This window comes from Bubalus kerabau, chromosome X, assembly GCF_029407905.1.
Source record: "Bubalus kerabau isolate K-KA32 ecotype Philippines breed swamp buffalo chromosome X, PCC_UOA_SB_1v2, whole genome shotgun sequence".
NCBI lineage: Eukaryota > Metazoa > Chordata > Mammalia > Artiodactyla > Bovidae > Bubalus > Bubalus kerabau.
Genome location: NC_073647.1, coordinates 49,518,800 through 49,621,607, shown reverse-complemented (window position 1 = coordinate 49,621,607; position 102,808 = coordinate 49,518,800). Strand labels below are relative to the sequence as shown.

General features: G+C 54.8%; 5 protein-coding genes and 1 pseudogene across 8 annotated transcripts; 2 read left to right on the top strand and 4 right to left on the bottom strand.

Moving 5' to 3' along the window:
• Nucleotides 1-10,623: 10,623 nt before the first annotated feature.
• Nucleotides 10,624-24,465, bottom strand: BGN (biglycan). Its single transcript, XM_055563417.1, has 8 exons — nt 24,353-24,465; nt 15,706-15,957; nt 15,323-15,435; nt 14,338-14,551; nt 13,724-13,834; nt 13,373-13,466; nt 13,132-13,270; nt 10,624-11,747 (listed from the first exon to the last, which is right to left on the bottom strand). Exons 2-8 carry the CDS (start codon nt 15,944-15,946, stop codon nt 11,550-11,552), a joined length of 1,110 nt encoding a protein of 369 aa, XP_055419392.1. The 5' UTR covers nt 15,947-15,957; nt 24,353-24,465; the 3' UTR covers nt 10,624-11,549.
• A 7,080-nt stretch (nt 24,466-31,545) lies between these two features.
• On the bottom strand, nt 31,546-39,097 carry LOC129640004 (extracellular matrix protein 2-like). The gene is made up of 12 exons (XM_055565280.1): nt 38,932-39,097; nt 38,737-38,857; nt 38,437-38,677; nt 38,005-38,071; nt 37,148-37,534; nt 36,536-36,820; nt 36,137-36,252; nt 35,682-35,814; nt 35,320-35,477; nt 34,340-34,479; nt 32,165-32,491; nt 31,546-31,726 (listed from the first exon to the last, which is right to left on the bottom strand). Exons 1-12 carry the CDS (start codon nt 39,095-39,097, stop codon nt 31,546-31,548), a joined length of 2,322 nt encoding a protein of 773 aa, XP_055421255.1.
• A 10,601-nt stretch (nt 39,098-49,698) lies between these two features.
• On the top strand, nt 49,699-66,639 carry HAUS7 (HAUS augmin like complex subunit 7). Of its 4 annotated transcripts, none has more exons than XM_055564594.1 (10): nt 49,699-49,819; nt 50,698-50,813; nt 55,081-55,148; nt 57,229-57,293; nt 59,857-59,948; nt 60,210-60,368; nt 60,472-60,568; nt 61,020-61,238; nt 62,201-62,315; nt 66,444-66,639. In XM_055564594.1, the coding sequence occupies exons 2-10, from the start codon at nt 50,803-50,805 to the stop codon at nt 66,512-66,514; spliced, it is 897 nt and encodes a 298-aa protein (XP_055420569.1). In that variant the 5' UTR covers nt 49,699-49,819; nt 50,698-50,802; the 3' UTR covers nt 66,515-66,639. The 4 variants fall into 4 exon arrangements, with proteins under 4 accessions (XP_055420569.1, XP_055420567.1, XP_055420566.1 ...); XM_055564592.1 differs by having other exon boundaries at nt 49,743-49,875; nt 57,232-57,293; XM_055564591.1 differs by having other exon boundaries at nt 49,743-49,875.
• A 62-nt stretch (nt 66,640-66,701) lies between these two features.
• Nucleotides 66,702-70,350, top strand: TREX2 (three prime repair exonuclease 2). Its single transcript, XM_055564595.1, has one exon. The coding sequence runs from the start codon at nt 68,992-68,994 to the stop codon at nt 69,709-69,711; it is 720 nt and encodes a 239-aa protein (XP_055420570.1). The 5' UTR covers nt 66,702-68,991; the 3' UTR covers nt 69,712-70,350.
• Nucleotides 70,351-84,918: 14,568 nt separating this feature from the next.
• Nucleotides 84,919-87,871, bottom strand: ZFP92 (ZFP92 zinc finger protein). The gene is made up of 4 exons (XM_055565279.1): nt 87,825-87,871; nt 87,503-87,629; nt 86,119-86,195; nt 84,919-86,040 (listed from the first exon to the last, which is right to left on the bottom strand). The coding sequence occupies exons 2-4, from the start codon at nt 87,534-87,536 to the stop codon at nt 84,919-84,921; spliced, it is 1,233 nt and encodes a 410-aa protein (XP_055421254.1). The 5' UTR covers nt 87,537-87,629; nt 87,825-87,871.
• Nucleotides 87,872-100,439: 12,568 nt separating this feature from the next.
• LOC129639429 (60S ribosomal protein L34-like) overlaps nt 100,440-102,808 on the bottom strand; it is a 6,122-nt pseudogene continuing 3,753 nt past the window's right edge.

Below are 102,808 nucleotides of genomic sequence, written 5' to 3'. Positions count from 1 at the left end.
GATACTGGAGTGGTTTGACATTTCCTCCTCCACACACACACACAGACATAGGGCCAACCCAGATAGCTCTGGACAGTTCTCAGGTTTCTGTAAGGGATTCTGTAAGCCTAGAAGCAACAGAAGGAATCACACACACAAAATTGTGAGACAGAAATCATTAACCTTTTGCATGAAAACATGAAAAGGCAAAGAACAAAGGGGATTTAAAACTATTTGCAACCAGGATGCTAAACTGTCAGTATCTTTCACGGATCAAGTTTACCCAGAACCGCAAGAAGAAACACTTGGTCCTTCATAAATAAAGGTGAGGAAGAAACAAATCACTCAACAAGAAGAGAGACAATCAATAAACGTGGAAAAATGCTCACCCTCGGGAATAAGACATAGAAACTGAAGTAGATATTTTGGACCTAGATATTTATGCCAGGTTGTTTGATTATAAAGCTTAACGCTGGCAAGTCTGCAGTGAGCCAGCCCTTCAGACGCCCAGAAAAGCCCTTTGGAGCAGAATTTGGCAGAACGAACTTCCGTCTGGGCACTCTGTCCTTGGGACAGAGGGAGTTACCCGCCTAGATGCTCAACAGAGCCTCATGGAGGAGAGTGAAATGAATTCGACCGCCTGAATCTCCACAAATAGCCAAATAATTAAGCGAATTACAGTCTCCTGAGAGAATATTATTCAGCCATTAAAAATTGTAATTACAGCCCTGAGGAGCGCCCTGATACATCCTGGGTGCTTGAGAAATTGCTCTCGAATGAGTGAACCATCATGTGTCGTTCCTTCTTTGCCTCATTCAAGTACTTTATTTGTGCGATAAGTACTGACTGCTTTCATAATCTTAAAAAAATTAAACCATATCCATTTTGAAAAAAAAATCATTTAGAAAGGAATTACAATAAAGAAAATGCTCATGTGAAGTAAAAAATAGATTCGACAATGGTGCCCACGGTATAATTATAATAATGTGAAAATAAATAGCCCATGCAAAGAAAATGGAGCAGAAATGTGTCCAATGAAATGGGAAACACTGGCTGGCATTTTGGTGATAGGATGGGGAGGGCTGTTTCTACATCTTCTAATTCTCAGCATTGCATGAATTTTCTGTTAAAAGCATGCATGTTAAGAGCATTATTTTAAAATGAAAGACATAAGCATTATTAAAAAAAAAACAACCCACCCAAGAGCCTCCCCCATCTGCAGAGCTGCCCAGGTGCCTCCAGCATGCCCAGTGAGAGATCCCAAGCCCAGGGCAGGAGACAGATCCAGTTTGCCCAGTTCTGTGGGCACATCTGGTCTGGCCCTTGGTAAGTGTGGGAGTAGACTCAGGGGCCCCATGAGGATCGGTCTGCATTGGCTTTAAAGTGGCATGGGGTGACACAACGTCCTGGACTGATGGAAATGTTCTCTGCATGACTTCTGAGCACTTGAAGCATGGTGTGTGGCCAAGGCCTGGAATTTTCAACTGCAATTTTCATCCACTCACATTTGTGGCTGGTGGCTACCACACTGAACCTTGGCCGATATAGGAAGCGCATTTCTCATCTGAAGGCAATGGTTCCCCTTTACTGAGGAGCCACCTACACAACACTGAGTCAGGCTCAGGACCGCATTATGTAAGGCGATCCCCAAGGACACTGACCACAGCAGCACACACTTCACACGACTCTGATGTGGACCCAAGTTGCCTTGGACTTGGGACTCAGTAGAAACCTCCCACTCTGCCCTGCCAGCCACACCAGTCCTCCTTGCCCTGTGGTTCTGGGTGTTGGTTCTGCCACCTCCTAGCCACGTGACCTTGGCCTCATCCCCTTCCCAAGCTTGGGCAGTCTGATGACACCCAGCCCCGACTCCTCTGGTGGGGAGCCTCTTTCCTCTGTCCTGGGGATGTTTGGGCTCAGATCCTGCTCTCCAAGTGGCGCTTCCAGGCCCACTTCCAGCACCTCCCACCCAACAGAAGGTGCACAGGCAGGGGAGGGCTTTGCAACCAGGCACCGCTTGGCCTGTCTTCTGCCAGCTTAACCAGGGCAGGGCAGGGCAGGGAGAAACAGCCAGCAGTTGGGGTACCAGCTAAAGAACTGGCCTTCTGGGGAAGCATAGCGTGTGAGGCAGCATCTGTGCAGTGCAAGGGTCTGCCTGCTGTTCCCAGTAAAGTCATCGCTGAGCCCGGCCCCCTGAGCCCATCTCACAGGCAGCACACCCTGGGTCAGACCGAACCGTCTGCCTTCGCTGCTACAGCCCAGGTCTGCATGTATCAGCAGACACCAACCAACTTTTGTAGAGGTGCCCTAGAGGGGTCCCAGGGAAGAATACTGAAGGGCATACAGTGCCCCCAGCTTGTTCTGGACTCATATAACCCCACATTTGGTCCGTTTCCCTCAGGGGGTAGCTGGGGGCCCAGATACTGGGTCATTCTGCAGACTCAGTGAGGTGTGAGGTGTAGGGTCTTCCCAGGACTGGAAGCGCCCTTGACCCGAATAGGCTCATGCATCCAACGCTCTGTTCTGCTGAGTTCCACCCAGACTCCCAGAGGCAACAGAACCAGTGGCGACACTCACAAACCAGACTCGGGAGTCTAACTGGCCTGCCTTCCAATTCGGCTTTGAGCACCTCCTTCTGGCTGTGTGACCTTGGGCAACTTGCTTAAGCACTCTGGGCCTCACTGGCCTCATCTGCAAAACGGGGACAGCAACAATTGCTGCTTCATTCGGTTGTTTCACTGAAGTGAGAGAATGTCTGGGAAGCCCTGACCACCATGTCTGGCACAAATTATCACTGTCAGGGCTGACAGTAGTTGAACGTGTTGGTGGCCTCTGACAGAGACAGCAGCCATCAGTTAAATACACACAGCCTCAGTTTACAAACCGAAGGGAGTGCAGCAGGCAAAGTCCACATGTATCCCGACAACTCTGTAAGGTGGTAGGAGGAAGCCGGGCCTGGCTTTGCCCAGCTGGGAGAGTCCCAGCTGGAGTTGAGCTCTTATAGTCCCCGGGGGCCCAGGACCCTCTGATCTTGCCCACCAAGGAGACGAGGGTCTTTCTCTAAAAGCCACACTGGAGGAGGGGCAGAGAGGCTGTTGCTGACCCCAGCACCCTTCGCTGCCTCCTTGCGCACCGGGAGAGGCTGCTCTGGACTGGATGGAGAGCGCACACTGAGTCACGGCTGGCCTCCCCGCACTCCCAAATGATTCAGCCTCTGAAGCTCCAGCTCTGAAGCCTCAAATGTCAGCGGAGTTCACCAAGACCCACCCCTGGGCTCCCGGGGCCTGCAGCGGGAAGAGACTTAGCCAAGGTCACAAAGACCAGCAGGCCCAGAGCTGGCACCAAAATGGGGCACTTCTGGCCACCTTCTTTGTCCCCTTGGGGCCTGCTGCAAAGTCCCCGCCTGCCAGCCACCAGAGCTCTTAACCTCTGGGGCTTCCTTCCCTAGAGGACTGGCTTCCCTTCTGGCTCTGCACAAAGCCCCCTCCCACGCCACCCTGGTTCCATCTGCCTGCGTTACTCCCCCAGCCCCCAACTTCTGTGCCAGAGATGCCTGCCCCTTCACTCAGACCACCTGGTGGCGCTAGGCATGGACCAGGTTGGTGTGATCCAGACTGCCTGTGTCCTTGGCCCTCCTCCTTGAGGCTAGCAGTGGGGACAATCCATGCCCTCAGATCACAGCTGCCCAGCCCCCTCCAAACGACTTGCTCTCCAGGGACTGGCTCCACTCTCAGACCCTCTGCTGAGCCTCAACTGAGACCCTCAGAGGCCTGGGCAGCAACCCCCAACCCTTCCCTCCGTGGGCCAGAGCAGGCCGGATGTTCCCACCGCCCAGGTCTGCACCCTAGTTCCCCTCTCAGGAGCCATGTGGCCTTGGCCTCCCCCACTGGGAAAGGGGGTGATGGCAACAGTGGTGATGCTTGTTGAGACTCAGCCGGAGAGTCTAGATACCCTATGAGAACCGTGCCAGGACCTCTGGAGCTGCTCCCCCAGCAGCCACCTGCCCATCCAGGCAAATGCAAGCCCAAGTCCCTTCCCCTCTTGGGGCCTCAATTATCCCGTCAGGAAAATGGGGACAAGAATGCGGGCCTGGCCTCCCTCCCTGGGTGATTCTGCAGATTCCTTGAGGTCAAGGTCGCAAATGTGCCATGCAGAAACCCATGCCCACTCTGAGTCAGGCCTCCTGTATTGGGCACCCGAGCACCCCATGTAGATGACTACCCAGTCCCTGCCTATAGACGCTCACCGATAGGTGAGGGGTGACGCCAGTGGGTTGGGATGGGACAGAGCTGGGGGACAAAGGAGGGGGCTGCCTCCCAGGCTGGCACTCAGCTCCTTGGGGCAGCCAAGGGAAATTGGAATGGTTGGGGTCAGGCTAGACCTGACCCCGTGGCTGGCAGAGATGCGCCTGAGGTTTGGGTCTCAACAGGCTCAGCTTTGATCCACCAAGTGGCCCCACTCCCCTGCCTCAGACCCGAGGAGTGTCAAGTGCCGGGTTCTGGGGCCCCAGCCCTGCCCTGTACTTTCACGGAACATCGCCACTGTCTCTCCCAGCCCCTCACCAGACCCCTGCCCTGAGCTCCCCAAGGCTGACTCTGGTCCTCCCAGCCCCATGCCAGGCCCCCACCCATCCACAGCTGATCAGGCCGCTAAGCCCTAAAGGGGCCAGTGGCAGGAAGGAGACCAAGTCTGCCAGAGAGCAAAGAGGAGACCCAGGGCTCCCAGCCTCAGGGGGACGTGCCACACCAGTGCTCCAAATGCCAGAATCCGAAACCTCAGAGAACGCGGCAGGACCCGGCAGGGAGAAGCCATCTGGCCAAGGTCACCCAGGTGAGGAGGGGGAGGACGGCGGCGCACGGAGTGATGGAGGAGTTAGCCAAGTGTGGCCGGGGCTGCTTGCCCGTGGGCATTACCCAGGCCGGTGGCAGGGTCGGCCCAGTAGCTTGTGTGGGTGTGCGGGGGGAGACAGTGTGGAAGCGTGTGAGGGTTTCTCAGTCTGTGGGTCTGGGAAGGATGATACAGTGTGAGGGCGTGGGATGCGGGGGTGTGGGGGAGGGGGTGCCTAGAGGCTCCGAGAAGGTGCGTGTGCAAGCCGAGGCTCCAGCCCAGGCCCAGCCCCCCGCCTAGGGCTGTGCGCCCCCCTTCCTTTTCCTGGATCCGCCCGCAGCCCCCGGCGGTCTTTCTCCCCAGACGCAGATGCGCGTGCGCGCAGGATGCGGGGCGCCGGGCGCAGGTTGCGGGGCGCTGCCCGCCCGCCCGGCCACCCAGGGCCCCCGGGAGTGACTCGCGGCCGCGGTGCCACAAGGACACGCAGGCCAGACGCGGGGCGCAGGTGGCTCCGAGCGGGGATCTGGGTCCCCCCACCTGCAGGTCGGGCCACCTGCCGGGCCGCCCGCTCCGCCCGCGCCCGCGCCCACCCCGGCGGCGGCCGTGCGTCTAGGGCACCACTTACCCGGTCATGGGCACGGCCGCTCCCGCGGCCTCGGTTCAGGCGGGTGCTGTCTCTGGTCTCTGCGGGCAGGCGGCCCGGCGGCCCGGCGGGCCACGATCGGCTCCGGGGACCGCAAGGCCCGGGCACGGGGCGGCCTGGCCGGCAGCGCCTGCACGACCCTCCGCGGCGGCCGAAGGCTGCGGCTGAGTGCTCCCCACGCTCTGCACCGGCAGCGGCAGCGGCAACGGCAGGCGACGCGGCGCGCTTGGCTCCAGCCGCAGCTCTGAGCCCGGAGGGAGGGAGGAGGGAGGGAGCGGGAGGGAGGAGGAGAACGGAGGGAGGAGGGAGCCGGCGCGGGGGACGGCGCGCGGCTCGGGGGCCGCGGGGCGCAAGCCACGGGACTCCGGAGCTCCGCGCCCAGTGTGCGCCCAGGACGCGCGGGGGTGCCTGCCCTTCCCGGTTTGGCAGTGACCCCCGGAGGGCGGCTGCCAAGGATGGGGGTGGGCTCAGGCTGGGTACTGGGGGACCCTGGCACCCGGGAGAAAGGGCGCCGAGAGTGGCAGGCTGCCTCTCCCTCTCCAGGGCACCGCCCGGAGTCTGTCTCCTTGACAGTCGAATGGGGTGTGAAGCTGAGTTGCTAACTTGTAATTGGGGGTCTTTGCTCTTCTCTGGCCCCCGACCCCCACCCCGCAGCTTCAGAGGTGTTGGTTATTCTCAGGAAACTACCTGCTAACGGTTGGAAGTTAAGACATCTAAACAGTTTTCCGGGAGCGTGGCCAGAGCTTGGGACAGGGTCTCAAAGTCGATGACCCCAAAGGTTATCACACAAACACCATCATACAGGACCCAGGGTGATCCTGCACACAGGTGAACACCCAGAGGCAGACACACAAGAGCACACCTTCACGGACACGTGAAAACAGACACACAGACCAAACTCTAGTGTGGAGAAGACCCCCCCTCCCCATCACCACCATATGGCCAAAGGCGTAGTGACATCCGCAGACAGACTCAAGTGTGTGCCCATGGCCACCCAGTGGCCAGGTGGGAGCTGGCCAGCCCTGCCCCTGGTCCTTAAAGCCCCAAGCTGCCCAACCCCAGGGGCAGTCAGTGCCTGCACACCCCAATTGGGCCTTTGCCATCATCTGTGAGCAGTGAGCAGAGTGCCACAGGGTGGGGGTGGCACAGGACGGGGACTGAGTGTGTGGAACACAAGTGCCAGGCCCCAGTGAGCATCACCACCCTCGAGCAGGCAGGCAGACAAGCCCCAGACACAGCCACTAATTCTTTCTTGCCTCAGACAAACAGGGTCCCAGGGTATCCTGAGTGCCAGGCCTGGGCTGGGCGCTGGGGGTGTGGTTGGGACCCTGACACAGGGAGCTGGTGGGCAGAGCTTGAACTCAAGACATGGAACTTGGGGTAAAGGCCGCAGGAGATGTAAGATGGTGCTGGAGCTCGGGGAGGAGGTGCCAGGATGGCAGGACCTAAAGGCCACAAAGGCACTGCAGGAGGTCTTCCCCAGGTCAGGGGACAGTCCCACCTTGTCACAGTCTGTCCCTCCTGCAAGAAGTTCTGGACAGCCCTTGAGATCTGGTTCTTCACAGTCTGTCCCTCCTGCAAGAAGTTCTGGACAGCCCTTGAGATCTGGTTCATTTCAGACGTTCCACGTGGGTGCACGCACATGTGCACACACACACCCACTCTGATACATGCTGACATACATCCTCCTGCATGCGGACACATTCTTACATGATGACATTGTCACACACGCTGACACACACATGGTGACACACACATGCTCACACATGCTGCCACTCACATATGCTGACGCACTCACAAGCTGACGTTCCTACATGCTCACTGAGAACACATGCACACTTATGCATGCACATTCACACCAAAGCTCACCCATGGTCACAGCCTCACACGTGCACACTTACAAGTGCTCAGCCACAATTCCTCATAGCCATACTTACTGCCTCACAGGGCTCACTCATACTCACTCACCCACATGCACACATGCTGTTATTCTCACAACTTTACCCTCTCATCTCCAATTATTCACACACAGTCACATACTCGTGCACAATTGTATGCACTCAGTTATTCACACACACACACACACACACTCAGAGCACTCGGGGCTCTTTTTCCCTGGTGTAGATGGCTGGGTCAGGCTTGCACCCCATCACCCATCTCAATGAAAACCCAGCTTGACCACCAGCTCCAGGTACGAGCAGGTGCCCCCGAGGGCCCAGACACAGGGGTGGCCATGACAACCAGGCAGAGAAGACCCCAGGCTGCAGGGGCCATACCATCTCGAGCTGTGGGCCCTACCTGTTGTGATAAGTGTCCTTTTAAGAGGGAGGCAGGAGTGAGTTTTTGCAGCCCTCCTGATACCCTGATTTTGGACTCCTGTGTTCAGGAACATGAGAGACTTGATCTGTGTTTGAAGCCCCTGTGTGGTCTTTTGTCATGCTGGTGGCCTCGGGCAGCTCATACCAGCCCTGACCTGGCAGTCCGTGCTGGGTCCCTTCAGTGCTGGAGCTGCCCCAGGCCCTCTGGGGTGGCAGGGGTCCTGTGTCACCCCTGGCAACGACGCTCTGCCCCAGGGGTCTGGCGTGGAACTGCCATCGCCTCTTCCTGAAATTCCTGCCCTCCTGAGACTGGAGCTGACGGAGGTGGGGCAAGCGATGGATGAATACCCCCCTCCCAGGTTCTCAGATTGGGGCCCCTCCACCCCTTGGGCCCTTCAGGAGGGGCTGTCCCTTTCGGTGCCCTGGCCCCCACCCTCAGACACCTGGCTGATTGCCCCTCGGACAAGCCCCAACTTGTCTAAACCCCAGCAGTGGATTGAGCTTAGGCTCCAGCTGGGCCCGGCCACATCCAGAAGGCACCTGACCTGCCAGGAGGACTGGGAAATGTCCCCCGCCCCAGCCCTGGGTCACTCAGGCAGCCCCTGGTGGCCTCTCTGTTCATGGGACTGCCCCCCCCCAGCAAGCTGCTGCCATGACTTTCATTGCCCTGTGTGTGCATGTGTGTGTGTGTGTGTGTGTGTGTGCTGGCCCCAGCTCACTCTTAGGGTCAGACCCCTCCTGCAAGTCACACCTGCATGCCCAGAGCTCCCCAGGGAGCCCCACGCCGCCCCCTGCCCCCTCTCCAGCTCTCACCTCATATCCAAGCTGTACCCAAGGACAGGCTGGACCCGGTCCAACTCAAGGTTGGCAGGACCCAGTCCCTCCCCCCTCTTTCCCTGGGGGTTACTGTGGCTTTGGAACTGGACTTCCCTCCACCCATCACTCCCCACCCCAGCTCACAGCCCAGTATCACAGCCCTCTGTACCTGGCAGGCTGTGGGCTGCCAGAGATGTGGCCTTAGGCTGTTTTCAAAGGCCAGTCACTCTCCACTTTCGCATTCTTCTTGCTGTCATCTCAGACCTTGCCATTCACCCCATAGCCGACTGACGCTAAGAGGACTGTTGGTCTTGGACCTGGGGCTCTGGCTACGAAGACCTCCCTTCCAACCGGTTTCCGAACCTGCAGTGGGAAGGTGGGATGGTGGGGTGGCCTGGGTGGTCCCTTGGGTCCCTGAGAGCCACACTCTGGTCCTGCCTGTGGGGTATTGGCACCTCTTGTGCAGGGTGACACACCGGGTCCATGGGCCACGTTCCCAGGGGCCCTACCCCAGGGGTCGGCTCTGTGCCTCCCAGCATTATGACATGGGTCCCACTGGCTTGTCAAGGCACCCATGTCCCCGAGGGAGATGGAGGTGAGGAGGGAAGGAAGGGCAGGGCAGCCGGGAGAGAAGACAGAATCCATGATTCCCAGCGGGGGCGGGAAGGGGGGCTGAGTTGAACCCGTGCCCCAGGATCTGGTGCCCCAAGCTCCCGCCAGCGAGGGGACTTGATCGAGGCCCTGACTCCTGGCCCCCCACCAGTGCCCTTGCCCCAAGCCTGCCCAGCTCAGCAGAGATCGCCGGGGCCATAGAACACATGGCCCAGAATAGTGCTATGATGCCGACGAGTGGCATTCTATTATGGGGCCAACCACACTGAACAGCACCTCCCGTCCCCCAAAGGAAAAACCTGCCTCCTGAAGGGCCCAAAGGGTGGAAGGGCCCCAATCTGAGAACCTGGGAAGGGCGGTGTTCATCCATTGCTGGCCCCCACCTCCGTCAGCTCCAGTCTCAGGAGGGCAGGAATTTCAGGAAGAGGTGATGGCAGTTCCACGCCAGACCCCTGGGCAGAGCGTCATTGCCAGGGGTGACACAGGGCCCCTGTCACCCCAGAGGGCCCTGGCAGCTCCAGCACTGAAGGGACCCAGCACAGACTGCCAGGTCAGGGCTGGTATGAGCTGCCCGAGGCCACCAGCATGACAAAAGACCACACAGGGGCTTCAAACACAGATCCAGACTCTCGTGTTCCGTCAGTGGCCCATGGCTGCTCAGGGAAGCCCTGGCTCCCATTGCCCAGTGCTCAGGACCCTGGTGCAGGACGAGGGCAGAGACGTCAGGTTGGAGGTAGCCTGCCTCCTGCTTAGCCCATTGGGCTTGCCACCCAAGGGGCATTTCTCTGAGGACTGTCCTCCCTTCGTCCTCTCTAGGGCAGATCTGTGTCCCCCGGCTTCACCGGCTGTGTCCCCGGTCCTTCCTAGTGAGCCTGAGCTTGCATGCTACGACCTGGGCATGGCTCTGCTGGCATACAAGGGGACCTACTGGGTGGACACTTGGCCTTGGGAGCCTAGGCCAAGCCAGAACAGGTGGGTGTACATGGCACTGGATCCTGTCCACATGAGGCCTGAACCTCCTAGGAGTGCGCCCCCTGGTGCTCACATGGGTGTGGCACATGGCTCTGCTCACAGCCAACATCCCATACGGTTCTGAGTCCCCAGATTCCAAGACCAGCTCCCTCTGGTGGTCTGCAGCCAGCTCTGCTTCAGGGATAGACCAGGCAACAGAGGGGACTAGAAGCGAGGGAAAGGGGGCAGCCTGGGGCCTTCTGCCTGGTTGCCCGGGTCCTCTAGGTCTAGCCTCCAACCTGAGGGTGCTCAGGACCCTTCCTCGAAGGCAGGGAAAGCAGCGAGTAGGCAACCCAAGGCTGGGCGTGGGCACAGAGAGGCAGAACCTGGGAGCCAGCCACAGTAGCCCAGTGTGGCTCCCCCTTCTGCTGGGTCCCCAGACGCCCTGAGAGGTGGCACACACACAGCCGTATTGCACAGTGTTTCTTTAATTGAAAGACAACAACCGACCTCAGAAGCAGCCCCTCCTCAAGCTGGGTGTGATGGTTTGAAACCCCCACCAGACCAGAGGCCGGATGGCAAAGGGAGGGGAGACTGAGCCATCATGGGGGGAAGGGGGACAGTGAGAAGCATGATGGGAACTCCAGTGGGACAGACCCTCAGGGTCTGGCTGAGCCCAGGGCTCCTCTCTTGGCTGTGGAGGAGGGGGTGCAGCACCTCCCTATCCGCTGGCCTCCGGAAGGGTCACCCAGGCTTTGGGTGAGCCTGGGCAGAGTAGGAGGGCAGCTGTCCCCCATACTCCACCTGCCTGGGTAATGGCTGGGCAGAGCCCAGAGAAACAGAAAGCAGACCTAGTCCAAGGATGTCAGAAACGAGAGGGAGGGACAGACAGAGAGAGCTGAACAAGACTGGACCAGGGGCCAGGAGACTCAGGAGGCTGCCCTGGGGGGCCATGAACTCGCAGAAGGATGGCAGGGGGCTGAGGAGGACAAAGGTAGCTGGCTGGGCTGAGGAGGGATGTGTGTCTGGCAGGTGGGGTGGGCTTAGTGGGGTCTCCATCCTTGAGCCCCCCAGACCCAGGGACCGTTTACCTTGGACTGGAGCCTCAGATCATTTGCTTTTGGGGTGAATGGGAAGAAAGCTTGGTTGGGGGGTGCGCCTCTGAATGGGTATGATGCGGGTGGGCAGGGGCAGCTCTGAATCCAAGGGGCATGTGATGGGGGCCAGGCATCACGCCCCACCTGCACACTTGGGAGCCAGGGTGGGAGTGTCAAGGGGCCGTGAGTGGAGGGTGGGGGTCAAAGGCGGGGCTTGGTTCCCTTGCTTTGCCACCCCTTCAGGACACATGCCGTGCACCCCAAGAGACCCTTCCCAAGCCACCACCGCAGCAGCTGCCACAGCCTCTACTTTTTATAGTTGCCAAACTGGATGGCCAGGCGGTCAGTGACGCAGCGAAAGGTGGCCGGCTGCACCTCCCAGTAGGGAACAGGGTTGTTGAAGAGGCTGATGCCGTTGTAGTAGGCCCTCTTGACCCCGAAGCCCACTGGGCAGAAGTCGTTGACGCCCACCTTGGTGATGTTGTTGGTGTGCAGATAGACCACCTGGGGACAGAGAGGTGTGGCTCAAGGCAGCAGGCCCCGTTGCCCGCCCCCAACCCCGCCCCTGAGTCAGCCCCACTTGGGGAGCCCAAGCAACGGGCAGAACCCGCAAGGCTGGTGCCCTCCGTGCCAGCCGAGTCCTGCCTGGCCGCCTCAAGGGTTCATGTGCTGCATCCATACAACCCTTTGAGGGCCTGGAGGTGATTCTTCCATTGTCTGGGAGTATAACCGGCTTACGTATGGTTGTCGGGCGGCTGTTGAACAGTGTTCAGGCACTGGTGTGTGACCAGGTGCTGGGATGGGGGGGTTAATGGGGTGGGTGTGAATGGGGCTGTTGATGTGGGAAGGATGCCACCCTGGGTTCACAGTCCTTGGCCCTTCCTCTGGGTTCCCTGGACTGAGGTTCTCCTCCTCCTCCTAGTACTCAGAAGCACTTGCCCCCCCACCCCCCCCAACTCCCCGAAGCCTCTGTCTATGGGAATGTAGGGTGGGGGGCGTGAGGACTGTCTGATGGGGTGGGGCAGAGGGATGCGTCGTGGAGGGCTGCAACAGTGCCTTCTAGAGGTGGCGGGATATGGCCACTAGAGGGCACTGCCGCTGTAGATTGGCAATCCCCTTGCAGGGCTAGGTGATGGATTCGCCCCAGCTGGACAGCCTGCAAGAATGGCCAGTCTCCTGGTATGTAGGCAGAGACTGAGGTCCAGAGCAAGGCCAAAGAAGACCTTGAGAGGACCCCTTGATCCCCTCATCAAGCCACTTCCTGCCCAGACTGTTCCCAAGCCCCTGGGCCTGTGGCACCTTTGTGGGGTCCCACCCACCCAAGAAACTCCAATATGTTGGCCACCTGATGTGAAGAGCTGACTCATTTGAAAAGACCCTGATGCTGGGAAAGATTGAAGGCAGGAGGAGAAGGGGACGACAGAGGATGAGATGGTTGGATGGTATCACCCACTCAATGGACATGAGTTTGAGTAAACTCTGGGAGTTGATCAAGGACAGGGAAGCCTGGTGTGTTGTGGTCCATGGGGTCGCAAAGAGTCAGACATGACTGAGCGACTGAACTGAACTGAACTGAACCCACCCGAGAGACCTTGAGCTCAAGTATCTACCAGGCTGGCTCTGGAGCATCCTGCCACTTCGCCACCCCTGTACCCAGCCTCCTCACTGTCCACAATGGGGTGCCTACTCTCCCCTTTCGCTTTCTCAGTACCTTTCCAGATGAGGAGCAGGAGTCATCGGCCAGAGCACACATCTGACCAGCTGCACAGTGAACTCTGGTTCTGCTTTGTGGTGGGTCCGAGCACTGACAGCTAGGGTCTCAGCAGCTGCCCCGGGGACATCGACTGCCCCCTCCCTTCGATGCATGTTAGAAACACCTGGCTCTCACCTGGAGGAGCTTGAGGTCTGGAAGACCAGCCGGCACCCTAGACAGCTTGTTGTTGTCCAAGTGCAGCTCCCGCAGCGTGGGCAGGAAACTCAGGCTCCCGTTCTCAATCATGCGGATCTGGTTGTGGCCCAGGCCCAGCCTGGGAAGGGATAGATGAATAAATGATGATGTGATGGGGTCCATGGGCTACAGTGCACTGGGCGGACTCAGGGCCCCCTGAGACCCCACCTCCACAGCCTACCTGTACAACTTAGAGTAGCGGAGCAGATCCTCTAGCTCGATTGCCTGGATTTTGTTGTGGTCCAGGTGGAGTTCATTGAGGGTCTCAGGGAGGTCTGCCAGGAAAAAAGGATGCTCTGAGCTGAATCCAGGAGACTGTGGGGTGGGGGAGGGCTGGTTCTGTGTGTGTGTGTGTGTGTGTGTGCATGTCTGCACGATTTCACTCTTGGTGGAGCAGAGAGCCAAGCTCTGCCCCAGGTGGGGAGAGGGGCGACCAAAGCCCTCCCTGAGTACAATGGGTGGCTCCAGATGGCTCTGGGCTCCCTACCTGTGCTGTCCCCCAAAACGTGGGAAGGAAGGGCTGCCTCCCTACCTTTGGGGATGCCAGTGAGCTTGGCCTCAGAGATGCGAAGGTAGTTGAGCTTCAGGCCATCAAACGCTCCAGGTTCAAAGCCGCTGTTCTCCAGGGGGTTCCCACCCATCTCTAGGAGAGAGGCTCTCTCAGCCCTGAAGCCAAAGCTAAGCATCTGTCCCCACACCCTCGGGGCCTGTCGCTTCCTAAGGGGCCCCCACTAAGCACCCACTCCCCCATCTCCCCCTGAAAGCAGTGCCATTAATTTACTGGATGAGCTGTAAACTCCTTGCTGTTGAACACCACGAACTACCAAGGGTCTTGGGCCTGGCATGGGCCCTTGGGGACAAGGGGAGCCCACCCAGCTTCTCCCACCTGGCCCCTGGCTGGCAGGCTGTGCCAGCTCTATACTTGCCCTTTCCTTATGGGCCTGGGTTTCTCTTCACCTGGCCTTGGCAGCTCTGGGGTGTGACCCTAGGCAAGCCTCCAGAACGTTCCGTGAGGCCAGCCAGCTTGTCCATGGCACCTGGCTGCTCTGGCGGGCAGAGCCCCCCTCCTTGACTCTCCCCCTTCCCTGTCCACCCTCGCCACCATGGGGGAGGGGTGAGGACCACCACAGGGCGGGCCTGGCTCACCAATGCAGTTCATGTTGCGAAGCCCATTGAACACGCCCTTGGGCACCTTGCGGATGCGGTTGTCATGGATGCGGAGCTCCACCAGGGAGCTGGGCAGGTTGGGAGGGATCTCCACCAGGTGGTTCTTGGAGATGTAGAGCTTCTGCAGCTTCCGCAGGGGGCTGAAGGCCTTCTCGTGGATCTTGGAGATCTTGTTGTTCACGAGGACCAAGGCCTGAGGTGGCACAGAAGTCCTCAGTTCCCCACCTGCCTGCCTTCTCCTCTCCCCTCTTCCCTGCCCCTGAGCTAGTGATTCATGTTGTCGGGGCTTCACAGATGCTGGAGTCCCAGCTCAGCCTCCAGGAGATCTACCTCTGCTCGTGGGCAGAGTGCAGAGTGGGAGCTGGCACTCAGGTCCAGCAAGGCCACTGCAGCTCATGCCCTGGTTACCCTACTTGCATCCTGGTTGCGATGCAACCTTTCCTTACTGTGTTGCTGGGAGGAGCCAATAAGATGCAAAGGTAACAGTCAATAGAGAGAATTGGGCTGGGTGATCCTGTCCTTCCCTGGTAGCTCAGAGAGGAAAGCATCTGCTTGCAATGTGGGGAGACCTGGGTTCGATCCCTGGGTGTGGAAGATCCGCTGGAGAAGGAAAAGGCCACCCACTCCAGTGCCCTTGCCTGGAAAATCCCATGGATGGAGGAGCCTGGTAGGCTACAGGCCACGGGGTCGCAAAGAGTCGGGACAGGATAAAAGGAAAGTGAAGTAGCTTAGGGACTTCACTTTCCTTTTATCCTGTCCTGACATTGCACATGTGCCCATGACCCTGAGTGCTCCTGCCGCAGCCGCCTCCTAACCTCTCTCAGGACTCCCTGAGTCCCCGGTCCTCTCTCACATTGCACAAGTGCATGCCCACACCCATCGGGACCCCACCCCTCCACACACCCGCTGGGCTGCAGGCCTGCTGCCTCTTCCCAGCCCCTTGGAAGAGTCAGGGTGGGCTTACGTAGAGGTGCTGGAGGCCTTTGAAGTCATCTTTTCGGAGCTCAGAGATGTCATTATTCTGCAGGTCCAGCAGCGTGGTGTCGGGCGAGATCTCCTTGGGCACAGCCTTTAGACCTGGGGGCCGGTGCTGCAGTCAGCAGTGTAAACCACAGCCATGGCCACGGCCACAGCCCCAGAGGGGTGCACATGCAGACCCGCACATGGGGACTCCATGGCTGCAAGTGGGTGTAGCTCCAAGGCCAGGGCTGGACACTCTTCTCCCTCCCCACGTGCTTTCAAGCAGACCCAGGGACACCCTCCCACAGTGAAATCAGGATCCCTGAGCCAGCTCCAGGTCACTCCCTGCCCACCCTCAGCCTTCCATGTCCGTCCCCCCAGACTGACCCAGGTCGGAGCACTGAACGACCCTCAGATGGCAGTGGCAGCCAAAAGGGCACATGGCGCTGTAGGTGGGTGGGAGGGAGTCCAGGTCTGGGATGCCCGAGGTTGTTTCTGCACCCGAAGCTTCCTCATCGTTCAGCATGGGCAGCCCATCATCCAGGGTGAAGTCCCAGAAGGCTTTTTGCTCAAAGGGCAGGGCCTGGCTCAGGGCCAGCAGGGCTGCAAGAGGCCACAGGGGCCACATGGTGGGCGTGCCTGCAAAGCCAGAGTGAGGAGGGGCCATCAGGGGAGCCCAGCTGATGCCCATGCCCAGGGGGCTGGGGTTCTGTGTGTGTGCTGGCCTCATGTCTGTCACACCTCCTCAGGGCAGCCAGACCCTGGGCTGGAGTGGCCAGGAGGGAGGTGTGGGTGGGCAGAAGGTCCTGGGCAGGATAGGGGCGTGGCTGGCTTCCTTCTGCCCTGCTCCGTTTTCAGGCAGGACTTGGCCACCGTGGGCTATGCTGTGTCTTTCCAGTTAGCGAGTCTGCACCCCTCCAATGCATGAGCACACACACACATGCATCACCCCCTCCCACACAGGACACTGAGTCAGCCTCAGCCTGTGTGTGTGGGGATCGGGGAGGCTAGTGGAGGTGGCGGAGAGGGAAACCCAACCCTCTGCCCCCACAGACCTTGAAGAATTAAGACTGAAAGATAACCATGGGGGCTGGGGCCAATCCTTTCCTGCCTGAGCCCCCTTTGCAGTGCACCCACGTTTTTCTAAGAAAGTCAAGAGGCCAAGGCACTAGGGTGGGCATGCTGGGCAGAGCTGGGCTAGCCCTGGAGCAAAGCGGAGGAGGGGGCATCCTCCCAGCCCATGTGTGGAATGCCAAAGATGGAGGGGGAACCCTGGCATCCCCCTCCATCCTTGCTGCTCCCGGGGGACCTTGGCTTCCTCCTCTGGCCCACAAAGCCTTCCCCTGACCTCTGTCCATGGCCCAGCCCCCTGGAAAGTCCACTGGAAGGGAACAGGCTACTGCCAGGGTGGCGGGCAGGGTCAGGCTTGTCTGGAGGCCCCCAGGCCGGGAAGCGGGCTGGGGGTGGGAGTTGGGGGAAAGCGGCCCTGCCCGAGCCTGCCCCTGGTGCCCACATCTACCTGCCTTCTCCTCCAGCAGAGGCTTCCCCCATCCAGATGGGCTCCTGTAGCAGGAAACCTTGTCCACGAAGAGGCTGCCCCCTTATCTAGATTTCCTGGGCAAGCCCCAGCCTCATTTTCCCAAGTGTGACACAGGGATACACATGCCCGCCTTGCTTATTACCCAAACACAGGGTGTCTGGGTTGCCCCGCATGCGGACCTCAACCCTATCCCACAGAGGCCCTCACTTGGGGCCAATCTTGGCCAGGGGAGGGGCTCTTTGGGGCTTCAGCAGGGTTGGGGTGAGCCCCCCGAGCCTGATAGCTGGCTGCAAAGTGGGGAGAGGCCCTGGGCAGGCCCAGTGGATGTGGGGCTGGGCTGGTGGCCTGGGGGGCTGCTGCCTTGGATCCCTGCCACCCTCAGGCAGTGGGAGGGCCACTTGCAGACCTGTGGGTACAACAGCTCTGCCCCTGGGGTTCCCATTGATCGCTATCTGGCCGCCCTCTCTCGCACCCCTCCTGCCCCTCAGAGCTGGTCATGTGACCTGTCCTGGTTCCCACCTTTGCAGCAGCTGGGGTGGGCAGTGTGCTTGGTGAGCAGATGCAGGAGGTAAGGGGTGGGGTGCCCAGGCCGGGGTTCAGCGGCCTCAGCCTCAGAGCCAGCCCCAAAGTGCCCCCAGCAGGCCGGCAACCCTCTTGAGCATGCAGCCCCCACTGATAGACTCAGAAAAGCCACCTTGCCTCTCAGGTCACACAGCAAAGTGAGGGTCCCTCCTGGCTGGGGGAGCCCCTGGCCTTCCTGGCTCCTTTGGGCCTTGAGCGCCAGTGGTCACACTCAATGTCCCACCAGCCCTATGCTGGTCCCATAGGACTGGGGGAGTCCCCACCCCACCCCACCCCCAGCCCCAAGGGTCTCGGCACAGAGTAGGGAGAAGACCCTGGGTTTGTCTACCTGGACCACAAGTCCCTTTTCCTTCCCACAGGTTCTCAAAGCACAGGGCAAGGTAGGGTGGGCCCAGACTTCCCAGGCACGGCTGGACACCCAGGGCTGAGACGAGGAAGTGAAGGGGAGGGTGAAGGTAGAAGGGCGAGACGGAGCAGGAGGCAGAGCAGGCTGCTCCCCCCTCGCCTGGCACCCCTGCCAAAGCTGCTACCTCACAGGGGGAATGAGTCAGGGCTAGAACACCCCGCTTAAGCCTTGGGAGGCTCTGAGATCCACCGTCCACCTGGACGGTTGGGGTGGGGTGGTCCGGCCAGGCCTGGGGGATCGGAAAGGCCTGGGGGCCTCCACAGGGAGCCTCAGCTTGCGTCTGGGCCCTCCACATGGAGCGCCCTGGCAGGACTAGCCACCGAGGCCCTGCGTGGGCTCATGGGACCCTCCCTGGGGGTGACAGGAGGCTGCAGAGGAGTCGAACCAGGTTCCAAGGTGCATCTGGGGTCCCCGCAAAGAGGCTGAGGGAGGGTGTGGGGTGGGGAAAGGCAGGCTCCTTTGGAAGCTCACTCTGAGGGAGAGGGAGGCTGAGGTCTTGAAGGCCCCCAGAGCCCTCAGGGCAGAAGACAAGGTTTGGCTGGTTCTCCCGGCCAGGAGCCGGGCCCAGGCAGTGGGCAGGCTGGCGGGCTTTCCGCCACAGCCCTCCTTTCCCCACAGAGAACTGGCAAGAGACTCAGCAGCCAGAACTGTGCAGGGGGGAGGGGGGCTGGCTGGACACCAAGACTGCCAGAGACCGCAAAAGACACCCCTGGCCCTCAGGGCCAGAAGGAGCCAGGAAGGGGCCTGGAGGAGGCGCCCAGGACCAAAGTTCCATTTGACGGAAGAGAAAATGGAGACCTAGAGAAAAGAACCCACCTCAGGCGACGCCAGGCCCCCAGGTTTTCACTATGGACACAGAGGGTGAGAACCATAGTCGGTACCCCCAGCCTAGCCAGGCCTCCGGGCCTCAGTTTCCCTTCATTGGCCTCCCCGGGCATGTCCCCGATGACTTCAGGCAGCCTCGGGCCCCATCAGGGGCCTCAACGAGCTCCACATCCTCAGAGCAACGGAAAGAAGTGGTGATGGTGTGAGGCCTCAGGCCGGGCGCCCACACGTGGGAGTGAGGACCGCCCGCCCCCACCCAATAGGGCTCTCCTTGTCTGGCCCTCTGAAAGGTTGCGCAGTCCTCTGACTGGGATATCTCCAGGTCCCAGCCAAACAAGACACACTGGCAACCACTGAGAACACGGAGGGGCCATGCCAGGCATTCACGTCAGGCCAAGGGTGGCAGGAGCGGGCCCTGAGGTCTGGCAGGCCCTGGGAACTCGCTTAAAGATGTGTGGCCCACAGCTGCCAAGTCAGAGATGCTGGACTCCTAAGCCCAGTGTCTGGCCCCACCAAGCAACCCGACCTGAACTCAGACACGTGTGCCATCTTCCAGTCAGCCCTGCTGGTGCCCACTTTTCTGCCCACTTCCCTCTCAGACTCCAACCCATCGTCCCCTGCACCCTCTAGCTCTAGTCTGCCCTTAGGTGGCACCCAGACAGAGGGCACGGGTGCCATCCCTGGGTCTTCCTGAAGCTGACGTGTGTGTGCGCATGTGGGGATGACTGTGTGAGGGGCTGGTGGCTGCAGTGGGGATTAGGGTGAGCCCTGCCCTGCTTGTGTCTACACCCCAGCCACCCCTGAACCCATCACCATGGCCTCAGCATGCCTTCCAGCTATGAGGGGAGCAGGCATCCAAGCGTGGCTGGCCAGGGCGGCTCCTTCCTGCTGGGTCCTGTGCCCCTGCAGCCTTCAGGCACAGACTTGACCTGGATGTGGGCGTCAGAGACCCACAGGGAGCCAGCCCATCTGCTGCAAGGAGCTGGCCCCAGGCCAGTGGCTGGTGCTACCCAGGCCAGACCTTTCTCCCCACAGCCCTGAAGACACCCATCACACCCCCATCCTGCTGGGAAACCTCTGGAAGGCTGGAAGGTCTAAGGGCTGGCCTTCCGCGGTGCCAGGAATCAGGGAGGAGATGAGCCAGGTCACCTGGTCTTTCTGCCCCAGAGCTTTCCTTCTCCCACTCGCTGAAGAAAGCCCGAGGGAGAGTGAGGGTGCTGTCGCTTCCCAGGGGTGCTACAGGAGGCCCAAGTGATTTCCTAACTCAGCCTTCCCCAGGGACAGCAGGAAGTGCTGTTTCTCCCATCACCTCTCCCTGACTCAGGCTGGAGGTGACGCTGATGGAAAACAAGGCTCTGTCCTGTGGGTCTGGAGCCCCCAGGCTTGCATCACGCAGTTTCTGGAAACACGGCATCTCTCAGGCTGCCACCATCAATAGCTCCCCTCGGCCCGCAGGGACAGATGGCCCTGTCCCGCCTGCAGCTGTAGGGAAGTGGCCTGGGAAAGCCATCATGCCACCCTGGCCCAGAGGGTCCCCCAAGCCTTTAGCTCACAGCAGGCGCCAGACCCCACAGGGAGATGTTTTCAGCCCGGCTCCCAGAACCTGAGGCCCTTGGCTGCCTTGCTCCCTCATGGGGCTGGGGGCTCAGCTTGGGGTGGAGCTTGCCCTCTGCAGCCAGCCTAGGAGGTCTTGCTGGACCTGTGACCTTCAGCTCCTCCCAGGGCTCCCCCTCTGTGTGGTGGGGTGGCCTGTAAATCCCTAGGACCGCCATCGAGGCCAAGCTGGAACTGAGACTGTGAGAGGATGGAGGGGGCACCCAGCTCCCCAGCTGTCCCTGTCTCTGGAGAAAGGGCTCCCAGAGCCAGTCTCCCTCTGCCCTCTGTCTGGCTCCTTCAGGTCCCAGTTTTGTTGCCCAAATCTGTGATCCCTTGGACATTTGGACTTCTGACCGCTGCATCCCTTTTGGGCCATTTGATTCTTCTAGAGGCTGCTGGTGGGTGAGACGCGGGGGCAGGTTCGCTGTTGCATGGAGCCTGGGACCTCTCCCAGCCTGCTGCCCCATGTCCTGCAGCTCTGCCCCGTGCTGCAGTTTCTGCTGATTTGGGACTTCACACCATGGACCAGGAGAGCTGGGTGTGAGCTAGCCGGGTGGAGCCCCAGGACCCTAAACCCTGAGATTGGATGTGTTACCTAGGGAGAGGCAGGGGGGAGTCCTCAGACTCCCTGGCACCTTCGGTAGGCTTGGGATGTCAGAGATCCCAGCCCACCAAGGAGCACAAACTGGGCTGCTGAGAAGGTGGGGGACAAGCCAAAGAGGGCTGAACTGTGGCTGGCGCTCCAAGAGCCTGGGGTGGGGGCGGCCCCAGAGCGGGTGAAGCAAGTCCTGGGGGACCCTGGGGCTGATGGCTCCAGGTGCAGGAGGGCTTTTACCCCAGGACTTCTTATCTAGAAGGTTCATCTTATCTAGATGAACCACAGCCCCAGTGAGCAAGACTAAGCAGACCCCTTCCCCATTTCCCCCCAGGCTGTCTCCCACTGGCTTCCTTGAAGATGGGATTCACCAAAAAGGTTTTGTGCGTGATCGAAGTGTGAGTGGTCCCAGTACGTGAGCAGAGAGGACAGAGGGGATGGGAGAGCACTGTCTGGCCTGGGAACCAGCCAAAAGGAGGAGTGTGGAGCTGGCAGGATCCTGTGTGCCCGCTTTCAGGAGCCCATGCCTATCCCCCCTCCCCCCACTGCGGCTCATAGCAGCGGGCCCCAGGAGGGTCACTGTCACCCTCTAGCCCCTCGAGTAGAACTAAACCCTTGGGCTGGTGTGTCCCATCCCACCAGCAGGGTGGAGAGGCTCAGGGAGGGGTACCCAGCTCAAGGCAGGGACCGAGATCTCCCACCCTGGGGTAACCAATGAGGACGATTGGGAGGCTGTCATGGTGGGTGTGGGAAGACCTTTTCTAACAATCCAGGGTGTTGGCACATAGGCAAGGAAGAGGGGGCAGACATGCCGGCCAAAGGACCAACGGCTCAGTGGTCTAGCAAGTAGAGCTTTGGAGACCCTAGAGCTGGGGCTGGGGTCCTGCCTGGGGGCACTTTGGGCGTTGGGCTGTGCCTGCTGTTCATGTGCTCCTGGATGGCCCTGGGGGCCGGCCACTGTCCTAGGCTATGTCCCAGGCAACCAAGGACAAGTGACCGCTAGGACGGGCCTGTCTCCTTGGGGCTTCTCCAGGGAGCAGGGGAGGGCTGGCAGTGGGTGGCTCTGGGAAGCAGGCTCATGACTGATTCCTCCTCTGGGACTTAACGCCAATGCTGGAAGGGACCCTCTGCGGTCCTGAGTGACTACAGAATATCACTAAAGAGAGGAGATGCTTTCTTGTCTTTTGAATACCCCTTCTGCTCCAGTCCTTCCCCGTTCACCCTTCTGTCATGAGCCAGGGCCACTGATGGGATTGGGGAGAAATTCAGGCCAAGGCTTGTATGTCATCCTGTGCAATGGTGAGAGGGCTAGCACCCTATGTTTCTGGGCCCCTAAAATCAGCTGGCAAAGAACTGCCACCAGACCTGTAGTTGAAGGGACTGAGCCTCGGACTCCCCATCAACACAGTGAGGCCCTTGTTCCAGGGCAGGGCATTACAAGCAATAGGCTGTCTGTGACCTGGGTCCTTGGGACCTGAAGGTGGGCCAGTGGGTGAGCCAGCTAGGGTTGCGGGGCGGCCACTCAGCTGCTGGCTACATGGCAACGGGAGCCCTCCCTGATGCCAGTCTCTTTCCACGGCCTGGCCCCTGTGGCTGCGAGACAGCCGTGTGCCTTCCTTTCGATGAGCCTATGGCAGCTGGTCATAGGGCATTCTGCACAAAAGCACCTCTGCCCAACCACCAGGGTGTGGATTGCATAGATGGTTGCAGGGGGCCAGGAGGCGCTCACCTGTGCGCACACAGGGGCGGCCACGTGTTATCCCTCCTCATGAACCCGAGAGCCTGGATGCACATTCCAGAGCATCTCCAGCTTCTCTCAATTCCAACCAGTCCCCACAGGTTGGCCGGCCAGGGAGGGGCGTGGACACAGAAGCAGGAGACCCCAGGGCACGGGACTGGCCACATCGGGGACCTGAGCGGCCCTTAAGAAGACTTCAACAGTGAGAGCAATCTCCCAGGCCTGAGCAAGGTCTGCTCCATGCCCCCCACCAGCACTCTGCCTCAGAGGACCCTGGGCCTTCTGCTCCACTGAGCACAGCCAACTCAGGAAGCTCTTGCCAACCCGTGCCTAGGCCCCAGACCCATCCACAGAGTGGTGAGGTGGGGCTCCCACCCCTGAGTCTTTCAGGGCACTCTGCTGGGTTCCTCGTCAGGTCCCTTGGCATGCCAGCCATCTTGGGAGCTTGCTAGGACAGGGGCCTGGGGCCCGGCCGCCTCCCACACCAAACCGCACACCCTACAGTTGACCATAAGCTATCACGATCAACACTCGAGTGCCTCTAATGGCTCCCTGGATGCTATGGGGTCAGTAGCCAGGGTTTGTCAGTCAGGAGCCCTGACTCCTGGCCCTAGCTCTGCCCCTGACTGGCTGGGCCACTGTTGGCAGTTTCCTGCCCCTCTGTGGGCCTCTGTTACCCTCTCTGTGCAATGGATGGGGTAGGGGGTCCCACGAGACCAGCTCTGGAGGGCAACCTTGTTAGCGCTGTTTGGTTTCAGATTTGGGATGCTCTTTCCATTCTAGAGGTGTCCCCAGGTACCCGCGGGGTGCGTCCTTTGGAGAACAGAGCACCTAGCCTGGGATCTCTTGAGCTCCACCCCTCCCTAAAAGTGCCCATCCTGGAATGATGATGTCCTTGAATTGACCCACAGAGCCCTTTGGGGCCCCAGGCCAAGCCGGCCTGGCTAACATGGCACAGTGGCCTGGGTTTCCTTCTGTACCCCTCTTTGGAGCCTCAATTCAAGGAGGTTCTGGGGACAGAGAGGCCTGAGCCACTCAGGCAGCCCCACTCAGGCCCCCCACCCCCGACCCCCCACCCCCAGGCATGGCTCTGTAGACCCACGCCTCACCCAGGAGGAGGTGAACGCAGAACACTTGCCTGCGAGTAAGCAAGGAATATCTGGGCAGGGTGCCTGGGGCGTGCCTGGGAAACCAAGTCGCGGAGCCCATGCCGTGGTCTAGCCCCAGGCCCTGGGGATTGCTCCCCAGCACTGAGTTCAGGCCGGAGCCCGGAGGTCTATCCTAACCAGGGGCCAGAGTCAGGCCAGCGAGGGGGTGCAGGGCGCACCTGGGATTTGATGATGTTCTGGGGTGGCCGCCAAGGGGCAGAAGCCCAGGGGGATGTGGAGTGTGAAGCCAGGCTGAGCAAGGGGAGAGGGAAGGGGATGGAGAAGGTGCCTGGAGGACCCAGGGGGGAAAAGAGGCTGAGATGGGACCGGGACCAAGGAGGGGCTGCAGGGTGGCCACGAAGGGGAGTGCTGGGATCCTGCAGCAGGGGGCCGTGGGAATCTGCAAGCAGCCTCGGGGGGCGGGGGAGGGTGGGAGATGGCGGTGAGGGGGCCTCAGGGGCAGGGGTAGGGACGAGGAGGGTGAGTTTGGGGGGGCGCAGGGTTGGGGCATCTGGAGGATGAGACAGCGAGGGCGAGGGCGGTTCCAGGCCAGCTGTAGGAATGGTGGGGGACAGGATGGAGCTTGTGGGGGTGGGGGCCTTACCTGAGGAGGGCAAGCGGTGGGCACGCGCTGGCTGGTGGGCAGCCTGAGGCGTCAGCCAGTCCCTGCGTCTGTGTGTTGTGTCGTCTGAGAGCAGCTGCTCACTCCTGGGCAGTTCGGGGAGAGAGGGAGAGGGAGGCGGCGGGAGGGAGGGTAAAGGCTGGGCGGGCGGGTAGGCCGACGGGGAGGGGACGGCGGGGAGGGGGCGGGGATGGGGGGAGGGGGCGGGGAGGGAGGGAGAGAGGGAGGGAGGAAGGGAAGGAGGGGGCAGGCTTCCCGGCCCCCCTGGCAGCTTCAAAGGGAGTAATTTTCTTGTAGACGGCTGGGCTAGCTGTGCCCCTCCCCCTTACGCCCCCCACCCCGAGGACGACCCCCCCCACTCCAAGGCCACGACCCCCTGCCCCCCACCCCGGGGAGGCACACTCTCTCACTCAGACAAGGCCCCTTGGCGTCTCCAGGCCAACGACGCAGCCTCAGAGATTCAAACTTTCCACCATCCGGATGGGGACACTGAGGCCCAACAAAGGGGGCGGGAGCCGGCTCGCTGGCCGGTGCTTGGCCTGGAAGAGGAAGGCGAGAGGGCAGAAATGGAAGGGGGACAAGGGGGTGGTGGCCTCCAAGTGCTAGTCCGGCGAGGGGCCTCTGGTATCCTGTCCTGAGCCTTCCCAGAACGAACGTGTGTCAGCCGCAGCCTGGGGAGGAGGTGGTTGTCTGGGATCAGGAAGGGAGCCGTGGTGGATTGCTGGAAGGGCTGGATTCACTTCCTGGCCCACTCCAGCCTTTTTGTCCCTGTGACCTCAGAATGGGGTTCAGCTGGGAACTGGCAGGGGGCAGCACAGATTCTGGGGGTCCTCCTCCCCGGCTTGCCTGCCCCGAGCTGAGGCTCGCAGAAGCTGATTCAGAGAGGCGGAGCCGGCCAGTCATCCTTCTGCTCCATCGGAGCAGGTCCCCCAGGGTGCAGGAACCGCGATGAGGGTGGCCACTTCCTCAGCGCTGAGGCTGGTGTTGGCCACTTCTTGGGGTAACCGGGTCAGCCCACCAAGTGTCCCAGAAAGAGGCTGTCAGCAGCCATGACACCCACGCCATCCCTGGTAGCTCAGCCACTTCCTGAGAGACAAGCCCACCCCTCCTCCCTGTCCCTTGGGGTCCCAATTCTTCCCCCCCACCCTGGCCCTTTTTGCCCAGTCTTGGCCCAGGGAGCCTCCTGCAAGAGCAGCTTTGGGGAGACAGAGGTGAGGGTTTAGATGGGACGAGAAACTGAGGCAAGGAGCCCCACTGAGATCTGCAAAGGAGAATGGGGAAAGAAATGAAGGCCAGACAGAACTCCACTGAGCCCAAAGGAGGAAAAAAAAAAGGAAAAACTCAACATGGCAGGGGCAGAGGGCAGGTCAGGGAGAGGCAGAGCCAGTGAAAGGAGAACAGGGGTGAGGCCTCAGGGTCCCGCCTACCTAGCCAGCAGGTAGGTTCTAGAAAGTTCTACCAGGGCTGCGGTTGGGCCCATATCCCTTTTCTGTGTGGAAGCATCCATTCAGGCATGGCCGGTTGGACCTGGGACACAGCCTTGACAAAGCTGTGGTGGCTCCCTCTTGTTCCCGCGGGTGAGGTAGTGACACTTGGTTGGAAGCACGTGCCCTTCCAGACACAGGGGTTGGTTTCGCTTATTTGTTTGTGTGCTTTTTTTTTTTTTCCTGTTTATTGGTGAAATATTCAAATATCTCTGGCAGTAGAAGGACTCATACCATGAAGCCCGGGTCACCCCACAGAGCAGCAACTCTCGTTCACAGCTGGGAAGGAGGAGAAAGAGGGTCCAAAACACATATAAGACCTTGTGCTCACATTGCGTGAGCCTGTAGGAAATGTCTAGAATCGGCACAAGGACAGGGACAAAAAGTAGATTCGTGGTTTCTTAGGGGGGTGTGGCAGATAGAGTGGTGACAGCCAAAGGTATGAATTTTCTTTAGGACTTGATGAAAATGTTCTAAAATTGACTATGATGATTTTGGACCCTCTGTGAAGATACTAAACAAAAACCATTGTACTCATTAAATAGGTGAATTAATTGTATGCTATAGAACCTTTCCAAAACATATTATGGAAAAATCTGGACAAGCTTTTTGGTCAATGCAACATAGCTCCATAAAGTTATTGAAACCTTTTTTTAAATAAAAAAAAACAAAAACAAGCAAACAAAAAGGGCACAAGGCATGCCTACCACCCAAGGAGCCAAGTTGCTTACTGAGTAAGGTCCCACCTGGCCTGGTGCCCCCAGCCACTCTCTGTGGAGCCTTGCACTGCTCTGGGGACTCTGTGGCCGGGCTCTGAGCTCTGCAGGGAGGCGACTGGAGCAGGCCATGGCCACACACAGCGCCAGAGGCACTCAGGAAGGCTTCCTGGAGGAGAGGACTTAAAGCAGACAAGTAGAGAAGAGGGATATTGTTGGCAGAAGGAAGACCATAGGGGAGCAGGAAGGCAGTTAGGTGGGAAAGCTTAGTGGTGGGCCAGGCAGGCTCCTGGAGGGCACTTGGGGCAGCAGTGAGGCTACACCCTGCACCTTGGAGCTCTTCCCTGCAGCTGGAGGTGCGTCTGGGGCAATGTGTCCGTAAATACGGTTCTTGCGCCTGGAAGGCTTTTCTGTCTGTGGTTTGCAGTCTGCAATAAGCCATAACTGCACGCCCGGCCCAAGGCCCACTGAGTCACTGGGCCTGGCCCTCTAATTTGGGGGCCACTCCCAGACCAGCCAGGCTGCACCTCAGTCCTGGGCCTCCCCCGCCCCCTCCCTCTTCTCTGCAGCCGAGGAACAACTGGGACCCCAGTTGAAGCAGCCGCTGAGCACAGCACGTCCTGCTGGCCAGCGGAGCCACGGCCTCCTGGCCTCTGGCCTCCTGGGGCTGGGAGGAGGCAGCAGGAGGCAGGGGAGGGCAGGCATGGGGTCAAGGCAGGAAGGAAGAGCAGGCATTTCCTGAGGCCCCCGGGCCCTCAGAGGAGGCTGATGCACAGCTGTCTTAGCTCCACAAGAACCAGCGCAGAGAGGGCTGGCTGAGGGACTGGAGGTGGGGGCGGGTGGGCCGGAAGGCAGAGGCCAGCCTCTGCCATCAGGAGCCCAGGGGTGACTAACACCCTTTCCCAGCATGCTCTGTACCTCTGGGACATCACTGCACAGGCCCCCAAAGCCCCAGTCTGGACACTAGTCCCAAGGGACTAAAGAGGACTGGGTGATCCTGCCAGCAGTCCCCTGCCCCTCAGCCAGGATACCCTAGCAGCCTCCACTTGTTAGAAGGCCCTTGTGCCAGGAGTCAAGAACACAGCCCGTTCAAGCTGCCTTTGCTACGCATCCCTCAAGGGCATAGTCTGGTAGCCTAGGAGGTGGCCCAGTGGGTCGGGTTCCCAGAGGCTCAGAGAGCGCCTGCCCCAGCCTGAGCGCCAGCCCACCCAGATGCTTGCCCCCATCCTGTGTGCTTCTAGGGTCTGGAGAGATTATCCTGGCCCTGACCTTCAGGGACCCTCAGCCATCCCCCTTTCAGGGCCTTCCTGGCCTCCTTGCCCTGCTGTGTCTGGCTGGTGCTCCCCTCTGCCTCTGCTAATCACTCCCCTTCTTTGTTTTTCTGGGCTCCCCAGCCCTTTTTCAGGTCTCTCTTCTGCATCTCTGTCACTTCCCTGGGCACTGAGTTAGTCAGCCTCAACTTCCACTGGTCCCCCTCACCTGCCTGGAGCTCACTGGATGGGGCACAGGGAGGACTTCCGGGAGGAGGGAGCACAGGGAGGACTTATGGGAGGAGGAGGAGGCTCCCAGCGGTGTCCCGGGGCTGCTTTCCAGCCCCTCCTTGGAGTGCTCCCAAAGGTTCTTGCACAGCCAGCCCAGTAGGAGGCATCACCCACAGAAGCCCCATTGCCAGGCAGGGACCTGTCACACACATACATTAGGGTTACTTCCTGAACACGCCACCCTGCCTAGAACTCAGCCAAGATCTTGGAGAGGGCCCTCGAGGCTCCTAGGCACTGCAGCCCCTGCACCCAAGTCAACACCCCCAAGTTCACAGCCTTGCCTGCCGTCACTCTCAGTCTACTGGTTTTATCCACTGCCCTCGTCCACACTGCCCAAATCTCTGCACCCTCATGGGCTGGGCAGGGCCAGGGCAGGGGCCAGGCCCACAGTAACCAGGAACAGTCCCTCCCACCTCATTGGTTCCTTGGCATTCTGGAGCCCCCAGGGCCAGCAGGTGTAATGTGCCCAGGGAACCCTCTGGATGCCGGGGACCAGTCCCACTCCTTAGAGTGGGCCGAATCTCCACTTTCTGGAAGGTTCCCAGCTCTGATGGCTGAGGCGTGGTCGGTGAAAGTTGGCACTCTCTATGCCAGAGCTTTTTTTGACCTTCCCTTGAGGACATAATCACACAGCGGCTCTGTGTCCCAGGCTGCCAGGGCTGTAATTTCAGGGCTCGAAGGGGGCTCCGTGGGGGCCTGGCCCACGTCTAGCTATCTTTAGAGAGGCACGCTCTGGGTGTGGCTAGAGGAGGCAGCTGGACAGGGGACTGTGCCACAGGGCTGCATCTGTGGCCACTTGCAAAGCCATGGAGACCCCAAAAGGCCATGAAACAGGGCGGGGTCCTCCCTTGGAGGACACCAGCCCCCAGGAGTGGGCCCTGGATCTGCCTGCTGCCCTGGGCCCAGCAGGCTCTGGTGGGTGCTGTAGTCGAGAGCAGGTGCAGGGTTGGGGGCCAGGCAGCCAGCCTTGCTGGACTGGCCCTGCGTGCCCGCCATGGTGCCACTGCTCACAGGTCGGGGTCAAGGGAGGCACAGGCCTGGGGGGAGCAGCATGCCTGTCACATCCTTTGTCCTCCTCACTCTCTAACGCCCCTTCCTCAGCCTGTCTTTCTTAAAGACCATGAGGCAGGAGGAAGGCTTGGAACCAGCTGGGGGAAGCCCCTCGAAGGACTGGGTGGCAGGCCCTCGGGTTGGAGTCCTGGGGAAGAGGAAGAGGTGGCCAGAAGAACGTTGGTGGGCAGAACTGTGGGATTGTGCGTGGGGTGGGGCCCTCGAGGTTCCTGGAAGGAGTTCCCCCTGGCTCCCTGTCCCCCTTCTCTGCTCCCAGTGGCCATTAGCCTCTGTGACTCGCTCCTGGTTCCTGCTGTCCCCACTGGTCTCATCCTCAGTCGTACCCCTGCTGTCGGAAGACCTCTGCCGCCTTGGTCCAGGGACTGATGAACGCCTTGCTTTTCACCACCTGAATATAGTCACCCCTAACCTGTCATCACCACCATCACCGTGATGACCATGAGGAACCCTCTGATGCCCAGTGTTTCTGGGTTACTCACTGGGCCACGCCCACCACTGGGCACCACCACCAGCAGGCACCAATGAGCAGAGGGTACAGGGTGGGCTTGGTCCTGCCACCAGGTCTTGGCCGCACTGTGCTTGCTCCCCTGGCTTGAGGTCTGTCTGGGGGTGTCACCCTCCTTGGGGTTGTGCCGGCACGGGCACCACCCGGAGAGGACTGAAGGCCCTGACATCCCGGCCCTCTTGGGGAGTTGCCTGAGCTGAACAGAGGGTCTTTGCCCCAGTCACCCGCTCCTTTGCTGGGAAGGCCTACCTAATGATGACAGGGGGTATAAAAGTCCTGTGCCCTGTTCCAGCTCCTGACCAGCTGGGGTCCAGGGCACCTGTAGGCCTTGGCTTGTCTTGCATTGTTGGTCACATGCCAGCTTCTCCCTGGGCCTACTCTTATCCTCCCCTCCCCTCAAGAGCCTCCGAGGAGACTTCCTCATGCCTCTCCTCACCTCTGAGTCAGCTTCCGGGGAGCTCAATGGTGGATACCCACTCGGGGCTGAGGAGGGTCATGGAAGGATTGCCCAGCCCCTGCTGGGTTCAGTCCACTTGACAGAAGCCCCAAGGGCCAAGCGCTCTCTGTGTGAAGTGGAATTAGCCCAGAGGGTCTGCTCAGTAGGGAGGTAAGAGCAGTTGGGGGTGGGGGTTGCCCAGCCTGAATTTCCTGTGCCTGCCAGGGGGCCAGAACTCTGAGTCTGGGGAGGGGACTGGGGGCTGACTGAACTGGAGCTGGAAGGGCTGGGGGGGCAGGCAGCCAGACTGGGGAGGAGGGTTTGTGAGAGCTGGGAAAGCAACAGGGGGCCTCCCCACAGGGCCAGTGCCTCAAGGGCTGCTGACCTCTGACCCAGTCCAAACAGGAAGTGCCATATCTGTGGGCCCAGGCCCAAGAGGAAAAGGAATGCAAGGATGAGTCCAAAGCAAACACTCCGCCAGCTTCCCAGGCCTCTCCCCGCCCCCTGCCAGAGTCTGGCCTTTTCTCTGCTCAGAACTCAGGGCTGAGGCATGCGGGGGCTGACTACAGAATAGGACTGACGCAGGACTCCCAGCTCCCAGGCCCAGACCTCAGGCCGAGGCGCTGGCAGGGCAAGGTCTTGACAGTGGGCACTTTTTCCTTCACATCCAGCAGCTGTGCTGCATCCTCAGTGCCTGTCATGTGCTCTCTCAATGGCCGCCATATTGCCATGAGCTCCCCACGCCCCGGGGCAGCGGCTGTGAACTGTTCCAATGACCTCCAATGGGCTCTCAGCACAGTTGAAGGGCCTGGTGAGGCTGAGCGCTCATAGCTAGCTGCTGTCTCCCCCACTAGGCGGACAGTCAGCACCTCTTGTGTGTGTCCTCTCCCGGGACAGAGATGCTTCCTGGACAAGAGGGTAGTGATGCTTCCCTGAACAGTGGCGGTGAGCCGGGCCTCAAGATGGCTTTGGGCCAAGCTGCAAGGGGACTTCAGGACCCTGGCCAGGGTGGGTGGGGGTGGGGAGACTCTTGGAGAAGATTCTAGAATCAGGCCCTCTTAACCTCCTGCTGATGAAGCCATGTCCAGGATGTGGGCTCTGAGGGCTCCATGCACCCTGGAGTGCCAAAGTGTACAGGCAGCTGAGATCCAGGAGGGAGGGAGGGAGGCAGGGAGGCCAGTGGAAGCGAGTGGGCTTGAATGAGATTTATTTATTATGTTCAAGTCCAAACCAGCACCGTACCAGGCTGGGCCATCTACTGAGTGAAGGGGCCTTGGCAGTCAATGGGACATGGGCACATCTGAAGCAGCAGGGTCTTCTAGAACTTTCTTCCAGTGGTGCATCAATCCATCGGAGCTGGGCCTAGGCCCCTGCCACCTCCAGTCCCCCAAGAGAAGGGGGCGGGGAAGGCTGGCGGTGGGGCTAGGCAGATTCCCCCTCCCCCTGCTGGGGCTCAAGGACCACGCTATGGTAGGCCCGGATGCAGGAGAAGGCAGTGGGTGGGATGCGGCGCCGGTCAATAAGGTTGTTCTCCAGGTGAGTGGAGATGAGGTTGGAGTCCTGGGCCACACGTGTGTCACAGATGGAATTCAGGGGCACGTGTCTGTGGAGGAGGGGTTGCAGGCAGAGCCCAGACCCAAGAAAGGAGAGTCAGGCATCAGGCGAGAGGAAAGAAAGCGTGGCCCCACAGTGGATGGTGGGGACACCAAGGCACAGACACCAGGCCCAGGGTGGAGGGCCACCTGGCCACTCAGGGCTCCCAACTTCTCCCACCCTCCCCCAGCCCAGATTCTTCTACCAGCCACTGGGCACGGCCTCCAATCACAGAGATCAAGATGGGCCCATGGAGGCAGGGAAGGATGACCCCACAGTCCTGCCGCCGGCCTCTGGGGCCCCTGGGTGACAAGTCCACGGGCCAGAACATCTGGCCAGCCTGCCAGGCGGGGTCTCTGGGTCTCAGCGGAGCTGCCTACCCGCCGGACTGGAGGTGGGGACAGGCCAGGGTGGGGTGGGGTGAGGGAACAGCAAGATGCGGCCCTACCTGATCTTGTTGTGGCTCAGACGCAGCACCTGCAGTGCCCGGAGGCCCAGGAGACCCCTTGGGACAGCCTGCAGCTGGTTGTGGTCTAGGAGCAGCTCAGCCAGGGAGGCCTGCAGGCCCAGGAAGGACACGCCGTGGATGCCGTCCTCACGCAGGCTGTTGTGGGCCAGGTGCAGGGTCTCCAGGCCGGGCTTCATGTGCGCGAACACGTAGCCGGGGATGCGTTCGATGCGGTTGTGGTGCAGCGTCAGGTGGCGAAGGCCCCGGGGCAGGAAGGAGGGCACGTGCACCAGCTGGTTGTAGGACAGGTCAAGGGCCTCCAGCTTCCTGGGGTGCGGTAGGGGAGCTATAGTCGGGGGCCCCTGGTCCACACCCCAGAGGAGGGTGGGGACTTGCTTCAAGATGGCAGCCACCACCAAGTCTCCCAACGGCTGGGGAGGGTCAGGCCCTGTCTGGCTTGTGTGCCCTCTGTCCATGGAGGCTGGGAAAAGGTCTACAGGGTCCTCCCTTGCTCACTGCAGAGCTAGTGAGGCTGGCCCTCGGGGCGGAGATGGAAGACCTGCTCCCTTTCCTTTCCCTCCCTCCTAAGCCCGAGCGGAGGGCCGGTGGTCTGGGCCAAGAGCTATCTCCCTGGTGGTCCTCACGCTGCACTTTCTCGACCTCTTGACCCTACCCAGGATGAAGGCAAGCTGAAGACTGATGGGGAGGGAAACCAGGAGCACAGGGTAGTGATGCTTCTAGAACAGATCAGGGCAAGGCAAGTGGCTTCTCTCACTGATATCCCCCCTCCCCCAGCCCCTGTGGGTGGGGTCAGCTCTTTGGCCTTGGTGTGGATGCCATCGTCTGTCCAAAGAAGGTGGGTCTCTGGTGCCTCCCAAGCCTGCCGAGCCAGTAGCCCCCTCTCTGGCTACCAGCCGGAGAAAAACTGCCTGGCACCGGCCTAGGCTTGACTGGCCGCCAGCCCCCTGCCCAGGCCCCGTGGCGGGAGTGGAGCACGGCTGGGCGGCCCCTCCCTAGGCTGCTGTCTGCTTTCCTTTGCCCCCTTGGCAAGAGGGGGAGAGGAAAAAGGAATAATTAAACCCAAACGTCCTGGTAACTTTTTCCTGGAACACGAGGGCGCAGGGCGGGAGGCTCTGGTCCCTGGAATGGCGGTCCGGACTCTCAACCCCTCCCTCACCCCACCCCTGCCCTGCCTCAGTTGTCTTCAGACCCCAAGGATTGTCCCTCCCCAGCCCTTTGGCCAGTCCTGGGGTCACATCCTGACTCCTTAAGCAGTGCCTGTAAAGGCGCTATCTGCTCCCCATCCCCTCCTGCCGGTGACCTGACTCAGCCATCCAAATGAGATCATGGGGACTCATCCTGGACCCTTCTTCCTATAGTGGGGTGACTAGTGCCCCCCAAAGATATGGCTGCCCAGAACCCATGTATGTGACCTGATTTGGCAAAAAGGTCTTTGTAGATGTGAGTGAGTGAAGGATCTTGGGATGACATCATCCTGCTTTAGGATGAGCAGGAAATGCAATGGGAGGTTGTCTTATAAGACAGAAGAGGAGAGACACAGACACAGAGGGGAAGCCAGGTGAAAAATTCAGAGACTGCAGTGATGTGGCCACAAGCCAAGCAGCACCTGGAGACCCCAGAAACAGGAAGAGGCAGAAGAGATCCTACCCTGGAGGGAACACGGCCCTGCCACACCTTGATTTTGGATCTCTGACCTCCAGAACTATGAGAACAGAGTGCTGTGTTGTCTTAAGCTGCCCTCTTTGTGGTACTTAGTTATGGCTGCCCCAGGAAGGTCACAGGCCTTTTTCCTGGGGCTGCCATCTCTTCCATGCCCCTTCCTGCTCCCGTTGCTTCCTAGCTAAACCTAGCATGGGGACAGCTTGCAGCACCTAGACTGCCCTCCTTCTGGGCAAGGGCAGAGGAGGGATTTTGTGGCCTTGGGAGTTCTGTCAGGTGGGAGGGCCAGAGGGAAATCTTGGAGAAGTAGGTGGTGACTGAGGGCCCAGGCCACCCTGAACCCTGGTCAGGGACCCAGGTGACCCAGGTGACCCACCAGGCCCCGTGAAGTCTCTCTGCTTTCCCTCATAACTCTCTGCTTCCTTTGTGAGCATCCTCTATCTCTGTGCCCATGGGGCAGAGCTTGGCCAGTGCCAAGGGGACCACAGTACTCACGGAAGATCGATCCAAGCACGGGGTGCCAGTCGGTCCTCCTGGAGCCGGTTGTTGCTGAGAACCAGCACGCTGAGGCTGCGGCTGTGGTTCAGTGTGCCCTCTCTCACCTCCTCAATGACGTTTGTGCCCAAGTGCAGCTCCTAGGGCCAGGGTTCAGGGTAAACAGTCCAGCCACCACTCAGTGGTGGACTAGCCCAGCTCCTTGCCCCCTTCCACTAGGTCCCATTGTCTCTGCCCTTCTCAGGGCTGTGGCCAGCTCTGCAAAGATCCCAGTTGACACCTGCAAGCTGTACCATGACTCTTCAGAGTCCCACAAGACACAGGCTCAGAGAGCATTGCCAAGCACTGGGGCATGAGCCTTGTTCAGGGACACCTGGTGGGTCCACGATGGTCCTTGAGGCTCAATTTTGGGCTCCAGGAAGGTTTCATCAGGCGGAGGAAAGGCCCTTTGGTGCTGAGGCCTTGTGGGTTTAGCATCAAAATTGCCCCCACAGGCAGCTGGCCCAGCTGTTGTGGGCAGACACTCCAGTGTTTTGGCCACAGCTTTATCCTTGTGGCTCAGTTGGTAAAGAATCAACTTGCAGTGTGGGAGACCTGGGTTCAATCCCTGGGTTGGGAAGATCCCCTGGAGAAGAAAAAGGCTACCCACTCCAGTATTCTGGCCTGGAAAAGTCCATGGACTGTATAGTCCATGGGGTTGCAAAGAGTTGGACACGACTGAGTGACTCTCACTTCCAGGGATTCCCTGGTGGCTCAGACAGTAAAGCATCTTCCTGCAATGTAGGAGACCCAGGTTTGATCCCTGGGTTGGGAAGATCCCCTGGAGAAGGAAATGGCAACCCACTCCAGTACTCTTTACTTAGAAAATTCCATGGATGGAGGAGCCTGGTGGGCTATAGTCCCTGGGGTTGCAAAGAGTCGGACACAACTGAGTGACTTCACTTCCCTTTGCCTCTTGTGGCCTTGGGGCTCGTAGTTACCTGCAGGGAGGCCGGCAGGCCGGGTGGGATGGTCCGAAGCTGGTTCCGGTCCAGCCTCAGGTACAGCAGGCTGCGCAGGGGCTGGAAGGCCAGGGGGGAGATGTTTCCGTCATGTAGCCGGTTCCCTTCTACCTCCAGCGTCAGCAGCTGGCTGAGACCTGTGGCAGCAGGCCGAGGGGGCAGGTGAACTGACTGCCGAGCCCAGAAGGCTGGCTGGGAGCTGCCCACCTTAGCTCCAGAGACATCCCCCCGGCCCTGGAGGCCAGGGCCAACTTTCTGGGTTGGTCCTTCCTGTCTGTCCCCCAGGAGGCTGCCTTGGGTGGAGCCTCCTCTTGGCCCCTCCCCCTGGGGCCTATTCGCACCTTGAAAGCTGCTGTGCTCCAGGCCCTGAAGAAGGTTGTCATTGAGTTTGAGCTCCTGCAGGGAGGCGGGCAAGGCTGGCACCGTGGACAGCAAGTTCCCATCCAAGTTCAGCCGCTTCAGCCGTGTCAGATTCTAGGAGGTTGGAGGAGAAGACCAAGCTAGAGACTGGGGTGCCGCTGGCTGGGGCTGGGCCTTCCGGGTGTGGCCTTGGGCTCGTCCTTCCCACAGACACCCTGGTTGGGTTGCATCATGGCTTCCTGGTTCTGTCTTGGACCAGGCTTGTCTGGCGATTTCTAAAACTCTACTTAGGTTCTCCCAAGAGTGCTGGTCCCTTGGGGGACCTCAGGATCTGTGTTGGCCTCCATGCTCCCAGCTATGGACCATGTCACCCTATATCACTGATGCCCCTGGCACTCGTCCCCCCAGGAGACCAAGATGAGGGGCTGCTGTGTACCTTGAAGGCATGGGGGTGCAGGCCAAAGGCATCCAGCTTATTCTTGCTCAAGTCGAGCCACTCCAGGTTGGGTAGTCCCAGGAATGTGTGGGCTGGGATCTTGGCAATTTCATTCTCTGCGCACACACAAGACAGCCATTTTCCCAGCCCCTCTGTCTCCCTCCCCTCTGCCATTCCGTGCCTCCTCCACACAGGCCAGAGGCCACAGTGACAGACTCCTTGAAGGAGCTGGTTCTGATTGACACAGTCAGAGCCTCTCACGTCAGAGGGGTTGTGAGTCGTCCCCAGGAGTGGTGGGGCAGCAGCCATGGGGACCAAAGACCAACTGCGGCGGACACCCAGGTGTGTGTCCTTCTACCCCTGCCGTGGGAGTAGGTGTGGGAAAGCGGGACCACCCACCTGCCAAGTAAAGCGTGGTCAGGCCAGGGTCAGACAGGGCAGGGACATGTTTCATCTTGACGTTACCGCAGGCAATGGCCGCCTGGGCCAGGAGGCAGGAGGCTGGCAGGGAGGGCATGATCCACTGCACAGTGCCTGGGCCTATAGGCCCAGGGCTCTGCCCTTGCCTGCTTCCAGCTCTTTTCCGCCCACGACCTGTGGTCTCGGAGGTGTTGCTGCCCACTTCGCCTCGGCTATGATCCTTCTTCTCACACCAGCTTGCTGGCCTGGGTTGCTGGGGGGCCCCTGGAGGATGAGAGATGAGGCCTCAGCCTGCTCACATAGCAACAGGGGCCCGCTGAGGAGCAAGGACTTTCCTGGGGCTCCCCAGACCTGCTGGTGACTCAGCCAGCTGTACCAGAAAAACAGGCCACTGGGCCTCCTGCCCTCGGCACCAAGGGCAAAGGCCCAAATTGGGGCCCTGAGGCTAGGGGTAGAAGATCTGCCTTGGGAGGGTTGCCCTCCTGCCTTGCAGATTGGGGCACTCAGCTTGGGCAGTCTGACAGCGGGTGGGGGTCTCAGTGGGTGGGGGTGTCAATGTGATTGGGCTATGTGTCCAAAGCCAGTCCTCACCTTTGGGGGACCTCTGGGTCTTTGGGCCCCTTTTCTTGGCTTCCTGGCCTCCAACCTGCCTACCCTGGCCCTTCTTGGCAGCCACGGCACCCTCTTGGGCTTGGGGGGTTCTTGCCACCCCAGGCCTGGCTGTATCTGTGGCATGGGGGTGGACCTGCATGGTGCCTGCCCCATGGTTGCGGCTCTGTTTGTGCTCCCAGGCTGCTGGCTGTGTCGACTTCCTCTGGGTCAGCCCGGGTCTGGCGAGGAGCTTCCAGCGAGGGGCTGTGGGCTGGGTGGGGGCTCCGGGGGCCCCCTCCTTGGAGGTGGGCCACAGCAGTGGCCTGTCCAGCTGCCCATTGTCAGTCCTGTCCGGGCTCCTGTTCATGAGCATGGGTCGCACTTGACCTGCAGAAGGAGCCAGTGTAGGGTGGGGTGGCTGGGACCACTGTGTGCCTGGGAGGCAGCACCTCCTTCTCGAGGAGGGAGATCAGCCGTTGGCCTGCCTGCCTCTCTCCTGTATTTGCCCAGGCCTCACTTTCGCCTTTTTTTTCCTTTCCTCAGGAGCTCTCGGCCTTCTGTCACCAACCCAAAGCCACCAAGTGTCAGAGATTCCCTGATCTCCAACCCGCATTTTCACGGTGCCAGAGTGGGGGGCCCCGATTAGGAGAGAGCTTTTCAATGTGATAAGCAGGCTGCGTCACCCTGCCTGCTTCTCAGAACTCCCAGGGATCCTTCAGGGACAAGGCACCAGCAAGTCCTTGGCTCATGACTGTGGGCCCAGGATACCTTCAGTTGCCCTATTCAGAGAGGTGGGGCCTGCTCCTGTGTCTCCAGTTCCCTGTGGCTTCTTCCTGGGCAAGGAAGGGTAGGGATACCCTCTGGGAAGATGAAGGGTAGGTGCCACATGACACAGTTTGCTCCTGGAGGTGGAGGCTCCACTGCCTACTGGGAGAGGAGGTGTTGAGGGTGAGGAGAGCTTACAGGCCACTCTGAGGGGCTGTCAGCCATTGCAAAATGGGGATAATAGTCTCCCACCCCAGGCCTCCCCTCCACTGCATGGTACATGCTGAGTCACTCAGTCGTGTCCAACTCTGTGTGACCCCCTGCACCCTAGTCCGCCGGGCTCCTCTGTCCATGGAATTCTCCAGGCAAGAATACTGGAGTGGGTTGCCATGCCCTTCTCCAGGGGGATCTTCCCCACCCAGGGATTGAACCCAGGTCTCCTGCATTGCAGGTGAATTCTTTACTGCTGAGCCACCTGGGGAAGCCCCTCATGGCATGGTAGCCCCTCCTCAACCAGCACTGACCATGGTCCTGTCCTGCAAGTCCTGCTGTCTGCAGTGGGTAGGGAACTGGGTCCCCTCATGGGCCCCTCCCATCCCACCCCTGGGCCTGGGCGGGTCCTCCGCTTCCAGCCTCCCACGCTTCTCCTGGTCCCCTTGGTAGGCATTAGGGCAGCCAACTGTACTCTTCAACCAGCAAACCTGGGTCCATTCTTCCAGATCCAGCTGCAGCAGCCTCTCTTGGCAAGGGGGTGTCTTCTCTCCCCTGTCCCCACCATGGGCAATCAGCACAAGGGCCTCTCAGAGTCCACCATGCCCCCTTGCCTTCCAGGAATGGGTTCCCTGAGGCTCATGGGTCCCTTGTGGCCCTGAATGGAACACTCATGGGGGGTCATGAGGTGGGCAGCCTCAGGGTGAATCTGCTTGCTCTCCCTCTGCGCCAGCCCTGGAGGTGGGGGGGTCCCGGTAGTGGGGAAGAGTGCCATCCTGCCAGCCTCCCTGCTAGTGCCACTTACTCACCGTCTGGGGGCCCAGATGCGCTGGGTGGTGGCGGCTGCAGGGTGGGCAGCCCTGTGGGGGTTGGCCGAACCCCGGGCCCTCTCGGGCCAAGGACTTGCTTGGCCAAGGCCCCTCCAGGGCAGCACCCCACCCAGAGAGCCAGGATGGGGAGCAGCACCCTCTTCATGGCCGCCGGAGCTGGCAAAAGAGATGAAAGGCTGGGAAGGATGGAACACCAGTGGGGCAGTAGGCGACAGTCTGGCTCCCAGAGCTATAGTGCTTCGAGCCTCCCCTACCTGGCCCAGCCCTCCTCCAGGAAGGCTGCCCCCCAATAAACGCCTCCCCAGGCCTGGCCCCCCGCTTCCCACAAAGTCCACTGCTCTCATCTGAGGAGAAAGAGAGATTGATTTTTTTTTTTCTTGGACCTGAGCACTCTCTCTCCTTTTCTGAGAAGCCTGTGTTCATTCTCCACTGGCCCTGACCCAGTGGCCCCCGTGAATAGGGCTTCTGTCTCTGTACACAGGGGGACCTGTGAGGCCCACCACAGACGGGGCTGCCCACCTCGGGCTTCCAGGTCCTACCTCAGTGACTGGGAAAAGAGAGGGTCCGGGCCTTGAGAGCCAACAACACACCTCAGGGCCTCCAAGGTCCATGGGAGCCAGGGCAGGTTCCCAGGCCACCCAAACCATGGTGGCCCCAGCCACTCTGTCGCAGTTGCCGATACTGAAGCCTCCCAATTCCAGGGGAGACAGAACCTGTGGGCAGAGCTGGGATGGGGCCCCAGTGCTCCCCACCTCTGGGCAGCTCCCTTTCCTCCAGGCCTCCACCTCCTCCTCTGTAAAATGGAGAGCGGTATACATACACCCTGCAGGCTCCCCCCCATGCCCTCACCCCCACATGGGAGTGTGTGTGGACCAGGGCAGCCGGGTTCTTCTGTAACCCTTTGCCTGGGGTGACCTGGCAGCTGCCTGGGTGAGGCCATCTCACAGGTCCTCACAGACTTCTTGGCTAACAGTTTCCAGGTCTCACTGGGACTGCTGACATCAGGCAGATGGGTGTCTCTGGGTCGGGATGGGGTTTGAAAGCAGGAGCAAAGAAGGGGTGTCTTGATCACAGGCTCCCTGGCCCGCCCTCAGAGGGCCCCAGCTCTAGGCCCAGCTGTGGCAGTGGGCGGGGGCTGGCAAAGCGGCTGGGTCTCACCACATGGCTCTTTGGGGCCAGCCTTGAGGAAGCTTTTCCTACAGCTCTGTCCAGCATTGACTTATGTTTGGAAGCGATCTTAAAAAATGAGTTAATTGTGGGCAAGGCTTGGGTGGAGGGGAGAGGAGGAGGGGGTGAGGAACAGGGCCAGGAAGGCTTGTGGAGGAGTGTCCTGTAGCCATCTGGGGCTCAAGGTATCTGTCCAGGGCCAGGGAGGAATGTGTGAGACCTAGGATGGGGCAGGGGGCACAGATTTCCCCCTACAAGTGAGTCTTCCTTTGTGCCAGGGGAGCAGCCTGAGTCCCGAGTGCCAGATGTGGTGAGGACACAGCAGTCACTGCCTTCCCAGAGCCCTTGGGCCACCTAACAGTCCCACGTGAGCCACACAGGGTCCACTGTCCTATCTGAGGCTCTGGGTTAAGAACTGAATTTGGGACCATGAGACAGAGACAGTCTGGGGATTGTGATCAAGCGCCCTGGGAGCCAAGGATGAAGCCATCATCTGCTTGTGTGCTCATAGGTGACACAGGATATCCTGGGCTAACGTTTTGCTAAAGCTGGGGGAGGGGGAGAACGTAGGCACAGGAGGCCAGGGTTTGTCCAGGGATCCTGGACCACTGAGCCCAATCCCTCCCCACTCAGTACAGAAAAGGAACTGAGAGGGGGTAGGGTTGGCCCAAGTCTGATGCCGGAGACCAGGTCTCCTGCCTCCCGATCTGGGCATTGCTTGAGGACGTGGTAGGACCCAGATAGGCCCCTGGAGATGGATGGACTGGTGGGAGCCCCGGCTCTGACCCTCCCCCTGCCTGGGGATGGATTCTGGAATCCTGGCCCCCAACCTATTTCCCCTGTTCGCGCCGCTCCCCAGGCGCTGACTAAACATCCTGCCATCTGGTTCCCATTAGCTGGGCTGGAGGTGGGGGAAGCCTGTTCCCAGGTTTCTCTGGCACAGTGGCCTGGAGGAGGGAGGCCTAAGCTCCTACCCACCTAGGCAGGAAGGGGCGAGGCCTGGAGCACTCTCAGCCCCCCAGTCCCATGTAGTCCTGTCCTCGCTTCCCTTCTCCCACCGGGGGCTCCTTGGCCACCTGGCCATCTACTCTGTCCAGTATCGGGGCACCTGGCCATCGTGGGGACCTTGCAGCCACCCTCAAAGAGCACAGCCTGCACACAGAGCTTGCTCGTGGACTGGGCTGAGACAGGCAGGGCCCCAGGCCAACACTAACCCTGAGCCTGGTGTCTGGATTTTCCAGGAACCAGAGATGTAGCCTGAGGGTTGTTGGAAGGATTTTGGTCTCCCAGCTCTGCCTGGACGGCTCAGCCATGTGATGTCAGGAGGAAGCCTCCCTGCTCAGGGCCTCAGTCTCCCCATTTTGTTGTGGCGGATATGGTCTCTTTAGAAAGTTCTAGAATCTGAGAACTGGAAGGGACGTATAGAAACTGGATGAGATGATCACAATTGCTTCTGGCTGCACAATCTCAAGTTTCTGAGGGCTAGGAAGGGAGTCTTGCTTCTTCTCCTCTGGTTCTTCCCTTCCACGTGGCTCACTGTATACATGCAATTGCCCCCCAAGAACACACATATCCTCATGAGTCAGGACTCACTCAAATTGGCAGCCTAGAGGATGACAAAGCAATGCCCTTTCGTCCCCCAAGCCTCCTTAGAACTGTATAGCGGAAAGCTCCTGTCCTGTCAAGGGAGGATTGGAGAATAGATCTGTGCTCACAGAACATTCCTGAGCCCCTGCGGTGGGCCAGACACCATGCCTGGCATGGTGTGTGGTACAGTGGTGAACCACATGGCCAGCTTTCCTATGCTCACAGAGTGTGCTGTCTACTGAGGTACATGAGGACCCATCAGAAGGAAAGGGGCTGGCCACGGTGACTATAGGAAGAAACACTTTCAGCAGGGTGAGGACTGTGAGAAACTGACGTTTGGGCTGAGATGTGAGCAAAAAGGAGATATCCATGCAAAATGGGCTCCAGTAAGGACCCCCCCGAGGAGGATGGACAGCAGTGCGAAGGCCCTGAGGCAGGAAAGGCTTTGGCCCACTTTGAGAAGCAGCAAGGAGACCAGTGTGGTGGAGCAGGCTGAGTGAGGGGTGAGGCTGGGGAACAGTTGCAGGGCTAGCTTGATAGTGCATCAAAGTGTGGCCAGTGGACTTTGCCTTTGAAGCAGGGAACTGCTGTGGATTTCTGAGCAGAGGAGCTACATGCGATCTGACTTTAAAAAAAAAAATTATTGAAGTATAGTTGATTTACAATGTTGTGTTAATGTCTGCTGTACAGAAAAATGTACAGTTATACACACACACACACATATATATAGTTTTTCTTTTTCATATTCTTTTCCATTATGGTCTATCACAGGATATCGAATATAGTTCCCTGTGCTACATAGTACAGAGAAGGAAATGGCAACTCACTCCAGTATTCTTGCCTAGAGAATCCCAGGGACACAGGAGCCTGGTGGGCTGCCGTCTATGGGGTCGCACAGAGTTGGACATGACTGAGCGACTTAGTAGCAGCAGCAGCTATACAGTACCATCTTGTTGTTTATCCATCCTATATATAATAGTTTGCAGCTACTAATCCCAAACTCCCAATCCTTCCCTCTCCCTCCCTCTTCCCCCTTGGGCAACCACAAGTTTGTTCTCTATGTCTGTGAGTCTGTTTATGTTTCAGAGATAGGTTCATTTGTTTCGTATTTTAGATTCCGCATATAAGTGATATCATATAGTATTTGTCTTTCTCTTTCTGACTTAGTATGAAAATCTCTAGGGCCATGCATGTTTTCAAATCCATGTTGCTGCAAAGAATTTCATTCTTTTTAATGGCTGAGTTATATATATATATATATATATATATATATATATATATATATATATACACTGCATCTCCTTTATTCATTCATCTGTTGATGGACATTTAGGTTGTTTCCATGTCTTGGCTATTGTGAATAGTGCTGCTATGAATATAAGGGTATGTATATCTTTTTGAATTAGAGTTTTATCTGGGTATATGCCCAGGAGTGGGATTGCTGGATCATATGGCAACTCTGTTTTTAGTTTTTTTGAGGAGCTTCCATACTGTTTTTCATAGTGGTTGCACCAATTTTCCTTCCCACCAACAGCAGGGGTGGGGGGGGGGTCCCTTTTTGCCACACTCTCTCCAACATTTATTATTTGTAGATGTCTTAACAATGGCCATTCTGACTGGTGTGAGTTGGTACCTCATTGTAGTTTGGATTTGCATTTGTCTAATAAGTGTTTAATGGAGCATCTTTCCATGTGCCTATTGCCCATCTGTATGTCTTCTTTGCAGATTTCTCGATTTAAGGCTTCTGCCAAGTTTTTGATTGTGCTATTTATATTTTTGTTATTGAATTATATGAGCTTCTGTATATTTTGGAAAGTAAGCCATTGGGCACATCATTTGCAAATATTTTCTCCCATTTCATAGGTTGTGATCTGACTTATATTGTAAAAGGATCCTTTGGACTGCAGGGTGGAGCACAGACTTGTTGAGGGCACAAGGGCAGAAGGAGGGAGCCAGTGTGGAGGCAGCTGCACCCTCCACCGGAGAGGTCTTTGAGTCTGGCTCAGGGTGGAGGGGGCTAGCGGGAGAAGTCGGTGGAGCCAGAACAATGAAGGCTGAGTGAGCCTGGGGCAGAAACTTGGGAGGCCAGTTCCTGACCTGTCGAGTGTAAAGTGGGTGATCAGACAGCCAAGTGGTCAAATCTGTAAGGCAGTTCTGTGTATGCATCTTGGCAAGCTCAGGGCCAAGGTCTGGGCTACCAGTCCTGCCCTCCCACTGCCTGTCATTAGATGAGTTCATTGAGCCCCTACTATGTACTAGGCCTTCTGCCAGGACCCAGGGAAGAATAGTGGCTCTGCAGCTGAAGACAGACTCCTGGAGTGACACCCAGAGAAAGGAGACAGGCCTGCTCTTGTGCCTTCCACAATGTGTCCCAGTAACATCAAAGCTTGTCTGCGCATGTGCACGCGCATGCGTGTGTGGGCATCTATCATATATAAACTAAGGTACAGTGGCCTTTTTCCTCTTCAAACTTTGAGAAGAAAAAGACAAACTTTCCATGCCCTCTTCCTGTTGCCAGCCATTTCTTCCCTAGAGAAAACCCATCTTGTTTTAATGCCATGAAAACCCCAGAGGATCTGGTCCCAATTAAACAACTTTTCTTGCAGATGCTTTTGTGAGAACCGAATACATCAGGCGGTCCAGATTCCTGCATCGTGCTTCCTTCCTTGAGACCTGGTGTTCCTGAGTGAGCAAGCCATGGAGGGAGAGTGAGAGAGAGAGAGAAGAGAGGCACATAGACTGACAGACTAAAGGAAAGACAGAAGAGAGGGAAAGGGAACACAGAATCCGGATGATGGCTGGGGATGCAGTGATGGGTAGTAAGAAGCACTGGCGGTTAGGGGAGAGGACTGTGGGCATCCCTGGGGAAGGTGCCAGTGGAAGGTGGGCTGGAGGAGGGTGGAAAGCAGCAAGCGTGGCTTGGGGACAAAAAGGTCCCAGGTGGCCGATGTGGCTGAGTCGAGGGAGCAAGGTTAGGGGCAGGTGGGGGCCACTCTCCCAGCCTCCTTCCCTTCTGAAATTCCAGATGGTTCTTGCCAATAATGTGGGCCCTGCTTGACTTCCCGTGGAAGCTGCCCCTGCCCCTCCAGGTGGGCATTGAGGGGCCCCACACGTGGGGCAGAGGCTAGTGTGGGCCTGGAGGCGAGGGAGCGGGAACACGAGGTCGAGCCTCCCCCCCAGCCCCCACTTCCTCAGCCCTCCGGAGTGGGCACGTTCACGTTCCAGTCCTGGCGCCTGCGTCTCCAGCTCCAGACGCATGTGACTCAGCCCCGCCGGCCTTGCCAAGCTGTCTAGACCCAAGTGTCTCCCCGTGGAGGGGGCCGTCCCACCCGCCACTTCCTCTGACACCGCCCCGGGGTGGGGGTGGGGGGCGCTGTGGCGGCCCAGCGCACAAGCAAGTGTGCGTCCCCGCCTCGCCCGAGCCTCGTGCGCGCGCCCCTGCCCCATCAGCCTTTGGGATGCGCCAAGCGCGTGCGCGGAACCCCGAGAGACCCGCCCCCACCCCCGAGCGAGAGAGCGCGAGTGCGGGGTGCCCCAATGCCCGCGGAGGCCCGGCTCACCCCCTCGGAGCCCACCCCCCTCCCCGCGTGGCTCCCCCAGGCTCCCCTGGAGGAGGGCCTGGGAGCGCACTTGTGGGGACAGCCCCGCCCATACACCCTGGCTTCCTCCCGCACCCCCACAAGCGTCTCGGGCCTCCAAGCGGACCCGGACCCTCATGCCCTCACAGGCCTTGGGGATGGGGCCCTAAAGCAGGAGGTTCGTGGCCTTGCTTGGGTGTCCCAGGAACAGAGAGCCAAGGGCTCTCTCAAGCCCCTCTCAAGGGCTGGCTCTCCAGCTGCCCCCGCCTGTCCCCCCTCCCCGGTCCCTGTCCCAGCATAGGGATCAGAAGGGACAGAAAGAGGAGGCCAAGGTCCTAGGGAAACTGTTTCATCCTCTTGCGCCAGCAGACACACTCAATGTGGACACAGGCCGAGAATGAGAACGTTCCTGATGGTTTTCATCAGGCAGCTCCTAGGCTGACATTCTTAGCCAGCCAGGGCTAGGACCAGAGACCCCAAGACTTCCCCAAGCCTCCTCTCCAGGCAGGCCCATGTCTGTCAGGCCCATAGACACAGCTCTGGGGTCCTCCAGACTTATGCCACCCCAGGGTGTGGCCAGAGCCTCTGGGTGGGTGAGTGGCAGCCCCCCAAAGGAAAGCTAGTGTCATTCTTGTTCCCAGAACCCTTCTGGTCTGTTGCTCATGACAAAGTTTGGGGTCCCTGCAGCCTTGAGGCTCTTCCCAATCTCATTGGTAAGGGTCCCCCGTGTTCATGTCCTCTACCCTTCCTCCCATCCATGTGAAGATGGTTTGTTTTGGAGTGGGCTTCTGGCTGGCACAGATGGTGTGGGCTGGCTGCAAGCCCTGGGCACCTGGGTGGATAGGTGACCAACAGTCCAGCCTGCTGGCTCAGTCTGGAGCAGATGAGAGAGGTCCAGGAAGAGGGTGGGCAGGGAAGACAGAGGGGGGTAGACAGCCCTCTCACTTTGCCTTTCCTGAAGAACCTTGAACTCAGACCTTCCTCAGCCTGGCCTCATCACCCTGTGTCATTTCTCCCCCAGATCCAATGCCAGGCCCAGCCACTTACTTCTACAGAGCGCCTCAACCCATAACTAATGGAATTCTTCCCCTGAAATCTCTCTCTCTCTCTCTCTCACACACACACACACAGACATGTGCCCTTTTCTCAGGAGCCTGCATTTGGTGCTCACCAGAGGATGTGGTGAGGAGTCCTTTGATCTCATTTTCTTACTGGGGAATCTCAGGGGTATGGGGAGTGGGCACTGGAGGGATCCTCCATCCCTCCAAAGCTCCCCTTTCTTGGAACAAGGCCTTCAGTCTGTCTCAGAGGCAGCCGAAGCAAATCTGCCTTCTCTTCCTTGTCTGTGTGTGTTAGTCTGTGTCCAAGTCTTTGTGACAACTCTTTGTGACCCCATGGACTGTAGCCCGCCAGGCTTCTGTCCATGGAATTCTCCAGGCAAGGATACTGGAGTGGATTGCTGTTACCTACTCCAGAGGAGATTTCCCTGGTGGCTCAGTTGGTAAAGTGTCTGTCTACAATGTGGGAGACCCAGGTTCGATCCCTGGGTTGGGAAGATCCCCTGGAGAAGGCAATGGCAACCCACTCCAGTTCTCTTGCCTGGATAATCCCATGGATGGAGGAGCCTGGTAGGCTACAGTCCATGGGGTCGCAAAGAGTCAGAGATGACTGAGCGACTTCACTCATTCACTCTCCAGAGGAACTTCCCAACCCAGGGATTGAACCCTCAAAGGCAGATTCTTTACCATTTGAGCTACAGGGAAGTCTCTTCCTTACTGGAGAAGTAAACCTTGAACTTCCACTTTCTTTGATTGGCTGTTGGTGGGGGGGGGGACCTGGTTCAGATTCCCCCAGAACCCCCAGAACCCCCCCCAGGGGGGGGTCTGCTGCTAATGGCAGCTGCAACTTTGGGGCCAAGATGCTCTCGAGGCCCTTCGTCTCACCCAATGCCCTGTACAGCTCCTGCCAGCGCCCCACTGCTCCAGGGCAGGGAGGCCATGGGGCGAAGCCACCTGGTTGACTATACATTTCTGTGCCCAAGGCACAAGGCAAGGTGTGTCACGTGGCTGGCTGCCTCAGCCACCACCGCTCTCTGCCAGCCCATCCCTGACACAGTGAGGCCAGTACCTGTCAACTGGTCTCATTTTCCAGCCTCTTTTCCAAGCACTGACACATGGCCAAGTTTCCCCCATGATCAGGAGTTTGGTTCAGTTCTCAGGTCTGCGCGGGGCCCTGCGGTCTCTGCTGACATCCGTGCCCTCCACGCCCAGCCCCATCCCCTCTCAGCCGGACATTATCCTTCAGCTTTTGACCTGCCCAGGCCTCCTGCACAGAAGCCAGGAGCTCTGGGCAGGTATGCCCCCTAACAGAGTTGTCCACATCCTTCCCTGCCTCCCTGAGCTTGCATACCTCCAAGACAGAGAGCTCCCTCCCTCTTCCCAGGCAGCCAGGCTAGTGTTTTTGACAGTGCCCTCTGAGAGAAGTGCTTCCTTGTATTGAGTTTGAGTCCACATTTCCAGAGGCGTCTACCACTCTGCAGTCCTTTCTACCCCACCCAGAGAGGCCCAGTAGTCTCTGTTCCCATCCCAGTCTCCAGTCTTTCCGGTGGATGAGGGTTGGGAGGCACCATGATTTGGGGGTGGTGTGGGAGGGGAAGCTGAGACCTGCTGCTGCCATTTCTATGAGCTGAGGGCTGGCCAGTGGGCTCTCCATGCAGGGGACAGACCTGAGTGACCCTTTGAGATGGTCTTCTCCCATCAAGGCCCTGACAATCCCACCACATCCCATCCTGTGCCATAGACAGAGCTGCTGAGTCGGGGAAGGGCTGTTTACACTACTGGCTCCATAGAGCTGGGTGGAGAAGGGGAATTTTCTTCCAGAATACACAGGGGCCGGTTTCTTCCTGATCTTCAGGAGCAGAGGATATGGGGAGGGTGGGGAGGCCACCACACTGCCATAGTTTCTCCCGCCAAATTCCCTAGTCCTAGGAAAGATCCACAGAAAAACCCACAAGAATTTGAATGTCTGAGCTGGGGCTGTGATGGAAATGAAATTTTTTAAAAAGAAATAAAAACAAAAACAGAAAAAGAGGGTAAAAAAAGATTGGAAAAAAAAAAACCCCAAAAGCCCCCTACAGCCTTCAGCGGTGAGAAGAGCCCAAGTCAGCAGCCACATTGGAGGGGGAAGGGACCTTACAGTGCTTTTGCAAATCTCTGAGTCCCTGGGTCCCTAAGCTGGGGCATCCTTCAGCTCAAGTTTAGAGGCTCTGTTTTCTCAGAATAGCTTGGAATTCCAAACCATTCACTAGGGAATCAGGCCCTGCTCCACAAGGCCAGGCTGGGGTCCCTTCCTCTTAGCCCAGACTCCTGCCCATCCCTTCCTTCCAGAACATGGCTGAGTCCTCTCCTGTCACTCAGAGGACTGAAGTCACCTCCTGCCAGGTCCCTAGGTCTCCTGGCCTCTAGCCCTGCTCCCTGATGCCATCCTCCAGGAGATGGAAGGATGGGGCCCTGAGCAGGGACAGACTCTGGAGAGAATCAAGGAGGGCTGGCAGCAGCTCCTTGCTGCTGGTTTCCCACTCCCTGAGCATCAGCCACCCTCCATCTCCTTCCTACCTCATCTGATCAGCAGGTCCCTGGGATGCGGGCGTTCACTGAGCTGGGGGTTTTGGAGGTGTGGCAGAGGACAGGCTGACAAATGTCATTTCAGACTCATTGAGTTTGAGGGGCCTGAGAGGTCCAAAGACATTTGTAAGTGGCCAGGGCACGAAGGAGACACAGAACCTTCCAGAAGGTCAAAGACAGACTGGAGGAGGGGAAGGTGAAAGGAGCATAATAATAGTAAACATGTACATAGTGCTTTTCACATGCCAGGTATTTCCCTGGGTATTTTATAGAAATTATTACCTCATTCCACCCTCATAGCAACCCACTGAGGTAAGTGCTCTCAGTATCCACATTAGGTGCGTGCAAGGAAGCACAAAGAGGTTAGGTAACCTGCCCAAAGACACACAGCTTGGGCCAGATTCGAATCCACAAAACCTCTTTCTAACTACAGCTGTGAGTGTGGGCAAACGGAAACAGAGACTCGCGCTGGGACGTGGGACGCTGAAGTCCCAGTTCTGTCCCGTTACCCAGGTTCCCCCTTCGTCTAACCGCGGGAAGAGGGCAGGAGCGCCCTCTCCTGGAGGATGCTCTTCCTGCCGCTTCCTCCACCCCGGGCCGGCGGGCTGGAGCCTAGCGCGTGAGGCTGGGACCGAGCGCCAACCCCGGCTACTCCCCCTTTCTTCGAGGTCAGCCTCCTGAGCGCAGACGCTGCCCAATGGGAAGGCATGGTGGAGGAGGGGGCGGGATGCGTCTCTGCGCAATGCCCTGGCTACGGCGCAGGCGGGTAGGCGGGAGGGACACTAGGCTCGCGATTGATTGGTAGCTGGGCCGGCCAGTCAGCCGGGGGCGTGGGCAGGGCGCGGCCCTGAGCGGGAAACATGGCCGAGTTGGGTCCTGGCGGTGGTGGCGGCAGCGGCGGCGGCTACGAGGGTGAGAGTGACGACAGCTCGTTCCAGGCGGCCGTAGAGGTCTTCGCGAAGCTGAAGGTGCCGCGAGGCTCTGGGAGCTGCCCCAGGCGGCGGGGTCTGGGTGGCGGGGCTGCAGAAGTCGGTGGCGCCTCTGCCGGTGGGAGGCTCGTAGGCTGTCCGTCTCCGCTCCCTGGGCGGCCCCAGGCTTTCACTTTGCTGTCTCCGTGGCCCGTGCCTGGGAGTTCAGAAGCCTGAACTTTTGTCCCGCGGATGCTTTAAGGCCTGGTGTGCGGAAGGAGTGCAGGGGCGGGTGGCGGGGGTATGGGGCCACAAATCCTGGCTTCTAGGAGGAGGTCGCAGGGTCTGGGGGAGACAGATGGGCGGAGTGCATGCCTCCGGCTTTGAGTTTTCTGCAACAAATGCCGTGACAGCGGTGGTGAAGACGCCCTCCCCGCGGGGCTGCGACCCGCTCTCCCCTCATCCCCTCTCCTTTCCCCTCCGCGACACCTCTCCCTTCGCCCGCCCCCTCCCCCCCGTCCATCATCGGCCCCGTGGGCCCTCTCCCGGTTCCCTTTGCTCCATGGCCGATATTGGAATCTCGCCGTAACCCCTAGTTGCTACCAAGTCAAACTACCAATTCTGCCTCGAGAGGGGCTTGGAAAAGGACACGAAGTGGTGGGCACCTGGAGCTGCAGATGACGGGGACTGAACTCTGGGCGTGATCAAGACCGCTACCCGTGGTCCGGGGCCGGGGGTCTGTGTCACGTGCCTGGTGGCTGCTCAGCGGCCGGGAACGTGTGTGAATGGAGGTGCACTGAGAGTGTGATTACTGCTCTGCGTTTCAACCTTTTGCTGATGTTGCCTTTCTAAAACTTCCTGGCTTTCCCTTTCCTTGTTTAGGACCTCAACTGTCCCTTCATTGACGGTCTTTATATCACAGAACCAAAGACCATTCAGGAACTGCTGTGTAGCCCCTCGAAGTACCGCTTGGAAATCTTGGAGTGGATGTGCACATGGTAACAACCTGCTTTCTTCCTCCCTGACCCTTGGGGTACACAGACACCACTCAACCCACAGGGGAAGATGGGGTTTCTTCTTTATATGAGAAGGTGCCCACCGTCTTTAGTCATCTGCTTAGATAAGAAGTGAAGCCGTGCTCAGATCTGGGGAGAAAGTGCCCTGGAGAGTGCTTCAGCTTGTCTCTTCATAGCCATGCTGTAGCTGAGCTTGGCTTCTGAGCATTTTTCTGGCTGTAACTACTACTTTCAGAGCTGGCAGGGATCTGGGAAATGATGTATTTCAGACCTTTCATTTTCAGACTGAGAAGCTGATGTTCAGAGTGGAGTCAAGAACTGTCTGGGGTCTTACTACTGAGGAGTGGCAAGCCAGGGCCAAGACCCCATTTCCCAGTCCTTTGGGTCATGGTACCATTCCTCAAACACTGATGGATGTCCCCAAGGAACTGGGGGTGCAGAAGGCTCAGGCACCAATCCCAGTGCCTTCCCACCAGCAGCTCCCAGTGCTCTGGAGAGCCAGACAGGACAGCAGGCCAAGACAAAGCCAATAGGCTGAGGGCTCTGGCAGGGGTGTGCTCAAGAGGCTATGAGTGTCCAGGGTAAAGATGGACACGTTTTGCCCTGGGACCTTTGAAGGCTGTATGCTGCTGCTGCTGCTAAGTCGCTTCAGTCGTGTCCGACTCTGTGCGACCCCATAGACGGCAGCCCACCAGGCCCCGCTGTCCCTGGGATTCTCCAGGCAAGAACACTGGAGTGGGTTGCCATTTCCTCCTCCAATGCATGAAAGTGAAAAGTAAAAGTGAAGTTGCTCAGTTGTGTCCGACTCTTAGCGACCTATGGACTGCAGCCTACCAGGCTCCTCCGTCCATGGGATTTTCCAGGCAAGAGTACTCAAGGCTGTATAGGATCCTGTACGTGTGCCATGCAGGGACCTGGGCAGACTTGGCTTCCCTCACATGGTGCCAGGCACACACAAACACACACACAGCTGCACCATGTGTCCAGCCACTAGCCCCAGGTCGCAGTATGGTGTTGCACATACTTGAGATGTGCTCTAGGGTCTGAGGTGACCAGGGGGCACACAGACACATGCTCACTGGGGTACCATTCCTCAGACACTGATGGGTGTCTCAAAGGAACTGGGGGTGCAGAAGGCTCACGCACCAATCCCACTGTTGGGCACACCTCTGTTGTCTGAGTGCTGGGATGTTGGCATGGAGGAGGTCGCATTTGATCTGGGAAGGAACAGGTCATGGCGGACACTGGTTTCCATAGGAGTGGGGAGTCAAGGTGTGGGAGAGAGAACCAGGCAGCAGTGGCTTGAATGGCAGAAAGAACCTGGGACCAGGGGAGTGACATGTGAAATTGGCATTTTTGGCAGGGTGACTTGGGAGTTCTGTGGCAGATGGGTTTGGAGGGGAGAGGCTAGAGGCAGGTAAAAGACTGGAGCCTGGCTTGGAATGGCAGTGGCTCACGTGACAAGCACTGTTGGTCCTGGAAGGACTAGTGCCTGGTCCAGGAACCAGGGATAGAAGTGAGGATGGCCTGGGCTAGTTTGGAGATCTTGAGCACAGGAGGGGGGCCAAAGTCAGGCCTTAGAGAGGCTCTTGTGGGAGAGAGCCCAAAGTTGCATGGCCCAGGTGGAAACGGGACCAGGTCCCTCTGCTGGCCAGAGGGGCAACGGATGAGAGTCTGGCCGCGGCCCTCAGATGCTTTTCGTGCTTTTTTAAATACAAGAAACAATCCTTTTAAGAAACAACCAGGGAATGTCCAGTTGATTTTTATGATCCCAAGCTGGCAGAAGTGCTGTAGGCCTGTTGATGGCCAAAGAGGATTTCACAGAGTCCAGTTTCTCCCAATTTCCTCTTGGCTTATTTGCACATGGCTTCACCATTTCAGCCTCGTTTAGGTCCACCTATTCACCTTCTTCCAGGTAGAACCTGGGAACTGCATGCAGCATTGACTGGGGGTGGGGTTGGGCATGGTAGTCTTGGTGGCTTGTATGCCAAGCTGGCCCTCAGCATGGGCAAGGCAGAGCCACAGGGCCCCTGGATCTCTGAGTTCAACTCTCTTGGGTTTCCTTGGTGCCCAAGGAGCTTTACTTGCTTTCAAGGCCTTGAGCACCGTTAGTTTCTGCCCTGCTCCCTGCTGCTTCAGGAAAAGCAACTTTAATGAAAGTCCTTTCCGAGTGAGGTCACTTAGGCTTTTGGGGATTTATTCTTGAGTGTGTTGAAGTGGTTTGCTGTGGTCCAGCCTAATGGATCAGTGAGGGCTCTCGGCTCTGTGGCGCTTTGTGAGTGGGAATGTTGCCTGGCAACTAGGCCCAGGGCCAGCCTCCCAGCTTTTCACATGGTGGCACTTACCTCTCCTGCCCCTTCTGGCCCAGCCCTCTTTGACAGAAGGAATGGGTGCCTTAATGAGTAATTTAAGACAGGTAGCACAGGTGAGGCTGTTGTCCTGCCCACCTCTTCCCTGAAGTCCTGCGGTGGAGGGGTCAGGGTGGCCCCCACTAGCTCCCAGGGCCACCCCCCCCCCCAGCCTGGTTGGGGCAGGTATGGCCACAGGGAAAGAACAGTGAGCCTTTTCCACCGAACACCTGCACCGTCCTCTCCCACCATGATGATGAGACAGTCAGCAGGTCCGCAGAGTGAGGCCTGGGCCCCGACCCTGCTAGAGCTGGGCGGGTTCCTGGCCCCAGTTATCCTGGGGCTCCCTGGCCACCAGCTGGAGTGCCCTTCACATGGCATGACTGCTGCGCCAGGCCTGGACCTCATGGCTGGGGTTGCCATGCTCAGACTGGGCCCCCTCACAGAGGAGACCCAGTGGGAGACTTGGGCCGTGTGTCGCTTGTGATGCCTGCTGGTGTATTGCATGTGGTCTGTGTCTGGAAATGGTTCTGCCCATCAGCTTGGCATCTTCTTTTTAAAAATTAATTTACTTATTTTAATTGGAGGTTAAGTGCTTTACAATATTGGAGTGGTTTTTGCCATGCATTGACATGAATCAGCCATGGTTGTACATCCTGAACCCCCATCCTGAACCCCCCCCACCTCCCTCCCCATCCCATCCCTCAGGGTCATTGCAGTACACCAGCTTTGAGTGCCCTGTCTCATGCATTGAACTTGGACTGGTGATCTATTTCACATATAGTAATAGACATGTTTCAGTGATATTCTTTCAAATTATCCCACCCTTCACCTTGGCATCTTAAGGCAAGATGCTTACCAGTGGCTACTCTCCTGTTTATCTGTGTGGTATTGTCAAGGCTGGGGCTCCACCAGGCCAAGGGGACAGGTGGAATGGCTGTCTCCCCACCTGGGAAGCTGGGACTGTGATCCCAGAGCCCACCATGCTAGGAGCCCTCAAATGGCTCAGAGCTGTGACCTTGGATAGCATCATTGCCTGTTGACTTATATTAGTTTAAGAACAGAAAATGCCCCTCTGTTGAAAGAGATAGGCATGGGCCTTTACTCATGGATTAGCCTGTGACAAGAGGCTGTGGTCGTTCATTCATTAATGCTTACCAGCCGCCTTTTCAGTGCTGGCTGCTGTGTTTGTTAGGGCCTAGAAGTACACAGCAGAAAGTTGGCTCCTGGCCTCGGTGAGCCCAGAGTCTGGGAGGTGAGCGCCTAGTGGAAGGACTGCGTCCAGAACCTGCAGTGATGGAGGGATGCCAATGTGGCTGCAGGTGGGTCCAGCCTTCCCACGGCTTCCCTGGGGTGGCGAATGTTAGCCAGCTGTGGGCTTCGCCGGATCAGCTGGAGCCAACTCGGTGTGTTTGGCTTGGGTGGGAAGAAAGCCCTGCAGGTGGAGAAGGGCAGTCAGCCACATGCAAGGAGAGGGGCCCAGGCCCAGCCTGCGAGGATGCCAGACCAGGGAGGTCCTTTTCACACATTCTCCAAACAGACCTGCACCATGATTGCAAGCAAAGCCAGCCCCTGGGTTCCTCCTAGAAAGGTGTCAGAGCTCTGAGGAATTCAGTTTTCTTTCCTCTTGGGCAGTCCTTTCATGTTTTTATTGTGAGAATTTTAATGTCAGTACTCAAATTTACGTTTCTGAGGTGAATTTTCAGAAATAGTTTGGTTTTGTGTTTCATTGATAAATTTATGGAGTTGAAATCACATTAGATTATCCATTTTAAAGCGAGTTTTCCAGTGCCGTTTAGCACCTGGATATGAAGATTCCCTTTTTAGAGCATCTGTAAGGAGAGGTGTGAGGGCCCCCTGCAGCCCACTCAGGCCTGACTGCTTTTGCTCTTTGCCTGCAGGGTCTGTCCCTCTTGGCTCGACAGGTTCAGCTCGCTGAAGGGGGTGTCAACTGAAGTGAAGATCCAAGGTGGGTCTCCTCTGTTACAGGAATTTTGTGTTGAACGGTGGATTCTGGCCGTTCTGACCTGGTGCATGGCCTCCTTAGCAGATTGGTGGCTTGCACAGTGGACTGGTGTTTTCAGTGGATGTCCCCAGAGCCTGCTTGGATCTGCCCTCCCTTGTGCCTGTGAAGGAGACCCCGCCAGCCCATCCACTAGGGTGCTGGGGGGCAGAGACAGCCATTTTTGCTGATGCCACCAGTGATCGGGCCACGTTGTGCTTGGGTGTGTGTGCGTGCCTATGACATGAGGCATTCCTGGGCAGGTCTCCGTTGGGGCTTATCTTGGAACTGCTTCTTTTCAATCCATTTTTGGCAGAAACTGTCCTTAAGCCAGCAATGAGCACTAGGTAAAGGGGAGCAAACTGCAGTCCTGAAGGCGCTGGCTAGCTCTTCACCCACACAGCAGTGTTTCTGAAGGTCCATCCTTCTGCGAGTCTGTGTTTGCCCCACCCCCGCCCCAGGGTGGGTGAGCTGGACCCCAGATTCCTGATCCGTGCCCCTGCTAGCCCTGCCACATTAGTTATCTGGGGCCTGTCCCGAGGCTGACATGGGTTGTGTCTCGGAGCCCGTGGAGGCTGGGCCAGCCTGGTCAGCGGGTCACAAGTGAATCCTTGAACACGCATGCACAGGCACCTACCGTGGTGTTACCATTCCTAGCCTCAGTTTCCTCTTCGGTAATGTGTGGGTCAGCAGCTCAGCCTGGCCCACCCTGTGGGGGGGCCCTGGGTGGCAGAGCGGGTGGTAGATGTGAGTGCTTGAGTAAGAGTGTAATTGGGAGAAACCATGACATGCGGAAGGGGGATTAGAAGTCACCCGTTCACATTTAAGGAGCACTCGCTCTGCACCCAGCACTGCTCTCGCGGAGCTTGCTTGCTAGCTAGGAGACAGGTGATAACACAGTAGGTGGCGACATTTCTCAGTGTATCAGATGCTGAGAAGCACCATAAACAAAGGTAGGTGAAGGCAGGGTGGTGCTCGGGTGGGCTGGGAGAAGGGTGGCACTGTTGACATAAGATGGCTGGGGAAGGCCTCTCTTTTAAATAACAAGAGTTACGTGGGAAGGAAGGAAGTGAGGCAGGCAGATCTCAGGAAGAATAGTGTTTGGGGCGAGAGAAAAACAAGCAGGAGGTAGGAACAGCCAAGAGGCCAGGGTGGCTGCGGTAGAGGGCAGAGCAAAGGGCCAGGGCTGGGGTGAGGTCTGAGGGGCGATAGGGCCAGACCAGGCCAGGCCTAGTGGACTGCAGAAGGACGCGGGCCTGTATTCCAAGGAGGGCCGTATAATCCTGAATGTGGGTTTAACAGGGTCCCTGGCCTGCTGTGCTGAGATGGGTGTGGGGTGCTGGAAGAGGGGAACGCTGCCCAGATCCTGGATTTCTAGTGAAGGGACCATTTGCTGGACTTGATGAGACTCAGATGTAGGCATTTGCAGGGATTTGGGGCTAGGGGCTGCAGCACTGGGTGGGATGTAGGGCTTGTACTGGCCCCCAGCTTTGTGGCTCCAAGTCGTAGCCTACCAGCTGGTTCCTCAGAAAATGCCCAGGGTTCCCTGGAAGACGTGGCCGAGGAGTCCTTGCACTACACAGGGCCTCAGTTTCCTAATCTGTGAAATGGAAGAGTAGCCACCTGCTAGGGTTGCCTGCAAGAGGAAGGGGTGTGATGGCGTGAAGGGCCTGTATGAAACTGGCAAATGTGAGATGGTTCCTTGCGCTGTGGCTTGCCAAGGTGTCTGAAAGGTGGCATGTGGCATCTTTGGAAGGTGCCCTGGCCTCTGTGGGCTCCTCAGGCAGCTGGCGGGCTTCTGCTGGAAGCCAGCGTTCCCTGTATGGAAGAGCATTGAATGCAGCCTCTCATCGCAGGTGAGGAATCTAGCCCCCAGAGAAGGGCAGTGACCAGGTGTAGGTCACACAGCAGGAGGCTATGCTGGCACCCCAGGGTGTCCGCCACCTGCCTCCTTGTTGGTGTCCTTTAGCAGGGAAGCACTTGGCCAGGGTGTCTGGCCTCCCCCTGTTTGGGTGGCTGTCTGCGGTAACTGGACCTTGTGTTCCAGCAGAGATGGTGAAACTGGGCCATGAACTGATGTTGTGTGGGCTGGATGACCAGGAGCTCCTGAAGGTAAGAGAGAGCCTCCCGTCCCTGTGGGCAGGGGGCCTCCATGACGCTGGGGTGATTGTGGGAAGGCTCCTTCCCTAGGAGCAAGCATCCTTAGCCCCTGGGGCAGGAACCCATAGGATTCCTTTGGGCGGACCCCTGCCATTCCTAGGACAAGGTGAGGGGCTGGTTGAGGAGGTCGAGGAGGCTTTCTGGCTTACGTGCCAGTAACTGTCATGCCCTTCCTCCCCCAGACAGCAGGTCCTTGTCATATGCCATCTCCCTGGGAAGGTGACAAACAGCTCTCTCAAGGTTACTCTGTAACACAGCCTGACCTCTTGAACCTAACATTCTGGCTTCTGAGCCCATGTACTTTCCTCCACGTGTTGCCTACCATGGGTTTCCATACAAAGGCAGCTACCCTTAAACCTACTCTGAAACCCTGCCACCTCCTCTTAAAATTTAAGAAGCATATTTGAAATAATTATTTCCATGTTTTGGTTCTTAAAAATAACAATGCTCCGGCTGTGCCTTATACATTTTTGACAGAAGACATGTTTTCAGTTCTCTTCAGTATATATGAATAGCTAGGAGTGGAATTACCTAACTTTCAGAATTCTCTGAATATGTTAAACTTTTTGAGGAACCCCAAAGTGTTTTCCAAAGTGGCTGTACCATTTCACATTCTCACCAGCATTGTGTGAGGGTTCCAGTTTCTCACATCATCACCAACACTTGTTATTTTTCATCTTTTTGATACGAGTCATCCTGGTGGGTGTAAAGGGCTATCTCATTGTGGTTTTGATTTGCATTTCTCTGATGACTAATGGTATTGAACATCTTTTCATGTGCCTATTAGTCATTTGTGTATCTTCTTTGGAGTAATGTCTCTATTCAGTTCTTTTGCCCACTTTTTAATTGGGTTGTCTTTTTATTTTTGAGATGTAAGAATTCTTTATATATTCTGGGTACAAGTCACATCAGATATTTGATTTATAAATATGTTCTCCCATTCTGTGGATTGTCTTTTCACTTTCTAGATGTGTCCTTTGGAGTTCAAAAGTTTTGAGCTTTGTTGAGAAAGAGTTTTGTATTTTTAGCTCTTGTATTTAGATCTTTGACCCATTTTGAGTTAGTTTTATGTATGGGTGTAAGGTGTGTATCCAACTTCATTCTTTTGTATGTGGCTGTCTGGTTTTTCCAGTTAATCAACCATTTAGTAAAAAGACCATTCTTTCCTCATTAGACTGTTTGGGCATCTTTGTTGAAAATTGATGAATGTAAAAGTGAGGCTTTATTTGTGGATTCTCCATTCTATTCCATTGATCTGTATGCCTGTCCTTATGCCAGTAGCAGAATGCCTTGATGACTGTAGCTTTGCAGTAAATTGTGAACATGACAGTCCTCCAACTTGACTTTTAGGGGTACCTTGAATTTCCATATGAATTTTAGAATCAGTTTGTCAATTTGTGCAAAACTGAGCTTTTACTGGAGATTGTGTTGAATCTGTAGATCACTTTGGCGAGTATTACCATCACCCCTAATAAGTCTTTCTATCCTTGAACGTGGGCTGTCGTTCCATGTAGTTTGGTTTTCTTCAGTTCTCTTGGAGACGTTTTGTAGCTTTCAGTGTATAGGTTGTGAGGGGCGGCTTACCCTTTCCTGGGCTGATGGGGCTCCTGTAGCCCCTGTGTTGCAGAGGGGCTGGCGTGCAGCCCAGGCCACCGGTCAAGGCTTTGTGAAATCCTGAGTGACACTTGGTCTCACGTTTCTGCCCAGGCTTTCCTCCGTCTAGACCATGTCCCACTCCTCATCTCCTTCCCTCAGGGTGCCCTTTGGGTGTATCATTCTGGCTCGGTGTTGTTTGGGGCCGGTTGGGAGAAGGAGGCAACACAAGGTAGTGATGCCCACAGTGGCAGGCCAGGGGGCATGGAGGTGGAGATGCCAGGAGCTTGCAGAGGCACCGGCCCTGTCCCTGTGGCTACGTAGGTGGGAGCCAGGCTCACAGGGAGTGCTAGGCATCTGCAACCATGATGGCTTGTGGACGGGAACTGAGCTGCAAACAAGACAGCAGAATGTGACCCTGTCCCCCAGTCTGCTGCCTCCCTGGGGCTGCCTGGGCCCCCTCGGCCCTCCCCTTCTCAGCCCACCCTAAAAGCCGCTGCTCACAGGGCTCTCAGAGCAGGTTGTGTTTACAGCCCGTATTCACACAGGCTTTCCAAGATTGAATTTGCATCATGGGGCTTGGTCTCGGGCCTCTTCCCCTTTCTGGAAGGAGTTGAGCTCTAAATCGGACTGCTCCCGGCTGAGTATCCCAGCTGCTTTTGGGGTGGGGGACTGACTCAACTGCTGCTCAGGGACTCTGGCTGTAAGGCTTGGCTATGTGTCGCCTATAGGGGAACGAGTCCCCGTTGGCCACGAATTAGCGGATGTGACGTGGCCACATCCACCACCTGTCTTGTGCCAGGGGCCCTGAGCCTGTCCACAAGCCTGCCAGGTGGAAGCCTGGGGGGCTGCTGGCCTGTTGGGGCAGCAGGGGGCCCCTGGCACATCAGGCTACTGAGTACATGTGCCCTTCCCTGCCCAGGGCCGGGCCTGTGCCCAGAAGCAGCTGCACTTCATGGACCAGCTGCTGGACGTGGTCCGCAGCCTGAGTGTCGGCGGCTCCAGCTGCTCCAGGTAAAGGTTGGCACAGGCCCTACCTGAATCGGCCGCTGGGCGCCCTTGCTCCTCCAAGCCCCGTGGGCAGTCTTCCCAACAGGAACCCCCCATGCTCCATCCCAGGGGAACGCAGGCTCACCCCACCAAGGATGGATACCTGGGCTGTCCCTGCAGGTGGGCGGGCTCTCAGAGACTGGAGGAGATGCCTTTTCCTGGCCCCTTCGCTAGTCTCGGCTGGTCTCTGGCATTGACAGTGTGGCCCTGGGGCTGCCTTTGCAGTGCAGAGGAGTGCTTCGAGGACACCAGGGAGAAGACCGAGGGACTGCTGGGGGAGCTCTTCTCCAGCCCTTGCCTGCAGACACTCCTGAGACCCAAGTGTGAACCATGGCCTGTGGACATGCAGCCCCTTCTTGACAAGCAGAGTGACGACAGGCAGGGGTAGGTTGCCTGTTGGCTGGGACGGAGCCTCCTGTGCATGGTCCACAGGTGCCCTGATGCCCATGATGGCACCAGGCAGAAGTGACCCCTTGTCTCCCTGCAGGGCCAGCCCCTTGGTCAAGTTGGAGGAGGAGAAGGTGGCAAAACTGGCCCGGCAGCTGCAGGAGAGTGCCTCAAAGCTTCAGGCACTCAGGGTGGAGGTGAGGTGCCGGCTGCAGGGGGGCTGCATGGGGCCCCCGCCTGATGTCCTGAAGCCTCAGACAGCCCTGTCTCTCTGATGAGCATGTTGGGAGGCCTGAGTGAGGTGGCGCACATGCCAAATGGCCAGCTTCTAGAATGTGATGGCTGGAGAGGGGAGGCTTTTCCAGGAGTGGAAAAAACCAGCTTTGGGGGGGAGTCCTGTGCCAATCCTGGTACCCTGGGCTTTTCCTGGACTTTCTCCCGCTACCCTCCCTGCAGCCCCGGACCTTTCCTCATTGCCGCTAAGGTCCTCAGGAGGACGTTGAGGTCCCTGTAGGCCTCCGGTCTTCCATTCATCTCCCGGTTTCTGGAAGCATGGAGTGGCCAGCAGACCCCCACTTCTCCAAGGGGTTTAGGGCTCTGCCTGATGCCCCATGGCAGGCGGGACAGTCTCTACCCCTGACTTTGCAGTGCTTTGCACAGCAAGGAGCCACTGTGGGCAGTGCCCACGCCAGCACCCTGGACCAGAAGCTGCGCCTGGTCATCTCTGACTTCCATCAGCTCGTCATGGCTTTCCTGCAAGTCTACGACGGTGAGCTGGGCGAGTACTGCCAGCGCCCAGGCCCCTACCTCCACCCATGCGGCCGCATCATCCAGGCTGTGTACCAGACCCTGACGTCGTGCAGCCAAGTAAGCGTCGCCCTTCCCCCAGCCCCTCCCAGGGGCCACTGTACCCCCAGCGAGGCACCCGAGGGCGGGGACTGGCTGAGCTTCAGGCTCCAGGCCTCAGGCTGAAACTTAAAGGCAGGTTGGGGCTATAGAGGGGAGGAGGGGTGCTGGGAATATCCCACTTGGGTCCCCCTGCCCTTCAGGAGGGTACCCACCAAGCCACAACCGCAGGCGCAAGAAGAGGTGTGTGCGCTGTCTGTGCTGGGGACTCATCCCAGCCTACAGCTTCTGTCCTGGTGTTGGCCTCAGCCTGTCTGCACAAAAGGCTCAAGCGTTTCACAGTGTGTTTGTCCTCGCATGGCCCAGAGCAGTGCCAGACAGACAGACGGATGCTTGCCCGTCTGGGCCCTCGACCCATTTCGGACAGGCAGAAAAAGGCAGCCTCACACAGCTGAGCTGATGGCCTCAGCATTGACTCCGATCCCCGGAGCCCAGACTGCTAGCTTTGGTTATGATTATGTGCACACTTGCCACACCTGACACTCTACCATCGACTCAGGGCTCCCATGGCGCTGGCCTTGGTGTTCTCACAAGAAAGCTCCCAGACTTCCGAACCTCTGACAAGCTTGTCCTTTGCTATTCTACTAGCAGGCTGAGTTAGGGCACAGTCCTTGCCCATCAGAAAGGCCCTTTGACCTTGGGACATTGACTTTTACACTGTCCATCTGTGCAAAATGGACAGTGCAATGCCCTCTACCCCGGCTTTGTGTGGCCCCAGTGTGGGGTGGGATCCGAGATAGTGTGGCGTCCCCGCAGGGCCAGGAGGAAGGGAGTTACACTGGGGAGCTCAGGTGGGTGACTGTCCTTGCAGCTGGAGGCAGGTGTTCAGTGTCCACCGGGGCGGGGAGCAGGAGACGCCTCCTGTGGGTCAGACCACTGGCATTCAAGTCTACACGTCCCCACCCTCTGTTCCTCCGTTGAAGCTGTTGAAGGCGGCCGTGGAAGTCACTAGCACCTCAGTGAAAGCCGTGCACATGGCGAACCAGCAGCATGACGAGCAGATATGCTGGGGCAACAACAGCTCTGTCATGAGTCTAGGTATGTGGTCACCCCTTGCTGTGTCCGTGGCCACCCGATTGGTGGTCAGGGCCACCTTAGGGCACCTCGGCCTGCATTTGGGGACTGGTCCATTCCTGTTCTCTTCTTTTTATGATGCTTAAGGTTTTCCTTCCCTTAAAAAATGCTTTTGACAGATCTGAAAAGAAAACCATGAATGGTAGAAAATGGGGATTCTCTAAAGCTGTGCAGAGGGAAACTGAAAGCACTGCATAGTGCAGTGGCCCAGAGGCGGTCAGTGTTCATGTTTTGGTCTGTTTCCCTCTATTCTGTTTCCTTTCATCATTTTTTAAAATTAATTAATTAATTTTAATTGGAGGCTAATGACTTTACAGTGTTGTGGTGGTTTTGCCATTGACGTGAATCGGCCGTGGGTGTACAGCTGTCATCATTTTCTCTTTCTTTGTATAAGTTGAATCTAATCACATCATGCTACACTATTATATTCTTTCCCTTGGACCTCATTTTAAGCATTGACTGAAGTTCTCAAAGTCCTATTTCCAATCGTCAGACACCTCCTTTCAGACATTAGCTAAAATTTGCTTAACGTTTTCTATTACTGAGCCTGTAGGTCACTTTCGATTATTTATTGTTATACTGTTCCAGAATTTACAATACTGACAAATGGGAATAATTCAAGGTTTTATTCTTGGATAATGCTTGGGTAGATACTAATTATATGTATATTGTGGGACAGTATTTGTTGTTTCAAAACTTAGTTACAGTGACATGAGGAAATGCATACTGTATAATGTTAAAAGGAAAATGCAGGTTGAAAATGAAATATACAGTATGATCTTACTTTTCTAAAGGGAAAAAATGCAGAGGAATCCATTGTGAGAGTTGAGCTACCACATGGATGTTGATTTTCTCTGTGTGAGTCAGAGGTGGATTTAGATCATTTGTTATTCAGTTGCTAAGTTGTGTCAACCCCATGGACTGCAGCATGCTAGGCTTCTGTATCTTTCACCATCTCCCAGAGCTTGCTCAAACTCTTACCCATTGAGTCGATGATGCCATCCAAGCATCTGATCATCTGTAACCCCCTTCTCCTCCTGTCTTCAATCTTTCCCAGCATCAGGGTCTTTTCTAATGAGTTGCCTCTTTGCATCAGGTAGCAAAACTATGGGAGCTTCAGCATCAGTCCTTCCAATGAGTATTTCCTTTAGGATGGACTGGTTGGATCCCCTTGCAGTCCAAGGGATTCTCAAGAGTCTTCTCCAACATCATGGTTCAAAAGCATCAATTCTTCAGTGCTCAGCTTTCTCTATAGTCCAACTCTCACATCCATACATGACTACTGGAAAAACCATAGCCTTGACTAGACAGACCTTTGTTGGCAAAGTAATGTCTCTGCTTTTTAATATGCTGTCTAGGTTGGTCATAGGTTTTCTTCCAAGGAGCAAGCATTTTTAATTTCTTGGCTGCAGTCACCATCTGCAGTGATTTTGGAGCCCAAGTATAAACTTGTCAAGAAAGTAAATTCTGTCACAGTTTCCATTGTTTCCCCATCTGTTTGCCATGAAGTGATGGGACCAGATGCCATGATCTTAGTTTTTTGAATGTTGAGCTCTAAGACAACTTTTTCACTCTCCTCTTTCACTTTCATCAAGAGGCTCTTTAGTTCCTCTTCACTTTCTGCCATAAGGGTGGTGTCATCTGCATATCTGAGGTTATTGATATTTCTCCCAACAATCTTGATTCTAGCTTGTGCTTCATCCAGCCCTGCATTTCGCATGATGTACTCTGCCTATAAGTTAAATAAGCAGGGTGACAATATACAATCTTGATGTACTCCTTTCCCAATTTGGAACCAGTCTGTTGTCCCATGTCCGGTTCTAACTGTTGCTTCTTCACCTGCATGCAGATTTCTCAGGAGGCAGGTATGGTGGTCTAGTATTCTCGTCTCTTGAAGAATTTTACAGTTTGTTGTGATCGTTTAGTTCATTTCCTGTTTCTTTATCCTGTTCTGCAGCCTTCACATATTCTGCAGTGAACATGTATCACTCAGGGAATTTCCCTCTGATTGTCAACCTTTAAGAAAGGTCGCAGTGAACTCGTTTCAACAGTTGAGGTTCCACGTGGAGGTGAGGTTCTGCCGTCGTGGCAATGAGGCCAGTTCCTCCTGTTTGTGGGGCTAGCTTTGCTGTTTCCCACCTACCTGCTATTGGGTAAGGTCAAAATTGTGTCTGCATTTAATTTTAAACTTTGTTTCTGAGTAAGTTTCTTCTTCTTATGGAAAATATACTCAGAGAAGGTTTTTCGTTGTTGTTGTTTTTTGTTATAAGAAAAAAGCAGCCTTTAGGGAGGAGTCTTAACTCAGGGTTAGACAAGTGAAAAGTTGCCTCTGTCCCTTGGGCTGTGGCAAACCCCCTTCAGTCCATTGCCACTGACTTTAAAGCAGATAGTTGTGTGACCACAGACCAGGCTAAGAGATGGAACATGCCTCGCACACTAGCGACTCCATCAGCCACTTCCTGCCTGCAGCTGAGCACTGGCCCGGCTTGGTGAGGATTCTGTCCTGGTGCCTGCACCTCCCAAGTGAGGGTCTGTGATTGCTCACATTCATTGACATATAATGGAGGCCCTGGCGTACTCTCTTCCATCTTCCGTTCTCAGATCTGTCTTGCCCTTTGGCTCTTTTGACAGTCTTGGTGTGGGGTCACTTTTGAGTTTCTCCCATTTGGAGTTGTGTGAGCTACTTGGGTGTATAGCTTCATGGTTTTCCTCCACACTCAGCCAGATGGCTGATGTTTCCTTCCTCTGCACCTCTGTTGGTTCTGCCTTAAGGTCAAGTAGAGTCATGGGCTCAGGGCCTTTGCAGGTCTCTTCCAGATGCCCGCACAGCCCCAGGCACGTGTGTGGACTTCCATATTCCCAGGACTCTTGCAGCTCTTCAGAGCCCTCGTGGGCCTCTCTTGCCCTATTGTCTCCTTCTGCACTTGCTTTGTCTGTGTTTGCCCCAACCCTTTTCCACCGCCAGAGGCAGTGGTCATTCAGAGAAGAGAACTTTCCAACCAACTTGAATGAACATACTCAGCATCTTGTCCACACATACTGAGGAAACTGGGAAGAACCAGCAAGGAGAAATGCAAGCAGACACTCTTAGGCGTTAAACATGGTTGTCAAAGTGTTCAGAACAATCCATGGAGAGAGTTAGGCAGATCTTGAGTAGAAAACATCTTGAGACTCAGGAGACAAGGGGCAGATAAACAAGGGCAAAGAAAAACAGCACAGAGATGGGCTGAGATCTCTGACACTGAGAAAGGAAGGCAGGAGGAGGGAGGCAGTTGCAGAGTTGAGGGCTGAGTCCAGACCAGAGGGAGCCCCAGGACGCACTCCAGACCTAGCCTCCCATTAATCCACAGTAGCAGGGATGCAGCGTCAGGGGCCCAGGCTTCCAGAGACAGCACAGCTTGGCCAAACCCTGAGTCAAGAGAAGGCCATGTAGCACTGAGGGCCTGGGACAGAGGGGCGACATGTGAGCTGAGGATACACCCAGATCTCTGGGAGCCCAGGAGCAGGGCTGGAGCACCTGGAGATTGGGAGAATCTGAGGACTTAGTAAAGGGAAATGACACCTCCAAATCCTATCTATATGTAAGAGAAATGTGAGTGCCCTCGGAGGGAGCAGTGATGGTGAGTGGGAAGGCTCGTTGGGGCCAGGCCTGTCTCCTCTCTGTGAGATGCCCACCCAGCCATCACTCCCAGGCTCACCCCGTGATGCCCAAGCTTCGCACTCACCCTTGGGATGGGCAGGACCGAACACCACTTGCCAACCTTGTGGGAGGGCAGAGGACGGGCTGGGGAGGCGAGCTCCTGGAGGATGGACTCGGACAAGCTAAAGGAAGGGCTGATCAAAATCCATACAGCATCCGAATCATGAACCTCCCTGACTCCTGGGCTCTGCAGAGAGGGGTGGGGAGGGACCCGGCCAAGCCAGTGAATTCCAGCCTGGGGACTCTGCCTGGGGCCCCCAGGGGCTTCCATCGGAGCTCACCAGGCCCTGGCCCCCTCAAGGGCTCTTGGCTCAGCCCATCGCTGGGTGCCCTGGGCCCGAGGACAGCTGGACTGACTGACCTTGCTATTTGCCATTCTCTTTCATTGGCAGCCACCAAAATGGAAGAGCTAACCCAGCAATATAAGACCTTCAGCAACTGTCTGCACAAAGGCCCACAGTAGCCTGTGAGCAGTGAGCTCTGCCCCGAAGAGCCAGGCAGCAGCAGTCAGTTCCCTTGCCGTGAAGACATGGCCTCTAGCTGCTCAGCACCTTCAGCTCTTTGGCAAGGGGTCTGGGGGTGGGGAGTGTGAGGGGAGGGTAACATGGGGATGGTGGGGGGTGGAGGTGGGGTGAGTGGGGTGGGTTTGGGCGGTGTGAACTGGGGAGAAAAGAAAGCCAAGGTTTTTAGAAGTTGCCTCCAGCCTGCTTTTTTGCTTCTGTGGCTCTGCCTGACTGCCTGCCTGCCCATCCTGCCTGCCCCACGTTCCAGCGCCCGTTAAGCTTGGCGGTGTCTTGTCACGACTCCTGGCTGAAGGCGACCATGGCCTCCCCCAGGCCCTGATCTGCTGCTTCCTCCCCCTGACCCTGGGCTGGCCTTGGGGGTGCTGGCACTCACTGCATCTGGGGTGTGGCCGGTGGGGGCGTGTGCTTCCTTCTCCTGCCTCCCCAGGCCACCCAGAACCGACCTGGGGAATTCTTGCTGGTGGCCTGACTGGTTGGCCAGGAAGCAGCTGTCGGGGCTTTCCAGGGCCACCCAGTATCTGCCTGAGCTGTGTCACAGCCATCTCCTTGCAAGCCCAGGGACAGGCACACCCGGTGGAGTCCCCTGCCCCCCCCTCAGCTCAGCATCAGGCTGAAGGGCGCTGGAGGAGGCCCCCCCGTGCCCCCGTCTAAGCATTTGGTTGCCAGTCTCACTTGCAGCTTCATTTCCCTGATTCCCCTGTGGCTGTTCCAGACCAGGAGGCTCCAGGGAGCTCGTCCCCTGCCATCGGTGGAAGTGGGAGCATAGGCAGACCCCTGGGCACTGTGGTCCAGGTTCCCTGACAGCTTTACAGCCCAGGAGACTGGAGGGCCCGCTGTGGGCAGGCTGCCCCCGGCATCTCTGCTGCCTCCCTGTGCCCCAGTGGGAGACCGGGCTTATGAGCACCCGCTGCCGGAGGCTGGCATGGCTTGCCCGGGGATGAGGTCCTAGGGATGGTGCCATCCGCTCTCCTGGAGCAGGGAGGGCCTTTTCTCTTACCTCCTACATTGACTGTGCCCTTCACCCTGACCCATGCCACTTGGGCCAGGCAGGACCTGGAGCCTCTGGCTCTCATGGCACTCGGTGGAGGGCTGTTTCCACCTACCACACCTCCCTTGCTCCTTCCCTGGCAGCCTCTGCTTCAGGCCCCTGAGATACTCTAGAGGAAGAGGAGCCCCCCAAAGTTGGGGGGCCGCTGCCGTGATGCACCCTAGCTGCTGTCAGTGGGGCCACACTGTGGCCTGTCCTCCTAGCTCACTTTGGTTGACCCTGGTGACAGAGCTGTGCCGTGGAGATGCCCCTTTGGGAGGGCGCCAGCCTGGGGCTGGGTGTTGAACCCAAGGCAGCAGGCCCGGCTGCTGCTGCCAGACCTGATCAGTCGTGGAGGCAGGGCAGAGGGCTTGGGTTTCCTCTTAATGCCTGTGAGACACCTGTGACGACACGTTCTTCCAGCCCAGGCTGTGCTCTGCCTGTGGGGAGCCCGCCTGCGGCCCGGGAGCCAGCTTTTCAGCCTGTAAAAACATGGGGTGTGTGTCCCAGCAGCTGTGAGCAAGTGAGGGGGTGGCAAGCTGGCCACACAGGTCCTGTGGCCCGGGATCTCCTCCCTACCCAATGGGCGGCTGGGGGCAGGCCACAGCCACAGATTAAAGGCCACCCAGAGCAGCCTGTGTGAGACAGGTGTCCAGTAGCCCAAGAACCCAGCCAGCAGCTGCTGCAGGTAAGCCAGTGTGGCCAGCTGCCAGGGCCCAGAGGCAGAACAGGGGCTGGATCAGGTCAGATCCAAATTGGATCCACCCGTGTGCCGGGAGGAGGCCAAGCCAGGGAGACTGGGAATTCCCAGGAGAGTTGTCTTGGGTGCCTGCTTGTCTGCTTCCTAGCAGCTGATCCCAGGGGCACGTTTGTTGGGTGCTGGGCCTGAGGCTGCTGGCCACAGTGTGCTGGTGATGGTGCCATCCTGGGCTGCAGTCCCTGGTGACATGGGCCTGGTACACTGCCTGTCCATGTCCTTGGGGTCCAGAAGCAGAGGCCCCAGGCCAGGGTCTGGGCATATCAGGCCTGCCTTTTGCTGTTTACTAGATGGTAGCAATGGGGATGGTCAGGGAGGGACCGAGGGACACCATGAAGGCAGGTGACAAGACCCTAGGAGGCCTCATCCTGGACAGAAGTAACAGATCCCTGTCGCTGGATCCCAGTTCAGAAGGCCCCATAGCTGTCTTTCTGGATCTGGGTCTTAGAAATGGCTCCTAGAGCCTAAAGGCCCATGAGGTAGCCAGAAGGGAAGCCAGAAGGGTCAGGACCTTGGCCACGGGCAAAGCTGTGGCCGGCTGAGGCCAGGCATCCCCATCTCTTGGGCCCTTGTGTCTTCTGCCTCTTATTTTGGCAGCTATAGGCTTCCCTGTCTCTGTGAAAACCATCACCATGTCCAAGCGACCTCGGGCCGAGACGTTTGTCTTTCTGGACCTGGAAGCCACTGGGCTCCCCAGCGTGGACCCTGAGATCGCCGAGCTCTCCCTGTTCGCAGTCCACCGGTCCTCCCTGGAGGACCTCAAGTGTGATGAGTCTGGGGCCCCCCTGCCACCCCGGGTCATGGACAAGCTCACACTGTGCATGAGCCCAGAGCGCCCCTTCACTGCCAAGGCCAGTGAGATTACCGGCCTGAGCCGCGAGGGCCTGGGCAGGTGCGGGAAGGCTGGCTTTGACAGCACCGTGGTACAGATGCTGCAGGCCTTCCTGAGCCGCCAGGAGGGCCCTGTGTGCCTGGTGGCCCACAATGGCTTCGATTACGACTTCCCCCTGCTCTGCACAGAGCTGCGGCGCCTGGGGGCCCACCTGCCCCAGGACACTGTCTGCCTGGACACGCTTGCGGCACTGCAGGGCCTGGACCGTGCCCACAGCCATGGCACTCGGGCCCAGGGCGGTAAGAGCTACAGCCTGGGCAGCCTCTTCCGTCGCTACTTCCAGGCGGAGCCGAGCGCGGCCCACTCTGCTGAGGGCGATGTGCACACCCTGCTCATGGTCTTCCTGCACCGCGCCACTGAGCTGCTTGCCTGGGCCGACAAGCAGGCCCTCAGCTGGGCCCACGTGGAGCCCATGTATGTGCCACCCGATGGCTCGAGGCCTGAACCAGGGGCTCAATGATGCTGCCGCCCAGGGCGACGAGGCCCCAGTGCCTGCAGCAGGGCAGCACCAGCATCTGTGCTATTCAGCCGGGCCCAGACGCCTGCCAGGCTTTACCCCATTCTGGCCCAACCAGCCTCGCAGCCCTAAAGCCTTCTCCTGGCCTCTTCCCTGGCCCGGGTGCCAGGGGAGTTGGTTGCTGCTGGCACCCACCTGTCACCCCGTCTTTCAATAAACATTGACCACTGCTCACCAGCTGCCTTTCAGTTCACCTCTTCCCCATACCCTGCCCAGAGCGGGCAGGCAGGGAGCAAGGCCCAGGGCAGGAGCCGAGCCCCCACCACCCGCCCCCCAGGGCAGCCCTCTGTGGCCTCTCTGCGGTGAGTCTGCTGGGTGAGACTTCATGCTCAGAGCCTGGTCCAAAGGGTTGACAGGCTGGGGCTGTGGACCTCAAGCCATGGGCCTCTGCCCTGGCTGGTCTGTTCCCACAGCCTTGATTATCAGCCCCCAGAGACCCCCAAAAATCAGTGAGCAGAACCTAAGGAACCTCTGTGGGGCCCGAATGTGTATCGGCAAGGCCCCACTGCCTCCTTCCCAGAGCCCTGTCCCTGCTCTTGAGTGGGCAGCAGGCTGAAAGGATAGAGTCAGGAGGTGGGTATGCAGAGCGCTGAGCAAAGTGGGGTGGGGGCCGCTGGTGTGGGAGGAGGGCTGGAGATACGCACATCGAGCATGCAGGGAGGGTACCATCGGGGCTTCAGCTGTGCTGCATAGGTGCTCAGTGAGGGAGACAGCTTGGAAGGAGTCTGTCCTGGGCCCCGCGAGGCTGAGAAGGGCCGGGAGTCATCTCAGGGCAGAGGGTACCTTCTCAGCTGTCGGCTTGGCGGGGGCGTCGGCTGGCCCACCTGCTGCTGGGGCCCTGCTGGTGGCACCAAAGGATGAGGCAGGGTAGGGGCAGGATATCCAGGAGACAGAGCAGGTGAGAAGGGGCGGGAAGGTGGGGCGACCATGCCCAGGAGTGACTCACATGAGCCGCGCTTCGAGCCTTGAGCCAGCTGGGCCATCCCGAAACACAAAAGTAGGTCAGAGTGGCTGGGGCCACGGCGGTGGGCAGGGTGGCAGACGGAAGAGGCCAGGACCCAGGCAGTGGCTGCCTCAGGCCAGCCTCATTCCCCAGCTAGGGTCCGGACGGACCCTGACAGCACCGGAGAGCCACACAGTGCTGTAAGCAGGGGAGAGGAAAAGTCGACTTCTGTTTTTACAACATCTCTCAGGCTGCACTGTGGGAAAGACCTGAGGGGAACAGTCTGGGAGGTTGGTCCACGCCCTGCCACCTGCCCCGGGGAGAACACCCACCTGGGAGAGGGCCAGAGCGGGGCCCTGGTCCAGGAGCCAGTGGCAGGCAGAGCTGAGAGTCGGGGGTGCCCAGGGCCCCCCAGATCCCTGATGTCCGGGCACAGCCGGGTCCCTTTATCTCATTAGCCAGGCTCTGGGCCACCGACTCACCAACTCATTGAGTGGGTGAGGCCAACAGGGCCCCCTCCAGGCCACAGTGGGTGGATCAATGGCCTTTTGTGAGCCCAAGTGCTTCTCCCTACCCAGTGCCAGCTTGCTGGGCCTTACAGTAGCTGGGGCACAGGCGCCCTCCCTGAGCCCATGCTCAAACTGGCCAGGTGATGTGTACCTGCTGCATGGAGCAGACAGGCTGGGGCATGTCCCCTTGTGTCTGCAAGCTGTGATGTGCTGATCCATGGTGACAAGTAAATGTAAGCCTGTGTGTGTGTGTGCAGCTCTGTGTTGGGGGAGCGTATATATTTCTCTATGTCTGTCTATATATGCACACAGACACACACAGACATGTAAGTTTATTATAAATTTTACTGTTATAAAAGATGTAAACACACAATGTACAAATAAATCTACAATATATATATATAATAAAACACATGATACACTATTTCTCAATTCCATATGACCCACTGATTCTCACCAAAACCTCTTCAGTTGACTTGCCAAACTTTTGGATTGGTACCTGACCCACGGTTGCAACTGAGGGCTGACTGTGGTTCCCACATAAACATTGGTTGATATTTCCACTGATCTTACCAAGACAAAAGTGAAACAGCAAAGGTGTGTGTTGGAACCTCATATGTTCATTGGTGACATGAACAAAATCTCTGCTGAATTGGATAGTAGTTTTTGATACTGGAAGTTTTTTCTTTTTGTTATTCACAATGTAATTACTACAGACTCAAGTCTATGCATGGAGAAGGCACTGGCGACCCACTCCAGTACTCTTGCCTGGAAAATCCCATGGACGGAGGAGCCCGGTAGGCTGCAGTCCATGGGGTTGCTAGAGTCGGACACTACTGAGCAACTTCACTTTTACTTTTCACTTTCATGCATTGGAGAAGGAAATGGCAACCCACTCCAGTGTTCTTGCCTGGAGAATCCCAGGGATGGGGGAGCCTGGTGGGCTGTGGTCTATGGGGTTGCACAGAGTCAGACACGACTGACGCGACTTAGCAGCAGCAAGTCTACACAATCAACTGAATAATAATCAGTCTAGCCCCGGTTTGCAGGCAGTGCTGATTCCTGTGGGGTAAATACTCCCACCAGGCCAAACTGTTGTAAAAACATGGCTACCCACATGACGTCATTGAACGTGTGGTTCAGAAGAGATCCTGGGTGGTGCACTGTGCCGAGGTACTGGGGTGAAATAAGACGTGATGCGTTTTGAGTATCTCCTTGGTTTCTTTAATACAATTTAAGTGGAAGTTTATACAGTTGAATTTTTAAAATAATGGCATTTGACAATCAACTCTCAAAATTCCTGAACTTTACAAAATGTGTTTATGTCTTTATTTGGCTGTGCTGGGTCTTTGTTGCGGCATGTGGGATTTGTAGTTGCGGCATGTGGGATTTGTAGTTGCGGCATGTGGGATCTAGTTTCCTAGCCAGGGATTGAACCTGGGCCTCCTGCATTGGGAGCGAGGAGTCCTTAGCCCCTAAACCACCATGGAAGTACCCTGAACTTTTAACAACCACTAGAATGGCTACAACACAAAAGACCGATGATCCTGAGTATTGACAAGGATGGGGAAGAACTGGGAGGCTCAGGCACCACTGGTGGGGGTGGGAGATGGGACAGAAACTTTGGAAAGCAGTTTGGCCGCATGTTAAGATATTAAACACTCACCTACCATAATGACCTGATGATTCCACTCCTGAGTATCTATTTACCCAAGAGAAATGAATGCGTGTGCACACACACAGACTCGCACACCTCTGCTTGTGGCAGCTCTAGTCATTACTGCCCCAGGTTCCTGGGCTGGTGAGTGGTTGCAGACTGTGTGCATCCACAGGGCTGAACTCGGGACTCACAGCAACCATGCTGAGCAGCAGGGCCAGACCTGAAGAACCAACTCCGCTGCTCCAACTCACCCTAGCCAGCCACCTGCCCCTCATCAAAAAGTGTCAGTTGCTCCCAAGCCATGTCCATGTCTGCCAGTGCGGATGCAGCTGTGATCAGGAGCATACCTGACTGAAAACAGAACTATCCATGCAGTGGGACGAGGAGATGAGGACAGAAGACTGGAGCAGCGGGCTGGAGATGTCTTTCCGTGGAGAGTCCACAGACTATAGGGCACCATGTGCATAGGACTTCAGCTTGTATCTTTAAGAATCCCATCTGTCTATCTTCTTTTGGCTCAGTTTTTGTTCTCCCCTCCCCCCCCACCAGTTTCTCAAGAGGAATACTAACCTCCTTTGTCAGCTTCCATCTTGAAACAGTAAGGCACTCAAAGTGTGCAATTTTGCCCTGAATGAGATTTTCCTTTGTCTTGTACATTTGTCACTAAACATTCCTCTTTGCTTTGCATTGGGAGATGCTTTCAAATTTCACTTTTCATTTCCTCACCTGTCTACTGCTTGCATAGTAGAGTTTGTCTTGGTTTCCAAGTTGTTGAGACTGTGGTAATCTTTTATATGTGTATTTCGAATTGTACTGGATAGTGGTCTGAAGATATATTGCTTAAGATTTTGGGGTGGGGCTGTATTAGCTTTCTAGGGCAGTTTTAACAAAGTACCGTAAATTGTAATGTCCCCTTTTTATAAAGGCCCGGTCCTGTTGGAGTAGGACACACCCTACTGACCTCATCTGTACTTGAACATCTCTGTGAATCCTGGTCTCCAAAGGTCATGTGCTAAGGTTCTGGGGGTTAGGACTCTTAACAGAATTCAACCAATGCTGCTGCTGCTGCTGCTAAGTCGCTTCAGTCGTGTCCGACTCTGTGCAACCCCATAGACGGCAGCCCACCAGGCTCCCCCGTCCCTGGGATTCTCCAGGCAAGAACACTGGAGTGGGTTGCCATTTCCTTCTCCAATGCATGAAAGTGAAAAGTGAAAGTGAAGTCGCTCAGTCGTGTCCGACTCTAGCAACCCCATGGACTGCAGCCTACCAGGCTCCTCTGTCCATGGGATTTTCTAGGCAAAAGTACTGGAGTGGGGTGCCATTGCCCTCTCCGAATTCAACCAATAATAGAGGTCAAATGCATGAAACATTTAAAATGCCCAACAGACTGAAAAAAATTAATGTCCTCAGAGATGTGTGCTTTTCACTATTTCTCTAGAATCTAGTTTGATAATTGCACTATTGAATTTCTCCTTTTTTTTGGTCCACTAGATCAGCCCAACCCTGTGATACAGTATTAAAATACTCCATTATCATTGTATTTTACTGACATCATCCCACCTGTCTAGTAGTTTTTCTCTGAGCACTTAGTTGCCATGTATTCGTATGGCTTTATGACTGTAGCAGTCAGGGTGCTTCTGAGAAACAGGACAAGTTGGAGAGCTCTAGATATGTGTACATATGGAATCAGCTTATATATTTCTGGGGGCTGGCAACTCTGAAGTCTGCAGAATGAGCCATCGGGCCAGAGACTCAGGGAGGAGTAGCAGATTGGTTCAAAGGCCCTTTGGAGGCAGAATCCCTTCCTCTTCGGATGACCTCGGTGTTTTTGTCATCAGGCTTTCAGCTGATTGCATGCAGCCCACCCACATTATGTAGACTGACCTGCTTTTCTCAGTTGCTAACTATGTTTTCCTGTTATGCTAAGTCACTTCAGTCGTGTCCGACTCTGTGTGACCCCATAGATGGGGGCCCACCAGGCTCCCCCGTCCCTGGGATTCTCCAGGCAAGAACACTGGAGTGGGTTGCCATTTCCTTCTCCAATGCATGAAAGTGAAAAGTGAAAGTGAAGTCGTGTCTGACTCGTAGCGACCCCATGGACTGAAGCCTACCAGGCTCCTCCATCCAAAGGATTTTCCAGGCAGGAATACTGGAGTGGGGTGCCATTGCCTTCTCTGATGTTTCCCTGTTAATCTCATCTCAAAAATCCCTTCACAGTGACATCTAGAGGGATGCCTTGACTGAACACTGGGAACCCTAGCCTAGCCAACTTGACACAGAAACCTGCCGGCACAATGACTGCTCCACAGCCTTGTTCTATGTGCTTTACCTTGTCTGTGGAGATGGACCCACATGGTTTGCAAAGTGACCACCCACCACTGATTCCTTCATCTCCTCTTCTTTCCTGAGGCTTCTGCCCTGTGTGCTGTGTAGACAGTTTCTTCCCTTGCTGGGTGAGTGGCTGTGGCTGGGACAGGAACTCCTGGCCTGCATGTGGCCCCAGATTCCAGCTTCCAGAGTTGCCTGCCATCTCAGTAAACAAGAAGTTATGCCAGCGATCAAGCCATCAGCCACTGCAGCTGCCCCAGTACTGTGTATCCTGAGAGGAATTCAGGATGGAGAAAAATAGGATACTGATCCTAGATAGTTAATGTGTGTATCAAGGGAATGATATCAATGAGCCCAGACCCTTGAATCTCTCCCCCACATAGAAAAGCATGAAATTCATTAACTTGTGATGTCTGTTTTTTGTGATTAGCAGCAATTTTTTGGTGTTTGACTACCATTTTGTTGTTTTGAAGCAAAATCTGGGTCCTCCTTGACCTCTCTGGAACAGTTTCTCAGAGCTCTCTGAAAGGCTTTCTCCTGGACTATAATCCTCAGTAATGGCCCCAAATACAACATAATTCTCAACTTTTAGGTTTTGCTTTTTTTTTCAGTCAACAATCCATTTCTATTGTCACTGGTTCCTTATATTCTGAAGCTTCTAAGAGGTTTTTCTGGGATTTCAGGAATGTTCAATAGGCAATGCCCTGGTTTGTGGTAATCAATCTGGTTTCAAACTTGGGGAGCCCACGCACTGTGTAGACGAATCATCACAGTCCCAGGGAGTCCAGTAGGGGAGGGTGGGCCCCAGACCTCAGATTCACGTCCTTCCACTTTAGGCTCCCTGCCCCTGGACCCTGCCCACCCACAGTCCTCTCCACAAAAGTAGAAATGAAAGCAAACAACTTCACTCCTCAGTTCAGTTCAGTTACTCAGTTGTGTCCGACTCTTTGTGACTCTATGGACTGCAGCATGCCAGGCTTCCCTGTCTATCATCAACTCCTGGAGCTTGCTCAAACTCATGTCCATCAAGTCAGTGATGCCATCCAACTATCTCATCCTCTGTTGTCCCCTTCTCTTGCCTTCAATCTTTCCTAGCATCAGGGTCTTTACCAATGAATCAGTTCTTCACATCAGGTGGCCAAAGTATTGGAGTTTTACCTTCAGCATCAGTTCTTCCAATGTATATTCAGGACTGGTTTCCTTTAGGATGGACTGGTTGGATCTCCTTGCAGTCCAAGGGACTCTCAAGAGTCTTCTCCAACACCACTGTTCAAAAGCATCCATTCTTCAGCGCTCAACTTTCTTTATAGTCCAACTCTCACATCCATACATGACTGCTGGAAAAACCATAGCTTTGACTAGATGGACAAAGTAATGTCTGCTTTTCAATATGCTGTCTAGGTTGGTCATAGGTTTTCTTCCAAGGAGCAAGCGTCTTTTCATTTCATGGCTGTAATCACCATCTGCAGTGATTTTGGAACCCCCCAAAATAAGCCCTGTCACTGTTTTCATTGTTTCCCCATCACAAAGCCAGAAGGAATCCTCAGTCTTTTAAGTCAGGCAGTCCTTCCCAAGACTCCTGGTGATCTGAGTGGCCCTCTGTGCCGGGAACTGCCTTTATCCTCAGGACCAGAAAGCTTTCTCTCTGCCTGAAGATTTGCATTTCAAAGAGGTGACTCCAGGGCCCTTAAGAAGAGCCTTCCTGAACTGTAAGGCTGGCAGGAGGCGGGCCAGCTCCAGGGTTCACAAAGGGGAGGTGGATCTCTGTAGTGATCTAAAGAAAGGGAGGGCAGAAAGGTTTCCTTCCAGTAGCTTGGCTGAGGCTTTCCCACAGTCTTTCCACCGCAAATCTCAGCTTGCAGGCCTCCCACAGCCCTGCCTGCCGCCCTCGGGCTGCCTTGTGGCTTCCCAGCTACTGCCCCACACCACTGGCCTCTTTGGGGACACTTGGGTGTCTGATGAGTTGTGTGGACTCTGCTCATGGGGCTGCTCTCTGCTGAATGAAGCACATGACCTCCCAAAGGCCCACCCACGGGGGACTGTCCCTTCTCTGGCCGGCTTCCCTGCCATTTCTCCGCCTCGGCCACCAATCTGGGCATAACCAGGGCTCGGGGGGGGAAAGGGAGTGCTCTGGACAATGCCAGCTGGTAGGCCTTCCCAAGGCGAGATGGTGCATCTTTAGAAAGGCCTAGCTCGGGTTGTTACCCACAGTGGTCAGTGGACCCCATCAGTGTTGGCAGAAGCCTGGGGTGGGGTTGGGGGCCTGGCCCGTAACCAGGTGAGGAAAAGCCTGTGGGGAGGGCGGGCACAAGGAGTGGGCAGCCCCGCAGAAGGCTGGCCAGTGACCGTGGCATGTGAGAGGCTACACGGGGTCAGGGAAGCTGTATAACCTTCCATTTAACTTGGATTAAAAAAAACAAAAGTGAAACTGAAGTCGCTCAGTTGTGTCTGACTCTTTGCGACACCATGGACTGTAGCATACAAGGCTCCTCCATCCATGGAATTTTCCAGGCAGGAGTACTGGAGTGGGTTACCATTTCCTTCTCCAACAAACAAAGGCGATACTGAAAACTCATCCCCTGACCGCATGGAGCCTCTCACCTGCCTGCCAGGGGGCATCTGGTTGAGAAGCTGGAAATCCTGCTCGTGGACAAAGAGTGAGCAATGAATTGTTGACCTTTCCTCTACATGTGCTTACCCTGGAGGTGGTGAGAGGTACCCAGCAGTTGGGACAGAGCCTTGACTCTTGGTGATGTGTGGGGACTTTGCCAAGGGGAAGAGCCTGGGTGCTGGGCCCTGCCCCTACCCACCCTGTTCCCCAACTCTGTGACCAGCAGACAGGACTTCACAGGGTGGCCTCAGTTTCTCCCTCTGTAAAATGGACACAGTACAGTTGTGCCAGGAGGACAGATTGAACCCAGGGTAGGGCACACATCAGCTGAGTGGTAAGCATCAGTGACAATCCAGCTCCTGCTCCTTGGAACCCTGGCCTAGAGGCTTGGCATGTTTGAGATTCTGATTATGACCTCTGAGGCCTACCTGCTGCCCCTGCCCACTGCCCTCATCCCTCCACCAGCTCCCTGGGTTCCACAATGTTCTTGTCTGGGCTCTACGGGGACCTCGATATGCCAATTCTTAGACTTGGTGGATGTGACCTTATTTGGAGAAAGGGTCTCTGCAGATATAATTATATGACAAATCTTGAGGTCATCCTGGATTAGCCAGGTGGGTCTCAAATCCAATGACAGGTGTCTAGCAGATGGATCTGAAAAAAACTAGATATCTATATGGAAAAAATGAATTGTGAATTGACCTCACACCATACACAAAGTTAATGAAATGGATCATAGACCTAAACGTAAAAACTAAGACTATGCAACTTCTATAACAAAAGTGCGTCAAGGCTGTATATTGTCACCCTGCTTATTTAACATATATGCAGAGTACATCATGTGAAATGCCAGGCTGGATGAAGCACAAGCTGGTATCAAGATTGCCAGGAGAAATATCAATAACCTCAGATATGCATATGTCACCACCCTAACGGCAGAAAGCGAAAAGAAACTAAAGAAAGAGCTTCTTGAGGAAAGTGAAAGAAGAGAGTGAAAAAGCTGACTTAAAACTCAGTATTCAAAAAACTAAGATCATGGCATCTGGTCCCAACACTTCATGGCAAATAGATGGGGAAACAATGGAAATAGTGACAGACTTTATTTTCTTGGGCTCCAAGATCACTTTGGACGGTGACTGCAGCCATGAAATTAAAAGACACTTACTCCTTGGAAGAAAAGCTATGACAAACTTAAGCAGTGTATTAAAAAGCAGAGACATTACTTTGCTGACAAAGGTTCATATAATCAAAGCTATGGTTTTTCCAGTAGTCATGTATGTATGGATGTCAGAGTTGGACCATAAATTATGGCTGAGTGCCAAAGAATTGATGCTTTTAAACTGTGGTGTTAGAGAAGACTCTTGAGAGTCCCTTGTACAGCAAGGAGATCAAACCAGTCAATCCTAAAGGAAATCAACACTGAATATTCATAGGAAGGACTGAAGCTGAAGCTCCAATACTTTGGCCACCTGATGTGAAGAGCTGACTCATTTGAAAAGGCCCTGATGCTGGGAAAGACTGTGGGCAGGAGGAGAAGGGGACAACAGAGAATGAAATGGTTGGATGGCATCACTGACTCGATGGATAGAAGTTTGAGCAAGCTCTGGGAGATGGTGAAGGACAGGGAGGTGTGGTGTGCTGCAGTCCATGGGGTTGCAGAGTCGGACTGGGGTTGCAGAGTCGGACATGACTGAGCGACTGAACAACAAAACTATACAACTTGTTTAAGAAAATTGAAAAAAAAAAAAAGAAAATTGAGGATCAAATCTTAGTGGCTCAAGTTTTGAAAAGATTTCTTAACTGTGATATGAAGAGTGCAAGCTATAAAATTTAAAAATTCATAAATCTGACTTCATCAAGATAAAATCACTCCTTCTCATCAAGAAACAGCTATGAAAATGAAAAAGGAAGCCACAGTCTGGGAGAAATATCTTCAATACAAGTATCTGACAAAGGACTTGTATCTAGAACTCTTACATTAAATAACAAGACAGCCCAAGTTAAAAAAAAAAGGGGAATTCCCTGGCAGTCCAGCAGTTAGGACTCAGTGCATTCACTGTGGAAGGCCTGGGTTCAATCCCTGGTCAGGGATCTGAGATTCTGTAAGCTCCACAGTGCAGCCAAAAAAAAAAAAAAAAAAAAAAAGTAAAAATATTTAAACACACACATCGCCCAGTTAAGATATATGACTAGCTGATGAGGTTGTACAAAGTTGCTCAACATCATTAATCATCAGGAAAATGCAAATCAGAACTACAACGTGATCCCACTTCAACCCACCAGGATGTCTGGAATCACAAAGATGGACAAAAACAAGTGTTGGGATGATGTGCAAAGTTGGACCCCTCATACATTTCTGGTGGGAAGGCAGCATGGTGCAACTGCTTTGGAAAACACTTTGGCAGTTCCTCAAACAGTTAAACATAGACTTACTATGTGACCCAGCAATTCCACTCCTAGCTATATATGCGGGAGAAAGGAAAACATCTGTCGACACAAAAAATTGCACACAAAACTTCACAGCAGGTTTATTTGTCAAGGCCAAAGCTTGGAAAACCCAAGAATGTACCAAAATCATTTTGATCCATTCAGACAATAAGACTAGTACTTAGTGATTAAAAAATGAAGAACTTACAAAACACAACAACCCGGATGAACTTCAAAGTCATTATGCTGAGAGTCAGGCAAGATTTCAATTACACAGAATTCTAGAAAAGGCAAACCAATGTGGAGTGACAGAACAATCGCTGTGAGAAGTGGGGGTGGCAAGAAGGGGTAGGAAGGAGTGAGCACTGGGGCATACAAGGTAACTTTTTGGGGTGATGGACATACATTCACCATCTTCGCTGCTGTGGTTTTACAGGTGGATATGTATCAAAACCCATCCAATTGTACACTCTGAATATGTGCAGGTTTTGAAAGATGAACCAGCAACCTTCAAATCCTAGAGGACCCTTGTGTTGTGATGTCATGGACACACTGTGGCTAGCACAAGAGGAAACCATCTAAGTACAGGTACAAGTGGGAACTGACTTGAGGGAATAAATAGCAGCAAGCCACGACCCGGGGAGCTTTGCAAATTTGGCCACTCCTGTCTGCCCTTCCCCACCCCCTCCAGTACTCTGTCCTTTTGTTCACTTCCTGCATGGAAAATTCTTCAGAACTGTCTAGATGACTCCAGTGTACACTTAGTGGTCTTCAATGTGTAAATTCACAAACTCTAGCAGTTATCATCTGCAACTTTTTTCTTCCTTGATCTTAGAATAATTCTCTCATGTTACAATAAATTGCTCTTCTTCAGGAGCCAGCTATAGACCAAGCTTCTTCGTCTGACACTCCTAGCTGTTTGTGCACTGGTTCTAATGATTCTTTACCCCATGTCTGCCCTACAGAAAGCCCTCCATCCTCCCAGAAATCCCATGATCTCTACTCGTCTTCAGAGTTCACCTGGTACTAAGTTCTACCCTGACCTCCACACAGCACTTTGCTACCTAACCAGGGAAAGACTCAGCATCCTGAACTGAAAGCTGCTGTGTCCCCCTACCGAGGCAGGAATGGCAAAAGTGGGGTCCTGGCCCCTCTGGAACTGTTCACAGGGAGTTGCCTCCAGCCTGGGCATCCTGCTTCCCCTAGGTTGCCACAGCATGGGCCAGAACCAGCCCCAAGAGTGAGGGGGAAGCCATCCAGTAAAGAGTTAGAAACTAAGGACATTCAACAACAATGGCAACAGAATCCTGAGCCCTCTTCTCAGGCACCAGGCAGCTTCGCAAAGGGGAACGAGCCTTGCAGGCAATGTAAGCAAAAGGTCTAAGACACCAGGTCACTGAAGGGTGCTCTGCCTTCCTGCTCTAGGAGTCCCAGTGGCCTTGGGTGGCCGCCCTTGGTCTCTGTGCAGCTCCGCTTGGAGGGGTCCTGGCTTCCCTTCACGCCCAGACACACTGTCTTGGCTCCCCCTCCCCCAGTCTAGGTCAGCACACTTTCCTGAGACCTTTCACCAAACTGCTGTTACTTCAAACCAACACCCGGACCTTCCTTATTTGTTTACACCCAAAGTCAAATAATTCAGTTGGGACAGTTGACCAGTTATGAGAAGATACTGCCGCAGCACTTAAACAGCTCTTGAAAAGTGTCCCAAATTTGGAAGAGCACAAATCATGTGCTACAGGCTGATCCAGCATCCGACAGGGTCATCTCTGGAGCTGAAGCCCAGTCCAGAAGTGTGGAGTGTGAATTTTGTTGGGGGGCAGGTGGTGAAAAGCAGGCAAGACATTCCCCAACAGTCTCAGCTTTTACACTCCAGTCGTCATCAGAAAGCAAGTGTGGGCCACAATCGCAGTTCCCCACCTAGTGAGAGGGGAGCCCGATTTCAAGGCATGGTAGAAGGCAAATAGCAAGCATCCTCTCTGGACATTCTGGATGATTCCATGTGATACCCGTTTAGTTCCTGATGCACACCCGATTGATTACCACCACATGTGCTAATGAAGAGGAGTGAAAATCTAATGAAGAGGAGTGAGATGAAATGGAGAAATGCCAAACCAAAGATGCATCACTTATACATGTCAGATATCTGGGTAAGCACTTAGAAACCCTGGAGCCTTTCAGGGCACTGAGACCAGAGCACATGTTCCTGGCATCTCTGCTTGCATCTCTCCAGGCAAGTCCACTTTCTGTTGAAAAATCAGACATCACCACCTGTACCCCCAGTATCTAGTCATCTCTAGGTGGGTACCAAGGTAAAAAAAAGGTGCTCACGTTCAAAATTTAGTCAGCTTATCCAGTGGAACCAATGGGATGATGCTGTACTGGGGAGATACACCTTTTCTTTATTAAAAGTTGGTTACTGACCCACAGGAGTGAAGCCATTCACTTTCTAGAGCGATGGAAATGGATAGCATTGTGCATGGATTTACGCGCCTTCTGGGTCCGTCATGAAGCAATTGTTGCCCCTATCCTGGGTCCTCAGCTGAACAAAAAGGGGACCAGAGCCCAAGCACATGGCCTCAGGCCCCTGTCCCCTGCCCATTGTGGGGATGGGCTTCCTGAAGCCCTGCTGCCTTAAGACAGATTGTCTGGCACCTCAGACAAACAACACGCTTCCCAGTGACCTCACCAGAGAGTCCAAAGACAACACTCCTTTAAAACTTCTTTTTTCTAGTGGAAAATCCAAAGCTGCAAATACTTTCCACTGCCAAAAGGTAAGGTTGGAGCCAACTGTGGTCTAAAACCTGAGGTCAATGTGCTAAGGGGACAAGATTCATTTCACAAATATTTACTAAATGCTGGGCTCAAAGACAACATGACACACAGAGCAAAAAGAGGCTGAAATAAAAGCAAGTTACAACAACTAAAGAACTTTTCCTAAGTCACAAATGTGCACAAGTGACGGTCATATAACTGTATGAAATGACTCAATCTCTATCTCCTTCTCTCCCTCTCACTTTCAGAGTCGTTCAAGCAGTGGGTGCTCCAAGCAGCATGTGCAGAAGGACCCCTGCACTTCCAAGCCCAGTTTCTGGCAGGGGAAGTGCGTGCTTCTCAGAGGCCCAGAGGGGGAAATCTCCAGCACACCCACCACCTGCCTGCCCTCTGGCAGCCTGTGTGACTGAGCCAAAGACCCTGGCGGGTGATGAAGGGGGCTGGCAGGTGGCGATCCAACTGGGATGCAGGGCTGAGAAGGGCAAGGGGCAGAATTCCTGGTCCCAGCTCTGGGGACAGTGTGGGCAGAACAATCCAGACCTGCCAGCAACTTCCCCCCCAGGCAGCACAAACTCTCCCCTGCAGAGTCTCTGTGGGTAGGGTGGGCAGAGGGTGGCCTGCAGTAAAGTGCCATTTGAAGGCTTCACCCTGTCTCTGCAGGAATAGGGGAGGGAGTGAGAAGACGAGCCAGGCTTGCCAGCAAGCTAACTGACCGTCAGGCCTGAGGTAGGCCCCTTTCTCCTTCCTGAGGTCTTCTGAGAGGGTTGGAAGGATTCTTATTTAAGGGGCGATTTCCTGACACTCCCCTATAGCAAAAATTTCTACTATGACTTACATTACACCTGAATGCAGAAACATGAAAAGCAACTGAACCTCTAATATTGTAACAAACACCATGTGAAAGCAGGAGCCATTACTGGGCTTGCTCTGTGCAAATTCCTAACCTGGCCTGCTTTCCTCCTGATCAGCACTAGGCATGAGGGGCTGCTGTTTCAGGGGGAGAAGCAACTTAAGTTGGGCGCTTTAGGCACTGAGGGTGGGGAGGAGGAGCAGACAGGCCAGCCCGGCCCTTGCAGGCTGAATCTGGAGGCAGTGGGTGGGGTGAGCCGGGGTGCGGGTAGGAGACGAAAGGCAGCAGGGCAGCTGGTGGCAGCTGGGAGGGACCTGAGCCCAAGGGCTCCTCTCTCTGGGAGGGGAAGCCGAGAGTCCCCAGGCCTCATCCTCTTTGAAGGGCCCAGGGAAGCTGTCCTCCCAAATTCCCTGAGCTCCGAAAAGATGGGTCCTGGGTGCTGCTTCTCCTGGAAGCAGCTGGCGGTGCCCGTGGGAGGCTGCGGCTTTCAGGCACAAAGTCAAATGGCCTGGAAAAAGTATGGGCCACTGCTCAGCACAAAAGCAGGGTGTCCTGTGAATTACCCCCTGGGGAGACGCCACTCTCCGTGGGCTGAGGTGTGGGCACACAAAGAGGGCACGAGCAGTTTACCGTCGCAGTCTCTGAGTCCTTTCTCAGACCATTTCTGATGAATTTTAGGTGATGTCACAGTCCAGCCACAGCCCACAATTTTGAGTGCTGTCAAGTCCCTTCCACTACTAAGCTTTTAAAGGATTAAAGTGCTCTTTGTGTCTTCTACCTGAAAACACTAACAAGTCTTGGGATGAAGGGAAGGCCCCCTATGAGATGATATGGGTCACTACTTAACTCAAAGCACTCACTCCCTCCCACCCACAGCATGCAGGCCCCAGGCACGAGGGGCAAGGGCACTTTCAGCTGCTCCAGTGAGGAATACAAATGTGATACAGGGCCAGTCTTCAGTGCAGTCTCTGGGGTACAACTGCATCATCAACGAGGGAAGGGAGGGGGACTAGGAGGGCTCATCTTCAAGTCAGCCCTCCTGCAGAGCACTCAGTCAGATGGCAGTGCTGGGGCAGTGGCACAGCTGGAGTCTTGAAGGTGATTCTCATTCTCTGGGCGGGACTCTGCAGCGGCTCTTTGGAGGTCCAGGCAGGCCAGGTCCATCTCTGAGTTGTTCCCTTCCAAGAGGTTCTGGTGAATTCTCGGCTGCTGGTCAGGCTGTGGTTTCTCCTTGGAGGCCTGGTTGCAGTCATCACAGTGGCCGCAGGCACAGGGCTGTGGGCGGCTGTGGGTGTGCCAGTGCTTCAGGAAGGCACAGCTGTGGTGGAACGCCTTTCCGCACTCTTGACACACGTAGGGGCTCTTCTCAGTGTGCACTATCTGGTGGTTGAGGAGGTTGAATCGCCGGCTGAAGGTCTTCCCACACTCACTGCACTCATAGGGCTTCTCACCGGTGTGCACCCGGCGGTGCTGGTTGAGGCCTGAATGCCCCCGGAAGGCCTTTCCGCACTCCTTGCACATGAATGGCTTCTCTTCCTTGTGGACACGCTGGTGGTGAGTGAGCTGGGAGATGCCCTTGAAGGCTTTTGGGCACTGGCTGCATGTGTAGGGCTTCTCACTGCTGTGCGTGCGTTGGTGCTCCATTAGGTTGGAGCTCCTGGTGAAGGCCTTGCCGCACACATCACAGGAGTAGGGCCGCTCACCGCTGTGGATGCGCTGGTGCTCCTTGAGCGTGAATTTGCGCCCAAAGCGTTTCCCACATTCATCACACCCATAGGGCTTCTCGCCAGTGTGGATAATCTGGTGTTTCATGAGGCTGGAGCCACGTGTGAAAGTCTTTTCACACTCACCACATGTATAGGGCTTCTCACCGCTGTGGGTGCGCTGGTGCTCCATGAGTGAGAACTTGCGCTGAAAATGTCTCCCACACTCACCACACTTAAAGGGCTTCACGCCACTATGGATGACTTGGTGCTTGACGAGGTTGGAGTTCCGGGTAAAGGATTTCCCACACTGCTGACACACGAACCGCCTCTCTGTGTCTTTGAAACTCGGCTGCCTTACAACCAAATCCTGCTTACCTCCGCAGCTGCTTCCCTGCATCTCTCTTCCCTCACCTGGGGAGCTGCCTTGGCCTTTCTCCTCAGGAGGGTCATCCCTGCTGGAACTTGTCTGTGGACAACAGGCATGTTTCTGTCTGTTCTCAAGTGTTTCCTCCGACTGCCCAGTTACCTGGCCCATGTTGCCAACCTGAAGATCGGCCCCTGGGAGTTCTTTTGGACAATTTTTCTCCTTTGAAATTGTCAGCGTGCTATTCATCCTGTCACCTGGAAAGACATAGAGAGCACCAAGTGTCACTACCTTCCTGGGTCTCAATTTAGGTTTGTTCTTTAACCCTCACCCTCACTCCAAGGCTGAGAAGAGCTGAATCAGGAGTTGAGGACATGGGAGAGAAAGCAAGATGACCATCAGCAGACAGGAAGGCAAGAGGGGAGGAGGTAGCAGTGAGCTAAAAACAGAAGAGCTGTTGTGAGACAGAGGATTCCATGGCAGATTTAAAACTGTCGTGAAAGAGAAGGTCCAACCCAAAGTGACCATGCCACCCTCCATCAACTGCTGCTCTTTGCCAATGGCTCAGGCAAGCCAGTAGAGCTCCTCTCACTCGTGCATCCCTGTGGTGATCCTCATCCTGTGGACATCTGCTACCCATGGTTTCTCTCCTTGCTCTAGCTGGATGATCAGCTGAGGCTTGGAGAACGAAAATCCTGTCCATGGAGAACAAGGTTAATCACTCCTGGACTCAGTCCAGCATTAGTATCTTCAGGACCAGAGAATAAAGAACTTTCTAGAAAGTGTCACTGGGAAGGTCCTGAAAAAAGGCACAGTCCCTCTAGGGGCAAAGAGCTCTGAGTGTATGAAAAGGCTTGGCGTGTATCAAGAGTCTTAAGTAGGTGGTGATTTGGGCCAAGAAGATAACCATGTTATTATTTGGTCTGCCAGATGGGCAGCCTTGTGGGAAGTGGGGAGTTAGTGCAGAGACACTGAAGGACAGAGGGCTGGAGCAAAGCTGCAGGGAGTATCAAGGAGTGAACAGAGCTGAAAGGCTGCCTGTTTCACCATGTAAGAGAGGAGATGTCTCTGTTCCTTACACCAAACCTCACTGCCTGGTGAGGGGCAGAAACAACCAAGGGGGGGACAGTGGAGGAGCCTTTGCCAGCTCTTTCCAGATGCCTCCAGACTGGAAAACCAAGTCCTGGGCCTCTATGCCCTGGGCTCTATATGGCTTGATGCAAGGAACAGATGCTTCTAAACTCTATAATATGAAATGTACATAAAAGACAACCTTGGTAAAAATAAGTATAAATTAATGCATATAAATTTTCAAGCATAACTTGCACTTATCTTTTGGGTAGATGAGGTTTAGTTAACCCCCGATTTTATATCAAAATACCTATAGGCCTAAAACCATTTAGATAAAACTGTCTTTGAGGTAAAAGCTTGGACACCAGTGTATTACTGACCTGATGGGAAATGCATTTATTCTTAGAATCATAGTAACTAGCAAGAAAAGGAATTCAGAAATAAACTGAGTCCTGAGACAGGATGGGGGCCTGACTGTGTGCAGGATCCTTACCCACTGACACCAAATGGTGGTGATTCTCTAGCATCACTTGCTTGTACAGCTTCCTTTGTCTGTGATCCAGAAGCTTTCATTCTGTCTTGGTGAAGTACACGGCAACATCCTCAAAAGATACTGGCACCTAAAACAAACCATTGCTGTGGTTTCAGGGGAATTTACCCCCATGGGTCCCAGGATGAGCTGGCAGCAACAAAAAACATGGATCGTGGTGGGGCCCAGAGAGCTCGGCAAGAGCTGTGACAGTGGGACGGGAAAATGCAACAGATGGAGGCTGATGGGAGGGGATGCCAGGCCAAGGGGCTGGAGACCCACTCACCTTGGGTCTGGCTGTCAGGATGGCTGCCATCTTGGGGGTACAGGGATGCTAAGGGGGTGGAGAGAGACTGATGTGAGCTGAGCCTATGCACTGTGTGACCTTGTCCAGATAAGGCCCCAATCAGAGCTGCTAACAAAATTCAACACATAACACTTTCCAAAGCTGAGCTTCTGTCCCCTCTCCTCAGGAGACAAGGATTCCATCTCTCCTCATGCTGGACCCGCCTAGCCAGGCTGCCAGACTGTTAAGGGAGTGTCTTTCTTCTTTCCTTTTCTCACTTCCTTCCTCTCTCAGCCCTCCTACCACATGACTAGCCCCTCAATCCTGACTTTCAAGCTATCCCTGGAAGCCCCACTGCCACTCCCTTGCCCCTGAGGTCAGGGTTCTTTACATACACGTATAAATGTATATATATATATATATACAATTTTATTTATTTATTTTTGGCTCCTCTGGGTCTTTGCTGCTGCATGGGCTTTTCTCTAGTTGCAACCCCATGGACTGTAACCCACCAGGCTCCTCTGTCCATAGAATCCTCTAGGCAATAATACTGGAGTGGGTTGTCATTCCCTTCTCCAGGGGATCTTCCTGACCCAGGGATCGAACCCAGGTCTCCTGCATTGCAAGCAGATTCTTTACCGTCTGAGCCACTAGGAAGCCTATATATATATATATATATATATATATATATATATATATATATGCTTTTATTTATTTTTGGCTGTACTGGGTCTCTGTTGCTGCATGGGCTTTTCTCTAGTTGCAGAGAGTGGGGACTACTCTCCAGCTGTGGTGCACAGGCTTCTCACTGAAGTGGCTTCTCTTCAGTAGTTGCAGCATGTGGCCTCAGTAGTTGCAGCTCCTGGCCTCTAGAGCACAGGCTCAGTAGTTGTGGTGCATGGACTCAGTTGCTCTGCAGTATGTGGGTTCTTTCCATCCCAGGGATTGAACCCGTGTCTCCTGTATTGGCAGGCACATTCTTTACCACTGAGCCACCAGGGAAGCCCCGCAGAAGGAGATCGAGCTCAGGGTTCTTAAAGAAAAACTTCAAATACACGTCACTTTCACTTGTAAACAGACTTGCTCTCAGAGAAAGAGAAAGACCAAGCTGGTGGAATGCATGATGGAGGCTTTCCCCCTCCAATGCTGGGAGAGAGGGTGCTTTCTGAGAGCACAGGCTGAGAGCTGTGGACTGGGGGTGAGCAAAGAGAGTAGCAGGCAAAGGGCATGGCCCATACCCAGCCCGAAGATGGGCCCCAGCTGGGCCGTTGGGGGAAGAGTGGGTGTCACAGCCTGTTAGAGCCCCGAGAAAGGGCAAGGGGACAGGGTCCCTGGAACAATTTAAATCGCCCCAAATTTCCTTATCACCCACAATGAGCTGTCAGTTAACAATGTGCTGTGCTTAGTTGCTTAGTTGTGTCCCACTCTCTGTGACCCCCATGGACTGTAGCCCTGCCAGGCTCCTCCATCCATGGGGACTCTCCACACAAGAATACTGGAGCGGGTTGCCATGCCCTCCTCCAGGGGATCTTCCCAACCTAGGGACTGAACCTGGGTCTTCCGCATTGCTGGCAGATTCTTTACCGTCTGAGCCACCAGGGAAGCAGAAGTAGTAGAATGATGGGGGAAAAATATCTTAACAAATGACAAAAAAATTCAACTTGAAATGTCCTTGCACCAATTAAAGGAGTACATTTTTATTTTAAAGAAACACCATCAACTGTCAGTGACTAGAGAAAAATTAATACTAAATCACTTGCAAGTAGCTATGTAACTAACCTCCAAGTTGGGACAAAAAGCTTATAACAAACCAAGAATTCTTCCCTAAATTGGCAAAGCCAAATGAATACAAAATCATTTCTTAGAAAGCACCTAAGAGTTGCCTAAGCAGTGAGAACAAGAGGGACTAAAGTTCAGGAGATAACCATGGATAATTAATTTAATGTTCTTTTCTTGGACAACTCAAGGCACAGGGAACAGGCTGAGAATTACAGTTTGTCCTGAGCAGAAGTTTAAAGCAGTCTGAGAAGGCTGTTGTAACAAAATCATAGACATGAGACATCTTAAGCATATGGTTGTCTTTTCCTCTCATGGTGTATATGAACTTCTGAAGCTAAAAAGGCCCAACAACTAAACTGAAAGTCTGAAAAGCAGAGCTCAGGGAACTGATGATACAAAACTTAAGAGTTAAGGAACCTTTAAGGGAAGAAGTCTGGTGAACAAACTAGGTTTTCAGATGAAAGCCAAGAAATAATCAAAGGCAGCTGATACCTTACTAAAACAAAACCCAACCCGCATTCCATTCAGTACCTTCCTGAATTAAGGGGGCTAACTTCCACTTTATCAACCTAGCAAAGAAAGGGTGAAACTTTTCCAGGGGAAGATATAATCTTCAGGAGTATCTATAATTTTAAAGATTCTAAAATATGAATTAAATTAACATTTAATTGTAAATACTGCAGGATTATTTATATTTCTAGCATTTAACTAAAAATAACTACATTACCAAGAAATAGGACCATAAGAACAAACCTCAAAAAGAAGAAAAACAACACAGAACAGAACCAAATAAGCAATCTACATATTTGAGTTAACAAACTAAGACATTAAAATATAATTAATATGTTAAAGAAAATAGTGAAAGAGATGGAAGAAATACATGAAAAGATGGCAATTTCCCTAGACAACATCTGTATCAGAAAAGAATCAAAAGGATACTCTTTAACTGAAACGTCTAAAGTGAGCTCAATAAATGGTATTAATAGGAGATAAGGCTTCCCTCATAGCACAGTTGATAAAGAACCTGCAATGCAGGAGACCAGGGTTCGATTTCTGGGTCGGGAAGATCCCCTGGAGAAGGGAATGGCAACCCACTCCAGTATTCTTGCCTGGAGAATCCCATGGACAGAGGAGCATGGCAGGCTACAGACCATGGGGTCACAAAGAGTCGGAAATGACTTAGCAACTAAACCGCCACCAACAGGAGAGTAACACAAAAGTCAGAATTTTGAATTGGATGACATGTCGATACAAAATACTATAAATAAAAGCCCAGACATTAAAAAACAAAAAAGTGGAAAATACAGAAAAGACCAATAAGAGACATATGAAACACTATAACTGAAGATCTATGAAGAAAACAGATCTGAACAAACGTTTACAAGATTTTCTAAATGTAAGAGGAAGGTATTAACCAACAGATTTAAGAAGCTCTAAGAATATCAAGCAAGAGAAATTAAAAAAAAAGAAAAATTATACAAAGGCACAACATAGTTCCACTGATGAAAACCAAAGAAAAAGAGAAAACTTTACAACCAGCATGGGGGAGAAGGAGTAAGGAGAAGACATAGTACCTTCAAAGGAGCAGTAAGAAGAGTTAGAACTAGAGCTAACTTCAAGGAAAAAGATGGCAGAAATTGGAAAAATAGGATAAAAATCATAGGCACCACAATAACCATTTGCGTGAGTTATTTTACGACAGGAGGTCCTGGTAAGGAACACATAACCAACAAGCCACAACCAACCAGAAGAGTTCGGAAAAGGCCAAAAGGAGATGTCACATGTCCCAGGATCCTCTTTGCAGGAATCCATTTTGGCTAAGCAATGCATGTGCCACCAGGAAGGGCCCTGAGTCAGAATGACTTGCCAAAGACAACCCAGACGCTAATCCCACCCATAAAACCCGAGACTGCAGGCCACGTGGCCGAGCAGTTCTCCTGGGTTCCCTTACCCTACTGTTCTCTGCCTGGGTGCCCCTTCTCAGTAAAATCTCTTGTAAAGTCTCAGTAAAGTCTCAGGATGTATGCCTCCTTGGACAATTCATTTCCAAGTGTCAGACACGAGCCCTCTCTCAGGCTCTGGAAGGGGTCCCCCTTCCTGCAAAACCATGAGGTGAAATGCTGAGGGCTGCTGGCCACATGATGTCATAATGTCTTCCCTATTTACTGCTGGTCACAAGAGATGAAGTGAACCTAAGGGTGGGACAGAGCTGGGATGTCCCCCAGAGGTGGGATGTCCATTCCCTTGGTGGAAGTGCTCAGTAGGGCTCCTGCCAAAGCTTGATCTGATTCTATGCCGCCTTGGGACTCAGCCTCTGGTTTACAGAGGACCTTGGGACAGAGGGACCGGTTAAGGGCACCACAATGGAGCAGCCAGCACTGATCCAGAAGGTGGGCTGTTTCCTGGTTTCCTCTGCAAATCAGTGTCACAGGGGAAAGAGGAGGCTGGGGAGGGAGATTGTTCTGGATTAAAAAAGAGTTAAGTGGCCAACAGCCAAGTGCAGTGGAAGTCCCTGATGACATGCTAGCATGAACAAATGAGGAATCAAAGGGGGAGTGGAGGGTGAGGGTGGGGCAACTGCTGCCCACATGGTGAGTGAATCGTGGCCCCCGGGTCAGGGAAGAAAATGTCTTTCTCAAGAGATGCACAGTGAACCATTTGGGGAGAACAGGGCTTGTGAAGTGACTTTCAAGTATTTTAATGAAAACAAAAGAAAGAGAGATGGAAAGAGGGGGAGGGAGGAAGAGAGCGTGAGGGAGGGAAACAAGCACATAAGGCAAGCTGGAGGCCACTGCTAACCCTGGGAGGTGGGTACTGGGCTTCGTTAGACCATTCCACTTGTCCATTTGCTTGACAATGCTCAAAGTTAAAAGGGAAAACAGTCTGGTAGTTCCTTAGTAAGTAAACATAGTTATCATCAGGCCCAGTAGTTCCACTCCTGAGTATATGCTCAAAAGAATTGAAAACATGTTTTCATAAAAACTTGTCCACCAAAAAAAAAAAAAAAAAAAGAGAAAGAAACCTGTCCACCAAAAGAAAAAAAACTTGTCCACCCATGTGAATTAAGTGCAAAACAACTCATAATCTCCAAAAGGTGGAAACAACCCAAGTGTCTATCAACAGAAGAGTGGAAAACCAACCATGGTCTAGACAAAGATGGAACATTATTTGGCTGCAAAGGAGAATGAAATACTGACCCACGCTACCATGTGGGTGAACCTGGTGTCATGATGCTAAGTGAAAAAACCAGACACAGACACAAAAGGCCACATCCTGCATGATCAACCCTGAATATTCACTGGAAGGACTGATGCTGAAGCTGAAGCTCCAGTATTTTGGCCACTTGATGCAAAGAGCTGACTCACTGGGAAAGACCCTGATGCTGGGAAAGATTGAGGGCAAGTGGAGAAGCGGGCGACAGATGGTTGGATGGCATCACCGACTCAATGGACATGAGTTTGAGCACACTCCAGGAGATGGTAAAAGGCAGGGAAGCCTGGTATGCTGCAGTTGATGAGGTCGCAAAGAGTCGGACACAACTGAGCAACTAAACAACAACTACTGCGTGATTCTACTTATATGATGCAAGATAAGATTTCACAAGAGCTTTCTTGATCGAGCTTTGAGATTATGACTAAAAACTCTTTTCCTCCAATTAAAATAAATAAATTAAATTTAAAAATATTTAAGATAAATATTGTGGAAAAAAAAAAAAAAAAGAAAAACTCTTTTCCTTTCACCTTCTCAGGCAGTTTGCTAAGCTCCCACCCCACGGACCTCCCATATCAGGGCCCCTCTCTCCTGGGCCACTAAACCCATGGCCCAAGTCCCACTTATTGAGGTCTCACACTCTGGGGCCAGGTACCAGACAGCTAGGATAGTCCCTGTGTCCTGGAGCCTGAGAAACCATTCAAACTAGCCACCGCCTAGGGACCCTGTGGACACTAGCTACCGTTATCAGGTGCGCCTTCCTGCGGCACTCACCGCTTCTTCTGCCTGTCATCTCTCCAGAGTGTCACTGTTCTGTAGCTCACTATAAACAAAAAATCTTTAAATCTTATAAAACATATGACATATCCAGAGAGTCATAGGTAGATCCAGGGAGTCAGAGAGCCAGGGGCTGGGATTGGGTGGGGTGGGGTGACTGCTTCTTTTCGGGGTGATCAAAGTGTTTGGAAGTTGCTACTGGTGACAGCTGCACAGTGTTGCCAATATACTTAATGTCGCTGTCAAGGGATTCTCTTTTACCATGTTCACTGGGAAACCACCATCATTCACTAAGAGGCCTGCACAAGCTGAAGGGGTGTGTGTGTGCACGCACACGTGTGTGTGTGTGTGTGTGTGTGGAATACTGATATTAGCAAGGGTTTTCAGACTATTGCCAAATTGTTTTCAAACACATCACAACCTTATTTTTTTCTCTATCATGACCGTACTGCCAGGTCACCAACCATTTTGAAAAACACAGAAAAACTTAAAGGAAGAGGTGTTTTCTCTAATCCTATATCCCAAGTTGTGCTGCAAGCCCTCAAGAGAGAAGACACTTGAACTGTGACTGCCCAAGAGAAACACGTCATGGACAGTTCACTGGTGGATGGAGACTGATGCTCAAGTTCAGTACCACAAGGCGCATCAGAGGTGCCAGCCAGCAAGCTGGTTACACACAGCAGCGTCTATCCTTGGGACCTAGCACCCCACTGGCAGCATAGTTTCAAATCCTGGAAAGAAACATGACAAGCCCTGTGCTCACAGACCCTGTGTGTGTGTGTGTTAGTTGCTCAGTCGTGTCTGACTCTGCCACCCCATGAACTATAGCCTGCCAGGCTCCTCTATCCATGGAATTCTCCAGGCAAGAACACTGGAGTGGATTGCCATTCCCTTCTCCAGAGGATCTTCCTGACCCAGGGATCGAACCAGGGTCTCCTGCATCGCAGGCAGATTCTTTACCGTTTGAACTACAGGGAAATCCTTTTCACAGACCCTAATGCCCTAAAAGCCCCGGGTAGGAACAGTGTGACCTTCTCAAGCAGGAATGGAAGAAAAGATATGGAAGGAGCTTGCAGAACTGGAGGGTGGCTTCTCCCGAGACACTGTGGCCTCTCCAGAGTAGGGGAGAAGCGGAAGGATGATTCTAGGCCCCGGGGCTCGGGTTTCCCAGAGATAGGACACCAGGTATGCAGGTGAGGGCCTCTCAGATAGCAGCACTTGGGGCAAGGAGCTGGGAAGGTCCCAAGAGTCTGGGGAACCCGGCAGCCCCTTCCAGGCTGGTCCACCCCACAGAGGGGAGGCAGACTCCCCGTCACTGGCTGAGCCTGGCTGGGGGCCGCGGGATGGAGACAGGTGAAAACGTGGGCACCAGAGGGAGAAGCAGAGCGCTTCAGTGCTGATGTCTTCTGAAGACCACGAGATGGGGCTATTTCCCCAGAAAAAGAAAACGGAAACAAACACCAGGGAAGGCATGCAGCAGTTCTACTGAGGGCGGGTCAGGGAATTGGGGCTTTGTCGTCCACCGAGAGGAACGCACGGGGCCACAAGGGTTGGCCGCCTTCTGCCCTGCTGGAACTTCCTCTGGGCTTTAGTAATTCAAGACCCCAAGTGCTCAGTGCCAGGCAGCCTTCCCGGAGATCCGTGTCACCTGCCAGCCACCCAGGGGAAAGGCCTGAGGACCAGTCTGAGAGCTGCTCGGGGCCAGCAAAGGCCTCTGGGAGCAACCTCGCAACCCGGGTCTCCAGGCTCTGCTCTTTGCGGGGGTGGGGGTGGGGAACAGAGAGATGCTACCTGCTCCCAGCCCTTCATGGAGTGCCTATCTCACTCATGTGGAGAAGCTTCCGGACCTTGCCCTCTTCTACTCCACACTAGCCCAGAGTGGCTCTTGCCTTTGCACTGGCTGTTGCCTCTGGCCCCAATGATCTTTCACCTCCGTTCAGTTTTTCCGAAAGGTTGCCTTCTAACCACACTGCTTAAACCCGGACCCGACCTCTCTTCTCTATTTCTGCCTCGCAGCACTTAGCACTGGTTAACATACTCTGTGATTCTTTTCTGTTTGCTTATTTTTAAAATTAACTCATTTATTTTAATTAAAGGCTAATTACTTTGCAATACTATAGTGGTTTTGGCCATACATTGACTCTGTGGTTCTTAATTCCAAACGTCGACTCTTTCTTGCCCATTTCTTGCCACTAGAATCGGACCCCCCCCCCCCCAGCCCCAGCAGGGATTTGCGGGTTTTGTTCCCCAAGGCTGGATCTGCAGTGCCCGCTGCAGCCTGGCCTCCGGGAGTGCTTGGCTGTTGTCTGGGGGCCGGAGGGCTGGCACCGCTACCTCTGTCCAGAGCCCGGCATGCTTTGCCGCTCGGCCCCTGGCTTCCTCTTCTCGCACCTTCTCTGGACGTGCTCGGCCCCGCTAACATCCCTCACTACCCAGGAACACAACGCCCCACCCACCGAGAACCGCAGGGGGCCGGTCCAGGGACCTCGGGGGCTCACGTTCGCGGACGGTTGGCTGGGTGTCCCTGGGCGGGAGTGCTGCGACCTGACGCAGAGGCGCAAAATCCAAACTTACTCGCGTCGCGACGCTCTCCGAGCAGCCCTAGAGTCAGCCGCGAACCGCAGTCGGAGGAGAGAAACCGAGAGGAAAGGGGAGGGAAGCCCCGAGGGCTTTTTCGGCAGCTCTCCGCGCTCGCCACCTCCCAGGGCGTCCCTAACCACCTGCTGAGACCTGACTCGCGGGCTTCTGAGCCGTCCTTCCGTTCCCCCCCGCACCGCGCCCCCGTCCCTGCGTCGGAGAAAGTCCGAGGCCAAGGCCACCACCTCCGAGCAGCCCTCCACGGCACCACCCTCAGGGGGCGACGGGGCTTGACTTTACCCTTGGGTGCCGTGCGGGAGGCGCGTTCTGCACAGTAGTCCGTCTGTTCAGCTCCAATTTGCTGGGGCCGGGGCACTAGCAGGGCCGGTGGGGCGCGGCGTGGGATGGGGCGTGGTGGGGGGGGGCATGGAGCATGCGCAGCACAGCAGGAGGGAGGCCCGGCCCCGCATCCACCCTCGGCGCGCCCCGCGGGGGGTCTGGCTTGGCTCCCTGTGTCCCCCGGGGCACTTCCGCTTTCAGTCTGGGCTGCTTAGAGAACTTGGGGGTCGCAGTCAGTCCAAGACCATCCCCCAGGGGACAGGGGAGGGGCAGTGTTAGTCGCGCACGTCCCATGTCTCAAGACTGCAGGGCTTTACTTTTTGTCTGTCTGTCCATCCGTCCATCCATCTAGGACTCACAGAATCCCTGGGGTGGGGGGGGGCAGTCAGCACCAAGTGGCTCAGCCACAGCACCTCAGTATGGGGCCAGCTCATTTGAGGCAGAAGGGTGAAGCTAAGAAAGTGGGGGGCAGTGAGAGGGGATTTGGGGAGACCAGTGGACAGACAGACGGAGGAGTAGTGAAGAGCTACTGCGTGCTTTGGTCTTTCCTTGGGTCCCCCAGAGGCCTTGGAATCTGCATTTCCCCACAGGACTGGGGTTGGAATCCAGGGCTGAATGCACATGCCTGCCCTTGGGCATGATGATTCCTCCCAACGTTAAGAATAGGAAAAAGGCTGTGGAAGAAAATCCACAACAAAAAAGCACCAGGACTGCCTGTTCTGTTTCTCCCGGCCCTGGTCATTGGGATTTAAGCATGAGGTGGGGACCCTTCCTTCCACAAGCAGAGCACAGGACTGCACAGAGAAGCCCTCCCCATGCTGATGCTCCCAGGACAGAAGCTGCCTGACCCTGGTTTAGGAGGAAAGCTGGGAGCCCTAACTTGGGTGCTTCTGGCCTCGGGGAGCAGGGTTCTCAGGAGGCCAAATGCAGCATAGCTTCAGGGCCCCGTCCCTGGATCAGAGGCAGGGAGATCCCCTGTGGCCCCTGGTTGCAGGTTCTGATGCCAACTCTTGTCTTCTCACCAGGAGTCTGGCTAGATAAGCCTGGACCTGGGCTTTAGAGGTATAATGGGGTGAACGGTAGCCCCTTAAAAGATACGTGCACGCCCTAACTTCCAGAATCTGTGAATGTGAGTTTTCCGGGAAATGGGTCTTGTGCAGATGTGATGAAATTAAGAATCTCAACATGAGATCATTCTGGATGATTCAGTTCAGTTCAGTTCAGTCACTCAGTTGTGTCCGACTCTTTGCAACTCCATGAATTGAAGCACACCAGGCCTCCCTGTCCATCACCAACTCCCAGAGTTCACCCAAACTCACGTCCATTGAGTCGGTGATGCCATCCAGCCATCTCATCCTCTGTCGTCCCCTTTTCCTCCTGCTCCCAATCCCTCCCAGCATCAGAGTCTTTTCCAATGAGTCAACTCTTCGCATGAGGTGGCCAAAGTACTGGAGTTTCAGCTTTAGCACCATTCCTTCCAAAGAACACCCAGGACTGATCTCCTTTAGAATGGACTGGTTGGATCTCCTTGCAGTCCAAGGGACTCTCAAGAGTCTTCTCCAACACCACAGTTCAAAAGCATCCATTCTTCAGCGCTCAGCTTTCTTCACAGTCTAACTCTCACATCCATACATGACTACTGGAAAAACTATAGCCTTGACTAGATGGACCTTTGTTGGCAAAGTAATGTCTCTGCTTTTCAATATGCTATCTAGGTTGGTCATAACTTTCCTTCCAAGGAGTAAGTGTCTTTTAATTTCATGGCTGCAATCACCATCTGCAGTGATTTTGGAGCCCAGAAAAATAAAGTCTGACACTGTTTCTACTGTTTCCCCATCTATTTGCCATGAAGTGATGGGACCAGATGCCATGATCTTAGTTTTCTGAATGTTGTGCTTTAAGTCAACTTTTTCACTCTCCTCTTTCACTTTCATCAAGAGGCTTTTTAGTTCCTCTTCACTTTCTGCCATAAGGGAGGTGTCATCTGCATATCTGAGGTTATTGATATTTCTCCCGGCAATCTTGATTCCAGCTTGTGCTCCTTCCAGCCCAGCATTTCTCATGATGTATTCCACATATAAGTTAAATAAGCAGGGTGACAATATACAGCCCTGATGGACTCCTTTTCCTATTTGGAACCAGTCTGTTGTTTCATGTCCAGTTCTAACTGTTGCTTCCTGACCTGCATATAGATTTCTCAAGAGGCAGGTCAGGTGGTCTGGTGTTCCCATCTCTTTCAAAATTTTCCACAGTTTATTGTGATCCACACAGTCAAAGGCTTTGGCATAGTCAATAAAGCAGAAATAGATGTTTTTCTGGAACTCTCTTGCTTTTTCCATGATCCAGTGGATGTTGGCAATTTGATCTCTGGTTCCTTTGCCTTTTCTACAACCAGCTTGAACATCTGGAGGTTCACATATTGCTGAAGCCTGGCTTGGAGAATTTTGAGCATTACTTTACTAGCGTGTGAGATGAGTGCAATTGTGCGGTAGTTTGAGCAGTTTTTGGCATTGCCTTTCTTTGGGATTGGAATGAAAACTGACCTTTTCCAGTCCTGTGGCCACTGCTGAGTTTTTGAAATTTGCTGGCATATTGAGTGCAGCACTTTCACAGCATCATTTTTCAGGATTTGAAATAGCTCAACTGGAATTCCATCACCTCCACTAGCTTTGTTTGTAGTGATGCTTCCTAAGGCCCGCTTGACTTCACATTCCAGGATGTCTGGCTCTAGGTGAGTGATCACACCATCGAGATTATCTTGGTTGTGAGGATCTTTTTTGTACAGTTCTTCTGTGTATTCTTGCCACCTCTTCTTAATATCTTCTGCTTCTGTTAGGTCCATACCATTTCTGTCCTTTATCGAGCCCATCTTTGCATGAAATCAGGTGAGCCCTAAATCCAATGACAAGTGTCCTTAAAGAGACAGAAGAGGAGAGAGACACACACACAGAAGAGAAGCCACATGAAGGCAAACACAGAGACTGGAGGGATGTGACCACAAGCCAAGGGATGCCTGGAGCCCCACAAAATGAAAGAGGCAAGGAACCTGGAGCCTTTGGAGGGAGCACGGCCCTACTGGCACCTTGATTTGGGGCTTCTGGCCTCAAGAGCCAGGAGAATAAATTCCTCTTGTTTTAAGCCACCTGATTTGTGGTTATTTATTGCTGCATCCGTAGGAAACTCATCCACTAGGGAATGGATTGAGGCAGTTGACGCAAGGGGCTGGACGTTTGTTTCCCACATTAGCAACTAGTAGTGGGATGTGTGCTAAGCGCAACCTTGGGGAAGGCAGCTTTTGTGGTTTGGGGCAATTCTTAGAGAGCCTTGGCATCCAACCTGCACAGAAGGAGGGAGTGAAAGCCTGAGGTGGGGCAGGAGCCTGTTGGAGTGCACCCCACATCTGCCACACTGTGGAATGGCTGAGTGTCCTCAGCATGTATCAGGAGATTCATTTCCTTCTAGAAGTTTTCCAGTTTTTGTTTTTTTGAGGCTTTTTTATTTTTTTCTTACTCAAAAATGCTTCATTTTTTATTTAGAATTTTTTTGAAATAGAACATCTTATATTATAGTAATTGTATTTGTATTAAAAAAATCTTTCTGCAAAGAAAACTCAGGCCCACAAAGAGGTACTACAAGGAAGGAAAATTATGAGCCAATCTCTCTTATAAACACAAATGCAAAAATTCTAAATAAAATATTAGCAAATTGAGTCCATAAACCATTTGAAATCATTTAAGTTTAGAAAAAGTAGGAAATCAATCAATAAAATCAGCCATATTAATAAAATAAAGGAGAAGAACCATGTGATCATTATTTTGCCAAATGCAAAAAACAAAAAAAGAGATTTTGATAGAATTTAATAACCATTCATTTTTTAAAAAAACTTTTCAGGGTGGGGAGCAATCCAACAATAGAAGAGACTTCCTTAATGTCCTATTTAGCTTTCTGACTCTGTTCTTGTGCTTTCAACACTTCCACAACAATCTTCTACTCAATAAGGAAAGTGCGCTTGATTCTGTCACGGACACATTTAGCACGCATGGACCCACCATAGGCTCGGCTGACATGTTTCTTCATTTTAGACAATTTCATGAGAACTTTAGGTCTCACAGCACGAATGCCCCTAAGTCTGCCTGGGCACACACCACATGCGGATTTTGGTGCTTTCCCAACCTTCTTGGTATAAAGATAAACAATTCTATTACCAGGGGTTCGGGACAGCCTGGTTTTGTCAGAGGCTGTATTGTAGGCACCATCATGAATGCCTCTAGATGCCTTCTCCAGAAGGTTTCCCAGTTTTTTTTTAATGAAGAATTTCAAACACACGCCCAGCCTAGAGAAAGTCATGTAACAGAAATCTGTGGATGCACCTGGCAGCTCCAGCAGCAATCCACCCAGGCCCATCCTACTCTGTCTTTCCTCCATCCACCTCTCCTTATTGTGGCAAGAGTGAGGGTGGGGCGGGTGCTGGCAGAGATAGTACCCTGAGGGCAGCAAGCCCTGATTCAGCCACTCTGTAGTGAGTCCCAGGGATCCTAGCAGGGAAGGGGCCTGGAAAAGTCCAGGGCGAAGCCAAGCCTCAGGAAGGAGGGAGGGCCCAAGCCAGTGGTGGGAGGTGGCCTGGGAGGTGTGTGGAGCCTTGAGTGGTGTCCTTCCAACTCCAGACACTAAGGGAGTGACAGACAAAGCCCAAACCTGATGGCAAGCCATTACATTTAGAACGCATAAACAACAAGGAGAAAAGGGAACCCTTACACTGTTGGTGGGAATGCAATCTAGTACAGCCACTATGGAGAACAGTGTGGAGATTCCTTAAAAAACTGGAAATAGAATTGCCATACAACCCAGCAATCCCACTGTTGGGCATACACACCGAGGAAACCAGAATTGAAAGAGACACGTATACCCCAGTGTTCATTGCAGCACTGTTTACAATAGCCAGGCAGTGGAAGCAACCTAGATGTCCATCAGCAGATGAATGGATAAGAAAGCTGTGGTACATATACACAATGGAGTATTACTCAGCTATTAAAAAGAGTACATTTGAATCAGTTTTAATGAGGTGGATGAAACTGAAGCCTATTATACAGAGTGAAGTAAGTCAGAAAGAAAAACACCAACCTTAAAAGCTTCTTCACATCAAAGGAAACTATTAGCAAGGTGAAAAGACAGCCTTCAGAATGGGAGAAGATAATAGCAAATGAAGCAACTGACAAACAACTAATCTCGAGAATATACAAGCAACTCCTACAGCTCAACTCCAGGAAATAAATGACCCAATCAAAAAATGGGCCAAAGAACTAAATAGACATTTCTCCAAAGAAGACATACAGATGGCTAACAAACACATGAAAAGATGCTCAACATCACTCATTATCCGAGAAATGCAAATCAAAACCACTATGAGGTACCATTTCACACCAGTCAGAATGGCTGCGATCCAAAAGTCTACAAGTAATAAATGCTGGAGAGGGTGTGGAGAAAAGGGAACCCTCTTACACTGTTGGTGGGAATGCAAACTAGTACAGCCACTATGGAGAACAGTGTGGAGATTCCTTAAAAAAACTGGAAATAGAACTGCTTTATGATCCAGCAATCCCACTGCTGGGCATACACCCTGAGGAAACCAGAAGGGAAAGAGATACGTGTACCCCAATGTTCATCGCAGCACTGTTTATAATAGCCAGGACATGGAAGCAACCTAAATGTCCATCAGCAGATGAATGGATAAGAAAGCTGTGGTACATATACACAATGGAGTATTACTCAGCCATTAAAAAGAGTACATTTGAATCAGTTCTAATGAGGTGGATGAAACTGGAGCCTATTATACAGAGTGAAGTAAGCCAGAAAGAAAAATACCAATACAGTATACTAACGCATATATATGGAATTTAGAAAGATGGTAACAATAACCCTGTGTACGAGACAGCAGAGGAGATGCTGATGTATAGAACAGTCTTATGGACTCTGTGGGAGAGGGAGAGGGTGGGAAGATTTGGGAGAATGGCACTGAAACATGTAAAATATCATGTATGAAACGAGTTGCCAGTCCAGGTTCGATGCACGATACTGGATGCTTGGGGCTGGTGCACTGGGACGACCCAGAGGGATGGTATGGGGAGGGAGGAGGGAGGAGGGTGCAGGATGGGGAACACATGTATACCTGTGGCGGATTCATTTTGATATTTGGCAAAACTAATACAATTATGTAAAGTTTAAAAATAAAATAAAATTAAAAAAAAAAAGAAAGCCACCAATACAGTATATTAATGCATATATATGGAGTTTAGAAAGATGGT

Coding starts and splice junctions, on each gene's coding strand:
- TREX2 (XM_055564595.1), top strand. CDS start 68,992: ATGTCCAAGCGACCTCGGGCCGAGACGTTTGTCTTTCTGGACCTGGAA.
- BGN (XM_055563417.1), bottom strand. CDS start 15,946: ATGTGGCCCCTGTGGCCTCTTGCAGCCCTGCTGGCCCTGAGCCAGGCC. Junction 13,835..14,337: donor TCGCAACATGAACTGCATTG/GTGAGCCAGGCC, acceptor CCTCTCTCCTAG/AGATGGGTGGGAACCCCCTG. Junction 13,271..13,372: donor CGCTACTCTAAGTTGTACAG/GTAGGCTGTGGA, acceptor ATCCCTTCCCAG/GCTGGGCCTGGGCCACAACC.
- ZFP92 (XM_055565279.1), bottom strand. CDS start 87,536: ATGCTAGAGAATCACCACCATTTGGTGTCAGTGG. Junction 86,196..87,502: donor CCACCATTTGGTGTCAGTGG/GTAAGGATCCTG, acceptor ATGTCTTTCCAG/GTGACAGGATGAATAGCACG. Junction 86,041..86,118: donor TCCCAGGGGCCGATCTTCAG/GTTGGCAACATG, acceptor TGTTGTCCACAG/ACAAGTTCCAGCAGGGATGA.
- LOC129640004 (XM_055565280.1), bottom strand. CDS start 39,097: ATGAAGAGGGTGCTGCTCCCCATCCTGGCTCTCTGGGTGGGGTGCTGC. Junction 38,858..38,931: donor CGCATCTGGGCCCCCAGACG/GTGAGTAAGTGG, acceptor CCCCACCTCCAG/GGCTGGCGCAGAGGGAGAGC. Junction 35,478..35,681: donor GGAGCACAGCAGCTTTCAAG/GTGCGAATAGGC, acceptor CTGCTGCCACAG/GTCTCAGCCAGCTGCTGACG.
- HAUS7 (XM_055564591.1), top strand. CDS start 49,768: ATGGCCGAGTTGGGTCCTGGCGGTGGTGGCGGCAGCGGCGGCGGCTAC. Junction 60,369..60,471: donor CAGAGTGACGACAGGCAGGG/GTAGGTTGCCTG, acceptor GTCTCCCTGCAG/GGCCAGCCCCTTGGTCAAGT. Junction 62,316..66,443: donor CAGCTCTGTCATGAGTCTAG/GTATGTGGTCAC, acceptor TTTCATTGGCAG/CCACCAAAATGGAAGAGCTA.